This window comes from Eupeodes corollae, chromosome 1, assembly GCF_945859685.1.
Source record: "Eupeodes corollae chromosome 1, idEupCoro1.1, whole genome shotgun sequence".
Taxonomy (NCBI): Eukaryota; Metazoa; Arthropoda; class Insecta; order Diptera; family Syrphidae; genus Eupeodes; species Eupeodes corollae.
In genome coordinates this window covers 6,600,612-6,727,028 of record NC_079147.1, presented here as the reverse complement: position 1 = coordinate 6,727,028, position 126,417 = coordinate 6,600,612, and the positions used below count along the sequence as shown (strand labels likewise).

General features: G+C 33.6%; 1 protein-coding gene across 1 annotated transcript; it reads right to left on the bottom strand.

The window, feature by feature from the left end:
- Window positions 1–68,370: 68,370 nt before the first annotated feature.
- Window positions 68,371–108,772, bottom strand: LOC129942303 (calexcitin-1). Its single transcript, XM_056051173.1, has 7 exons — window positions 108,638–108,772; window positions 77,598–77,702; window positions 77,473–77,525; window positions 77,183–77,302; window positions 73,826–73,902; window positions 68,764–68,899; window positions 68,371–68,606 (listed from the first exon to the last, which is right to left on the bottom strand). The coding sequence occupies exons 2-7, from the start codon at window positions 77,653–77,655 to the stop codon at window positions 68,496–68,498; spliced, it is 555 nt and encodes a 184-aa protein (XP_055907148.1). The 5' UTR covers window positions 77,656–77,702; window positions 108,638–108,772; the 3' UTR covers window positions 68,371–68,495.
- Window positions 108,773–126,417: the final 17,645 nt, after the last annotated feature.

Here is a 126,417-nt window from a genome sequence, read left to right as displayed (position 1 = left end):
AGGCATTAGATTCAAGTTTTATTGTTTAACTTAGAGTGCCCGTATGGGGCCAGTAAGTTAGTTGTTAGTTATGGATAATAAAGCTAGTTGTATGAATTTTTCTATAGCTTTAAGATAGTTTTAAGAAATAATGATTAAAAATGAATTTAAACAAAAATAAAAAAAGTGCGTTTGATTGTCATGCCAGAGCTCTTTCTCCATATCTAAAGTTTTTTTCACGGGTACTACCTCTTGCGAGGGATTGACAAATTCTATAAGAGTGATTCCTGTCATAAAAAGTGCTTTCTCAAATAAGGTGTTCGGAATCGGCTTGAAACCGTAGGTCCCCACCATCCCTGCGGGGTTATTATGAAAAACGAAACTCGTTCAAAATAACGCTTATTAGTTAAATTGCGATTAAAAAAAACTATTGTAGTGGCACTAAATCGTCAAATTGCGATTAAGAAAAACGAGAATCGTAAAAATGACGATACTCGTATTTTTATTTACGAGTGCCTTCAGCTCTCGTTCAGCTTTCGTTTTGGGGGTAGATGTCAAATGTCATTTATTTTTTTGTTTTTGTTTGGTTGGTTTTTGTTTTGTTAAGTGCGCAAAAAAATGTGAGTAAATAATAAACGTTCAAACGATAAAGAAACTTGAACCTGGCAAATATTTAAGGAGTTTTTTTTAATACTAGATGGAAAGGATTTCACTTTACTTATGTTGAACTTGGAAGGCTCATTGGGTTCGATTAATCTCTTAAAACTCTTCTTTTTATACGCATTTCCTCTTCTTCGTTAGTTTGGGATTCATCTTCGCTTTCAAGAAAATAGTCGCAGTGAAAAAAACATTTTATAGAATTTATGCAAATTACATTTATTTTTGAAACTTCCTCGACTTTATTTATATTTTGACATTTGTTAATAGGAGTGAAGTTAGTTGCTCCTTTAAAAAATTATCATTTTTCGTTTTTGCCTGGCAACTTTTTTTGCTTTCTATTTTCGTATCTTATAATCGCTCTTCACCATGACTTTCGTTTCTTCGATTTTCGTTTTTTCTGCCGTTCGTTTCGTAATTCATAATAAGGGCCCTGACAACATTACTTGCACACAGAAATAGTTGAGAGTTATAAGTCACTTGGCCCTAGTTCGCAATGAACTGCGCCACACAATTTTGTTTTAATATGTACTGTTTGGATTAGTGTATGGATTCATAGAGTTCTGTCAGATAATTGAGGTGCAAAATTTGGGTCCAGACCCGTTCTATTGCTTCAATAATCTCTTCGGTAGATCCACACGTTTTCCATGATGTTCAAATCAGAAGAATATGGGGCCATTATTAAAATTTAACATTTTGCCCCTGAATCCAGGCTCTTGTTGGAAAGTCCTTCGTTGTCCACCGAATAATTTAGTAAACTGCGGAATAGATCGTTCCAGAATCGAATTTTAAGTGATTCCCGTAATTTTAGAGCTTTGAAAATCCAGTTTCATTATCTTGTAATAGGTGATGTTCCCCATTCTATTAAGCCGCCTTCTGTCCTGTGCCGTTTTTCAAGATATATTTCTTCCGTTCTTAACTCATGAAAATAGCAGCTATATCCATTAAGTCCGTTTAAATTATTTATTTTTCATCAGAAAAGACGACGGTTTGCCAAGCTCGATTGCACCTACGTTGATTTGTTGCAAAATCAAGGCGTTTTTATTGCGTGCAGCATTCTATGGTAGTTTTTCTTCATTCTGAGTAAGTTTATCTGATTCAAAACACGCTAATAGGTAAATTTAGATCTTATCTCTATATTCATGTTACTAAAAAAACATTAACTTATTATGATCTTCTTCGTCCAAAAACTTGTATTTATTACCTTACTTTAAAAATTTAATACATACTTCATTTATTCCACATTTGGGTTTTTCAAAAAACCTAAAAGTTTGAGAAATGTCGGCAAATAAAAAACGAAAGAGCTTGATCCCATTCATGTGACACGAAGTGTATATTTTTAACAATTAAATTTCGTTCCTCTTTTTTAAGTTATCGAATTTGGAAGAAAAAATATTGTTTCAAAAATCAAACAATGAAATTTTGGATAGTTAAATATTACCAAACTTGTGCAGAAAAAACTTTTAATTTTTCAGAATACTTAAAATGAAAATGATGGTTTTATGGGGGTATCTTTCTGAGGCAATACAAATATATATTTTTTATTGAAAGAAACCGAATTAAGAACAAAAAATCTATTAGTTAGTTTTTGAGAAAATTCTAAATTTTGATTTTTGACCAAAAAGTTTCTATTTTTAGTCTAAAAACAACATTACAAAAAAGCATAATGCGAATAGTCTTAAAACCTAAATTTTCAAATCTTAAGTTTATCGACCCAATGGTTTGGGGAGTAATGTCGAAAACGGACGGAATCGACGGACCCAGTTTTTTTCGAACATTTATTTACTATTTACGTATGGTCGTGTTTGTTACACAAGACATGATTTGTAAGGACCAATGACCGATTTATTGACTTATGGTTTTGTATGAGCCATACAAATGTCTGTAAGTTATAACGTTGCTGATGCATAATTTTAATGATTTCATAAGAAATGTTTTGTTTTATTTATAAAAATATTGTTTAGTTAAATATTTAAGCCACATAATTATTAGGCTATAGTAATTTTGTGTTTGCAATTTTAGGTGTAGCACATTTTCCGATAAATAGCGCAGTCTGGCAATCCTGAGAATCACATGTATGTGAGAAGAAGTGGGTGAGTATTCTTTTGTATGGGAGTGTTTAGGATTTTTGCTCTCTAACAATTTAACTGGTTAACTTTTAACACCATTGCATATGACCTACGACCTAGGTTCATCTTCTTGTGTAATAATATGTTTGTCTACTTTATACACATACACATTTGCCTATCTACGTATATTGTTGTATCTATTCAGAAGTTGAGAAGAAAGATTTTTAATCCCTTAGAGTCTATTAAAATAGTTCATAGAAGATACAAAGTGTAGTCATAAAAGTTCTAGAATGATTTGTAATTTTTTTTTTCGGAATAACCAGCTGATTTCTATGCCGACGCGGTGACGTATGAGTGACTAAAATTATCTAAACAATAAATAACCATAGTTTATTACTTGATGTTTTGCAAAAAGATACCAATAATTTTTTGGTAATCAGAGGTTTTTTTTTTTAAATATGTATTTATTCTAAATGTATACTCGGGTATTTCCTAGACTAAGTTTTTTTTTGTTTTGGGTAAAATGGCTTCAAAAAGGATGTTAAATAATGACACATTGCATATTATTACTACGTTGTTTAATATCATCGCTGAGGACCTGACATAAATTACTTGACATTTTTATTGCTACGTACAACCTCAGTGAAGCTAATGACAATTTTGTTTTATATCACTTTGTGATTAGCAGTGAAATGCAATAAAATTTTATAGTCTTACCTACGCTAAGAACATTGTAGATAATCAAAAATGTTATAGGGACTTTATAAGTTTGAAAATGTCTGATATTGTCTATTTTTTGTTTAATTGCGATAAACTTAAAAAGTGAATGTTCTAAATACGAAAATAAGTAACGCCACCTGCATAGAAACAATTTACGAAAGAAGAGTTACTTTTGGAGAAAGGCCTTTTAAGTTCAGACATTATCACTAACTGTTCGGTGATAAAAGAAATAGAAAAACAGAAAGTATGTGAATGTTACACATGTCATTTTTTAGCAATTTTGCCCGCATGGTATTGAAAAGTTAATTTTACTATGTTGTAAAAAAATATCAAAACCTCCTATTTTCTATATGAGACTATTTCAAAAGTAAAAACAGGCTGGGGTGAGACCAACACTGATAACTTCTCATCCATTCTGTGGATTTGTCTTGCCTAGAAGTTTTGTAGGTGTTAATGTTTTGTTCAAGAAGTTGTCAGTTGAATAATTATTCTAAAAATATTAAAACTACCATCAATATTTTGCATATGATGAAATAGTTTTACTTCAAAATTTATTTTTGCTAACTAGATTTTTAGTCGAAAAACAATTTTTACCAATTTTAGAACCCTTTTTTAAAAGTTTTTATTTCTAATACCAATACGAATTGGATAAATTAAATTTGAAGTCATTATCTTCTTTTATTCACGAGATATCGAAAATAATATTTTCCTATATTAAAGGAATCCAATTAAAACTTCTGACGAGGCTAAATACCTGGGTTTTGTCTTAGATAAAAAACTAAATTAGAAACGCAACGTACAAGAGAGAGTCAAAAAAGCTACTGTAGCTCTCTTTTCTTGCAAAAAAGCTATTGGTAATAAATGGGGCTTACAACCCAGAATCACGCATTGGCTATACACATCGGTAATCAGACCGATTTTAACGTACGGTGTGGCAGTATGGTGGACTGCTTTAGAGAAAGGTATAAACAGGGATAAGTTAAGTAAAGTCCAACGTTCAGCCTGCCTATGTATAAGCGGATCGCTTCGCACGACCCCGTCTGCGGCACTGGACACCTTGCTCTACCTTACACCTCTTGACATATTTAGCAAACAAATAGCTGCAAGCTCTGCTATTCGCCTCAATATAGGGTTCTTTGAAATCTTTTGAATTTCGAAAAACCAACCCTATGTGATTTGAGAAATTCATTTTAGAATCGAAGACTACGCCTAGATCCTTATGGCTATCAAGTCTTTGTAAAATGTCGTTTCCAAGTTTATTTTTATAATATAATGGACTGTGATTTCTAGAAAATTTCACAACGCTTCATTTCTTATTGTTAAAATACAGCCCATTGATCTTACACCATTTAATTAAATTATTTAAATCAATTAACTTTTTTTGCAACGTTAAGTGAATTTATGGAACTGAATATTTTCAAATCGCCAGCAAATAGAAGACATTTAGAAAAAGTAAGATGTAATGGTAAGTCGTTAATAAAAATGATAAAAAGAAGTGGTCCAAGGTGACTACCTTGAGAAACACCCGACAAATTTATAATTTCCATAGACAAGGCATTATCAGTTTTTACCACTTGTTTTCTACCTATTAAATAGCTCTTTATCCACATTAGGAGCTGAGATCGAAATCCATGTATCTATTATTTTTTTTGAGAGAACACTATGTTGAAGGTGGTCGAATGCTTTTGAAAAATCAGTGTAAATAGTGTCGGATTGTTGGTAAAATGAAATGTTATTGTGAATAAGATCATACAATTTGTTTTTTAATACAGCTTAGAAAACGTTAGGAATTAACTGCAGTTTTGCAATTGGTCTGTAATTTTCAATCGAACTTTTTGTACCTGATTTATTATAGAGTATTTTCATTCATCTAAGAACTCACCATTTCTCAAAGAAAGGTTAAAAATACTATTAAAAAATACAAAGTGGTGTAGCAAGTACATATATTAGCATCGAAGAATTAGTGGAATATTGTCTGGTGAAATAGATAAACTTTTTTCAAGGGATAAAAGTATTTGTAAGACATTGTCTACAGATAACTGCAAATTATCAAGATCAATCATAGGATCTGAATGTATTGTGTTAGAATAGGCTAATTTTAAATTAATGAAATTATATTGAAAAAACAGGGCGAAGTAATTGCAAATTATATTAATATCATCGGACAAAACATTATTATAAGTCATGCTAGATGGAATCGCAGTTGAGTTTCTTCTCGTGTTAATGAATGACCAAAATCTCTTGGGGTTATTCTTAATATTCTACTAAAGAGACGAGATGTATTGCTTGTAAAAACACGTTTTTAAAAACTCATATTCCCTTCTAATTTGTTTAAACTGTTCATTTGAATGAATTGAAGATTTTTTAATTTTATTAAGTTTATTCATGACATTTTTCAGTCTTGTTATATAAACTTTTAAATAAAGTTTTTTTTAGGAACTTAAGAAAGAAACAGCTGAATCTAAAATGTTCCGAATCAGAGGAAAAGCTTGTTTAGTATCTTACTGTGTTTAAATAAGTTTTAATGGAATCTTAATCAGCTTTTTAAAAATCATACAATTTTGAAATATAATTCGATTTAGATTCATTCAAAATAGAAAAATTAAAAACTTTTTTAAGGCTGATAAACTATCAATAACATTATATTCATAATCTTTGACAACATCATAAGGAAACAAATGCTTTTCATCATCTGAGAATTTACAATTAATATTAGGCAAGTTAAAATCACCAACAACTTTCCTACCAACACAGTCTATTTCTGACATCCAAACCATCTATGGGGCGTCAAAGATGTTCTCTAAGCTAGTGTTTCTGTATTCTTTGTTTTCTGGGGACTATAACTTTAACTTTAGTCAATAAGATTAATGTCAAGGCATTCAACGTGAAGAATCCTAATAAAATTCATTTACGTACACAGCGAAAATTTGTTTTAATTTTGCATGTTTCTTTTTTAATTTAGTCAGTGATGCTTTAAAAACTTGGATCATTAATAAACAAAAATAAGTTTTCGAATTATACATTTGGGAACCTGTATTTGTATTTTAAGACTGGTTTTTATCTATTCTAATTTTGAAATGCAACATTAAATGCTGATTCCAAAAATGGGTCATTATTCTAAAAACGATTTAGCGTTACCAGATACATTCCAGATCCTTTTACTATATCCCATCAACTACAAAACTACTTAAAAGATGATATGCTTTTTTGTGTATCTATAGACTTCATGATGGAAGTAAGGATGTTTTTGTGGAAGAGCTTTCTCATTAAGGTTAGGTTAGGCTAAAGTGCCTGTTGGCTGGGAAGTCCAACACACTTGGACCAAAGTATATTCCGTTGTGATACCACATGCATCAGTTAATCAGATTAACTCGTCGAACCAATTGGAGCTCCTAATGAAGCGTAGGAGACAAATAATGTCAGAATTTTTTAGATCGCTGGTTTCGTTAAAGTAGTAGTCTCCAAGGTGGGTTCTACGTCTTTGTGATAAGGCAGGGCATGTGCACAGAAGATGAGAGATTGTCTCCTCCTCCTCCTGGTATCAAAACGGCGCACTGCAGCGCTAATTGGATCTCAGGCTAGGTTGCCTTGAGATCGCAATTTTTACCTACCTCCTCCTCGTTCATGCAACTCCTACAAAAATCATTTGCAGAGGCTCCAAGTCGAATAGCATGCCTTCTTATTAAGCAGTGCCCAGTCAGGACACCTATAACGTAGCTAATGTGCAGTCTACTCAGAGAGATTAATTGTTTTGAGCGCCTGGCGCTAAGATTAGGCCAAATTAGTATTGTCGCTTAACAGGTGGTGTTATTACACCTTAAGTTTGTTTTCTCTATGGTATCTTGCTTTAGCATGAGTTTACATGTAACTAAGGGGATACCTATGCTAGCATTGTGAGCCAGCAGAGGTGAAGTTGTTCCGCTTATTGCAAGTTCGTCAGCAAAATGATGTAGTCTCCTAACAAGACCTGGGAGGTATAATCACTTTGAAGCTATAGTTATTAAACTGGGGATGGGGTATGGTGTAGTCAATATTACTGTTTATAGTTCTGAACGAGTTCAAAATAGCGGTGTGGCCAATTCCATTATTGATCCACAGAGAGGAGGCTTGAAGCCGTATGGCTGTATTAGCGGCCGTTTACTTGCTGAAAATGTCCAGCAGCCCCATTTATTACCAATGGCCTCTTTACAGGAGAACAGGGCTACTGTGGCCTTGTTTTCATTTATTGAGAGATGAATCTTGTAGTAATGTGACCTTGGGCGATATGAATATTGACATTTTAGCTCAGAATTTAGTTGATGATAGTTATCTTTATTTAATATCGGCCTATGGCTTAGTTTCATGCATTCATGAACCTACAAGATTAACGGTAACCTCAAAAACTTGTTTAGATCATATTTTTAGTTTTTGCTATCACGAGGGGTTGTCCTCGATACGCTTAAGACTGCTGGCTTTACAACCATAAACGAAATTGTCTTTTCAAACATTGTTTTAATAAAGAAAATGGGTTTTAACACAGCCTTTTATTTCAGTTTATCGATTCTTATGAGCTATATAAAATGACTAATTCCATGGATAGTTCAAATTCCGCAAACCAAGTTTTACTAACAATTTTTTGAAAAGTACAGCTTGTTGTTGATGTACTAACCCATATATATGATAATTGCATTTATAGAGGAATTTTTCCAAACAGCTTAAAAATGGCTCAGGTTATACCAACTTTTAAAAAAGGTGATCCTTATAATAATGGGCCAATATCTCTCCTTCCTGTTTTTTCTAAACTTTTTGAAAAAATGTTTTTTTTTTTTGGAAAGATGATCCTTCTATATTCTTAAAAATGTATTTCCTATGACAATTTAAATAAATGTATGAAAATATTTTAAAAAAAGAATGATTTTTCTTAATAATTTAAATATAAAAGAATTTGTAAACTGTAATAAAATAAATACTTCTTTAAGATGAACTCATACTTTCCCTTATTTAGGTTCTAGATACAAATATAAAAGGATACCAGTTCTTCTAAAATAAATGGAATTCTAATTGAAAAGTTTTGAAAATAAGAAAAGTCGTTTGAAATATCAAAACGTACAAAGTGTTGTTAAATTTAATTAATTTTTAAAACCGTTGCTTGAAGCAGTCATGTACTAAAAATCATATAAAAGCTTATGGAATCTTTTTATGTTTACAAATTATAGCAACTCAGTTAAAGTTTACTAGAGCTTTTTTATGCTATAATATTGAATTCACCAACCGATTATTGAGAAAAGCCTCTACTTCCGGTTTTGTTCAAATAAGAAAAAATAAATTCAAATGTAGTACCCGTGGCATGATGGTTACTGCGTTGGACTGTCATGCCCGAGGTCTTGGGTTCTATCCCTGCCTATGCCATCTAAAGTCTTTTCACGGGTACTGCCTCTTGCGAGGAATTGACAAATTGTCCAAGAGTAACTCCTGTCATGAAAAAGTACTTTCTCAAATTAGCCGTTCTCAACGGACTGTTGCGCTACCCAATTTATTTTATTTATAAATTCAAAAGATATTTTCTTATTTATACAATTTTGAATTGAAGAAAAAAAAATATACATTGATAGATACAAATTTAACTTCATATTTTGATCAAATTTTGAATTAAAAATATTTAAGTATTTATAATGAATAAATACAACAATTTACAAATGGTGGCTATCGTAACTTTGCTAATGCAAGTGACAATTTTTAAAATTCCAGTTAAAAGAAGTATTATCATGAAAGACCAATTGTAGGAACCATGTAGTTGTTCTACGTGGCTTAAAAAATTAAAATTAAAACTAATTAAACATCAAATTACAAATTAAATCTTATCTCAGCTCGAATATAATTTATTTTTCTTCTTAAGAGTGTATTAAACCCAAAATTTCAAATTGAAGTGTCATTACACTCAAAAGGACTGCAATTTGTTTTTTTTGAATAAATAAAACTCAAATAGGATTTAAAATCTTGTTGATTTAAAGAAGATAAGACGGTTTTTAAAGATTGTTTAAAACTGTGAAATGACTCCAGAATAAACAACTTATTTTTAATAAAGACAAAAAAATTAAAGTAAGGTTGATTGTAAAATAAAACAAAATAGAAATCAAAAAATGTTTTAATAACTTCCCATAGGGAGTTATTGCAATGGGTCCGATTTGTCAAACCACTCAATTGCTTTCTTAGCCCAAAGAAACAGCTGTTAGCAAGAGTTATTCTGTGTTTGATCTCAGTGATGGTGTAAATGAACTCCTTGACTACCTCAAAGTTAAGTCTGTCGATTGTGACGTTTTCACCAAGACGTCAGTGTTGTAGGTCCTTTCTTGACGACAGCATGTACTTTGTTTTGCTCTCATTAACATTTAAACCCATTTTTGCCACCTCTTCGTCAAAACTCACAAAAGCCCCATTGACATCACGCTGAGTTCTCCCGATTATGTCGATGTCATCAGCATATGCTAGCAATTGGAAGGATTTTTGAAAGATAGTGCCTCTATAGTGTTGACGTGAGAGCTCTGCACTATTCTTTCAAGTACAGCGCATAAAGCCTTTGACATTGCAAAATTCTATTAAGTTGTTTTCAACCTTTATTTTGCAGCGCCAATTTTTCATCCTGCACAAACGGACGAGATTGGCAGGGATGTAAACTAGACTTAGCTCTATACAGCTCGTCCCTGTAGCTGCCATATAAAAAAAGAGGCTGGGTCTGCCGGTTTGTCTTGCTTAAAAGTTTGTAGGTTTTCGTGTTGGGTTAAAAAAGTTGTAAGTTGAATTTTTAATGAATGTTGATAACAATATTTTTTAAAAGACAAAATAAGTTTAAAGCCAATATTTCATAGTCTTGTAAAGGTATTTGAGTCGAAAATCAAAATTTACCAACTTTTAATAATTTTTGGGTTTAGGTTCTTATTTTTTGGAAGAAAACTGTCAGTTTGATTTTTCTCAAAATTTTTCCCAATGTTGGAAAAAATATTTCTTGTAAGTTACAATTAGTTGGAGGCCATAATCTCAAATTTTTGAAAAGATATTAGGGTCAAAATTCAATTTTTAAGAAGTTAGAGTAATGTTTTTTAAGGTTTTTATTTTTAATAAAAGAAACTATTAATTTTCTCAAAATTTTACCAGATGTTAAGAACGTTATTTTTCTTTGCACAAAATTGTCTTGGAGATAAAACCATTTTGTATTCTTTAAATTTTCGAAGTGACACATTTTTTTTTGATTTATAAAGAAACCCGTTAGTTGTTTTTTTTTTAGAAAAATATACAAACATGTTACAGTTTAAAATATGAAATTTAATTCAAATCTCTAGCATTATTGGTTTGTCAGATATATTGGGTAAACCAAAATTTGTACCCGTTTTTGAAATTGCTATGGTAAACAAATAAATTGGGTGGCTCAACAGTCCGTTGAGTGAATTAGAACTATCCACCATTCCTGTGTGCGAGTACTATTGTCAGGAATGGAGGGAGCCTACAGTTTTAAGCCGAATCCGAAGGTCAAAATTCAGAAAGCACTTTTCATGACAATAATTACTCTTGGAGAATTTGTCAATTCCTCGCAAGCGACAGTACACGTGGGAAATCTTTAGATGGCATAGGCAGAGATCGAACCCAAGACCTCTGGCATGATAGTATAACACACTAACCATCATGCCACAAGTAGGTACTACCGTAAGGCCATAAGCTGCATTGAAATCGATGAGAAGATGGTGGGTGTCGATTTGATATTCATTGGTTTTTACCAGGATCTGTAATGTGTATATTTGATCGACTGTAGACTTTCCTGTTCTAAAATGACAGTGAAAATGACCTATCAGGTTTGTTGACGATGAGCTTTAGACGTTCACATATTACTGCAGAGAATATTTCGTAAGCAATGTTAAGTAGACTGATTCCTCTGTAGTTGGTGCAGTTTAGAGGGTCTCCTGTTTTCAGGATCGGGCAAACAATACTGAGGTTCTATTCATCAGGCATGCTTTGTTCCGACACATATCTTATAGATATGTTTATGCATGCTCTTAACCAAATTATCTCCAGCTGCTTTGAAGAGCTCGGCATTTAAGCCATCTGCTCCGGCGACTTTGTCTAAGTCAGGAAGACGGGATTGTTGGTTTTCTTCGTCTATATTGAATGAATCAATGTTAGGTACAAAGTAAGGGTTGATTTAATTTCCAATTTTTTAAGGTTAGTTCCCAAATTATGTTCAAATTATGTTCCATCATGAATCATGAAACTCTGATTCTCACTTTTTGCATATATCTCAATTTACTTTATTTGAATTTAAGTCGCTCTTCGTGTAAAACAAAAATGTCTGTTTTTTGTAAAATTTATTTAATTAATTTAATACTTAAAATAGTGTTTTATGTTTTTACTTTAATTTGACAGAATCAAAATCAAATGGGGTGGGGCAACAGTCCGTTGTGAACCAGGGCCTAGTGACTTACAACTCTCAACTATTCCTGTGTGCGAGTACTGTTGTCAGGAATGGAAGGGACCTACAATTTTAGGCCGAATCCGAACGGCTAGTTTGAGAAAGCACTTTTTCATGACAAGAATTACTCTTCAAGGATTTGTCAATTACTTGCAAGAGGCAGTACCCGCGAAAATTAATTAAATTAAGGTGGCACAGGCAGGGATTGAACCCCAGACCCCTTGCATGACAGTCAAACGCACTAACTATCATGCCACAGGTACTACTATTTGACAGAATATAACTTATTAATTAAACAATTCGTACGATTTAAGTTATTTTCATAATTTTTGGGTGATTTACTTAAAATTTCCCTTTTAAATGGAAAATATTATTATACATTTTGATAAACTTATTTCAAAATTAACTTCAAAATAATTTTCCTGATTTTCCTTAAAATATAGTTAATTTTAAATATTATTTTTAATTTTTTGGCACTCCATGCCAAACCAAACAAGGCAAACCAAAACACTAGTACACGCATATGTATTTAATTCCATTCAAAACTTATGGCTGGGCAATATGAAAACCAATTTAAATAATTAATAACCATCAAATACTTTTATAGGCAGCTACATATTTTTTTTAATTAACTTATGATTAATAACATTCAGCTCTACACTATGTATGTACATACATCAAAACTACATCAATATGGTACGGTTTGCGAGAGGTGGTATGGTTGATAGGGTGCGATAGAGCTTCAAGCTATTTACCATAATTCATGAACCACAATTAAAATATAAAGTGCTGAAAATAAAAATTCGATAAATATTGTTTTATGTCACTGGGCATTTCATCGTGTGGATCAAGGTGAAAAGAAGTCATCTTTCTGAACATATTTATTGCAGAGATATTTTAATTGAAAAAAAAAACGAAATAAAAATATTCAAACCAAAACGATAAATCACCCAAGGACGAACCAACCGCATCCAACAAAACAAGCCGTTTCTGTGTCATTCAGTACGAGATCTCTTTTTGTTACCACCCCAAACACCAAACCCGAGTCCGAGACCAAGTCCAAACATGGCTAACGGAAACACAAATAAAGGCAAAAACAGGCCACACCGGACATAACCATCAGACTTATCTGTGTTCAAATAAACATAATGCCTTTCGTTTGTCCCCTGGAATTTTTCTTCTTTCATCCTTAAAAAGAGAAAAACTATTTTCATTTGTAAAATAGAAAACACAATCCAAACGAATCCCTTCAACTAAACTGTATAAGGACTAAAAGCTGTATCCTGGCAAGGCAACATGGAATAAAAAAGAAAACACAAAGTGAAACAAACACAGTGCGGGGAATAAATGAATACATAAATTGGAAGCCATCCAGATGCAATCTGCAATCAATTTCATTCACCGTTGTTGTTTGTTACTAGTGCTGCTGCTGCTGCTACTGCTTTTGAAGCTGATGGTATTCCTATTCGGGTTAAGCAGTTAAAGAGTCTGCATACGGCATCCGGTTTCCGCAGAGTTGCATACCAAAAATGTTATCTCTGCACAATTACTCCTCGCAACAGGAGCAAGTTACCATTTCCGGTCCCCTTTAACTAATCGCCTGAAAATATGAGCTTAACATTCAAAAGTGCCTTAAGATATGACACTGGCATCAGAGAGCGCATGTTCTACATATGTATCTACCTACAAATATACAGTAGATTTGGATTATCTACATATATACATACATACAACATATAAAGTATTTCTAGGTTACGACTTTTGAAGCGAAGGAGGAAATCCTAAGAAACTAACTTTTCCACTTGACCACGATGGGATAGTGGAAGTTTTTGCACTCGTACTTCAGAGTCAGCGAGCAATGCCATCCATTAATGAAGTTTAAGTGTCTTTCTTAACCCGATGAAGATGAGGACGACAACGACGACGAGGACGACAGCACGGTAGATAGAGTATTGGAATGAGCAAGGAGGAGGAGGATATGAAAGGACGACGAGTAAGTTATTGAGGTACAATGCGACAGTACCCAACTTCCTACATACCTACATTATAAAAGAGAGAAACTATTAAGCAAATGTTTGGGGGCGGATGCAGGGCCGGATAGAGCCATTCAAAAGGCCCTTAGGCAATTAAAGTCTAAGAGGTTTTCTCCTCCTCTTACTTTTTTTCTTTTTCTTTCTACTTTTATTTGCAACAATACACTAATTATGGGAAAGATATAAAAAAAGGATTTTCTTAAGATTCTTAACTAAGGGATGGTAGAGAAAGACAAAAGTGGACTTCCAGCGTCATACATTAAAAGGGTAGTACTTCAGGCCAGGGGAATTATTGCGCTAATTTTTGTTTCATTTGATAAATTCAGAGGGGGGATGTATGATTATGATGAATGTTATTATTTTTTTTTGTTTAAATATTTTGCGTACAAATTTAAGGTAAGGCGAGCTCGCACAGGGCTTTAAAATTCCATGTTAACAGCTCAAAGCAGGATTTTTAGGATAAAATGAATATGGAATATAATTAAATGCATCAGTTGTATCATGTACGGCTCTCAGATAATATCTATCATCATTCAGAGGAAAGAGGAAACCACAATGGTGGGCCTCAGAGCTTGGCTCGCTCAGGAAAGAATGCAGGAAACTTTTCAAATGAGCCAAAGCCGCAAGACTAACCTCTCACTGGAACTCTTACAAAGAAACCCTAAGAATATACAAGAAGGCACTAAGGAAATCCAAGCGATCTTCTTGGCGATCCTTCTGTGGCACGGTAGAAGAAACTCCTGAAGCCTCTAGGTAACGAAGAATTCGTTCAACTAATCCAGCGATGCCAAGCTGCTTGAAAAATGCAGATGGCTCCTGGACAAATTCAAGTAATGTATCGCTGAACTTACTACTGGATACTCATTTTCCTGGTAGTTCTCTTACCAAAACTTGCAACGGTTATATACGTTCAAGTCCAAATACAACATCCACAAGGTCTGTTCACAAGGGACAAACTTCAATGGGCTCTCAACAGCTTCAAACCATTTAAATCTGCAGGACCAGATGGAATAATACCAGCCGAGTTACAAAAGTCTTCTGACATAATTGCACCAATCCAATGAAACAGCATTCCACACCTTAGTACGCACCGTCGAATATTCCCTCCATCATTCACTATAGTTGCTTTCCTTGACATCGAAGGTGCCTTTAACAAGATACATCTGCAATCACATCTGCACTAACATCTCTTAATGTAGAGAGTTCGCTTCGGGAGTTGATTCATTTAATGCTTACTAACAGAATAATTAACTAAAAACTGGGCATATCTTCTGGCAGACGATTCGTTAGTAAAGGGACACCGCAAGGTGGGGTTTTTGTCCCTCTCCTCTGGAACCTAGTGGTGAATGAAATCCTAACTAGTCTTGATGCGGAGGGATTCAGAGTAAAAGTCTATGCGAACGACTTTGCTAAAGCAGTGTCAGGAAAGCATCTTAACACGTTAAAAGAACTCCTACAAAATGCCTTGGAGAGACTTATACTTTGGGCTGATTGGCGTGGACTGGGTGTTAATCCACACAGAACCCACTTATTATCGAGGAGATAAAAAATTCAATTTGTCAATCCTCCCTATATTAAAGGAATCCAATTGAAATTCTCAGAAGAGGCTACGAGTAAATACCTGGGTCTTGTCTTAAATAAAAAACTAAATTGGAAACGCAACGTACAGGAAAGATTCAAAAAATCTACTATAGCTCTCTTTAAAAAAAATATCTAGAATCTGTCTCTACAAAACTGTATCAAAGTCCACAAAAATAAATAAATAAATTGGGTGGCGCAACAGTCCGTTGGGAACTAGGGCCTAGTGACTTACAACTCTCAACCATTCCTGTGTGCGAGTAATGTTGTCAGGAATGAAGGGTACTCACAGTTTATATGCCGAATCCGAATGGCTAATTTGAGAAAGCACTTTTTCATGACAAGAGTTACTCTTGGGGAATTTGTCAATTCCTCGCAAGAGGCAGTACACGCGAACAGACTTTAGATGGCGTAGGCAGTAATCGAACCCAAGACCTCTGGCATGACAGTCTAACGCAATAATTCCATCATGCCACGGGTACTACTATCAAAGTGCATAACTGCCGATAATCTCTAATGGAGATTGCACAACAATTTAATATTCACCTTCAACTTTTAACTAATTTGATGATTTGCAGGTCATCTTAGCTTCACTATTCAATACCCGAAGAAAGTTATGTTGAGATCTTTGCTGAGTTAAATAAATTAACTTAGATTGTAACCTGATTCCTTGACGTTGCAGGTCAATCCACCGACACCCTAGACTAGTTTTTAAATTCTGACCCTATTAAGTATTCAATAAGGGTATTACCTCCTCTATCATAATCAGACCGTTGTATGGTATTTGCAAACTTCTCATGTCATAAAAACCCAGTTAATGAAAAAATTCCTATGAGAGCCGTTTGGCAATATAAGATAGCCAACTGATTCGGTGTCAATGAATTCTTCAGGAACTTTAACTGGTCACTATGCTTCTTGGATAGTGACGTGGATTCCAGCGCAGATATGGTTACAAATTTATTTCATTGGAAAATGAGAAATTTGGATCAGATGTGCAAGTTTCCGTTGTTCTAAAGCCAACCCCACTGGAGGAAAACTGGAATAAGTTCAAACAAACTAGAAAGACTTGCAACGGCCATATTCAACAATCTTTTTGTGAGCTCGATTGATAAAGCCAATTTGCTGTTAGTTCGATGCTACCTGAGAGTGTCATGCGTCCTCCTGTTCTTGAGAGCGTGAACCATATAATGGGACGAATCTTCTGGCCCAGATGGTATCCCACCCTTTTGTTCTGAAGAGGTGTTCTTCAACCCTAGCAAGCAGCTAGCTATAGGTCTATTTACGAGTGGATGGAAATCAGAATTTTTGCAGCCAGTGCCTAAATAAATCGAATTCTCCCTCCACTCCAACTATCGTCTTATAGCACTCACTTACGTCCAAGAAATATTTCGAAGAACAAAAGCTTTTCAATGACATATATAGCTTTCGTAGCAATAGGTAATCTCATGGTATATCTTACAAAAAAGTGGAATAAATCTGAACATCGTTTTGGAAAAAGTAAGATTATTTCAAAATCAAGAGTTTGGAACCAAGCTCTCTTATCGAAAATGCATGCTTTTGGTTTTGATGAATCTCTTCTTCGTTGGATTACAAACTGCCTTTCTAACATTCAATACAAGTTGTATTGGATAGTTTTAAGTCTGAAGTTCACAAAATATGTGCTGGTGTTTCCCAAGGCTCCGTTTTGACTACGAAACTCTTCCTGATAGTCATCAACTATCTCTTGTCTGCCACTTCTATTCCATTAAACTGTTTTGCTGACGACAATACTCTCAGCTTGTCATATTCGTTTTTAGATTTTCATCCTTGTCTTTTGGATATGGAACTTTAACGGCTTCAACTAACGAACTTTCAGTACTCGTTATAAGTATCACAGATCACCTCTTATGGAATGATCACATATTCGAAAAGTGCTGCTAGGTGTTTAGGATTCCTCCGACGACGGGTGCGAGAAATGTTTCACAATTTTTGTTCTAACTGGGATTTACAAAGACTTCCTCCGTTCAAAGCTTGAATACAACTCGCCTCAGAAACAAGTTTAAATCTTTTGGACAGAATTCAAAAAGGGCTTCGAAAATGATAGACGATAGAACTAAAACCGAAACATTTACTTCCCCCAAACACCGCCGTATTGTTTCTTGTGTTTCGTTGTCTTATCGAAAAACAGCGTTCTGTTGAGTTAGCCAGTTCCATTCCACCCCTTAAAAGAGTCAGCAGTAATACTCCCACTTTCAGGAATGTTCATAAATCAGTTTACCCTTGAGCTCAATTTTGGGCTTACTGTCAAGTAAAGAGATATTTTCTGAGATCGCACATCGAGACTGTGAAATGCTTTGGTCAACTCTGTTTTTTCCTTTTTGATGTTCAGAACTTTAAGATCAATGTGCACCGGTATCTCCTCTTAAATCCTTTTTTACTTACCCAACGCTCACACTGTGTTAAAATATAAACATATAAGGGGTACTAATATACTTTTAAGGAACAATCAAGTTCATTAAGGTATGATACATTTTTTTCCTAGTAATAAAAAATCAGTTTCCGTAGTTCAAGTGTAAAAATATTTTCGACCACATAAGAATTCCAGTTGCATCACGTTCGGAGCCACCACGCCATGAGAAACCCGATAGGGCTTTCTTCTCATCGCCAAGCCAGTCTGTGACATTATGTTTAACATACTACAAATGAAAAATAAGTTGAATAAGTTAACTCTACGTTAACAAAATACTGCTATTAAGAAAAATATGAAATAGTGAGATTCTTAATGTTATATCTAAGACCCAAAGTCTAAACTGTACGAGGAGGTGTTTGTGATTCTCTGAAAAAACAATTCTTATTTAATTAAAATGGAGCCATTCTGATTTTGCACTTTCTAGTGAATATATTCCACAACGATTCCAAATGATTCGAGAGAGATTGTGGTTATCAGACTCAAACAAAGTTTACAAATAGAAATGAAAGACCTGCCCAAAAATAAATTATTTAAGGTGCGCTTTGCGCATTTGTTCTATAAAATGTGATATACTTAGGTTAAAAGTTTGCAAATTGATAAACATAAAAGCTTGCATTCTTGAGCATCTCAATCAGCCAACTGCAATCGCGTTATGCGTACAGTTCATTCGTTACGTCAGTTACTTGGGCGTGGTTCGGTCTTCAATGACTAAGTACCACAAACTAGGAATTTTATGACAAATGTAATTTTAACCTTTTATGAATTAGTTAATAAATATAATCAATTACTTATAAGTAGCTAGGTAGGTATAGAAAGAGATAGCAGTCACAAAACAGCCATTGCTGTGCGGTTCTATTAGCGCTGAAAAACACCGTTTTGGTGTACCATAAACTCGAGCGACCTATGCAAATAAAAATAAAAATATAATATTATGACGATTCTATAGCTATTTCGTCATATTCAGAAAGGAAAGGTCTTTAATATTCATCTCGGAAAGTTCCTCAAAATCTTTTAGGAATGCCTATAACCGGCCAGAGCAGGACATTTACAGAGAAAGTTAATAACAGTTCTTATTTCATTATGGATTTCGCAGCTACGGCTCAGTATTGTGAGGGATACCCAGCTTTGCTGCATGCTTTCCTATCAGTCAATACCCGGTACATATTGCAGTGACCCCTGGCTGTAGCTTGACTGGGTCTGCATTAAAGTTCGATAGAATGGTTTTTGTTATAGGTAGGCCATATTTTCCTGGATATGGTCCAGGCAGTTAGAATGTTTCAATTTCAGTTAGATTCTGTCAGAAATATTGAAAAATATTTGCCCTTCATAGCTCCTAGAAAAATATTTACAGAAGTGGGCTATGAAGGGCCGATTCTTACCGGGCGAACACATAAGCCCGTTTATTTCCATTCACAACACTGTCCTAGAACCCAAATAAGAGGACACGGAGGTTGATGTTTAGACTGGAGGATAATGTGGCCGAATTGGTAGCCATAAAAGCCGTCTGGTTGTCAGTGCAGATTGTGTTGTTTCTATTTCAGCTCAACACTTCATCTCTGACCCGTAAGTAAAAATAGTGTTATCAAAGTCTTTCGTAACTATGCTGTCCTCCAAATGCTTTTTGGCAGGAAAGATGACTTTATAATCTTTACTAAAAAAATATCCGCTGGAATCTGTTCGTTAGTGTTGCCATGCTCATAGTTTGATTCTTAAAGCTGCACGACAGTTAATATTTAATGTGCATGTCTACTGGTAGGAGCAAGGGCGGATAGATACTTTTAATCACAGAGGTCACACGCTTACATAAAGACGAGTTTTTAGTTTACGCTTAACCCATGTTTCAGCGGGTTTTTGTTGCTTTCACACAGAAATATAAAAAATAGTTTTGAAACCTAGCTTTTAATGCAAAAAACGCTACAAAAATTTAAAAACCAAAAAAAGGAAAAAGAATATGATATCAAGAACTTTCTGGATTTTTTTAACGTAGTTTTTTCGGAATCAATTTTCGGAGTCTATTATTACTATCTTTATCAGTCTGCTTTTGCGTAAATGCTAGAAAATATTTGGAACTTAAAGGAGTTTGGTTCTTGAATTTAAGAAATTAGGTGCATTTAAGTACATAATTTTCCTAAAAATTAAATTAAAACAAATCAAGGCAAACAAATAATTTGGGAAGAAACTTTTGTGTGGCACTCACAAATTTCACGTTTCAGAAAATCTTTCAGTTTAGTTTTCAAGAGATTCAAGGCTTTTATATTAAATGATACGAAATGTGCTTTGTGTTTTTCAATAGCAATAGTTTAACAAAAGTCTCACTTTTGTTGTTTTTGGGAATTTTATGTTCTTGAAATTCATGTTTAAATTTCAGTTCTAGAACATCTAAAGCAAATTCACTTCAAAAACTAGATTTCGTTTATTTTTTAAGACCGCCAAATAAATTTTTTTGAAACAGTTATTTCGATGCTAAAAAAGAGTTTTATGAGGCTAATCTCCTTTCGCAATTCCTGGAAAACAGGATTGGTCCAAAATGTTCCATACTCATAGGAAGGTGGTCAATTTTCAGCTTAAAATTTTTTTAAAAGATCGAGGAAATATTCCTATTTGCAAAACCCATTCCTTACCTAAAAAGTGTTTTTTCTAATAACTCTTTTACTGATAAGACAGATAACGCAAAGATCTAAAATAGAAAGCTTTATACTGTGGGATACTATTTTTATTTTCACTGTCGCAGGAGGGTAGTCCGGCACTGGGCATTTGCTATTCTAGGATAGGTATAAAGTCCACAAATTCTTACGAGCGGAAAGTCAGCATTTTTCCGAATCGGATGAATAACTTCATTTTACCTACCTCTTGCCATATCTCAACACAAGGAAAGAAAACACGAATTTCATTGTCATTATCAGAAGTTGATGGATACGTCTACATTCGTTCCGCTCAAGATATCTGCCTTACGACCCATCTGGCCGGTCGGGGCTTGGGATTCGGTCGTTGGCAAATCGGCCGGTATCATATCGTCGGGTTCGTTCGTCGCCATCATCGTCATCGCTAGTGTCAGTTAGATGAATTGCAGTCGCAGTGAGAGACCAGGTCGTAATTAATTTGGCATTCGTCCAAATTCTTTTAGGTATTTATTTTTCCTCGAAATTTCTGTCTGTTTATGGCCAAGTCGTTTCGTTTTCTAGGTGTGTCATGTCACCTGTCTTTCATTTCAGCTGCAATTCATTTCACCTGCCGCTGCCATGTCATTTTGCTATATAAAGTTACCTTTGCCTATATTTTGTTTCACTTAGTCAAGGAATGAAGGCTTTAAGAAGGCAAGGTGCCATGTTATACTTGTCTTCAACTATAATAATCAGCCAGCTATTCGGTCCAGTTGAAAAGTATATTTTGGAGGTCTTTTCTGAAGAGAATCTTAATTTTTTCTTACAATCAAAAAAGACAGAATGTCAAGAAAAAATGAAGGAAATTTAAGGACGAAAGTGATTTGCTTGGTTTTCATTATTTTGTTCCCCTTTAAATACAAAAATAAAAAGGATAATACGAAGGAAGTATCTTTTGCAAGTATGTAGGTACCTACATAAATAAAATACTGCTCCCATGTGAATGTTTTTACAAAATTGTCACGACACAGTACACCATGACAGCAATAAATAACTCCACGTTTTATTAAAACGACGAAAATAAAGCGAAAATAAAACGACAGCATTTTGTATTTTGGCGTATAGGTCGTTGTCGAAATTTAAAAATACATCAATTTATTTCTTGTACTCTTGTATACTTCTTCTTGCAAAGTCAGTAAAATATAAATGCATGTTAGATGTTTGTTCTTATGTAGATATCTGTACGGAACGTATGAAGTATGACTCTGATTTCTTAACAATTGATTTGCCATCAAGATAAAGGGAAGGTCATATCAACAATGTTTTATTTTTGTTTATTGCCTTCTTAGTTTGTCAAGTTTTTGTGTAAATAATCTTAAAGTTAAAATTGCGTAGGGGCTATGTACGAAATGAAAAGATTTGATGAAGAAGCGATTTGATTTTGATCTTAACAATTGTAATTGCAAACATTTTCGGTAATGGCTTTTTTACAATAATAAAATATTAAAAATACATAAGTTGGGATCGTCTTAATTATTGTCACTATGGACTGCTTCAATTCTGTCAAATTCTTGGGTTTCATTTTGTATACTTCCAGCTGAAACCAGATACTGGTCAATACGATACGTCTTCGGCAAAATTCTAGGTAAAAAAACTCATTCTACATCTTTATATAATGGTTCCCAGTGACAGTGACAGTATGGCCCGCCAATACACCTTCATGAAACTGAAACGCACCGAACAGTTAATCGTTCTCGTTGCAATTTTGTCGCATGGACCATTTATAGATTTGATTCCCTCAAATACGTCAATTTTGCTTGTCAAAATGGACCTAATCAGACATACTTTACTTAGGTCCTCAGACCTGTTACGTTCGTTGGGAACCCCTCAATGGACATAAGGCCTTTACTACGCCTACGTGCCATCGTGTACGGTTTCAGGAGATGTGTTTCAGCTCCCTCCAACTTTTGCCTAATGACGCTGATTCCACCTTGACTGTCGTGCGCCATGTGCTTCTTGGTCTTCCTGCTCTTCTTCCTTCTTGTGTAAGCGGATTCCAGTGCATTGCTGGAATTATAGAATCTATAGGTTCCTGGCCTGTCCTTCTATGAAGGACCTCATTTAATATACGGTTTGACCAGAAAATCCTTACGATGTTACGAAGACATCTATTCACAAAAATTTGAAGCTTTCTTGTAATGGCTGAAGTAACCTTCTAATTGCTGCACCCATAAAGAAGCACACATTCGATTCTTTTGCGAAACAGTCGTAGCTTTCTCCCTAAGCTGATAGAGTTATTCCTCCAAATTTTCGACAACATACCGAAGACCATTTTTGCTTTGCCGATGCGGCAGATGACGTCTTGTTCCGCCCTCGATGGAGACGATACTTCCAAGGTACTGAAAGCTCTCCAATTTTTCCACCGACCGGTTGTGAGAAAATATTTATTTGAGAGGATGGTCGGGTTCCGAGGGTGATCATTTTTGTTTTGCCGGAAAGGCTTTCTCGAAGTCGATGAACAGCAGGTGTAATGGTAATCGATATTCAACGCACTGTTCAATTATGATCCGCAGGGTGATTACATGATCAATACAGCAGGATCTAGCGCAGAATCCTGCTTGTTCAGCATCGAGTATGACTTTTGCTAATATTTTGGAAACGGCAGGTAGAACGCAAATTTCTCTCCAATTGTTAAAACTCCTTTTTTAGCAGCTTGACGATAATTCCGCTCTTCCACTTCTTCTTTTATGAGCGGATGAAACAGTTCGCTTGATGAAGTTGTCGCATCCGATATGAAAATACAATTAATCAATGTGTTGTCTTATTCAGCAATTGTTATCAGTCTTCGGCAAAATTCATCGCTAACTAAGGATTTAACTTGCTTGTAATTTGGACTTTGTACGGAAACAAGTTTAAGTCATCATATTTAAAGATGACTTATTACTGTTTGCGTCTGCTAACTCAAATTTTTTCATTAATTTTCAAGTCTAAACGCTAGGATTTGCCTGTATTACCAATGCTACATCGGCGGCGCTTGTAACTTGAATACGAACATTGAGGCTTTGATGGTGTAATCTTCGTGCGATGCTTCCAAATATGTTCTTATTTACTTACTTAAGGTGGCACTACAGACCTGTGTGAACTAGGGCCTCACGAAACAAACTTTTCCACCTAGCTCGGTCCCTAGTGAGGAACCTACTGATCCGCGGCCTTCCTCTTCTGTGCTGTCTGCTGGCGTGAATTCGAGGACTTTAAGAGCTTGAGTATTGGTTTCCATTCGCTCTACGTGACCCAGCCACCTCAGTCGCTAGACGTTTATCCTTCTAGCTAAGTCTATGTCGCTGTAGTTTGACCGTCGGTGTACTATAGGTCCTTTCATGTACTTTGTTTTGCTCTCATTAACCGTTAAACACATTTTTCCCGCATCTGCCTCAATACTAACAAAAGCCCCATTGACTTTACGCTGAGTTCTTCTAATTAAGTTAATGTTTTGGAGAAGCGAGAATTTTCCATGGTTATCTGCACAAACAGAGTTGTTTGCCTTGTCGATGAAGAGATGGTGGGCCTTAATTTGATACTCTTTAATTTTCCAGTATCTGACGTGAATATTTTACGTACTGAAGATTTTTCTGGTCTAAATTCTCACTAATAATGACCTATCAGGTTGTCAACGATTTGATTTAGAAGGTCACATATTACAGCAAAGAAGATTTAGCTAGCCATACTTATCGGGCAAACGATACTGAGGTTCCATTCATCGGGCATGCTTTCTTCCAAATCCGTCCGTATCCGAGGCTTATAGGTGATTCACAACTGGTTTTTCTTTGAGTCATATATCTCCATGTACTTTTGTCAAGAAAGCAACACTAATTTAAATAATCTAAATACACGTTTGAGGTGCCTTATAAACATTCAAAATTCTTATTCAATTAAATGTTCCTAATTATAGAAAGTTTATTGAAAAAAATACAATCAAGAATTTTTTAAGAGCTATAAGCTTACAAAGCTCTGAACCATTGTTTGTATTTTATATAATAATATTAAGGGAAAACTGTATTGAGCTTGGACCATGGCCCAGTATTTATCGAGGCCTAAATACATTGAATTAGGTATGTCGATGAATATGGACAAATTTATATCATAAACAGATGCTTTAGTGCTGATAAATTCCATTTTCAATTTTGTTTTTGTTTTAAATTTCCGTTATCAATAATTTCCGAACATAATTTTACTCTGCCCTCAACCAATACTAAATCTATCGAAATGTCTGTACCGTAAATGTTTTGAAATTTTCCTCCAGCTAAACCAAGCCTCCCAAATCCAGGTAAAATTCATATCTCCACCTTCACCCCCATGCCGCAAAAAAGTCACTTTTCAAAAACATACAAAACGGTTCCATTAATGTCAAAACTTCCAAAATGATGGCGGGTGTTATGTTTTAATTACCCTTGTTGTCGATGGAAAATATGATTATGATGTGATTCAATCGATTGTCGGTAAAATGGCGGTACGGCAGGGTTCGGAGAAGCTCGTGTCATAGAAGGATACTCGTGCCAAAAGATATCAATAGCTAGGCATAACAGAGCTCTCCTGGTGGATGGGATACCTATCCGTAGTCAGCCAGCGCCAGCCAGCAGCATTTGGATAAACGGAATATTTTTCAAATTAATGACCGTACAAAATTTAAGCCCCAATGGAATAAAACTAAAATTCCATTCAATCCATATATCACATCAGATACACACTACACTAGAGGTCCGTCCTTTATAACCAAATCGGGATTCGGGATCCAAAACACGAAACGATACAAACAATCAGACGGAGGTGAATGAAATTAATTATGCAGACTTGTCCCAGGAGATAGTGTACGAAATTGTATGACTTTCATAATTGATTGAAACATTTCAATTTCAAGCCCGTAGGCTGTATTCACCATTCATTTGGAATGCTTTTAGGTCTAATCGGATAGAGGAAAAATAATAGATGTTGGTTAGGGAGCGGTATGCTCTCTTTCTCTTTATATCTTCATCTCTTTCCCACTTTATTGTTCTTGATCAACGATGAAAGTTTTATCTTTAAACGAATCAATGATTGGATTTTAAAATCATTTTATATTTTATTGCTAAAACAAAAAGGATTGAACGTGAACCTAAATGTATATATGTATATGTCCGTATAGTACAACATATAACTATGTCTATGTATATGTTTGCTGTTTGAATTGTGTTTGGCTTCGATTTGGCAAAAATGATGATAATTAAAATTGAATTCAATTCGTGACCAGACTGTGTTTTGGGGATTATCGAAATATTATTATTGTTATGATTTCTTTAAGCCATATGCTGTGTGCATATTTACAAAAGATATAATTGTAATTCAAATATTTAATTAAGCTCGAATATATATAGCAATGACTATTTTTGTGATTCATAATCCTTAAACTATAATTTAAATTATTTTGATGAAATTAAAAAGCACGGCCAAATTGAAAAAACTTCATAAAAAAGCTTAATAAGATCATAAGGAATTTATTTTTCCGCTTCTTTACTTTAATATCATTGAGTTTCCTTTAAACTAGTTTAATGGCACAACTAGAAAAAGGTTTTGAATTTTCCTTTTTTTTTTAAATTTGATTTTAATGACAATCAAATCAAACGTGTGCTTTAACACCTTTTTTTATAATTGAAATCGAATTTCTGAAAAGTATAAAACTCGAAATTCATTTCAAACAAGTTTTGCTATTAAACTGGTTTTCAAGAAACTCAATAATATCTTTAAGACTTGTTTATTAAAAAATGGAACTCGGTTAAGTTTTAATTTATTTCTTTATAACGATCAGGGAACATTGCTTTAGTATATTTGAATTCACAATCTTTTTGTAATGTGCAACAATACTAAATTGTAAGAAAATACATTATATACACCGAGAAATCCATCTCACAAAAACTTTTAGAGTAAACAAATAAGTTAAGCTTGTAAACTATAAGAAACCCAAGAGAGCATACAAACTATTAACAATTGGTCAGAAAAAAGATTTAAATCTCAATCGTTGAATATATCCATTTCATAGGTAGACATTTTGTATATCCTTTTAAAAAGCCATTAAGTTTGTTTAGTTATACCTACTTTGTTTAAAAAAAAACGATTTCGGTTTACACAAATCTCTGCTTCATTGTATTAGTAATAACCTTTCGGAACGTTCAAAACAAGTAGTATTGGATGGATTCAAGTCTAAAAACCATAAAATAAATTCTGGTGTGCCCCAGGGCTCTCTTCTATCTCCAACACTCTTTCTCATTTGTATTAATGATCTCCAGTCTGCAACTTCTAATCCAATACATTGTTTCGCTGACGATAGTACTCTTACCTTTTCATATTTGCTTTCAGATTCACATCTATCTACTTCGGATGTGGAACTGCAACTACAAAATATGATAAACTCATTAAATTCCGACCTTAACGGCACTGTACAATGGGGAACAAAAAACCACGTGGAATTTAATGCTTAAAGCGAGATATATCCCCCTTGCCATTATCCATAGATGGCACTGGCATCAAGGAGGCTGGACATCCCGATATTCTTGGTATTTGTATCACCAACCACCTCTTGTGGAATGATCACATACGCGATGTCGCCAAAAATGCCGCAAGGTGTTTGGGTTTCCTTAGGCGATGCAAGAAATATTTCACCCCTTCTGACCTTGATGTTGTCTACTGACTTATATACATCCAAATCTTGAGTATAAATCCCATATCTGGGCTGGTGCTCCTGCAACTTACTTAAGCCTCTTGGATAGTATTGGCAGAACATTTAGATTAATAGGAGATAATATCATCATGAGTTCATTTTTAAACCGTGATTTTAAGGGTTTGTGCTCGCACTTCTAGGAATGCTACGGCCGTAATGTCAAATACAGAGATTTGTTTTTTAGCCGTACTACTCGAATGTGGAATGCCTTACGGCACTCTGTCCTTTCTAGTCATTACAATACTCAGGAATTAAAAACCATTGTGATCTCGTCTCAAACTCTCTCTCTCCCCTTCCTAAATCTCACACTGTGCTTCTTCATGGTAAGGGTAGTAATATTCCCTTGTGTGTGCTTATTATAAAAAAATAAACACAAGTTTCAATGAAAATTACAAACATACATATATTGCAAACTAAGATTCGTGTTATTTTTAACCCTCGGCATGGTATATCTTCAATTCGTTGAACGTTTGTAATAAGGCATAAGAACTATAAATCTTGTTTCAATTTCTGTAACCTTAAGGTCCATGGACATTCTAACCGTAAATATTATGTTAATCAATAATGTCATATGTCTCCTCACAGCGAGCACTCCGAAAATTTACTAGGACCTTATAAGCAAAACATTTTAAATAGTCTATGACAAGTAGAAGGAATATCTACCCTCATCTGTTATTATACAGTCATGAATATTCTATCAAAGCCATAAATTGAAATAACAACTTGCGTTTCGGTTGCTAGCTATAACCTAGCCCTAAGGCGCTTAATGTTTCGAAAGAAATACCCGATTTACAAAAATCGGTTTCCACAAGTTTTCTAGGTCCATATGGCCATAAGAAATAAGTTTTCATTATCATCGTTATGTAGCGCTCGCTGTTGACTGTGACCGCCTCACTTACGTCGTTTAAAAAAAAAAAATAAAGACCAATTACGCTGCCGGCCCAAAATCTACACCAAATGATAACTTTTTGAAAATGCATTATCACCTGGTGAACTTCGCGCGGTTTGGTCATATACGGAAATTTTGCTTGTTAACACAGCCATTCATCCGAAAATTCACCTCGTCACTAAAGATAACAGCGAACAACCGGCGTTGTTTATGGTGATGAAGTTTGAGCTCATGGGTCAGTTGGATCTTGTACGGGTGTAAGCCAACTTGAAGTCTGCTAAAGGCAGAGTTCTTGTGCACCAAACGTTGAAGAGTCGACTGTGAAGGGCCACCACGTCTACCGTAAAATAGGTGCAATACGAGCTACGTTTGCTTCAACGAACACTCATTTTGATTATAAACTAACTAACTTGCCATGATGATTTGGCATAAGTAATAGTATAAAAAACAAAAGATTTGACAGATGTCACCAAAACAAAATGGCCCCCACGGGCCGCTAAAATCTACTAGCGTCAAAAAAAAACATTACTAGAATTGTAGTAGAAAACTAAACCCGTTTCTACCAAAACATAGCTACCAAGTTTTTTATAAATATCAACTCGGTCTAACATGGATGTGAGATCTAGATAAAGTTTTTTCGAAGTTAATTATTTTTGAATGCGATACGCAATATTGAAACCTAATTAAGTTATATTCGTATCTGCTTATCCTCCCCCTACATCTATAATGTTCAAATATACCTACACTCATAACTCAAAATTCCCAAACAATCATAAGACAAAGACAAATAAAGTAATACAAACAAATCCTGAATTTATGTAAAACAATTTATCTCCATCATGCAGTAAAATATAAGGACTCAACATTAACATCCATCTATCCAACTTCTCTTCATGCCTAATCTTCCAAACCAAATAAACAATAATTCCCTTTCCGCAAAAAAACCTTGAATCCATCATCATAACGGTAGTTTATTATAAACGATCAAATCAGCATAGAAATGGAATAAATTCTCACCCCCAAATCAATTCAAACCCATTCCCTAATCCATATTCATCAAAACCAAAGGCATCCGAATATGTGTATAAGTACATACCCTATCTATAGAAGGAATGTATGTTTTTTAAAGGCTAGGGTTCTGTCCCCAAACACTCCCCCCATAAACTTTTGTTATTGAGAGAATAGATATATCGACTGCATTATTTTTGTATGTAATAAAATGTCGAACACCAAGCAAAATGACTATAAAAGTGACAAGTTTTTCATAAGATACAAAGATACAATTCGAATTCAATTGTGCATGCCAATCACACTTCAAAGCACAATAGATACAATCCATACATATGTACCTACATAAGGGTGAAGGTAAGAGCCAGAACATAGTTATACGGATGAGACTCTTATTGAGTCTTCACAATTTTGTGATGTGATGTGTCTTTGCAACAAGGATGTTGCCATTTATCTTCTTGTGGATCTATTGATTTTGCACCAGTACCACAACCAGCACCAGCACCAGCACCACCACCACTAAATAAAATAAAAATAATAAATCTCAATAATAATAATAATAGGATTCGACATCTAAATCGCCAGCAACTTAAGTATAGACGAAAAATATCACCCAAAGGATGCGACACTAATCTCAATGAATACTACATAAAAGATAGATATCCTTTGAAATAGATGCCAGGAATAAACGCTTGTCAGTGTCTCATTGCTCTCATTAGATAATAATCTTTGGCAAGGACTGTGTGCTCTGCTCGGCACTGGCATCCTTCCCCGACGACGACGATGAAATGAAGCCGACGATGACGAGATGACTATGACGATGACGTCGACCACGAGGATGATGAGGTTCTGTTGATACTTTCCCCCTTTAACAAAAAATGTATCCCAGTCCCAAGTGTCATTGATGGTGGCACTGAAAACCGTACTGGGTTTCATCACTCGTCCTTCATCAATGAATTAATTATAAATATATTTCCCTCTTCGAGCTGGGGCGCTGTGCGGTGTGATGAAAAACGAGCATGATGAGGAGAATCCTCGTGCAGGTGCTGGAGATGGAGATGGAGCTGAAGCTGTTTATGATGATGGACTTGGTCATCCTAATCGGAATCAAATGTATAAGACGATTTTGTTTGTTGTTTGGCTCCTATGGGAAGCCGAACCGTTTCATTTGTCTTTTGACACCAAAATTGCATTGGGAATTCAGTCATAATATAGGTTTGCATCTTATGTACAAACATACATATAAGTGGACTGTGGAGTCGATATGATAAAGGAAATAGTTCATCCCGTCCCAGTTTTTGGTATTTTCCCCCAAGCTCAATTCGAACTCCAATATTTGCAATCTCCCCAGTGTTGTCTTTGCTTTGGTTCAATTTATATGCATTGTTGGAAGTCTATGTTCTAGATGATGGGACACAAATAACAATGAAGCATTCCAAAAATACAACCACAATCAGTGTCGAAAAATTTGTACTTCGTAGTCTTTCAAGAAAATAATGATTCTAAAAATTAAATATGAAGTTTATCTTCAAAAAGGAAGGCAAATGAATGCAATCAATCGATTGCAATCAAACGATTGGGAGTAAAATGATTGCAGTCTTTTTACGTTCTTTATATATTTTTTGTATTGAAATGATGAAGGAATGTATGTTTTAATGAGAATTTAAAAACTCTATTATTTTTATTGACTATAAACCAATTTGTTACATTATTTCCAAAACGTGTTACATACGACCTTCTAACCCGCATCCCTTACATCGAATGTGCGGGGAATAAATAATAGCAAGTGAAAAATGGAATTTTCCTTCGACACTGACTGTATACAATCATTTTTAAATTAATGCGTTCGGGATTGAATATGTACCATGATGACAATGCCACAGACAGATACATTCTTCCAATGGAAATGGAAAGTAGAAGTGAATCATTTCCGTTCATATCTATGAATGTTTGTGACAAAACTATTTTGTTCCACATAAATATAAAGATATTTCTTTATTTTTTGATTTTAAATTGACCCCTTTTTGGGGAATTCAATCGAAAATATCAAGACCAATCGAAGACTATGACTACGACGAGAGATAGATTGTTTTTTGAATGATGGAGTTATTTTTATTATGATTTGGCACGTGCATCAAAATTATTGCAGTACTGAATTTGAAATTAAATTCTTAATATTTTGAGTTGGAAATTTAGATACAAACTAAGAATATTTTGCAGACATTTTTAACAGATTGCAATTACTTTGTGAGTATACGACCATAAAGGTGTGTCCAAACCAACACTTCACCAATATGTGATCAGGTGTTTATTATTCCTACAACTTGCGGTGTCTTTTCGGCCAAGGATATGATTAGGTACCTCTTCAATTACATAAATGTATCTCCTGAAATTTTGCGAAACCATTGTCAACAAGTCTTGAACCCTACCCCAAGGAATCTTTTGAAGTTTCACTACGCTTCACCTCGATTCTACGAACCTGTCCCGGACTCACCACTTTCAGAATATGGGGTTCCACTAGCTATAGTTTGACTCAAAAATGGCAAATCAATATGATTCGAATAATTTCTTAAGTGAGTTCCAAGCTGATTTTAGATCTGGATATTTCACCATTGATCATATTGTATTTGTGCTAAAAAGTATTGGTGAGTCATTTATAGCTATACGGACTCAAAAGTTTGGAAAGCTAATTCATAACATACACAAACACACAAAGTAGGCAGTTTAGACCGAACAAAATAAATCGGAGTGGTTTGCAACTCAATCCAGGGTCCGACAAGGCTGTACCCTTAGTCCAGATCTTTTTGCTCTCTATATAAACGACTAAGTTAAATGTTTACCTAGTGGTGTTCAATATGGAGGACTGAAAATCAAAGCTTTGCTATTTGCAGATGATGTAGCGATGATAGCAAATTCTCCGGAAACTCTACAACTTATGATTAACAAGTTAAAAGAATATTGTGATTTGTAGAACCTTGCTGTTAATCGGGACAAATCCTAAGTCATGATAGTAAAGATTGGAGGTAAAATTTGAACTACAAATATCATTTTATCTTCCGCTTAAATGATAAAGTTGGAAACTGGGATGTCGCCACTGATGTTCAAATCTATTATATTCTTCGTGTAATGCACATGCCACTGTCTTTCTAAAAGGATCGCGATACATATGATAGACAATAGTAGATGATGTTTTGAGGAATGGCATGAGCTATAGCTGAAACATGTGATATGGATCTGAATTTAAGTGAAGAGGAACCAATTTCTTGGAAGCCATTGCTGTATGAGTTCATCAGAAAAGTCTACCTAAGATAAAGATCTAAATACGAAGAAGAAGCTAGAAGCTCCCTCCACCAATCAATATGTAATCGTCTTGAATATTCTCTTAAGGAAAAAAATTTGTTTCGAGATGAGAACAAGCCAAGATCTCAATTATGTTCCGACAACGAGTTGAATTATTGGATCTAAATTACGAACGGTCTGTTTTCGTACAACAACTTATTTTTATGTAGCGCTAAAAGTGGTTCATTAAATATAGGCAACGTAAATAAACAATCGCGTCTTCCCAACTTAGACGAAGTAAAAATTGCCTTATCAAAACTGAAGTCTAACACAACTGCCAGAGGTGATGCCTTGAATGCCGAGCTCTTCAAAGCAGTTGAAGATTATTTGGTTAGGAGCATGCAATAATTTATCTGTAAGATATGGCGGAAAGAAAGCGTGCCCGATAAATGAAACCTAAGTATTATTTGCCCCATACTGTAAAAAGGAGATCCTCTAAACTGCTGCAATAAGTGAACACTCAAACTCGTCCGTTTGTGCAGGATAGCCATGGAGAATTTGAAATTCTCCATGAAGGCTGAAAACATCTTAACAGAACCTGGTCTGTCATGAGATTTTTTTTACCATCGTTCTTGAAAGAATAATACAGAGCCCCCACGTCAATACAAGAGGCACCATCTTTTAAAAGTCCGTCCAATTATTAGCATAAGCTGACGCATTGACATAAGCTTTGAGGCAGAGGCCTGATTATTAAGGTTAATTGGGGCAAAACAAACTACATGCTGTCATCAAGTAAGGGCCTACAACAATAACGTATCGGTCAAAACGGCACCATCGATAGACGTACTTTTGAGGTATTTTTTATGATTTTGCCTACCTAAGCTCCACTATGAACACAGAAAACAACATCTGCACTTAGATCAAACGAAGAATTGCTCTTGCTAAGCGTTGTTTATTGGGGCCTAGAAAGTAATTCAGTAGTAAAGCCTTTGAGCGACCAAAGTGTCGCTGTATAAGACACGGCGGAGCAGAAGCGTAGACTACAACAAAAAAAAAATGAAAACACCTTTCGTCGTTTCGTGACAAAAGTTCTTGGCATGATCTACGGTCCCGTAAGGATAGAAGGTGAGTGGAGGAGAAGATAGAACGACATGCTGTACGGGCTGTACAGCGATGTAGACCTAGCCAGAAAGATAAAAGTAAAGCGACTAAGATGGCTAAGTCATATAGAACGCATGGAAACCAATGTTCCGGTCCAGAAACTCTTCAAATCCACAAACACAAGACAGCGCAGTAGAGGACCAGGTGTGTGAAACTGGGGACATATAGCTAGGCATGGAGCTAGTTGAAGAAGTTTTTTGGGTGATGCCTTAATTTACACTGGACTGTAGCGCCAACTTGATTTATTACTTACTTCATCGAACGTAGATTTATAAATTATATACCCCCAAATACCTGTTGCTAGTACTCGTCGCCGAGAACTCACAATTTTGTTCACATCTTATTTATATAAAAATGAATCGCAAAATGTGTTGTACCGTATAACTCAACAACGCCTTGACCAATTTGGCCAATTCTTCTTTTAAAATGTTCGTTAAAGTTCAAGGATGGTTTTTACTGCGAGAAAAATTCCAATAACTTCCGGAAAAACCATAAAAACAGAACTTTTCTTTTTCTTAGAGTTGCAGAATGACCAATCTGGAAACATATACTCTAAACAACTCATTGACATTGGTAATGGCAAATTTCCTATATTGGCTGCAAAAAACATTGATGTAAATGAATTGAATTTCAAAATTCAAGAACAAATTACAGGCGAATCAAGGATATATAAATTAGACGATGTACTCCACTATCCACCGGAATTTTTAAACTCGCTGGATTTGCCAGGATTGCCACCTCACAATCTTCAATTAAAGGTTGATTCAATAGTTATTAGTTATTACGTTGCGAAAAATCAACCAACCGCGTCTTTGCAACTGTACACGTGTTATAGTGATAAAAAAAAATTATAAAACATCGTGATAGAAGCAACTATACTCAAAGGAAAGTATAAAGGAAATGTTGTTCTCATACCGCGCATCCCAATGGTTCCGACTGATGTGCCATTTGAGTTTAAACGACTTCAGTTTCCAGTGCGGCTTGCTATTGCCATAAACAAGTCCCAGGGACAATTATAAAGTGTTTGTGGTATTAATCTACAAAACCCATGTTACTCACATGGTCTTGTATTTAAATCCTTATATATGTTTTATTTAATTCTTTTTTATTCACAACGCAGTATCACCAGGGTGACGGTTCTGTTCAGGAGAATGTTAAGGCATCACTATAAAATACGTAGGAACAAAAACTGCCGTTTTAGAAATCTTTACGACAGAACGAAGTCTGTAGGGCTCGCTAGTTCTAAATAAAATTAATTCAATTATAGACTCATTGCTTAATTTTAAAGAGATTTACTTTTCTATTTATTGAGTGCATGGCTTTTGAATATAATGATTTTTCAATTGGAGCGGGTAGCTTTTAGAGCCCCGTGGCGGCCCTACAGACTTTAACTTGATGAATTTTATATTGGGACTTGGGCCTACACTCGTACACGATCCAAATGACCCAGGAGCTCAAAGTTCATGGCCGTAGACAATGCCGTTTGTTCGATGACTGGGCTTTGACTCGTTTGGAAGAGGACTCCAATTTTGGCAATATGGGACGATATCAACCCACGGGAGGTTCACCAGTTGACAATGTATCCTCAAAAAGTTGCCGTTTGGTGTGGATTTTGGGCCGGCAACCGGTAAATTCAAAAAATGTTATGCCTGTGCATAATTATAATGGTGGCATAGTCGAAAATATTGCTTCCATATTTTGGCCGGCTTGGCGATTGAAAATTATTACTTATAATGATGTTGATGCACATGATGCACACTATCATATTTTTAGCACTAAGATCATGCGATTTGACGCCATTAGATTTGTTTTCTGTGGGGTTTTTAGTGGAGGTTCTTCGGTGAGCTCAAGGTTCATGGCCATAGGCAATGCCGTTTTGTTCCCTGACTGGGCTCGAATCCTTTGGAGTAGTACCTACATTTTGGCCTGTTTAGTGACGAGGCCAATTTTTGGATGAATGGCTGTGTAACTAAGCAAAATTTCCGTATATGGGACGACACTAAACCACGCGAGATGATAATAAATCTTCAAGAAGTTACCTGTGTGGATTTTGACCTACCCGCCTTTAGGTATTGCAAAACCCTTTAGTATAGTTTTTATACATATTACATTCTGAGTACGTAGATTGATGAGGGTTTCATTTAGTGCATACATTTAAATGTAACCGTCGCAAGTTAACTGTAATAATTGCATAGAAGTTTTATAGGAATCCCATAAAACATAAATTCATTATAAGAATTTTACAGAAAAGGGTGATTTTTGAAAGCTATAGAAAAGTTAAAAAAAAAACACATACAATTCAGAAAAATTCATGAAAACTTTATTTGAATCGATAGTAAGGTCCATATATTTTATTGTTTGAAGATTATTTCATGCCAATGTTGACCTTGTCTGCGCCTCAAATGGTCCATCCGCGTAGTCTAAGTTTTACATACTCTTTCCAATATTTCGGTCGGTATCTCACGAATAAATGCTTCAATATTGTCTTCAAATATGTCAATTGAAACGGGCTTGTATGTACAGACATAAGCTTTAACACAGCCCTTCAAAAAATAGTCTAAAGGCGTTTAATCGCACGAACTAGGCGGACAATTGACCGGTGCCGAACGTGAAGTAAATTGAAATTGTTTCGCGTGCAGTGTGGCATGTGGCACACAACTCCTTAAATCTACGACTGTCAAGATACATACATTTTTCGAAATTTAAAAAAATAAGTACCTTTTTTACTGTAAACTAGTTGTTGAAAAAAAAAATTTCTAACTCGACGATTAAAAAAAAAGTGGTATGTGATGCTAGGTTGATGTCAAGTTAGCACTACACTTTTTGATTTTGTTTAAACTAAGTACGCAATAAGTTGGGGATTATTTGTTGTAAATTAGTTTTGAAAAAAAAACTATTCCAAATTTTGTTTATACTTTCATTTTTTAAAAAAAGTGGGTATATAGTTAGTGCATGAAGTTAGCCTCCCTTTTTTGATTTTCCTATTTTGGGAAGTTGTTCCGGTTGGTTCCGCATTATTCCAATTTTTTTTTGGAAAATCATCAAAAAATGGGGGTGTTAGTCCCGAAAAACTGTTTTGAACTAGCCCCCCAAATCGATTTTTGAAAACTGGACAAGGTTGTTTTGAACATTGTTTCAAATTTTTGGGTCTCTATGATCAAAGTTATAAAATATAATGAAAAACTCTAGCCCCTCTTTTTTCGAAATTCTAAATTTTTATATTTTTTTTAGATTCTAAAAAGTGTTCTTACCATTGTTCCAAGAAATGAGAGTCTTGAAATGTTTATTTTGAATGATATTGCCCCGATTTTTTTTCCAAAACTGCAAAATACAACTCTTTGTTTTAAAGCCTGCATTTAAATTAAACATGAATAAGCCACATGAGCCCAAAACTTGGCCCTTAGACTATTATTTACGCTGATGATCTAACTTTCAAAAATAAATTCGATGTCTTTTTTTAGCTCCCCTTTTTAATAAATTAAAAATTGCATAAATGTTCCAAATTTCACCCAGTTCGTGTCCAAATTTCGGCCAAAACCATAAGCAAAAAAGAGGCTGGGATGCGACCCACACTGATAACTTCCCATCCCGGCTGTCGATTTGTCTTGCTTAAAAGTTTGTCTATATGTACTAGTATCAATTTTACCAAATTTGCGTACTATTTTTTATAGATTTTATTTTTTATGAAAAACGGACCGTTGGATTTTTATATAAAAATCACTGAATATCGAAAACAATATTTTCTGTGAAATAAAATAAGTTTGAATCCAATATTTTTAATTTTTGAAAAGCTATTTGAGTCGAAAGTAAATTTTTACCAAGTTTTAGTATTGTTTTTTTTAGAGTTTTATTTTTTGTAAAAAAACCGTCAATTCGATTTTCTTCAAAATTCTATCGAATGTTGAAAACAATATTTTCTATAAGATAAAATTAGTTTGAAGCCAATATTTTATAGTTTTGAAAAGATATTTGAGTCGAAAATCAATTTTTACCAACTTTTGTTAATTTTTTTTTAAGTATTTAATTTTTTGTACAAAAACTATCAATTCGATTATTTTCAAAATTTTACTTAATGTTAAAAACAATATTTTTTGAAAGATAAAAGTAGTTAAAAGCAAATATTTACAATTTTTTAAAAGATATTTGAGTCGAAAATCAATTTCTACCAACTTTTATACATTTTTTTTTTAGGTTTTTATTTTTTGTAAAAAAACTGTCAATTCGATTTTTCTAAACATCTTTCAGAATGCTTAAAACAATATTTCTTATAAGATAAAATAAGTTTGAAGCCTAACTTTCAAGTTTTTGAAAAGATATTTGAATCCATATTCAATTTTTACCAACTTTTGTAAATTTTTGTTCGGTTTTTAATTTTTTATAAAAAAACTGTCAATTCGATTTTGTTCACAATTTTACTAAATGTTGACAATAATATTTTTTAACAGATAAAAGTAAATTAAAGCCAATATCTCAAAGTTTTGAAAAGATATTTGGGTCGAAAATCAATTTTTACCAACTTTTATTCATTTTTTTTAGGTTTTTATTTTTTATAAAAAAAACTGTCAATTCGATTTTTCTCAAAAGTTTATCAAATTTCAAAACATTATTCTCCGTTGCTCAAAATTGTTTTGGAGATGAAATCATATGTTAGTCGTTAAATTTAGGAGGTGACAAATTTTTTTTTCAGTTTTTTTGATTTAGAAAAAAAACCGTTAGATAAATTTTTTTCAAAAAATATACTTCTTTGAGATCACGTTACAGTTTATTATATAAAATTTAATTCAAGTCTCTAGCGTTTTTGGTTCGTAAGATATTTAGGGTTAACCAAAATTTTCAACTTTTTTTTAAACTGCTATGGTAAAAAAACCACCCACGCAATTTTCTTGAGAGCCCTTTCTGCATCTTTCTGCCTTATTATCTGTATAACAAAATTTATTTGAAGTCGATATCTCTTCTGGTTCTTGAGCTATGGACGACGAAAAAAACGGCGCGAACGTACGGACGTACGGACGTACGAACGTACGTACACACGCACGCACAGACATCTTTCTAAAAATCTTTTATTTCGACTCTAGGGACCTTGAAACGTCGAGAAATGTCAAAATTTTCAATTTGACAAATCGGACCCATTACAATAACTTCCTATGGGAAGTTAATATAGCTAAAGGCGAACAAAAATGAAAAAATACTGTTTTCCCTCCTTAGTGCCTCCTTGATAGAATTTGATTTTTGACTTCTTAAAAAGGGTAGCTAAAAAAAAGTTTACCAAATTAAAAGACATCAACAACTAATTAACAACAAAAAAGCTACAATTAACTGCATACTCAGTTTTTTACATTTCGAAAAATGTAAACGAGTGTAACTTGACAGTCTTCTTAAATCTAACTTTTCACTGGCCTTAAAAGTTACTGTATCTTTAAAGATTACTTTACTTTTAATAATGGGTTTAAAAACGACGAGGTAACTTTTACTTTATTGAAAAAAAGCGGTTGAGAAAGTTTACACTTTTGAACTGTTTTCCTTTGTGATTTTTAAATAATAAAGTTTATTTCAAATTTTCACACGCATAGGTATACATACATAGATGTTAATTAAAATGTCTTTATACATTGCCTACTATATTATGATCACTTAAACAAAAAAGTAACTTAAGTCAGACAAATTTGTTTCAAACTTGTGCGTAACAATGCAATTGTATTGACAAACTTATTTTCTTTATGTTAAGCGACATTATTACCTCGAACCAAAAGTCCAAGTTTCTTAGTATAATTTGGTAGTAAGAACTCCAGAGCAAATCTTTTTGCTTTTAAAACTCAACTTACAACCCTTTCAGTTACGTAGATTTAGAAGTCCCCAAAAGAGGGTCGTTATTACATTTCGATGTAAAAGTTTCTTAGAATTCAAACCATCAGCATCATCCGTATACAATTTCATCAGGTGAACATGCGGAACATTCTTATATGTGAGCCTATAAGCTGTTCATATTTGAGAGAAATAATTGAAAACCATTTCTGGCTTATGGCTCCCTTCAGAATATACATTAAACATTTCAAAAGTCCTATAATTATATTTGTATATAATATTTTGAATAACAAACATTCCAGATGCTAAAATATGGATTAAACTTTTCATATTATTATTTCTAGCATCAAACAAACGTTAAGCAATATGTGTACCTATACCTACCTACGATGGGTTTTTGGGTACCTTAACCTTTGTATTGTATACCTCTACAACTTTCATATAAAACCACACAACCCAAGGCATTTTGAACTGAATTCTTCATCATAATAGCTACCTGTATATTTCGAAAATTGAAGTTTTTTGGGGGTTCACCAGATTAAACCAAATCACTTCAAGTTATTCATGCATTAAACACTTAAATAAAACAAGGATTCCAGATACACACGTATTGTATTAGTTATTTTTTCTCCGGTTTGCTTTTTCTTTCATGTCGACAGGTCCTTGCCGTAAAACGCTTGGAAACAATAAAAGCGAGAGAGGAAATGTGTAATCATATTTCGTAGCAGAAGTTCTGTTTCTTTGAAACTTGCTGCAAAACTTTTCAAAACGAAAAAAAAAGATCTCAAAACGAATCACACCCCCGTTTCCAGCTCCCTGGAGTGGTATTATTAAGAACCTTAAGTTTTCAGCCAAATTGGTTTGGATGGACCAGTTATAATAGCTATAAGGAAGGTTGTTCTATTATTGCCACTCCATTTGAAGAAAGATTTAAACGCTCGCCAAATATGGCATCGGCATGGCATGGCATGGCATGGCACGTACGAACCGAATGGCGCATGGCGAACAGAACACCATTATAATAAAAGCAGTCCACCTTGTTTTGTTGCGGTTGAGCACAATTATTATGGTGGTCTCTGAATGTCGATAAATATTTGACCGAAAAAGGCCTATACGTGGAGAAAACAGCAGCCGTTTTTGTTGCCAATATTCGAATATATTCAATATTTACCTCCGTAAATAATGTGGTATCCATATCGATGATTTATCAGGGGTCGGTTACACACTTGATAGTCTGCCAGGGACGTTAAATGGTTTCAAATAAAGCATAATTTCGACACAAGCCTCACTAAGCACACTCAAAGGGCAAAACCTACATACATACCTTATAACGTATATATGTACCTCAATACCTCTCATAAAATAAGCGTCTAGCTGCATAGCACCACCGAAATAAATCAACTTCCGAGCATAATACAAACAATTGAAAGCGCTACCAAGAGAAAAACAAAAACAGTAAAAACAAACCCGGAAAAACCCTAAGAAGAATGGCTTCAGCTACTTCACTGCTATATTGATTTAACCTTCCTGCATTTTTTGGCACACAAACCCCGAAATATACAGAAAACCAAAACAGTGCTCACTGCATTCCTCTATTATCCAGCCGCCATATAGTGTAAACAAAGTATTTGCCCTCTGACCCCACTCAACTATAATAGTACTGTATTTTGTATAGAAGACAGTACAAACACCAATAACAACAACAACACTGGTGAAAGGACTGTTTGTGTTTCAGTACAGTCCTTCAGTCAGTAAAAAGAGGATACAGATTATATGCAGCGAGGGAAGTTGGTTGATGTTGTTTTCTTTTTTTTTCTCGTTGACTTATTTTCATTTGGTTATGCTGTGTCCCGTCTGGGTGTGGAGTTCTTTTGGTCAGTTGTAACATTTGCGTTTCGAATCACAACTCGTGTACTATTCGGTTTTTTTCCATATGATATTTTGAAACAAGGACGCTTGGTTTAGATTCCCAAAATCGTTGACCGGGCCATATAATGTTAGTTCTGCATGACCGAGTGTATTTGGAAAAGGAAATGATATCACGTGCGTCTATGGGAGGGGGTATTGTGAAAATATTTTGGATTCTATATAAAGGGTTTTTATATATAGAAGATAAAAACGAATTTACCTTTCAATGACAAAATGTGTAAATCTAAAAAAGGTTTCATTCACATTTCTAGGTTATGCGTATCCTCAATGTCCAATGAATTGTTAATTTAACCAAATAATGGCTGAAACCTGAAACATAAACACGCTTCAGCTTCGTCTTCGACTGACGTTTACGAGTCCAGCCATAGGAATTCAATGCATGCTATCACAATGAAGCTTCGACCTCACGTTTCATTTGACAATCGTAAGGAAATAACGTAAAAACGGAACCTCTAGTTCCAAATTTAAGAAAATTTGCTTTGTCAGGCAGCTCAACAGCTGTAAAAAAGTAAAAAAAAAACAAAATAAAGTTGCTTTCGAAGGGATTTCCATTGGTTATTATAGGCTGTGTAAGCTACTTCCGCTAAATTTAATTTTTTCGATTTCAAAACTCATCTTTCATTTTTAATTTGAGAAAAAATAACAGCTTCTAATGACAGAAATGTCAATCAAAGCAACCTCGAAGCAGGCCCAACGTAATGAACCCGAAGTTGGAGCGTGTTTGTGTTTCAGCCATAAACTGTTTTCAATGTGGACGTCTAATAACCCATAACATTTAGTTTTTAAGTTCACATATTTCTACGAAAAATTACTTTAATCTTTAATTTGTGCGCCAAGTTTACGGTACACTCATTTCTTAACTAGAAGGTATGCAAACAGGCAGAAATGTCATTTTTAGAGTTAGCTTATGTTTTTAAAAACAAAAAATCTTCTTGGAGCATTCCTAGTAATATGCATTACGTTACATTGATTCGACACTTTGATACTTTTTCTCTACTTGTAATTCATTTGCTCATTATACCCCTTAACCGGCAAAAGGGCCTCTACTAGGCCTACGCGCCATCGTGTACGGTTCCGGTTTCTTCAACTCCTGCCTTGTACAAGCTGATTCCGCCTCGACTGTCCTTCGCCATGTGCTTGTCGGTCGTCCAGCTCTTCTTCCTTCTTGTGTGAGCGGATTCCACTGCATTGCGATGCCTGCAATGCAGTCGTTACCTTTTCGAAGCGTATATCCAACCCATTGCCACTTACGTCTTCGTATTATAGATTCTATAGGTTCTGTTCTGGACCTCATTTGATATGCGGTTTGGCCAAAAAATCCTTAGGATATTACGAATGCATCTATTCACGAATGTTTGCAGCTTTCTTGTTATGGCTGAAGTAACCTTCCAAGTGCTGCACCCATAAAGAAGCACAGATTCGACATTTGTGCGAAATAGTCGTAGCTTTGCTCTTAAGCTTATGGAGTTAGTTCCTAAAATTGTTGACAACATACCGAGCAAAAGCGGCTGCTTTGCTGATTCGGCTGATGACGTCTTGTTCGGTTCCGCCTTCGATGGAAACGATACTTCCAAGGTATTGAAAGCTCTCCACATTTTCCACCGGTTTCGAGAAAATATTTATTTGAGACCATGGTCGGGTTCCGAGGCTGATTATTTTTGTTTTGTCGAAATTAATTTTCTCGGTATGCCTCAAAACTTTTGCTTCTCTCTTCACACTTGTTGGCATTTGATAGAGATCCACGATCCTATGAGAGAGTAAGCAAACATCGTCGACATAGTCCAAGTGCTTTAAATAGGATGTCAAAGTCCATTGACTTCGCTATCTGACTAAGCTGCAAGCAGTACATCGCTTATGTTCAACAAAAACAATATCGGCGATAGAATACAGCCCTGTCTGACTCCACTACGGATTTCAAATTCATCTGACAACCTACCATCGTGCAGAACGTGACACTTGTATCCATCATATGTTGCTTTAATAATAGCAATTAGTTTTTCTGTGATGCCTTTCTTTCACAAAGCTAACCAAATATACTTCCTGTTGACGCTGCGAAGCTCCTTCAAGTAATACAGAATTTTTTTTTCAAGATTGTTAAGTGAATATTGGCCAAAAAGTGCTGCATATGTCTGAAATAGAAAATGGGCTTTTGAGTTTGAATGAAGATATAAATCCAGGTCCGGATGAAAACCACCGATTATCCTTAACAAATGTGAATTAGCAACTATAGAACCTCTTTTTCTTATTTTCAAAGCTCTCTATCTGATGGTGATTTCCTATCAGTGTAGAACAAATCATTTTTAACTCCAATCCATAAATCTGTATCAAAGAAACGAATAAAATATCGTCCAATTTGTTAATTATCATGTAAAAAAAAAATTGACATACAATAAGTTAGCTTTCCTCGTGAAAGAGCAGATTTCACCATTTCAACACGGTTTCGTATTGGGAAGATCTACAACAACAAATCTTTCTATTTGCTCCAATTTTATTTTAAATAATCTCGAAAAAGGTCACCAAATTGATGTAATTTAGACAGATTTTGGTAAAGCCTTTAATAGAGGAAATCACTCAATTTTGTTGAGAAAATTAATTTCTTTTGGTTTTCATTAAAATCTTTTGAAATGGTTGCACTCTTACCTTAAGAATCTTACCTTAAGAATTTATTAGAATTAAAAATATGGTTTCAAGTCCAGTATTGGTAACATCAGGTGTTCCCCAAGGTAGCCATTTAGGGTCACTTCTTTTCCTAATTTTTATCAATGACTTACCTCATATTTTCGAAAATTCTCTTCAACTTCTATTTGCTGTTGACTTTAAGTTTTTTAGATGTATTAAGTGCACTACGGATTGTCATCTGTTGCAAAAAGATCTTCGTAAATTGTCGGAATGGTGCTCTGTAAACTAATTATATTTAAATGCCTCTAAGTGCGAATGTTTTTCTTTTTGTCGTAACATTTCCCAAATTCTCTCCGAATATAGGCATGTTCTTCATAGATTTTGTGAAAAGAAAGATCTTGGCGTAATTTCTCAAGCATATAGAGCTCAGTGTTTCCAAAGCAAATTCCATGTACAGATTTCAAAGTCTCTTTTACTCTTAAAATGCAACCGACAAATTGTTTCTCAGCTGTTCCGGAAAATAGAAAAGTGTATTTAAAGCAAAAAATTACTGCGAAATATAACAAGTTTTTACTAAAAACAAATTTTGTTGATTGATTTCCGATCGATCTGTACATGATTTGCATTTCCGATCAAACTTTAATATTTTTTCGGTTGATTTAAAAAATACCTACGAGAGTAGTTCGAAAAGTATCCGACATAATACAGAAAGCACACACAAATTGGGGGAAAAATATATACATTGTTTTGCTGTACCTTTGTCGCAGGTGTGAAGTGATGGACCCATGTTTTATCCATGGTTAGAAATCGACGTAAAGCACTGCTTTATTGCTGTAAACTTCGCCAAACATTCGATTGAAACATCCTCACGACGCTGTTCCATTGGGAGTAATCGCACAGTTTTCTCATGTCCAAATTTTCAGTCAGTATCCGATGTAAAGCACTTTTTGAAATGCCTACCATGCTTGCTAGCTAGCGCACTTTCAGTAGACGGTCACCTAATAGCATTACCTCATTTGGTCGACAAATGCGATGTTCGCGTTGGTAGCTTCTACGACCTCGTTCAAACCGAAATTTTGCTGTTGTAAACGAAGAAGTAAAATCTAGTTCCGCTTTGATATTGGTTATTGTATTACATAACGATGACCAAATTTTCCAAGTTTATAAATTCAAAGCGAGCGTTCACTATTGATGTCCTATTTCATACGTTAAACTTCCCTATATTAATGGTATACACGTAAAATTCTGAGACGAGCCTAAGTCCAAAAATGCGTGCTTTTGGTATTGATGAATTTCTTCTTCGTTGGATTAGAAAATACTTTTCTAACCGGTTAATACAAATTGTATTGGATGGTTTCAAGTCTGAAATTCATTAAATAAATACTGGTGTCCCCCAGGGCTCCGTTTCTTCTCCGACTCTCTTTCTTATATTCATATAAGATCATATGTCTGCCACTTCTTATCCATTAAACTTTTTTGCCAACGACAGTACCCTCAGCTTCTCATACTCGTTTCTAGATTCACATCCTTGTCCTTCGGATGTGAAACTTAAACGGCAGCGTCTGATAAGCTCATCAAATTCTGATCTTGACAGCATTGTCCAATGGGGAGTCAGAAGCCGTGTAGAATTTAATGCTTCGAAAAGTCAATGCTGTCTCCTGTCGTTAAAGTGAAACACACCCTCGATACACTATCTACGAGTGGCACTTAGATCCAGGGAACTTATCAACTGTCAGTAGTCAGTATGTGTATCACAGATCACCTTTTATGGAATGATCATGTGTTTGATATTGCCAATGCTGCCAGGTGCTTAGGATTTCTACGACGGTGCAAGAAATTTTTCACCCCTTCTGATCTGGCTGTAATTTACAAAGCCTTCATCCATCCAAAGCCTGATTATTATTCGCATATCTGGGCAGGTGTCCCTAAAACAAGTTTAAATTTCTTGGATAGAATACAAAAAAGGGCTTTAAAAAATGATAACCAATAGAACCATAATCGAAACATTTACATCGCTAGAACACCGCCGCAATGTTTCATGACTTTCGTTGTTTTATAGATATTTTTACAAACAATGTTCTTTCGAAATATCCAGTTGCATTCCACCGCTTAAAAAATTCAGCCGTAATACTCGCACTTCCAGGATTGCTCACCAGTTTACCATCAATGAGCTCAATTTCGGGCGTACTGTCAAGTATAGAAATTCTTTTTTAGATCGCATATCGAGAATGTGGAATGCTCAAGCCAACTCTTTTTTCTCTGCCATTTTGATGTCCAGAAATTTTTCCTAAAGCATGCACTGTGTTTAAATATAAACATATAAAGGGTACAAATGCCCCTTGAGTTCCTGTAAATTATAAAAGAAAAAAAATGTCTGGGTCTTATTTTATAAGGGGATCGCTTCGTACGACCTCATCTGCGGCACTGGGTACTCTAATCTACCTAAGAGCTTTTGATATTTTTAACAAACAAATAACAATTAACAACAACATTGGGCACTCCGTAATTCTTAGGTATTTAGAATCAATTCCAAAGCACGCAGTCTACACCGCACTGCAATTTGACAGAAACTTTTAGATTTCTATGCCTTCCAATCTTTCTGAGAGGATAGGGCAGTTTTAGGAGACGATACGGCTCACTTTTACACAGATGTATCAATAACGAATGAAGGGGTTGATGGAGGTGTGTACTCTGAACGACTGAAATTAAGCAAATCATTCCCCCTTCCCAATAATTTTACCGTGTTCCACCCGGAACCTTTGGCGATAAAAGAAGTCTTGTCCCGGTTCAAAGAAAATGTGTTGTCAACATCTGATATCCGTATTTTTCAGATAGTCATGCTGCTATGAAATCTCTGGCCACCGTTTCTACAAACTCTATACAGTCGATAACTGTCGATCATCTTATCTCATTGAGATGGCGCAACACTTTTGTTTTCAGCTTTCCTGGGTGGCGGGCCATAGAAACATTCCCAGAAACTGTAAAGCAGATGAACTCGCCAAGAATGGTACAGTACAACCCATTCTACTACGTTTGGCAAATAACTGCCATACCAATCGCTACATGTAAACTATCGCTAATGCAGGCCGCTAATCCACCTGGCAAACACCAGGTGGAATAACATCATGTGTCAGGTCACAAAAAACATCTGACTTACACTAGATTGAAAGTGCTCAGGGTTCTTAGTCTTCTAAGTAGATCGCATATAAGCTCGAGGTGTCATAACCGGTCACTGTCTTATATTGAATCACGCCTCGCGGCTAAGCTAGTATCCTCAAATAACTTTTGCAGAAGTTGTTTGGATGAGGAAGTGGAGATAACAGTTCTTCACCTCCTCTGTGCAAGCTCTACTCTAGCTCAAAAATGGAATGAGATATTTTTATAGGGACCTAAACGATCAAAATCATATTAACATAATAGTTTCTCACGTTTTGTTAAAGACTCAAACTGGTTTCATTGAGCTTAAAGGAAAGCCTCAAGATTCATGTGGAATCCCAATGGGCTATTAAACTAGCCTAAATGTTCTCTACTCCATCTTGGACACTAGACAGCCACTTTAACCTTACCTAACCTAGGGCTCTGGTAACACAAAAACTAAGAGTAACTTTGCAGAAGCACAAGTTTCAATACACTATTCTTTTATCAACACAAAATAGATTTGATAAATTTGAGATTGATTGAATTTGAAATTAAAAGTTAATCAAAAAATTCATCTCCGATTAACGTTCTTTTGGCAGTTATAAACAAATTATTGTATTTCCTGAAAATTATTAAAATTCACACAATTTCCCCCCAACAAAGTAAATAAATACTTTGATACGGCCCTGGTCTGGCCCTTTGACACATAAACAATTTATGTAACCGAATTTAGACGTAGAAATATTCTTCTCATCAGATTGGTCGTCTGTGATTTCGATAGAAGAAAAGCAGGACAACTTCAAAATTCATAATTTTGTCCTTTCTCTGTTGTCCCTGGAATCACTTTTTAAAGAATGAATACTGAATTATTACGAGTAAAGAAGGTCTGGTTTCGGCTTTGGTGGATCTGTGTGATTTGATGTACAAGGTATTTGGTACAGTGTGTTGTTTTTGCAAGTCTGTGTGATGTACTCTTTGAAGGATTTGCTGGCATTTGTCCAAGAAAATCTGAAATATTTTCGTTTCCGGGACGAGAACATCAAAGGCAGGCACACTTTCACACCATGTTTAATGTGTCATCCATTAAAATGTTGTGTGCCTTAAACTGTTTCTGTCAGGTTTTTATGGCCTTACGTTTTTGAAGCCATATTGTGTTTTTTTTTTTGGTTGTACTCTTTTTATTTCTAAAATAAATTCTGTCGGGCTTTTTATTTAAGTGTCCGCTTTGTCTGATTTTGCTTAGGGGTCTGAGAGCCTTTTTGAGCATTCGATAAAAACCTTTTGATATCATGGTTTTTAAGAGTTTTATGTTAAAATGTTTACAAAGGCTAAGAAATTAATTTATGTAATTTTAATACACCATATACGAGTATGCACCTATACCTATAGGCTTGGCATGCATTTGCGGTGCATTTTGTTTGTGTGTTCTGAAATAATGTTGTAATTGGGTAACGAAGGATTGGAAATGAGCCAAATAAAGGATATAGCACTTTCGGTAAATAAATCAATTTCAATGAATTTGCATAAAACGCACAGAGTGAAGCCATCAGATAAAATACAAAATTTATTTACTCATTCAGATTACCTATGAAGATATAGATCGATTTGGACACCAGGAAGAGGATGTAATATAATACCTTTTGTAATTATTTTATGTGAAGGTGCATATTTATGTACATAAAAGTCTATGTTGATTTATTTAATAAGGGAGAGAGAGCTTTTAGTCTTTAATTGAATATGTAATGAAATTGATGTTTTTTTTGTTGTTGTTTTAATTTCCACTGTACATAATAAAAATTTAACTATACTTACCAACAATTATTGTATAATTGCTTTTATTTGGTCGTTTTTTTGGTTGGAATGGTTGTTATAGTATTTTTTTTTATTTTTCCAATCAATTGCCAAATTATGTTCAGTATAATGTTGATTTATGTATTGGCAATGAACACTGCCAAAAAATGGTTTTTAAGTAGCTCACATAAAAATCGCTGCCAATTTGTAAAGAAATACCATGACATACAAAATGAACTATGGGCAGACATGTCAAGTTATATGTTATAGAAGTCCTGTATATAGAAAAGCTTGTAGTCTTTGAGACAGAGACAATATACATATGTACATTGGAATAATTTTTATAAGTATCAATTTAGATTTTAACATATGACTTTTTGAAATGTTGGAAAAGTGGGTGGAATAAAAAAAAATTGTCATTAAAATTTATATGACATACAAAAGAAGGCTATAAATCACAGAAGGTATCTCAAAAGATGGTTATGGTGCTAAATACTTTATTCTGTTTTGCGTTTTAGTAAAGCAGTATTTTTAAATCCCAAAGTTTGAATAGCATATTCTTCGGGTGTTTCGAGTGTTATTTTAGTTTCAAGAAGGTAGTGTTGTTATCTCATTATTTTGGAATGTCTTATAGAGGGTGGTTTCTTAAAAGCTTTAGGAAAGTTTTTCAAAAATAACACATAAGATTCAGAAAAATGTATGAAATCTTTATTTAAATCGATAGTACGGTCCATATAATTTAATTTTTGAAGATTATTTCATGCAAATGTTGACCTTGTCTGCGCCTCAAATGGTCCATCCACTTAGTCCAATTTTGACATACTCTTTCCAACATTTCGCCCGGTATATCTCACGACTAAAAGCTTCAATGTTGTCTTCAACATAGACTGTGTGGCATGTTTTTTTTTCTATAATAAGCGCACACTCAAAGATACACTACCCTAAAGAACGAATCTCTGTACTTGACAGTACGACCGAAGTTGGGCTCGAGGGTATATTGATGAGCATTCCTAGAAGCGCTTGTATTACGGTTGAACTGTTTAAGGGGAGGAATGCAGCTGGCTATTTCACTATAGCTAAACCGTTAAAATAACGGTAAAAAAGGGTCAGACAAGAGACCGTACGGCGATGTTCAAGCGAAGTAAATGAATTTATGATGATATTATCATCTATCAATTTAAATGCTCTACGTTCAATACTATCCAAGGGACTTAAGTAAGTTGCAGGAGCACCAGCCCAGATGGGAGTTATACTGAAGCTTTGGAAGTATGTAAGTCTTGTAGATAACAGCCAGATCAGAAGCGGTGAAATATTTCTTGCATCGCCTAAGGAAACCCAAACACCTTGCGGCATTTTTGGCGACATCGCGTATGTGATCATTCCACAAGACGTGGTTGGTGACACACATATCGAGAATATAGAGGTGTTCAGTCTCATTGATGCAAGTGCCATCCATGGATAATGGCAAAGGATAAACGATGTGTTGGGTTAAAAAGGTTGTCAGTTGAATTATTCTTAAAAAATTTAAAATTACCAAAATATTTTTCAAAAAAAGAAAACGTTTTGTTTTTGTTAAATAGAAATTTAGTCGAAAACAAAATTTTTACAAATTTTAGTACCATTTCTTTAATTTTTACAAATTGGATGAATGATGAAATGATAATTTGTGAGATATCAAGAACATCAATTGCGTAGCCTCTGATCAGAAGGTTTGCCTTTTTGATTTTAGCTTCGGTTATGATTTTGCAAACCTCCTCTATAGGTGATGGTGCATTATGGGCAGAGTAAAAAAAGGCCAACAGCAAACCCTGTGTGTTCTTATCTTTAAATCTGACAACTTTTAGATCGGGAGTGCTGAAATTTGGACATAAAAAACCTTTTAAATGTTTCTTAGCTAAAATACAAGTTCTGGGATTAAATTGGTCTTGATCTGCGTTTTTATAAAAGAGGTCTTATTGGTTGTCTTGGACGCCTCGCACCTTGAGGCCGTTTATCCACGGTTCTTGGATAACACCAATGTCGAAGTTTTCCTCCCCCTAAGGAAAACTCTCAGATTATCTGAAGCGCACTTAGAGTGCTTCAGATTAATCTGGATGACCTTCAGCGCGTTTTTTAATTATTTTTAGCTGCAGAGCTGGGGATCTCGACCCCGCTTATAACATCGTCATCCTCGACGTTGTCATCAGATTTGTCGGTGTCTCTTCCCCGACTCTGCAGAATTTTAATTTTGGCATTCCTTATGCCAAAACTAAGTTTGTATTCGGCCTTTTCGAGAGCCCATAGACTCTCCTCGCTAATCCTCAGAAGGTAAGAGTCGCTGGTCTTCTGCGGTTCTTCCGCCATAACTACAGCCCAATCGTGCATGGGGACCAGCGGATTGTGCCTCTGAAGACCGCGGATTAGGTCCTGTCCGCTTCGCTTTATGCTCATGAGCGGCAACCAAATGCGAGCCATCGGTTGGCTAGGGATGTCCTTAGCTGGGATAAGCTTGAGCTTCAAGCCCTCCCAGTCATTTGCTAACCTTAGCAATGATTTCACTAAGGAAATCCCAAGAAAACCTGTCCGCACACTTTATTACCCCATGTCCCCTGAGCATCTCGACAGAGTCAAAACTAGGGTAGGGCCCCTCACTGTTAGATATAGTGTATGAAAACACCATCTCAGAGAGCTTGCCGTCGATAGAGTTCCACACGTTCAGCAGACCTTTGCTGTTTGTGGAGAGCTCATCCACAACTGCTACGTGAAGGTCATCCCTGACAACCTCACTAAGAGTACGCAGTTTCACTGCTCCAAAAGATGGTGGCTTTGTCCGGTCGTCAAGCTTGCTCTTTTTCTGAGACGTGCAGATTTCTATCTATAATCTGTTTCGCTTAACGGCCTTTTCTCGGCTGGCCAGAAGGTTGTTGTATTCATCTGGTACTTTATTTTATCTTGGGCGTCCCTCTCATGAATCACTCCGGTCTCTTCATTTTTGGCAATCTTGGCAAGAACGTGAGAGGCCGTTTTAAAGCAGTTCCTGAGAAGAACTGCTATTCGAGGTTTCGGTTTTGTATACGGTTTAGGAAGTATAGGAGTGCTATGAATAGCACTGCCTATACTTCCTGTGGTTTTGGGTTGCTCACAAGTGCTGGAACTACCAGCGCTAAATGAGCTCAACTTCAAAGTCTCCTGGCTGAAGGCCAAGAGTTCATCCTCCAAGTCTGTGGATGTGTCTACGTTTGTCATGTCAATCATAGAAAACATCAATTCTCAAAACGTTGAAAGGAACTAGAAATTAGAGGCTAACATAGTTTTTCTTTAAGGATATAAAAAAAAGGTGTTCTACTAAGCAAAAGAATATATATTCCATGACACTCTAACACTTGCTTAAGCTTTTTTGTCATAGGAATTGTTTCCACCAGTTCACCTGTTATTTAGTTCGTACTTGACAACAAACTGACTTAATTATTTTGTGTTTCCTTAAAATAAGTATAAAAAATCAGACTTATCTGTATAATGGTTTTTGTCAGTCTCCTTGAATCAAATCCATGCTCACTTTCTGGTTAATAAATAGCGTGGAGTCAGTAAAAATTAACATTCATCATTTCATTGCAAAATATATATTTTTTACCCAATGCTATTAAAACAATAAGAATCCTCAACCTAAACTACTTTTTTCAATGTTATTTATATCCTTGAACTACATTTTAAAAAATGTATCTTTTTTATCTCAAACAGTATAAAAAATCCCTTAAAACTGTGCACCGACTTTAAATTATACTGACTGAAAAACTGTCCTTCGCTTCGATAAGAAGACAAAAAAAAATCTTATATTCTTGCATGCAAATGTGCTTGAAGAAATTCGCTCATTTAAAATTCAAGCGCAGGAATCCTCCCCGGAAATAATTATGCCATAAATTATTAATTATTGACCGAAAACTCTTGTGATAATTAAATCAATTTAAAAAATTACTCTTAGCTATAGCTGCAGATGGTACCTTTTTGCGTTCGTATTTCTTTCTGTTGTGTGCTGTATCATAAAGAAATGATATTTCTGGCACATCTTTCTCCCGAAACTAAGGCAATTATCATGAATGGGGAGGGGAAAAAAATATTAAATATTACACTCGTGTATCATAAACCACCCCCTCCCCCTGGTAGTCTCATATTCATATAATTGTCACCCTCATCTTTTATGGGAGAATTATTATGAATCACGGAAATGAATAGGCAATATTCATTTGTTTCCTCTTTAGGCTGAGCTGTGTTCCTAACAGCAGTCCCCACGAAACAATTTTTCCGGAACAGAAATAAGTGAACCCAGCACGGAAGAGTGACTAAGTACACAGTACCGACAAGACAACTTTCTGCGTCTACAGGACATGCTTGTCCTTTCGTAATGTTTACAAGAGAGTAGCCAGTGGCAAAGCCCAATTAAGTGTCATTATCTAAGGATCTATATTGTATTTTTCGGGAGGAGGCAGAGAAGTGCATATGAGGTATGAAAAAAAAGAAAAACGATTCAAAGGACCAAAACAATATCAAGACAAGAGTTTTCCCATTATGACGTAGGGAATAACAGATGGCTTGGCTTCTCATATGCCATACTTCTTCGTACTCGAGTATTTTAATTGAACGTACTTCAGCTCACTCCGACTTTATCGCGTGAACATATCTAACTTTCACAAAAGAAAAACTAGAGGAATGAAACAAGAATGAATTTATTAAAAAAAGTAAAGATTGTATGCAGCATATCTATCCTTTATCCAAGGAGTAAGTATATCGTATGGAGCTTCTGCATCATTGCCATTCAAAAAAATAGTAAAACGAAGGCCAACATGTAGACATAGTCCTTATAAGACAGCATCATAAGAGAAATGTGGATTAACCCTTGACTCGACCTGATTTTCTCTTGGTTTTCCTTTTTTTTTGTTTTTATTACTGAATTTTTTGTATCCATCCTTTCTTTACGAAATTACTTTTAAATTGATTTTAATCACAGGATGGCATGTGACGAAGGGTATGCTTTTTTGTTAAGTTTTATTTTGTTTGGGTGGAAAAATAAGGATCTTAGACGGTTTTATTTTAAAAAACAGCGTATCGTGCAGTGCTGTTGAGAAATTTGAAGACATACTTAGTGGTTTTAACTTAAGGCATCATAAACTGAAAATTCTCTTTAATTTGAATGCCTAGTCCTTAGAAGCAGCTAGATATAATTTGATAAGAGCCTGCACCAACTTATTTGTAAAATATGGCCAGAAGAAGACATGCCCGATAAATGGAACTTCAGTATTGTTTGCCCGATAAAAAAACTTTCTATACTGCACAAACTATAGGGAAACAGCCTTCTCAATATCGTTACAAATTTTTCTTTGCCGTAATAGGTGAACGTCTAGAGTCCATCCTCATCAATCTGAAGGGTCCTTATCAGTGTGGCCTTAGAGCAGGAAAGTCCACAGTCGATCAAATATTCACATTACGGCAGATCTTTTTCCAGGATCATCAAATCAACATCCACCATCTTTCCATTGAATTCAAAGACATAATTTTGGCATCCCTTCCAAACTCAACTATACGTGGCTTTTGTAAGTATTGAAACACTGGTGTAAAAAATGGATTCAATCATTAACTAGCGGTTAATGAGTTCAAGAAATGTCCTAGAACACCGACGTGGACGCATCGGGCAAAAAGTCACCATCGACAGACGTAAGTAGAAAAGGACTTTGTCTTTCTTTTATCTGCTATTAACACAGAAAACAATACCAAGGTTGAGATTAAAGGATGAATTACTTTTGCTAATCGTTGTTTCTTTGGGTAAGAAAGCAAGTAGTTGCAAGATTAGTAAAGCTATCCCTCGAACCACTAAAGTGTCGCTACATAATACCTTTATCATTCACGTCCTGAAATACGGTGCAGAAGCATGGACTATGGCAAAAGCGGATGAAAGCACCTTGGGTCGTTTTAAGAGAAAAGTTCTTGGCATGATCTATGGTCCCGTATGCATAGAAGGTAAGTGGAGGAGAATATGGAACGTTGAACTATACTGGCTGTAAGGTCACGTAGACTTAGTCTGAAGTGTAAAAGTCCAAAGACTGAAATGGCTATAATAGACGGCCACAGATCAGCAGATCAGTCTAGTAGATGAAGACTGTGAATCAAGTGGCGCACACAAGTGAAAAGTGACCCCAACCAACTTTGAGTGCGCAACTTTAGACATCCAGCAATGGACCGAACTAGATGGTGAAATTTGTTGGGTAAGTTCCTATCTCATAGAGGATTGTAGTAAGAAAGCATTATTAAATCGTCGAGGTAGCGAAATCTATAAATTCTTTGAATCAAAAATCTCGATAGTCACAAACCAAAAATCTCCTGAGATCAAGAAAATAACTTATAATATTTTAAAAATTTTGATTGACATTTTCTGGTTTTACAATCTTTGAATTTTTGAACTGTTTTGCGTTCTTTAGGATCATCATCTAATGATTTTATTGTCTTTGGGTTTTAAAATTTTTTCCCCAATCTTAGTCAAAGAATATAACAATTTTAACGGATAATGCTTTTCAGAAAATGTAGTATCGATAATGTATCCCCACAGTATTCTTTTGTAGTAGTTAAAAATTTGTAAATACAAAATCAAAATAAAAGTAAACCAGAATCTAAAAATTAGAAAACCAGAAACTACAGAGCAATTGTTCGAATCTGAATGTCTTACAAATTTTCATTAGCCAATATTCAAAAACTTTTCCAAATATTGTTTTTATTTGAACAGCACGGATTTTGGGCAGCAGTCACTCTTGAAACTGTCAAATGTTGAATGTTACAAGCACCAATTACGACTTTATTATGGATAGAAAAAGATTTTTAAAAAACTTTGAAATTTTAAAATTTACCAACAAATTTCAAAGATTTCCAGTCACAGTTCTTGAAATTATGTGTCGTCGGAAGTGAGATGAAGTGAATGATGTGTAGAATCACAACCGTGTGCATAAGGCTAGTAAAACTTTTACAGTTGGTAAATAAATTCTGCTACCAAACTAATTAATGGTTCAGTATGGAAGATGTGTGGGACTACAACAAGATTTCGGGGAAGCTATGTTCCAGGCGAGCAACGAAAGAATCGAATTTGTCAGGAATCATCAAGTTTCTGTTTTCTTTTCCACCAAAATGTTTTATTGCTGGGAAGATTGTGTGTAGATAGTGTGTAGGCCAAGGTTCACACGAAGTAGGGCCTTGTGACTTACAACTTTCAACCATTCCTAATGTTATCAGGAATGGAAAGGGCCTTCAGTCTTAGGCCGAATCCGAACGGCTAACTAAAGCACTTTTCATGACAAGAATTACTCTTGGAGAATTTGTCACGTTGCAGGCAGGGATCGAACCGAAGACCCCCGGTCCAGTCCAGCGTTTTTTTTTAATTCAATTGTGTTCATTATTTTTTAAAACTATCTTAAAGCTTGACAAAGACTAATAAAACTAGCCTAATTAACCATAGCTTGGAACGAACTTACTGGTCCCAAACGTACACTCTTAGTTAAACAATAATACTTAATTCTAATGCCTTTCGGCCCTACGACCTATTTTACTCATTAAATTTTATTTATTTTTGAATTTATTAGAAAAAAATAAAATCAATATCCTTTTTTATTTTTACTTCAAAAAACTTAAAATAAGGTCCTTAATATAAAACTTAAAGCTAACTTAAACTAACTACTATACCTATGAACTAGTTAAAACTAGAACTCACCTTGTGCCATGAATGATGTCCACTATCCACGGTTCGTCGTCTGACGTGGTAGATTAGCGGAACTGCCAATGTATCAGACCGCATCTTTCTAAAAAGAGGAAATAAGCCGCTCAAGAGTGCACTCTCTAAATACTCGTCAGTCAGATACAACGCCCCGTGATCGGAGACATAGCTAGCTCTTGTAATGTGACCTCGAACAAATTTTTTCACGAAATTGTCAATTCTGTTGATTCGAGCCCCGTTGTATAGGACCTCGTTGGAATAGTAATGCTCGTAAGAAGATTCGGATGTTCGGTATAAGCCGGTACAGCATAGTAAACACTGCCGCTCGAACAACTGAATCTTCTCAATCTGAGAAGGGCCACCGTTAAACCACACAGGACAACCATAAACATCCATCGGTCGTACGAGGTGAGGGCCATGTAGCAAAAATTACCTTTATTCTGGTGTCAAGCCGACTGCTGTGAAACAGACCTTTTGTCAAAGCGAAGGCTCCTCTGGCCCTGGTCAGAATAGCATTCATAAGTCTGACGAAATATAAATATTGATCTATACACTTTTGCTCGCAAATCGCTCACCGTGAAGATCAACGATGACCATCCTGCGCCAAATCTTGCCAACGGAGTCCGGAACAAAATTGTCTCCGACTTCTGGACATTTATTTTCAGTTTCCAGTGGTTGCAATATCGCTGAATCTTGTTGAAATCACCCTGCAAGAGAATTCTAATAGCCTCAACCTTTCGGGACGTTCTGTATGCAATTAGATCGTCGGCGTAGGAAATTGCCTTTGTAAGACTACATATCAGATCGCTGGTTTAAATGCTGAAGAGAATCGAGGAATTCATCTGTTGAAGACCACTTATAATTAAAAATGTTGCGTTAGAAGTTAGATTGCCACTTTTAACAAACTTTCTGCATATATTAACAACAACGGTTTGCTTATGCCAAGCCTGCTCAGTCTTAGGTAAAGACCCTCTTACCATACGGTGTCAAAGGCCTTTTCCAAATCAACCAGAACAGCAACAATGCATTGTTGTTTTGATGTTTTTAATTGTCCGAAGCCCACTTAGTCAGAGCCCTATTGATGATCTTTTCGAAAACTTTCCTGATGCTCGGAAGAAGACTTATCGACCGAAGATTTGACGGGTAGGAGTTGTCTTTTCCCTTTTTTAGGATAGGATGAACTACAGCGGTCTTCCAATGCACTGGATAATATGCCATATTCAGTGCATTATTGTGGTATAAGTGTCAATTGCCTCCATGGCTAAATGTCTTAGTACGACGTAGGATATACCATTGACACCTGCTGACTTTTTATTTTTTATTGAATTGAAGATGAGTTGAAGCTCAACCTTCTTCACTAACAAGGGACTTGGTCCCGTTTGCTCGGCGATTATTGCATTTGCCAAGAAATCGTCATCGAACCGCATGAAACCGCTTTTCTCAGATCGACATTGTATCATATTATTGCGAAGGTAAAAGTGATTAAGCAGGGCTCTATTTTCCAGGTCATGGTTTGGGCGAACGCTATCATTCACCTTGCTTCCACCGACCGCCTCCACTATTTCCTTAGGATTTCAATTATAAAAAAGTCATCGTCAAGTCCAACGCAGTAACCATCACGCCACGGGTACTACAAATTGTGCGGATTGGTCATGCAAAAATTTCATACAGCTATTTGATTGATATATGTACCTTTTTACTTGAGACATATAGGAACTTAATGGAAAGTATTGCATTCGTAAAAAAGTTCGAAGTCGACAGTAGGTCCCCCTATTCCGTCCGTCTATGAGTCTATTGAATTTGAACTTGGAAATTAAGGTTTAAAGCAAATTCACTTTAAGCGTATTCTTTATTTCTTATTTAAGATCAAAAATCGAAAATTTGAATTTTCTGATAAACGATCCGATAGATTTTTATCAAATTGTCTCTAAATTTTTTGTTCTTAATTTGGCTTCTTTCAAATCAAAAAAAATATATTTTTTTTTGCAGAGTAGGTACCGTCTATAGATCGTTATTTTTTTTTTTAAATTTTATTGGAAATTAATGAACCAATTTCAATCATTTTTTTCTGCACAAGCTTTAATTCTGTCGTAAAAATATTTGGCGATCAAAAATATAAAACGGATCAACATTTTTTTACGAAAATCAAAAATTAAATGAACTTTAATATATTCTAAACAACTGCATTCCAAAAATATTTTTTAAACTAAAATTGAAACGTTTTATAAATAAAAAAATATTTAAAAATAACGATTTAAAGAAAACAAATTTTGAAAAATTTGAAGACAAATTTATTTTGCAGGTAAATATATTTTTAAATCTTAAATTCTAATATTCTTAAGCAGACTCATAAGATACAGATTTAATATCAAAATAACAGTGTGCACTCAAAATATTACAACAAAGGATGAAAATATAAATAATTATCAAATAATTTCTAGCACAGCACTTTAGAGCTCCGAGAGAAAAATTTCATATTAATTTGATTAGTTTTTATTTGATGATACAGATTTCTAAGGAGATAACACGTCTCTTCAATAATTGAGTTTTTATTTGACGAAAAGAAAATTCTGTTTAATTAAATTTTAAATTTGATTGTGAACCCTGATAGCTCACTTAAGTATATGACAAGCTCTCGCTCTGGCCCTCTAACAAAAAGTAGCTTCTTTTATCAATCACGTTGAACTTATTCTTCTTCTTCTTGAATAATATTCTAGTGGCATATACTAACATTTTATATTTAAATCTTTTTCTTTCACTTCATCCATACGAAAAGTGGAATCATTAGTCTGTGGCAACAACATCACATCACATCGCACAATATGTTGAGTGTGAGTTTCCAGTTTGCAGTTTCCACGTTCAAGGACATTGGGGGAAGGAACTGACTGAAGGAATGTGACGTCCTTTTTCTAACATTGCGCCAGCAATAGCCAGTTTAAAAATACTATACTACGAGTATACGATGAGCTTTAAAGCCATATCGAAGAGGGATGTGCAGTATGTCTTATTTGTGTCTTGAGCATAAATGTCATAGATGTAAGGACATTTCAAATGGAAATTGATGAGCCGGATCACGCCAAGCAACTTGTTCATTTTTTTGTTGTTATCCTTCTTTCTTTCTCTGTGTTGTTTCTTAGGATGAGACAATAGATAAATAGACATCGTTTTGTCTTAACGTGCAGGAAGGGTTAAAGTAGAGATGAGTAGTTATGGTTGCTAATAGGAGGTCGCATTATAAGACTGTAATTCATGGTTTACACATCTCTTGTTTTCCCTTGTGTGTTTTTGTTTTTGTATACAGGGAGGCGAATCCTTGAATTTTGCTGTACTCGAGACAATGATGATGTATCTGGGTATAGATGCAGTGGAAGGAAAGAAACAAACCTATAGCAGTGTCGATTTTAAAATTCTTGACACCCAAAGGGGAATTGAACGATATCGTTAAAACCTCCACCTTGAGAACTCAACCGTGTATAGCATCCTTGAATCTATTTTTATATTTTTGTCTAAATGCAATTTTAAATTGGATCTTTTTTTATAGCATTAATAAAAAAAAGTAAGTGCAAAGATAAGTAAATGAATACATAATATTGAATTATAGAGTTTATTAAATAATAAAAATAAATAAATACGTTCATAAGAAAAAAGGAGTAACATTTTAATTCTATGTATTTTATAATAATTTATTTATTCAAACAAAAGAATAAACCTATTCAATCAACCATGAAAATGTTTATTTAAGAAGACCCTTTTCATCCACGGTTCATTCGCATTATTATCGGAAATAAAGTTATTCTTCCAAATTATTTCCAACGTAAAATAAGTTAACATAAATCAAGCAAATCTCACAAAGCTGACAAATGTAGCAAGGGGTACATTTTGAAAGTTGAAAAATATAAAATAATCCCGAAGACTGATGTTAAAATTCTTTGAATTGTTAATAGTTTTGGGGAAGAAACGTGCAGCAGCAATATCGATGGCGGATGAAGTATCAACAAAAATTCAATCTTCAAAGTAAAAGAAGCTGTATAGACTCGTAGCAGGTGCTTTTAAGGGTAAGATTTATAGCTCAATCACAGTGTAGAATAATTTTTCGATTTTCAAATCAAAAATCTTTGCGGACTGTATAAGTTAAGCAAAGTATTTCTTCTAAAACGTGTTTCATAGAATTCAAGTAGTATTATTGAAGGGAGAAGAAAATAGGATCAGGTAACCTTATCCGTTTGTAAGAATCATAGGGAAACTTATTATTTAGTACGTCTAAAGTGCTTTTTAGAGAAAGAAGTAGGTCATCTAAAGGAAAGTAGTGTAGTTTAAATAAAAACGAAAAATTGATATGGATTTTCAATTTTTCTATGCCTGAAGAAGTCATCAAACAAAATCTACAGACTTGGATTGGAGAATAGCTAAACTGGGATGCACCCTTGATGAAATGAAATCGGAAGTTTACTTTTAGTAAGATTTTTATTTTGAAAATGTATATTTTATGTAATGTTAAAATTTAGTCACACTTAATCAAAATATAAGTTCTTTTCGTGTTTAAATACTAAGTCTCAAGACTGGTATGCATAAGAAGGTTTTTCCATTCCCATAAACTTTCCGGTTAAGCATTGTTAGATGATAAACGTTACGATAATTAAGTATTTTTAGACTTTGGTTAAAATGTTATAACACATGTGCTTACACAGTTATATGTGTAAAACAGCTGCCAATTTAGTTTTTCACATAATTTTACCCAATATTATCAAAAAAATATGTAATTGGGCATAAACTTAAATTTGTTTAACTTTTTCCAACTTGTTTGTTATTTTTTATACATAATTTTATTATAAGGCACTCAAGGGGTTATTAGTGACCTTTTACATGTTTATATTTAAACACAGTGTGAGCATTTGGAAAATAGTGAAGGAATTAAGAGGAGATACCGATGCACATTGTTCTTTAAGTTCTGTACATTAAAGTGCGATGGACAAAACAGAGTTGGCCAACGCATTACACACTCTCGATGTGCGGTTTAAGAAAGAATCTCTATACTTAATAGTACCTCCGAAATTGCAAGGGTAAACTGATTAGCATTCCTGGAAGTGTGACTATAAGGCTGAAAATAATAAAAGGCATTGGGGTGGTGTTCGAGCGATGTTAAATGTTTCGGTTATAGTTATAACGCTATCATTTTCAAAGCCTTTTTTTTAATTCTATCCAAGAGTAATTAACATGTTTAAGTGGTACCTGCCCAGATTTGTGAATTATGTTCAAGCTTTGGGAGGGGCTCTGTTAATTACAGCCAGATCAGAGGGGATGACATATTTCTTACACCATCGACGGTCGGAAAAATCATCTGGAATGGGTTACACAGGAGACAACAAGAGTGGTTGCAGCAATAAATTCTGCACAGTTAATGATTAACCTTTAGACAATGCTGTCGAGATCGGAATTTACTTACTTACTTTCTTACTTAAGGTGGCGCTTCAGTCCTATGTGAACTAGGGCTTCACCCAACAAACTATATGTCTCCAGTATAGCGCTCCAAGTTTGGCAAGGTCACTTTCCACTTATGGGTGCCACCTGATCCGCGATCTTTTAGTACTGCGCTGTCCTGTGGGTGTGGATTCGAATACTTTTCTGGCCGGAGCATTGGTTTCCATGCGCTCTAAGTTACCCAGTCATCTTAGTCGTTGGACTTTTACTCTTCTGGCTAAGTCTACGTCGCTGTACAGCCCATACTGCTCGTCGTTCCATCTTCTCTTTCGAAAGAGGACTAATCCAATCAGTTGCTTTCTTAGCCCAAAGAAACAGCGGTTGGCAAGAGTTTTTCTTCGTTTCATCTGGTATTGTTGTCTGCGTTAACAGGTAGACGAAGTCCTTGACTACCCAAAAGTTACGTTTGACGATGGTGACGTTTTGACCAAAACGACGGTGTTGTGATCCTTTTTGGACGACAGCATAAATAATATTCGACCTCATTAACCGTTGAACCCATTTCTTTCGCCTCTGCCTCAATACTTACAAAAGCCCCATTGACATCACGCTGTGTTATTCCGACTATGTCAATGTCATCAGCATATGCTAGTAATTGGACAGACTTTTGTAAGATAGTGCCTCTAGTGTTGAGGTGTGAGCTCTGCACTATTATTTCAAGCACGAAGTTAAAAAAATCAAATGACAGGGCATCACCTTGTCTAAAACCTTTTTTGACATTGAAAGGTTCTATTAAGCTGTTTACAAGGTTTAAGGTTAACCTTAATGGAGCAGCGTGGATTCTTCATGGTCATCCTGCACAAACGGACTAGTTTGGCAGGGATTCCAAAACAAGACATGGCTCTATACAGCTCGTCTCTGAAGATACTGTCATATGCGGCCTTGAAATTTATGAAAAGATGGTGGGTGTCGATTTGAGTTCTTGGGTTCTTTCCAGGATCTGCCGTAATATGAATATTTGATCGACTGTGGACTTTGCTGGTCTAAAACCAGACTGATAAGGACCTATCAGGTTGTTGAAGATGGGCTTTAGAGGTTTACATATTACCTCAGAGAAGATTTTATAGCTGATGTTAAGTAGACTGATTCCTCTATAGTTGGTGCAGTTTAGAGGGTCTCCTTTTTTCAGACCATATCTTACAGATAATTTGGTGCATGCTCCTAACCAATTTATCTTCAGTTGCTTTAAAGAGCTCGGCATTCAAGCCATCCACTCCAGAAGCTTTATTAGACTGTCGGGAGGACGGGTTTGTTGGCTTTCGTCGTCTATGTTGAATGGATCATACTGCCTGACAGCGAAATTCGGTTCGTCTTCCCCGTTATACAGTCTGCAGAAGTGGTCCTTCCATATCCTCAGCATTGACTGCGGTTCCACTATGATGTTTCCACTCAATTGGAAAGAAACCTGTAGAATGGATGGGCACTTCTTCAGAACAATAGGGGGATACTATCCGGGCCAGTGGATTTTTTGTGTACATCAAAGCCTTTCTTTCTTGCAACTGCACGAGCGTTTGTCTTATAAAATCAAGAAGAGGCTAACATTTTTTTTAAATAATACTGCTTTTTCTCAAAGTTTTGGAACTATAAAATAATTTCTTCACTTGTAACTGCTGGTTCTTGATATAAATATAAAGGCAAATAAAGGTAACCCAAATGTATGTTAGATACATTGAAAGTGTAGAAATGTCAAAATTTTCAATTCAAAAACTTGTACCGATTACAATATCAATTTTTTATTTTGAAACTATTTATTTATTTATTTATTTCCCATAGGAAGTTATTGTAATTTGTGCGATTTGTCAAATTGAAAATTTTGACATTTCTCGACGTTTTAAGGTCCCTAGAGTCGAAATAAAAGATTTTTAGAAAGATGTCTGTGCGTGCGTGTCTACGTACGTTCGTACATCCGTACGTTCGCGACGTTTTTTTCGTCGTCCATAGCTCAAGAACCAGAAGAGATATCGACTTCAAAATAACTTTGTTATATAGATAATAAGGCAGAAAGATAAGGCAGAAAGATGCAGAAAAGGCTCTCAAGACAATTGCGTGGGTGGTTTTTTTTACAATAGCAGTTTGAAAAAAAGGTGAACATTTTGGTTAACCCTAAATATCTTACGAATTAAAAACGCTAGAGACTTGAATTAAATTTTATATAATATATTGTAACGTGATATCAGAAATATATTTTTTGAAGAAATCCATTTAACGATTTTTTTTATAAATCAGAAAAACTGAAAAAAAATGTTTCACCTCCAAAATTTTACGACTAAAATATGATTTCATTTTCAAAACAATTTTGTGCAACGAATAATAATATTTTTGACATCTGATAAAATTTTGAGAAAAATCGAATTACCACTTTTTTTATAAAAAATAAAAATCTAAAAAAACATTACTCAAAGTCGATAAAAATTAAATATCAATTCAAATCTTTTTAAAAACTTGAAATTTAGGCTTCAAACTTATTTATATATAAAAAATATTGTTTTTAACGTTTTGTAAAATGTGGAGAAAAATCGGATTGACAGTTTTCTTACAAAAAATAAAAACCTAAAAAAAAATGAATAAAAGTTGGTATAAATTAGTTTTTGACTCCAATATCTTTTCAAAACTTTTAGATATTGGCTTCAATTTACCTTTATCTTTCAAAAAATATTGTTGTCAACATTCAGTAAAATTTGAAAAAAAAAATTGAATCGACTGTTTTTTTTACAAAAAATTAAAAACCGAAAAAAATTAACAAAAGTTCGTAAAAAATGATTTTCGACTCAAATATCTTTTCAAAAATTTGAGCTTCTAACTAATTTTAAATTATAAGAAACATTGTTTTCAACATTAGGATACATTTTGAGAAAAATCAAATGGACAGTTTTTTTTACAAAAATAAAAACCTAAAAAAAATTGTATAAAAGTTGGTAACAATTGATTTTCGATTCAAATATCTTTTCAAAAATTGTAGATATTTACTTTAAACTACTTTCATCTTTCAAAAAATATTGTTGTTAACATGCAGTAAAATTTTGAAAAAAATTGAATGTACAGTTTTTTTACATAAAAATAAAACTCCAAAAAAAGAAACAATACTAAAACTTGGTAAAAATTTACTTTCGACTCAAATAGCTTTTCAAAAATTAAAAATATTCGTTTTAAACTTATTTTATTTCACAGAAAATATTCTTTTCAATATTCAGTAATTTTTATATAAAAATCCAACAGTTCGTTTTTTCATAAAAAATAAAATCTACAAGAAATAGTACGATTACATATAGACAAACTTTTAAGCAAGACAAATCGACCGACGACGGGATGGGAAGCTATCAGTGTGCGTCGCATACCAGGCACTTTTTGATATTAACAAATATTTGATGCAACAAAGAATAATGTTTTTGACATCTGATAAAATATTGAAAAAAATCTAATTGACAGTTTTTTTTTAATAAAAACCTAAAAAAAACATTACTCAAAGTTGGTAAAAATTGTTTTTCGACGTAAATATCGTATCAAAAAAATTGAGAAAACGACTTTGAACTAATTTTATCTTATAATTAATATTGTTTTCAATATTCGAAAACATTTTGAGAAAAATCGCATTGACAGTCTTGTTCCAAAAAATAAAAACCTTAACCAAAAAAAATAATAAAAACTGGTAAAAATTGATTTTCAAATCAAATATCTTTTCAAAACTTTAAAATATTGGCTTTAAACTATTTTTATATTTTAAAAATTATTGTTGTCAAGATTCGGGAAAATTTCGAGAAAAATCGAATTGACAGGTTTCTTACAAAAAAATAATAACTTAGCAATAAATTAATAAAAGTTGGTAAAAACTTACTTACGACTCAAAAAACTTTTCAAAAATTAAAAATATTGTCTTCAAATTTTTGTATTTCACAGAAATAGGGCCTAGTGACTGACAACTATCAACCATTGATTGATGTTTGGTTCTTGATTTCTCTCAAAATAATGTCATTCATCCAATTTGCATAAATTTAAGAAATGCTACTAAAATTAGTAATATATCTTTTTCGACAAAAAATCTATTTGACAAAACTAGATCCTCAAACTTAACTATTTCATTATATGCAAAATATTGTTGGTAATTTTAATAATGATTCAACTAACAATTATTTAAACCCAACACGAAAGCCTACAAACATTTAAGCAAGACAAATCGACAGACGGGATGGAAAGTTATCCCAGCCTCTTTTCTTCTTTCCAACTTGTATTGGTAACATTTTCTTCTTTCCAAATAATAAACTAAGGTCAGCTCAGTTTTACTAAATTAATTAAATACTAAACAAATTGTTTGTTAATGTTTTTCGACATCGATTAAGTCGCGTGTACTTAAATTGAGTATGAAATGTGTGTTTAAAATAATATTAAACAGATTTCAATGTTAACTGTTAAGCATTTAAATGACACAGTTGCACAGAATTTATGAATTCTTAACAAATTGTAGTAAAGATTAAATTGGTTTAAAATAAATTAAATGAACTTTGGATGGATTTGTGAAGTTATAGTAGCAAAAAGTGCAGTTTAGAAGGATAATTGAATTATCTTGTTCTACTTTTTCAGAAGGTGCATAGAAATTTGTTAAAAATGTCTCTGTTGTATTTATTTTCAATATATTTTTGTTAAAAGTTGTGCTTTTTGTAATGTAATTTGATTAAATATTATACTTTTAAGACGTTTATAATTATCCTCGTTTAATTGCATGCAAATTGGGATATAAACTACTCAAAATAGCTTTCAGAATTTGCGATTTTACAGCATAATTTGATTGGATCCACCCCTGTTTTTGAAGCGTAATAAAAACATAATTTCAAAATGTCAGAGCCGATATTGTTAACAAATACAAAATTTGTCCTTACATACCTATCAGAAGTAAAAGGATAAGCCTGGTCAATTCCTTACAATTCATTTTATTCCGATCCATTTTATATTTTAAATTTGAACACTTCTCTTACGAAGCAGTATTGAATGAATTATTCATGTTGTCATACCTTTTAGCTACAAATTTGTGGTAATGAATAGAAGATAAATAATTGATTCACTCAACCGAATTTAATATTAAAAATTATTTATTTAGAACTTTGAAGAAAATCTTATTTCCTGTAGTGTTACTTTTTGTCACAAACCTATAATTTGTTTTCAGAGAACAAAGACATAAAATATTTGTTTTACATTTGACAACTTTGAGGTAGAAAAATGGAAATCATCGTCATTATCAACATGAGTTTCATAAAATTCCGATGCTTTCTTGTTTTAATAAAAAAACATCTTCATCAAAATGAATCCATCTAAATCTTTGTTTAAAATTGTTTTGAACAAAATTTTCTCAATCCAACCATATCCCTTTTATTAATTAATCATTTTTAAAGAAATATAATTCAACTTCACTTTAGTCTTTCATAAAATATAATTTGACATCGTTGTGATTATTTCACCATCAAAAACATCAAAATAACCATCAAGCTTCTCATGCTTCAGAACTCTCTTAAGAAATCATTAATTAAGACTTCCAAGAGAAACACAAAGACTTCCTGTTTTTTTAAATGAAAATAAAAACACGTGTTGTTTGTTAGTGTTATAGCATTAATTTATTTCAGTTTTAGATTACCATTTAATTTTTTATTACACTCATTTCAAATCGGCAAGCAATTTTTATTTCACTAGATATCTATTATTTTTTTCATTTCTTATGTTTTTTTTTTTAAATAATTTGTATCCTTTTTTATTTTTTATCAACATTTATATATCTATGAATTTTGTTTATTTGTTTTCTTTTTTAATCTATAAATAACATATTTGTTCTCATTATTATATAGTTTTTGAATTTATTTGTTTTGTTTTGTTTTACCCACAACATTTCATAATTTTTTGTTTTATTAATTGACATTATACTTTAAGATATAGTAAATTAAAATTAATCTACACCATCCAATACATAAAATGTGTTCTTTTCTTATTTGTTGATTTAATGTTAATTAATTCTTATTAAAAATTCTAGATAATGTATAAAAATGGAATTGTTTTGTAATTATATATTTTTTAGAGTTTTAAGATTTTCACGTTTTTTATGTTACTAAATTTTCAGTTAAAATTAATTTTACCAGAAGAAAACTCACAGAACAACAGAAACCTGTTAAGAGAAATTCTTTAAATTTATATTTACTTTTGTTTCCAATTTGTTGTTTTTGTTTATAATTTTTATTTAGGGTAGAAGATTTTTAATTGCTGTTGCAGTTTGGAACATTTATAGGAAGTAACCATTGTCAACTAATATTGTTTTTCATTGTTTTATTATTTTTTTATTGTTATTGGAAACACAAACAAATTAATAATTTAAATATCAATCGTACAAGTAACAATATAATAAATTAACAAAATGTACGTTTAATTTCGTTAAAATGAAGTCTTGCCAAAGATAAAGTTGCCTGGAGCATTTGGGTCTTCTGCAGAGAAATATTCCTGCCACAATTGTGCAAATTGTTCACGAGTTACCTCTTCCTTACCCTATAAATAAATTCCGACCGAAAAAAAGATACAACAAAAGAAAATTTATATTGAAGATTCATAAATAAGATAAAGGAATTTAAAAGAAAACAACAAATATTATGTTGAACATTATTTTTTAATATATTATGTACATATATGAGGATTCACAATTCACCTGGGACATTTTTTTGAAGGCTTCTTCGCATTCGTTCTTATCCAATCCGTAGCTTGAGCAAACGAGTGAAAATTCGGTAGCATCAATGCCACCATCGTTGGAGGCGTCTTCTAAGTCAAACATAAAGTTCATATACCTGCACGGGAGAGACATGGGGTGGTTTATGAAAGTAAATTAATTGCAAACGATAAACAATGTATTTTTTGTGGGGGTGTAAAAGTAGTCCTCCGGCCACAAGTAAATCCAACCCCCAAAAACTGTAATGTATGTATATTGGGTGAAGGCACAATTTATTGTAAGAATGAGTAATTTTTTAAAGGATTTTGGTGGTTTTCATATGTCTCCTGAGAGTGATAAGGGTTATTTTTATGAGGTTTTAAGATAATAGGAATGGAAATGGATCATTGCATGAAGACGTAAGTCTTTATAACCTTTTCTGATAAATTGGTATTTTGTTGAAAATTTACTCAAAACAATGAAACAGATATTTACTTTTGACATACGTATTTTTTAATTCGGTTCAATTATTAGATAATTCATACGGATTAAAATATTGGTGCAAATTGGAACGCTGTTTTTGTACCAAGCAGTTAAATAAATCTTTACCTCGATTTGAAGATAATAAGTTTGAAGCAGTTAATATTTGAAAAGTATTTGATAGAGTTCTAGGTTTTCTATTGGAAATATGTGCTTGCATACTTCATCTTTGTTGGAATCACTTTGAACTGTATTGAACTCTTGTATTACACAAAATAAATGACGGATTTTTGCTGAGCTCTATTTTTTTTATTCGTCTTATGTTTCAAAACATTTTTATTAATATTAAAATCAATTGCAAAATCATATTCACTTAAGTCCATACAAGCTCTTGCGATAGGATTATATTTAGCATAACTAGTACTGTGGTAATGAACATTTAAAAAATCACAGTGTAAATTGCGCAAGTTTTCAAAAGGCGCATAAATAAAAAACTTAGTTAACAAAACTGGTAAGTCAATATTAAAATTCAAGACATTAAAAGCAAAAAGTATTGAGTTTAATTTTCTTATCTGAGCACGAGGTTTTAGATCAATTAAAATACACCTCGTCTCATAAGATGGAACATTTGAATAACCACATATTTTTCGTAAGTCAAACTTTGTGAAAGTTTTTTGAACTTTTTCTATACGACAAATGCTTCATAAAACAGTACAATATTTTAAATGAAGTCGGACGATTAATAAAGAATAAAGAGCTTTTAATGGATAGGGGTCTTCGAAATCTTTTGAATTTCGATAAACGAACCCTATGTGATTTGAGAAAATCATTTTAGAATCGAAGATTACACGTAAATCCTTATGGCTACCAAGCCTTTGTAAAATGTCGTTATCAAGTTTATAATTATTATATAATGGACATTGATTTTTGGAAAATGTCACAACGCTTCATTTCTTATTGTTAAAATATAGCCCATTGATATTACAGCATTTAATTACTTTCTTACTTACTTACTTAGTCGTTAATAAAAATGATAAAAAGAAGTGGTCCAAGGTGACTAACTTGAGGAACACCCGAAAAATGTATAATTTCCTTAGACAATGCATTATCAATCTATACCACCTGTTTCCTATCTACTTAATAGCTCTCTATCCACCTTAGGAGCTGAGTGTGAAATCCATATATCTCTAGTTTAGATCGTTATAGAAGAATTCTTCTAGGTAGTTCTTGCTTTTTTGAGATAGAGCTATGTTGGTGAAGAACTATTGCCTCCTCTTCCTCATCTATACAGCTTCTAAAAAGTCATTTGGTAATACGCCTAGCCTCTTGGCGTGCTTACCGATTAAAAAGCAAGCACAGTTGTTTTTCGTGACATGACATGTGGTGTTGTTATTCCACCTGATGTTTGCCTTCTTCATAGCGTTTTAGCGTCTTTGCAATAGTTCGCATGCAGCGATTGCTATTCCAGTATTTGCCAAACGTGGTAGAATGGATTGTACGGTACCATTTCTGGCGTTTAATCTGCCTTACAATTTCCTTGAATGTCTTAATGGCCCGGCTGCCGCACTCAGCATAATTTAACATTTAACTGATGTGCCTTCTCCATTAGAGATGATCGATAGTTACAGATTGTTATAAATTTTGTAGAGACAGAGTTCAGAGATTTGATAGCAGCCCGACTATCTGAGAAAACACGAATACCAAATGTTGATATCACCTGTTTCTTAAGCCAGGACAAGATTTTTTTATCGCCAAAAGATTCACCTGGCATTGCAGTTGCAGGTGATGGTGTAGTATGTGTTCTACGGAGTGGCCACTCTGAACGTCGAACTTGTGGAGTTGTAGAATCTGAGTAAGGTCAATGATTCTCGAGAATTTTCTCCAGATGAGTCCGGAAACTAAAGGACGTTCTTATCCCTCTACCTTCCCAGAATCATCACCCATTCCAACATAAACAAGGCATACCAGCCTACGTTTATGTCACAAACTCCCATCCCACGGCCAACACAGAGAAGGGAGTAGTGGCTAACCATGGACCGTCTTCTGCTGTTGGTAGCAACGAGAATATGAAGGTAGCGCTACTTAACTTCAGTAATGGCAGGGTTGTGAAAAAAAAACTACTAATGAGAGTACATCCTGAAATGGAAAGGGGAAACTCTCAAAAAAGCCTTTATAAACAAAGGCGGCAAGCGGCGAAAATACTAAAGGCCACTGGTGCATAATCGGTGCCTGAAAGGACACCGCAGCAAACCGCTTGCGTCGAATGGGCGAAAAAAGCATACTTGCTACAGCAAGGACTATAGTAACGACTCTACTTCTAAACGTGAAAGGTCTCTTCAGGGGGCCGTACCGACACCAAAAAAGGCCTCGGGTGCACAACACCAGCACTTCCCTCAATCCCATCAAGAAAATATCAAGTTTCAGTGACGTCGTAGGGCAAAGTCGTGGTTACGGTCATTGACAGGAGCGATGATGATGGCACAATATCGGCTGATCGTTGGCAGTTTGCCAAGGTTAAGCTCTCGGGTGGCTTTTTAAGCATTTTGAGGTAGCTTTTAAACTGGTATAAGTGTGTCCGTTTCCATCTTCGACAGCCACTATAACCTAACCTAAGGAGTGGCCAATGTTGATGTTAACCCGCTGCGATAAAGCTTTGTGGCGAATAGAACAGCTTGCAGCTATTTGTTTGCAAAGTTTATCAACAGGTGTAAGGCAGAGTAGGGTATCCAGTGCCGCAGATGGGCCTTCTGAACGTTGGACTTTATTTAGGTAATCGCGGCTTATAACTTTTCCTAAGGCAAATCCACCACGCCGCCACAACGGTCTGATTACGGATGTGTATAACCAATGCGTGATTCGGGGTTTTAAGTCCCATTTATTGCCAAAAGGATTTTTGCAATAAAAGAGAGCTACAGTAGCTTTTTTCACTCTTTCTTGTATATTGTATTTCGATTTAAAAATTAAGTCCATTCTACATTTGACAAAAGCGTGAGAGTTACTTACATATTAAGGCATTTCCGTTAGCTCTGAAAATGATGGGATTTAATTATAACCGAGTATCTCAGATCACTTGAAGAATGTTTCATGTACTCGTATGTGGGGTATTTAACCGATGTTGTAATAATCAATGTTCTATTGAACTAGCCAGTAACTTTCAACCTTGTACAAAATTCACCAGTATTACCGGCACTTATTTTGTCCTAAAGCTGTCACATATAGAGATGCTTTTTCCAACTGCACACATAGAATGTATAACAGAGACGGGTTTTTGGTCATGTTAATAGAGAATAAGATACGATTTCGATCATATCAGAGGCCTTAAGACAGTAAATTCACAAAGCACTTTAAGCCTCTCAGAAATTTACACAGAGTTGTTTTACTCGAGAGACCTTCTTCCTTATTCAATATTCAAAGTTTACTTTTTGCAAGCTATTAGAAAGGTATTATTTTGTTGATTTTGTAGAAAAATTAAGCTTTCATAAGACAAAATCATCCCTCTTGAAATGTATACCTTTCTTTTATTAATTTTCCCTATTATTCCCTGATTATGATATGAAGGAGTTTACTCTTCCTTATAATCCCTAACCTTTATTTCTATAAAGAAAATACTTACATTGTGTGAATATACTTACATTGTGTGAATATAAAAAGCAAAATAAGACAAAAAAAACAAGAGACTCTATACGTTAAATATCTATACCTTCCTGCTCATTGCAAAGAATCTAAGTTCACTTTGAAATACCTTAACTAAGTTTATGATATTTTTACAAAATCCTTTATTCAGGTCAAACAAGAAAAAGGGATTTAAAAAAAATATACCTATCCGAAAAAAACACAACCCAAACTCTTAAGAAAAAAACACATCCGTATCTTTTTCTTTACCTCACCTTAATCTCATTTTTTAGATTTCGCAATGTATATATAAAAAAGAAGAATAACGGCAAAAAGGATACCTTACCTATCCCTTTAAATATAAAATAATCCTTTTGTGGTTTTGTGATGTAACTCCTGTGGGATTGAAGTGGAAAGCCTTACCAAAAAAAAATCAACCCCATTCAAAAAGTGCTCTCTGGTGATGCTTCCAAATTATTTAACCAATGACTTTTTTATGTCTCAGACAGAAATTCGTTCGTTTTTCGTTTTTCTTTCTTGCATTGAAAAGCTAACACATTTAACCTGTCAGAGAATTGATACTAATATAAAAGAAGAAAAACGAACATTCTTTACATTTTTAATTCACCTTCACCCTTGTGCTTGAGGACAAGTCATATCATAACTCAAACACCCCAGCCCCCAAAAAACACTCTCGACACTTTCGAATTTCGAGCCTTTTCAAAATCTACTTTACTTGAAATACATTCATACATAGCTACATACTTAAACCACTGGCTGTGAGAAAATTCCAAGTTACTTGTCTGCAAGTTCCATTGTCATAAAAATAACGATTTCTTTATGTCATTTTATGAACTCCTATAGATTATGTATTTGGACAGAAATTTAAAAATTCCCTTTTCCTGAGAAAACCCACTTACTCGTATACGGACAAAAATTTATTTCTTTTTGCTGCCATCGCCATTTAACTCACCTATTTTGCCATTCCATTGCCGTGCTGGGATCCTTGGCATAGGCGTCCCACATGTTACACCATTCTTCAACAGACACCTAAGGAAGTAAAAAAACGAAATAAATGAAAGGAAGAGAAAAAAGTGGTATTTATTAAAGAAAAGAAAGGAAAAAAAACAGGACGAACAGGATGCCTGCAGGGATTATTGTTTTTCTTTGCACATATTTCTCGGCCCCTATTGGGAATGGCCCCGAAATGAAAGTCCGAATCAGGACTCAAAGACAAAGTTAAGCAAAATAAAATAACTCAAAAAGTATTAATCCACTTAGGACTTGTTCGTGTTCCTCCATCTTTTCCACAGTGTACAGCACAGCCGTCGTCATACTCATCTCCTTCGTCGTCCGTCGTCGCGTGTTTAACTTTTGAATAATTTTGTTGAAAGCGAAACGGCGAAGAAGGAGGCTGCACTGCACATTACTTCTCGTATCAAACCCTCCTATTATCTCGAAGGACGACAAAACTCCATCTGTCTTCCATAGTGGGTACTAAAATTTCACTGATGAGGCAGTTAATGGACAAAACTAACGCAATACTTCAAGATTGCTCCGGCTTCTTCTTCCTTCATGCTTCCTCGCCAAAACCAAAACACCATCACAACCGCGAGCACTTCTTCGAAAATGGAACAAGACAAGGTTGCATTATTATCCAACTTAAGAGCCAAAAGGATGACTCTATGGATGTAGATGTGGAAAGTGGAATGATGATGAGTAACGAGCGCGGCGGGCGCGAGGGAAAAAGTATCTAGAACATACAGCTTATATGGTATAAATGGAAACAAAACGATGTATCTTTTGTTGTACACGATTGCTGTTTTTAATTCCTCCTTGCGCTGGCAGATTCAGTACCTTTCAGTTCTGTTCGTTACAAGGACTCTTGTTATGGTTAACCAGAAACCCCCTTTTTTTAAACAAAAAAATTAAATAAACTGAGAGGCATTTTATGTTGGCTGACTGCCAGGTGGCGCAGTGGTTATTCACTTGCTTATATAGTAGTTGTAGGTGGTATATACCTATACATAGGCAGGCACTAGGCACGTTGTAGGTGGGTGGTTTGAGGACGAAGAACCTATTTGATGATGCAAGGAAAATATATTTTGACAATTCAATTTGCTTAATTTTAAATGCTGCAGCATTAAAGAATGGATTTATTTTGTATCCACAAAAACACAGCTCAATGGGCTGTGCCAAAATTAACTAAATGAACACTAAGAAAAATTAAATTGCAGATATTTCGAAAAAGATTTTTAATTAAGTTTATTTCTTTAGACACCGAGAAACATTTTCTGAAACAATAATAAAATGCTTAATTTTCACATGGGAACTTATATTACGTTAAAAGTATTTAATTTTCGTATCAGCAAACGGCTTTTCTGAATCTCTATATAATCTTTAAAAAGAAAGAAAAGGAGTTAAACCTATGCTGCAAGGAGACTAGAAGTTTTATTAGCTAGCTTTCAGTTTGGAAGACATTTGGTGTGCTGAATATTAAAAAAGCAAAGCTAGTGGATGCAATACGAGTACAGAACGCATAAAGAAAAAAGTCAAAAAGGTCCTTTTCAGATAAGGAGATGAAAGAACCAATAAGAGTTCTAGGCTGTTGAGATTTTGGATGGTATTGCTGCAGAACTTGCATGATTGTATAGGTTCGATTTATAGTTCAATTTTTGAGAATGAGTCGTTGTTGTAATATGAATGAAAAGCAACTTTGATGGGAACATATAAGTTAATAGAATGCAGTTCAAGGTCCTGTCAATAAAATAGCATATTTTTAATAAATCGGAAAACGAACCTCAGACTAATCACAGCTTAGGGAACGAGCCTGAATGTTGCACAAGCCATCTTAATTTCAGAAAGTCTGAGATGCTCATTGAAAATAAGAATTTAAGGAACCGTAGCCGTTGTGGACCTCAGCAGATATCGATTGAAATGTGCATACGTTCCTCCAATAATGTCAACATCGATTAATTTCTCTTATTGAAAGACACTACACATTAATTTTCGATTAAGAAAAACTCGACTGAATTGATTAACTTTAATATTCTCTTGTGTTATGTTCAAAACTTAGGAGACAAATGAAAATCTTGAATAAAATTTTTACAAACTATATCTTAAACTTATAAACCAATGAATTGTTTCGCTGATGACAGTACTCTTAGCTTTTCATACTTGTTATTAGATTCTCATCTTTTCTTCGGATGTGGACTACCAACGGCAAAGTTTGATAAGCCCATTAAATTCTGATCTTTATAGCATCAAAAACCGTGTAAAATTTAATGCTTCGAAAACTTAAAGCTGTATTGTCGCAAAACCAAAATTCTCCTCCAATGCCACTATCCATCTGTGTATATATGCCGAATCTGAACGGTTAAAGCACTTTTTCATGACAAGAGTTAATTTAAGAGAATTTGTCAATTTAGATGGCATAGGCAGGGATCGAACCCAATACCTCTTGCATGACAATGACAGTCGAACCCACTAACCATCATGCCACGGGTACTACTTTCTCCGACTATGAGAGACATTTTTTACCCCTAGTGATTTGGCTATAATTTACAAAGCTTTTGTTCGTCCAAAACTCAAATATAAAGTACTTGTAACTTTTAGATAGGATTAAGGAAAGATCTTTTAAAATGATAGGTGATCTTACTCTCACTCAGACATTTGCTTCTCATTACAAGGTCTCGCAAAGGTATCAAGCCTATGACTGATTAATTGTTTTCTTTTATCAAAAATTTTATCCGCACTTTTAGGTTTGCGCATCAGTTAACCCTTGAGCTCAATTTCGGAAGTAGTGTAAAGTACAGGGATTCTTTCTTAAGCCGCACAACACGAATGTGGAATGCCTTACCAGGCTCAATATTTTCCTCAGACATTTAAAACCAATGTACATCGGTTTCTCCTTTTCAATCTTATCGTGCGTTCTTAATAACTTGCACTTTGCCTAAGCATTAAAGGGTATGAACCCAATTTCGGAATTAGTGTAAAGTACAGGGATTCCTTCTTTAGCCGCACTTCAGGAATGTAGAATGCTTTACCAGGCTCAATAATTCCTACAGACATTTAAAACCAATGTGCATCGGTTTCTCCTTTTTAGTTATATCCTGCTTTCCTAATTACTTGCACTTTGTCTAATAATTATAAGGGTATTCATAACCCTTTAAGTGAGCGCACAATATTAAAAAAATAAACATGTTAATTTTGATCCCAAACTGGAATCCATTGGAAAATAAGATTTTTTGAGGTCATTTGATCAGTTTATAAAATTTGTTTGAGTGTATTAAGTATTTGAGAAAATAGAACAAATTCTATTTATTATTACCTGCCCATCGTTATCCTTGTCGGCCTTCGATCGAAGTCCTTCCCAAATTTTAATCATCACATCGTGTGTCTCCTTGTTTTTGGCACTGCCAGCACTCCAACCCCTCAGTTGGCACACTTTCTGTATTATGTCCGGACATATGGAAATAAAAAGGAAGACACACATTGTCAGTATAAATCTTCCCAAACACCAACAACAGTTAAAACAAAAAAGGACATTTTTATTCAAATGAATCTAGACTAGATGTTTGTTTATACAGCCCCATCCCCATTTCATTTCAAATTTCATACCTCAATTGCCAATTCAAAATCCTTCAGGTCGATTTCTCCACTTTGGTTTACATCTGCAAGGACACAATAAATAAATTCTTACATTAAGCTTTGATTTTGAATTAAAATTCATTCGTTTTATTCACCAAAGAAAACATTGAAAAGGAACAAAAGCTTCTTCTTGCGGAAATCAGAGATTGACATTTTGATTAGATTTTTGTTTGTGAGTTCTTCTGTTTATTGATTAACACCTGAAACGAAAAGTAAGCCAAAAACAAAAACTGTTGTCAACAATTGGGACCTTTTTTTTAAGAAAAATTTATAAAAATAGGAAAAAAAGTTTAAGCCATGTCAGAAACAATTATCTTATTAAAAAAATTCTTTTTTTTTCGTCCTTATTTTGTCTTCCATGCCAGCTAAAGTCCTTGTTTGTTCGTTGTTATCCTGCTGATGTTGATGTTGATGTTGATGATGATGATGATGGCAAAAACTTGTCACTCATACCAGGTAAACTTTTCGAGGACTTTTCCGCTTTTTCATTTCACAAAATTTTGTTTTATTTTTCTTTCTTTTCAAAACAAGACAAGAGATGAGTTTTGTTATTTGGACGGAGGAGAGGAAATGAGAAGAGAACAAAAATGTTTTAATCCTTTTCGGTTTAAATTTATCACAACTGGACAATTATGGATTTGGCCATGTTCTTTGGAGGATACTATACTATCATCTCGTTTTGTTTTGTTTTGTTTTAAAATAATAAAAATGCCTCTGAAATTCAGAACGTTGAAGAACAAAATGGAGAAGAAGAAGCGCACAAAATCACACAGCCGTAATGAGGACACAATTTCCTCCTTTCACAAGTAATTGGCGAGGACGAATATCCCAAGGAATTGTGGTGGTACACTGAACGTGGACGTGGACGTGGACGTAAACGTGGACGTTGTTGACATTTGGGTATTTTATTGATAGTTAAATGGGGAGAGAAACCTATGGAGCGAGAGCGTTAAGGTTTGTCTTGTCTTCAATGTTTGCACATCTGTAAGCACGTCGTATCCTTTTTGGAACTGAACTGAAGCAACCACAATAACTTCCAGCCCGTTAATAAAATCAACTTTCGGTTTTATTCGAACATGCAACCACAATGTTGAAACAGGAAATTAACCTATCTTATGTTCAACTACATTATTGAATCTCATTGTTATCCTTGATGTTTACTTTTGTTTTTTCCTTGTCCTCCCCAGAGTCCCTGAGAGCCACAAAGACACAAGGAACGAGGAAGAATTTGATTTTTCCGCTAAAAAACACTGTCCTCGATTTATACTTGGAATACAATGTAAGATAGATTGCATTTTTAGTTGAAGGAGGAAAAAGTGAATGTTACCGTCACAATAAAGAAGAAAGGAGGCGGATACAGAACAAGAGAGGTTTATGTCTCCAAAGTAGGTGGGTAGAGTCAATTTGTTTTGATAGGTTTAAGTTTGTGTTTTTTTGGCGGAAGTTTATTTCTTCAATACTTTTGTAGCAGGTGGAATGTGCCATTTTGTTGGCAAACAAACGAAGAAGATTGTTGAAATTTGGTCAAGTTGAATAAGTAGTTTTGAACAATTTTTTGTTTCAAAAACAAGTGGACGTGTAACAATAAGAGCATCAGTTATTCAAGAAAGCAAGAATAACATATTTTGCATTATTGGGAGGAGTGACTTCTGAATCAGATTTTTTGGTTTGGGCGTACAAAGGTAAGGAGCATTTATAATTTTTGTTTTTAGACATTCTTTAAGACGTTTTTTACAATATTTAAGCGGTAATAATATGATCAAGAAAATTAATATTGATAGGAAATTAAATGTCTCACATTTATCGATTTAGATATTGTTTTTAGAAAGCAAGTTCATTAGTTATTTAAGAGTTCTTATCAATAGAAATGTGGATACTAATAGAATGATATCGTTGGCTTGTAAGTTTCAAGCCACTCGATATATTTTCATGTACTTACTCTGTGCCTTTTTAAGTAAAACTATTTAATTAGAAATACGTGTTAATGTGTTCTCAAACACAAATATTTTTAAAGCTTTTTGTTTTGAAGAACAAATATACAGAAATTTGAGAAACTTTAACATATTTGTGGTTGCAAAACTTTAAGTACTTAATAAGAATATAAACTTATTTTTAGAAGCTGGGAAACAACTGTCTACACTAGAATGGTCCTTAATATGTTGGTTTTGGTAAAAGTAAGTGGAAGCAAGGAAGCAAGATAGAAACCGAAACCAAAGGCGATGAAGGAGTGGGAGGATGCTTTGTTATTCAAAAATGTACCTCATAAATTAATATTAATGTTTCTAAGAGATGCCGTTCAAGGGCTTCTTTTCTAATGCTTATGGCTAGGTTGTACTGTGTTGAGCCCTGCTCATTGACCTGCTCAGCTCCTCTTAAAATTAGCTTTGATAAAATAATAAAGAGCAAGAGTGTAGGTAATCTCAAGTGCATAAGTATTTGAAAATATTCGAATGTTGACAAAATGTCATTTTGAACAAGTTCATCTGAATCTCTTCAATATATTAATCAGTAAGAATTCGATAGGCTAGAAGAGATTGTTTAAAAATATAATATAGATATAGAAAGACTTTAAAAAAGTCCTTTACCAAATTTAGCAGCAAATTTTGTTTAAAAAAAAGGTTGAGTATGCCAATTTCTTGACAAATTTCTAGTTCCTTAGACTCAGTTTATTGATAAAATAAAACTCGATTTAGTTCTACTTTATCCAATGTTCAAATGGTAGACATGTGTATTCAAGAGGACACAAGCGTCCATAGGTTTTTCTCAAATCCCACCTCTGTCTATCAACTCCTACTCTCACCTCCCCGCGGTGAACATCGGGTGCCTAGTACCTCAACTGGAGATTGGGTTGCAACCCCAGTGGAAAGTTGTTGGGGCCAGCAAACGAGAGAGGGGGGAGAGGTGTTTCCACTAAGGCACCTCTCCTTATACAGGCGGCAGCAGACGAATTCTCGAGATAGAATCAACGGTGGCGTCTACAGTTCCAGTAAGGTTGAACTACTTAGTGAACGCCTTATATTGTTTCTTCGACATATTCGGAGCCCAGGCCTGTAAGGAGCGGTTTATCCGGCTCCCCTTGGTTGGGGGTTGTGCCGTCGGGGTGACTTCCTGGCCACGTAAAAATACCTTAAGTTTTGAAGCACCAACAAGCCTCGGATACGGACGGATTCACTGTTGACAACCCACGCAAACGAAATAAGGACAACGAACTTCGGATATGTACGTGGAATGTTAGGTCCCTTAACAGACCACGTGCAGCCGAACAATTAGCGGAAGCCCTAAACTGCTGCAAGGCAGATATTACAGCCATCCAAGAAGTGCGATAGGATGGACCGGGCAAACGCAAACTAAAAGACTGCGTTATCTACTACGGCGACTGCTACCGTGATGGATTGTTGTTGGAACTAGGCTCAGGCAAAAAGTCTTGAGTTTCAACAGTGTGAGCGAGCGCATCACGACAATCCGCATCAAGGCTAAATTTGCCAACATAAGCCTAATATGCGCTCATGCCCCAAGAGAGGAGAAAGATGAAGACACCAAAGCCATATTCTTCGAGCTCTTGGACAAGACATATGAGCAGTGCCCTGGCTATGACATTAAATTTGTCTTAGGAGATTTTAACGCCAAGCTAGGAAGAGAAGACATCTTTGGTGGGATAATCGGGAGATACAGTCTGCACGACACCACCTCCGACAGCAGATTCAGGCTGGTCGATTTCGCTGCGGTGCGAGACGTTCTGGTAGCTAGTACGCAGTTCACGCATCTTAATATCCACAAGGGGACATGGAAATCTCCTGATCAATCAACCGTCAACCAGATTGACCACATTGCGATCGACACACGACACTTCTCCAGTATCCAGGATATCCGAACATTTCGTTTCCCAGGGGTATCAGCCACGAACCGAAGCCTGTAAAGACGATCAGGGAAGATCGTAGTAGAACCGCAGTCGATGCTGAGAATATGGAAAGATCACTTCTCCAAATTATATAACGGCGATGAAGAACAGAATTCCGCTGTAAGGGAGATAGAACCACTCAACCTCGGCGACGCAGATCAACAATTCCGCCTACCCGACCTTGATGAAGTGAAGATAGCTATATCTAAACTTAAGTCAAACAAATCTGCTGGAGCTGAGGGCATCGCTACCGAACTATTCAAAGCAGCAGGCAATGACTTGGTAGGGAGCATGCAATACCTCATCTGCAAAATATGGTCGGAAGAAAGCATGCCCGATGAGTGGAATCTCAGCATAGTGTGCCCGATACATAAGAAAGGAGATCCTTTAAACTGCGCCAACTACAGAGGCATCAGTCTCCTTAACATTGCGTATAAGATCCTCTCTGCCGTATTATGTGAACGTCTAAAGCCATTCGTCAACAACCTGATTGGTCCTTATCAGTGTGGTCTTAGACCAGGAAAGTCCACTATCGACCAAATATTCACACTACGGCAGATCTTGGAAAAAACCCAGGAGCTTCAAATCGATACCCACCATCTCTTTATCGATTTTAAAGCCGCATATGACAGCATCTATAGGGAAGAGCTCTATTGAGCAATGTCTAGTTTTGGCATCCCTGTCAAACTTATCCGTTTGTGCAGAATGACGATGGAGAATGCACGCTGCTCTATCAAGGTCGGAAAAGATCTTACCGATTCATTTGATGTCAAAAAAGGTTTTAGACAAGGCGATGCACTGTCATACGACTTCTTCAACATCGTTCTGGAAAGAATTGTGCAAAACTCAACCGTCAACACTAGAGGCACAATCTTCCAAAGGTCCATCCAATTACTTGGATACGTAGATGATATTGACATAATTGGAAGATCAAAGCGCGATGTCAGTGGAGCGTTTTTGAGCATTGCGACGGAAGCGAAGAAGATGGGTTTAGTGGTCAATGAGAGCAAGACCAAGTATATGCTGTCATCAAAAAAGGACACTGAACGACGACGTGTTGGACAAAACGTCACCATGGACAGCTATAACTTTGAGGTAGTTAAGGACTTTGTCTACCTAGGCACCGCTATTAATGCAGACAACGATACCAGCGCTATAATCAAACGAAGAATAACTCTTGCAAATCGCTGCTTCTTTGGACTTAGAAGGCAATTGAGAAGTAAAGTCCTCTCTCGAGCATGTAAAATCACCATCTATAAGACACTCATCATCCCGGTTCTCATTTATGGCGCTGAGGCCTGGACCCTGTCAAAGAAAGATGAGAGCGTCTTAGGATGCTTCGAGAGAAAAATTCTTCGGGTGATATTTGGTCCCGTACGCATAGATGGAGAATGGAGGAGAAGATATAACGACGAACTGTTAGCAGAATTAAAGTCCAACGGCTTAGATGGCTAGGTCATGTAGAGCGGATGGACATCAACGCTCCAGCCCGGAAGGTCTTCGAATCCAAGCCCGAGGGACGGCGCAGTAGAGGAAGACAGCGACTCAGGTGGCGCACCCAGGTTGGAGAGGACCTCAAACAACTTGGCGTGCGAAACTGGAGACAGCTAGCTAGGGACCGAGTTGGCTGGAGACGCTTGTTGGTTGAGGCCCAGGTCCGCCCCGGACTGTAGCGCCACCTTAAGTAAGTAAGTAAGTTTTATTTATTACATCAAAGGGTTGGAAAATTTAAAAATTTGAGATTATGGCTACCAGATAATTCAATTTATAAGAAATATTGTTTTCAACATTCAGTAAGGTTTTGGGAGAAATAGAATGATAGTTGTTCTAACATAAAATAAAAACCTAAAAAAAATTTCAACTCAAATATCTTTGAGATTATGGCTTCCAACTTGTTTTATCTTATAAGAAATATTGTTTTCAACATTGAGTTAAACTTTGAAAAAAATCGAATTGACATTTAAAAAAAACAGATTTTTTACTCAATTATCTTTTCAAAAATTAAAAATATTGGCCTCCAACTTATTTTATCTCACAGAAAGTATTATTTTCGATATTTTATAATTTTTTAAAAGAATCCAACGGTCCGCTTTTCTAAAAAAATAAAATCTTCAAAATTTGATAAAAATTATGTTTGGTTTGATATCACGTGAAGAATAGAAGGCACTGACTTCAAATTAATTTCATTCATCCAATTTGAATTTGTTTATATAAGAAATAAAAACTGTTAAAAATGCTGCTAAAACATTAGTTTTCGAATAAAAATCTCGTGAACCAAAATAGATTTTGAAATCACACTATTTCATCATATGCAAATATTTTTATTTTTTTTAGAATAATTCAACTGACAGCTTTCTTAGCAAAACACGGAAACCTTCAAACCTTTTAAGCAAGACTAATTGACACAAGGGATGGGAAGTTATCAGTGTGGGTCGCATACCAGCCTCTTTTTTATTTAGTTTTCAATATTAAAATAATATCTAGACATCACACTTAAATGAAACAACTTATTCAAATTAACGTCATATTAACAAAATTTGATGAATCTATACCTTAAAATGCACAGTTTATTTCCCAATTGAAAAATCAAATCATATGCCATTCATCAAAAATATCCCACAGAAATTTGTGGAAACAAGAGATTGGTTAACTTTTAAGTTTCAACATCGAAACAGCACAAAATAAATAGTGAATCCAAGTAATTCTTAACTTGACATCAACTCGCCAAAGTAGGACACTTTTTGACTTTTCAGTAAGTTAAATGGAAGTAATGAAATAATGTATAAACTCTAATTATAAACTAAAAATCAATTCTAAAGATAGCACCTTGTTTAACATTCTTACATTTTGATAACCAAAACAACATTAAATGGAGAAGATTAATGAAAAGTAATATTTCAGTCAACATCGCTGTCAATAATATCATTTTATTTTCAAGTAAATTTATATTGATCTTTCTAAAAATGAACAGGACTTCCAACAATGGTTTGTGCGTGTCTTTCGTTTAATATTTATTTCTCTAATAAATATGATAATTTTCTACAAAATAGCTAACTATTATTATTACAGAGTTTTTTTTGATATAACCAAATCAAATTTCATTAGGCATTAAATATGATACCATCTGATGCACAATAACTTTCAAAAGGAAACCTTTTGTCTTGGAGAAGAAAAAATATTTTAGCTTTCAATTTATTTACCAAAAAAAAAGCAACAAACCATTTAGCCTGAATCCAAAATACCCAAAGAGAAAAATGAGATATCATTATTAAAGACTTTTGTGTATGATATTAAAATTGATGTCTTTTCTCCTTCGGTTTTGTATTGTATTATTTTTATTGTATACCTATTTCTGTAAAGGTGGTCCAAGTTTGTTACCTTTATTCTTGTCTACGTTTGGGTTTTTGTTGATGTAAGATTCCATGATTCTCAAATATGTTTTATGAGTCGTTTTGAATGATATTTCAAAGTAAGTTTAGCATTAAATTTCAAAAACCTTTTGTTTGATTTAAAATGAAATGTTTATGTTCCTAAAAACTTTTAAAATCTAAAGGACACCTATGTTGATTAAAAGAACTTTAAAAAATAAAAATGGAACACCCTCACTTAAATCCTGGTTTCGACTGAATTAAGTTGACGAATTGTAATGTTATTTACCACGAATGAATGCTCCTTCGCCCTCGTTTTCATTCCTTTGGTTGGATGGTTAGCTGGCTGGTTGGTTAAAATCAAATAAAGGCTGTTTTGAGTTGAAACTCCGGAAGAAGGTATTTTCTGTTCACAGACTGTTGTGTGCGTTGAAATGGTTTTTTCCAACTGAGCGATTCAAACAGACGACACACAGAAATGCCTAAGCATTTTCAAAACAATGCGTCTTTTGAAAAACAGAACTTCTATCTTCAATTTCGTTTTTGCTAAAAAATGCTTTTTACATTTATTGTTAAAAAATATAATGCGATAACAAAAACATGAAACAGAATCCTGTTTGCTGAAACGTTTAAAGGAAGTAAAATGTATATTTCTCATTTATAAACAAGAGATTCACAGAAATAACTGAATTGAAGATTTAACAACGACATCAAAAAGAAAAAGCCAATCAAATCTTTCTTAATTAGTCGTTAAGAAGTGGTCAGCACAATCAATCAAGTAAAATCTGAATTAGGCAAAAGCCTAACTGATACTCAATTGTATTTTGTTGTTCAATTAAATATGATTGATTCATTGCAATACGAATTTTTTTTAAATATTTCGCCTACCTTTGTTTTATTTATGTTTTGTTTTTGTTTCGAAAAGAAATATTTAACAAATCGTGTTTTTCAATGCTTTTTTTTATTTGCGTTTGAATAAAAGAAATTTGAGGGAAGGTCCCCCGTTTTAGCTTCCTCTTTTAGAACTTCTACCATTTTTAACCTTTTCCAAATTGTAGGAACCAAATTAAATCGAATTATTTGAAAACTCCTATATTGATTGGGTGGCGCAACCGCTCTTTTGAGAATTAGGGCCTAGTGACTGACAACTCTCACCCATTCCTATCTGCGAGTAATGTTGCAGTTTTAAGCCGAATCCAAACTTCAAATTTTAGAAAGCACTTTTCATGACAAGAATTATTTTTTTAAAATTTGTCAATTCCTCGCAAGAGGCAGTACCCGTGCAAAAAAACCTTAGGCAGGGATCGAATCCAAGACCTCTCGCATGATAGTCCAACGCACTAACCATCATGCCATGGGTACTACCTCTATACTGCTATTTAGTGTTTTTTTGTTCCATCGATTTTCAAAACTTCAATAAATAATTTACGAACCTTCATAAGTCTATTAAGACAATATTGCAATTGCGTCAATTTGAATTTGTTTAAGTATATTTCGATTAAAAGAAAACTAAAGACTCATTAAAGAAAAGCTCGTTACAGAGAATGTTTATCCATCCAAATTAACTTAAGAATATTCTGCACTCATGGCCTTTCAAAGAGAGAGTCTCCGAAATTAAATAAAACTAAGGCTGTGTCCTGAAACTTCTAGATTTCTATACCTCCCAGATCTTTTTGGTAGGATAGAACATTCCTGGAAGATGAGTCAATCCATTTTTATACAGATGGTTCAAAAACAAAAGAAGAAGTGTACTCTGAATGACTGAAATTAAGTCTTTCATTTCGCCTTCCATTCCATCATTGTAGCGTGTTCCAGGCGGAACTTTTGGCGATAAAAGAAGTCTTGTCCTGGCTTAGAAAACGTGATATCAACATCTGATATCGGTAGTTTCTCAGACAGTCAGACCACTTTAAAATCTCTGGACTCTGCCTCTACAAACTCTATAACAGTCCATTATTGTCGATCATCTCTAATGGAGATGGCACAACAGTTTAATATTCACCTTTGCTGGGTGCGCCGGGCCATAGAGACATTCCAGAATTTAAGGCAGATGAACTCGCCAGGAACGGTACAGTGCAGCCCATCCTAGAACGTTTGGCACATACTGGCATACCAATCGCTTGTAAACTGTTGCTAGGGCAAGACGCTATGAAGAAGGCAAACACCAAGTGGAACAACATCACCAAATGTCAGGTCACATCTAGCATAATTTAATTTCAAGCATTATAAGTCCTTAAGTCATATAATAAACTTAGAGATATTTCACATATTCTGCACATTCCACATGTTCTCTATCTATCCCGTCGAAGTCGACGACACCCGCCCCTTGAAGGCCACCTCAGCTTTTGTTTGAATTTCCATGGGAATCTTGTGACTTGTGAATCTTAAAAGCAGCAAATTAATTAGCCCACCCACTGTGGAGTTGTATTCCAGTGTCAAAGTGCAGCAGTTGAATCTTGTCTCTAAGTCGATATAGGGCAAGACGCTATGAAGAAGGCAAACACCAAGTGGAACAACATCACCAAATGTCAGGTCACATCTAGCCAAGACTAGATTTAAATCGTTCAAGGTGCTTACTAACTCTTAGCAGATTGCATATAAGCTCGATAATAGGTGTCATAACCAGATACTGTCTAATAAGAAAACACGCAACGCGACTAGGCGTATTCTCAAATGACTTTTGCAGAAGCTGTATCGACGAAGAAGAGGACGAAACAGATCCTCACCTTCTCTGTACATGCCCAGCTCTAACTCAAAAACGCAAGAATTCTTCTTTAACGAACTGAAAGATCTAAATCGTATCAGCATAATCAGCCTCTCACGTTTCGTAAGGAACTTAAACTGGTTCCATGTGGTATCACACTGGGCCATTAAACTGGCCTAAGAGTGTCCGTTTCCATCATGGACAGCCACTTTACCCTAACCTAACCCAAGGCTGTGTCCCAAAATTTCAAAATTGAAAATATTTAATTTATATAAATATGTAAAGAGCCTAACAATACTCGAAAAAAGTCTATGATTCTAAGTTTTGAAGGTTCTACAAAAAGTTTTCTTTGTTCTCAAGATTCTCGAGTCGAAGACCATTTTTAATCATTATTATTAATTTAGAGTTTTTGGGCTTTAATTCCAAATTAATTTTGGAAATTAAGCCAGAAAAAGCTCTGCTCATTCTTTAAAGGCTTAATTTCCAATACTAATTTGGAAATTACACCAAAAAGTTCTTATTTTTTTGACGTTTTTTCCATTTTAGTATTTTGGCTCTTTTTCCAAAAGTTTGGCGTAATTTCCACACTTTTTGGCGTATTTTCCTTTTTTTTGGGCGCTTTTTCCTATTTTTTTACGCCAAAATTGTTTGGACTTTTTTTCCAAAACAGTTCTTGGCGTAATTTCCTATGGCGTAATTTCAGGGAGACGTTCATTGCGTGATACTGGAACTTCCGTAAATACTCATCAGCTTACCCTAGGACTATAATTCGAAATCAAGGAGAATATTTGCTGCACTTCAAGAATGTGAGGTGTCTTACCAAATTCCTTTGTTCCCCATCTAATTTCATGTTCAAGCTATATCTCCTCTTAAACCCTTTTCTAATACCCCTCATTTGGTTTTCAAACTTAAAACATTTTATTGCTTATCATAATCACAACCCCTTAAGTGTTCAGGATATATAACAAAATTTTTAAAATCAATACAAAATATTTTTGAGGCACATCGTATGTGTTATAGTTGTAGACCTCTTCGCTATTGACCTTTGATCAAATTCAGCTTGTAACATAATAAAAATTGTTGTATGATAATAAAGCTACACATTTTGTTTGTGCCCTCTGGGTCTTCATAATCCCAGAACTTTTAGTGATTAAACTAAACTTATTCGGGTCGGTAAAATAAAAATACATATTTTATAACCAATATCCCCGAGAGACTTGATAAACATTAATGTTTAAATCCAAGTACCTTGAAATTTAATTTAAAACAAAAATATCCCGAGAACACAATAAAAGTACTATAACTACCCCTAATCTAAGTTGGTAAATCAAAAGAGCATTATACATGACATAATTTAATTTCAAGCATTATAAGTCCTTAAGTCATATAATAAACTTAGAGATATTTCACATATTCTGCACATTCCACATGTTTTCTATCTATCCCGTCGAGGTCGGCGACACCCGCCCCTTGAAGGCCACCTCAGCTTTTGTTTGGATTTCCATGGGAATCTTGTGACTTGTGAAGCTTAAAAGCAGCAAATTAATTAGCTCACCCACTGTGGAGTTGCATTCCAGTGTCAAAGTGCAGCAGTTGAATCTTGTTTCTAAGTCGATATAGGCTGCTTTCAAGGCAAGGAATTTATTATTCTTAACCGAATTTTTTTTCATGGGCTAAAATTATTTATGAGATTCTGGTTTAACTTTAAAGTTACCAACTTAAATAAGAACAAGTATGTAATATTCATGTACTTCTGTAGTCCATGTGGGTGCCAAGGTAAGTACAAAATAATGCTTAAGTATTTAAAAAATAAAAATGAGGAAGGAAACCGTAAACGACTTATAGGTAGCACAAAGAACTGAGTCTCCTTGTTATGTCATATAAAATACGAGTATGAAAAATCTCTGAATTGTGTCAAGTTGTCAAAGATAATGAGAGTTTATCCTCTTACAGCTTTTGAAAAAAATTTAAATATTATCAACCCCTTTTGTTTTGTAATATATTACATGCAAAATATACGCAAACACACCATAAATCACGGTAATCTTGTGTTTCACTGGCTGTGCACAGTAGTTGTCGTATTAACATGCATATATTTATTTTTCCAGGTAAGATATACGGTTACCTAACACAATTTGAGGTCATTTTGCATAAATTCACTTATAAAAAGGTGCAATAAATTGTAGCTTTTTGGTATTCATACATTTTTATAAAAGAAGTTTGTGTTTTTATAAAAGAATAATGAAAATATTTTGTATATAAAATAGTGTTCTAGATGAAGTTGAAGATAGTTTTGACTTGGGCGGAGAGAAAAACGTGAACATGATAAGGACTTAACTATTCCTTAAGTTTGAAAGAGGAAAATAACATCCTGTCTCTGTTCATATTATAATCTTAAAAGACTAGAAACTAAATACTATAATTGTAGATGGCAAAATGCTTGTAAAATTATTAAAATTCAATAATTACTGCTAAATTGATTTATAATTTCTAAAATATATATAAATTTGCGATAAAAACAAATTTTTTAAATGTATTAGGAAGCTAGAGTTTTGCTATTGTTTAAAAATATCGCTCAAAACCCTATTGCAATTAAAATTCACTTCTCTAATGCAATGCTTTCATTACGGTCATAATTTGTACAAGCCACTCATACAATTGAAACATATAGCGAGTAGTTCTAGAGGATACGTTAGCACAATTAACTAATGTTAATGAAGGTGGGCAATTGCTAAAGTTACTATACCCGTGTTTTGTTGGAAAATCTATCAATAGTATAGTAAGATTTTACACGAATAACAAAAATAAATATCCGCAGTGTAAATAGTACCTATTAAAGTTAAAGAAGAATCTTACTACGGATGGGTTTTTGACATGTATACGAGTCTCGAGTGGATCTTTTGTGATTTCGTTCTTAAATGTTGGTACGATTGATATTGCATTTGTTTCTCGAAGGCTGTCTTCGTTGAATAGTTGTGCATTTGGAATCATTGGGGAAAAAATTAAATCTGTTAATGTTGATATTATTTAGGTTTGTTAATGAAAATGGACTAACTGGGCTTATTTTGCAAGAATCGAATAGATAATTAAGTATTGCTATGTTTTCTCCAAAGGTTTATTTTAGTTTAGATAAAATAAATCTTTTTGGAGTTTCCACTGATTTAAAAATGATTATTTCGCCTCATCTCCCTCCTCTTACGAATCCAATCGAAATCGTTGGCTTATGAAAAAGAGAGGAGATAATAGAAGGAACCTGAATAAAACAACAACAATTACTTGTGTGTGCTTAGAAAAATGCTAATCGGTTCAGTATAGTTCGATAGAACGAAAAAACCTGTAATTGGCTTACAACTTTCATGTAGGTGCGGTGGCGTAGTGCGTTGTGCACTATCTCCTCACACGCTAGATCGCTTGTTTAAGCCCAGCTCGGGCAAAAGTTCTTCAAAAATTAAATTGAACATAAAAAGCGATTAAGCACCACTAAAGGAGTCTGATGATCGGGTTGGTCCCCGTGAAATAGCTATAACTCCAACCTATGAACTTGGTGGTAGCATACAAATGTTGTTGTTGTTTCATTCTAAATTTTCAAAAATGATTAACTTTGACAGCACTTTCTAAAATACAAACGGTGTTCTTATGAAGTGCAAGTGAGATAGTTTCATTCGTGTTTAACAATGTAGAACTGAATAGTTCAGCAACATCTAAAAATACGCTGCCTCCACTTGCGTTTTTTTTAAATTTGATTAAACTATATTTTTTTGTATACAAACATGCAATTAAACCGACCATAATGGATTATCTGTAAAACCAACTATTCCACACAGGGTTTTCTTCACAAATATCATTTCAACTCGATTCAGTTATATAAAGAATTGGGACGAACTTTACGCTCGTTTCAATACCGCATGTAAATGTATTAGTCTACGAACAAACTCAATTCTTGAAGTTTTTATTTTATGTCAAAGCTGCAATTGTTAAATAAACTGTTTTTATAGAATTTCAATTTCCAGATGTTTTCTTAGCATTTATTCTTGAAGTTTATTATTTTTTTTTTTTTGCTGAAGTTAATTTTAACTTTTGATTTTCACAAAACTTTTTTCTATTTACGTGTTTTTTTAATTATTATTCTAACAGATCTTCTTTCAGTTGTACCAATTTTTAAATACAAAAATCTGGCAACTGCCGATGCGGTTTCTTGGGAATTTACTATTATACTATTTATCGAATGCCAGAAAAAACACGGGTTAACAAAACTGAAAAATAAGCACGACGAAGGGAAGAGACAACAAACATTTACTATAGAAAGAACTTTTTAAATTCTGTCTTTTGAATTATTATAATAAGGGTACCAAACAATGTTACAATATTCACAAACTGACCTTACCAGAGAATTGTAAAGATTTATTTAAGTACATATATGAATCTAAGAATTCATTCGTATGTCTTTTTAGTCAAATACTTGTAACAATGAAAACTATAATATAATTATAGCGAGGTAAAAAAAAAGTTTGTTAAGATTACTCCAAGATCTTTCTTCCTAGTAACACGTCCTAAATTTGTATGGTTGATATTATAATCTAACACTATGGATTCACGATTTCGGAAATACGACAAAGCTTGACATTTCGAAACATTTAATAGAAGATGATTTTGATTGCATTAAATAGTATCAAGCCTAGATAGATGTTCCAAAAGAAGAAAACAGTCAGTTTGACAAAAGATTTTACGCTAAGGTTTAAAGTCTACAGCAAAAAGAATGCAGTTTGAATTTTGAAAAATATCTATCTATAATATGTACAAAAAACAAAAACAATAATGGGCTAAAATGGGTTCCTTGCGAATCACCAGATGGGATCGAAACACTTTTTTAAAGTGAACTATCAACTTTAACTATTTGAACTCTACCAGCTCAATATGATTCAAGCTTTTAAAAGAGAAGAGTGAATCCCTATAGAATTTAGTTTAATATATAGGATTTGGTGGTTGACTCTATCAAATATCTTTTCAAAATCTGTAAAAATAATATCTGTTCGAAGACGAGTCTCCATATTCGTTATGATGTAACTACAAAGGTTTTTTAAAAATACTTTCAGAATACAAAAAAAAATTACAAATGGGGATATAATTAGTTATATTCTGTTTTGATCCAGATTTTAAAATTGCTGATAAATAAGAAACTCTCCAGAAATCTAAAAATTGCCCTTTGTCTAATGAATGATTAGAGATAGATCCAAGGGAGTGGGCTAATACAATGCCGCATTTCCTTAAAAGCTGCAATCCCACCAGGCCCTTCACTTTTATTAACAATAAATTTCGATAAAATGTCTTCTATTTCAAATAAATTAAATATTAAAGAACCAATATTGACAACTCTATTTACAGCTTCTGGATTCCCCTATCTAAAGAGTAAACTGATTTCAAATAGTCAGTGAATAAATTACATGTAATAGGTTCATCACTACTAAATGTATCCTGATACTTCATACTACTAGGAAATCTGCTTAATTTAAGCCTTGAGCTTATGAAGTTCTAAAAACGCTTGGTGTTTAATTTGAGGTCATTTTCGATAGAAAACAAGTAAAGAATTTCGTCAAAAAATTAAACTAAACGAATTTTGGAATATTGGCAGACAGATTCTTTGATGTAAAATGTATTCACAATTTTACCAACTGCTTGAAAAAAGGCTAGGGTTAAATTACAATTGTTGAAGTTAGTTTCCTTTATAGTTATAACGCTTTGTTCGATTACCAAAAGATCTATGTGGTGTCGGTGATCAATCAATCTGAGATACATTGGAACTGGTCGAAAGGGTTAAAAATGTAATTTTCATTCATCCCCAAGAAGACAAGTTCTAGAAGTTATATTTATTCATAATTGATATTCTTTTTCATTTATTTAAATGCATTTATCCATCTTATTTTTTGAAATAGAGTTTTACAATTATTCGTTAAATAATGTTAACAAAAACTGATAAATGGTATAAATTTTCCTAAAACTAATTTTGTTCAACTAAATAGATACTCATTTACTTAGCACATTGAACAAAAAAAGGTATTTCTATTAAAAAATGGAAACCTTCTATCTTGGTTGTTGTGCCTAAATCAGGTTATAAAAATGAAGTAGAAAACTATAGGGGTGTTTTTAAACTCTCTGCAATTCCCAAATTGTTTGAAAATATTGTAAAAACTGAGCTTAATTTCCCTACCAGTGAATATTTAACTGAAGTTTAGCATGTATTTGCCTGCAGTCGATCATCTGTTACCAATTTGACTAATTTCAAGTAGACGCACTGTACTTTGACTTAAATAAAGCCTTTGACTCTGTAAACCACTTCAGACTTTTGATTTTCATTCTTACTTTCTCCGTTTTTAATTGTCCCCCAAGGTAGCCATCTGGGTCCGCTCCTTTTTACAATTTTCGTTAACGATATTGTCTCGATCTTTTAGTACTGTAAATACTTATTATAAGCGGATTATCTGAGATTTAAATGATTGTCAACTTATGCAATCTGACATTGATTCCCTCTCAAATTGGTGTCACATCAATAGCTATTTGAATACCAACAATTGTCAGGCGATCTTTTTTTCAGGAAATCTCACATTTGTTTTTCAATAATGTTAATGATAGGGTTTCAATTATTGAAAAGTAAGGAGTGATTCCGATTTCCCAACTTTCTTTTCAAAGTCGATTCGTTTGTAGGTTTTATAAAACGAAATGGAAAAGATTTATATTTTGTATTATTATCCTTGTTTACATCTCTTATTTAGAGTCCTATTTATAAAGTTAATTCTGGTTGGAATAAGAAAATTCAAAGACGATTCACGAGAAAGCCTTGTTGTTCCCAAGAACTCACACTACAAATTGTGGCAGCAATGAAACTTAGTCAAGATATTTTATAAAATTCAATAAATTGTCAAATATTGTTTTTTTTTTTTAAATGTTTATCGTAATAAATTTAAAACTTACTTTACTTTTTCATTCGACCTCAGAGTGCGTTTATCTGTTAGGTATAATTTTGCTTGTAAATTAAATAAATAAATATTCAACTAATAATTTGACACTCGACAGCTGAGTGTTACATCGATACTTATCGAAAATCCTAACTGAATTTGGATTACTACTCATTCCAACCTTGACTGAACTATTTAAAACAACAATATATAAAGATTTCCTTGGTATTTTACTGGAAATTTATTTGTTATTAATAATAATAGAAACGTTAATAAAGAAATTAAATTAACAGAAGGACGTTCTTCGGACGGGCTCTGTATGAGAAGTGTCCCACTCCAATTGTGAACACTTCCTTATTCAATTGGGAAGGTATGGAATTGGAATTGGCTTGAAGCGGGGATGATATAGATAGGTGAACCAAAACAAAATTTGTATCTGCATTTATAAGAAGAAGAACGAATGGCATCTGATGCCTCAGATTAAACTAGATTTCAGTATTTTAATTAATTTAAAAATCTTCTGAAATAATTTTCAAACACATCAATGAGTGCTTTTATAATCTTAAAAGATAATTTCAATTTTGATTTTATTTCATGAGAAAGTAAATAGTAGAACCTGCAGCTAATATGTTTTGTGGTTATACTGTTAAAAATTAGTAAAACCATCTTCTAACCGTGGCTTGGGTTCGATCCCTGCCTTTGCCACCTAAGGTTTTTTTTCACGCGTCTGCCTCTTAGGAGGAATTGAAAAATTCCCCAAGAGTAATTCTTGTCATGAAAAGTGCTTTCTCAAATTTGCCGTTCGGACTCCGGTTAAAAATTGTAGGTCCTTTCCATCCCTGAAAACAGTACTCGCACACAGGAATGGTTGTGAGTTGTCAGTCACTAGGCCCTAGTTCTCAAAAGGACTGTTACGCCACCCAATGTATTTTATTTTATAAAATTGTAACCTAAACTGGCTTTAAAAATTCATTAATTTACCATTTGCGAACAAATAAGTTAAATAAAAACATCGAATATCTCGCTTCTTCAACAAACCATAAGAAAACCTCTCAAATACAAATTTGAAATTATGAAATATATATTTTGCCTTTTAGTTGCAGCCGGAACAATCTTAGAGCTTATGATTAAATAATACAGAAACGGCCGGTTCCGAAATATTGTTTTGAATTAATTGCACAAGGAAATTATTTTTTAATTAAGTATTAAAAATCTTATTTTCATTTTCATCTTTTCTAAAAATTCCACACAACACGTACCTACTCTGTGCTCCTTTTCTGTCTTAGCATTATTTTATTTCTTGAATTTTTTAAAGAAAAAATAAGACTTTAAATATTTGTATAATAAACTTTTTTTTGCAAATAAATTTTAAGATGTTTTTCTCACCAAAACCAAATATGCATAGCAAGAGGGCAAATAACCAATTTATACAAATAAAATGGCCAAAAAACAACGTATTCCAAATTATATTTTTAAATTTCCTGACTTCTCTCGCTTCCTATACAAAAAATTTCAACTTTCAACTTTCAAATGTAACTAATTTAACTTTCATGTTTGCAAAACTGAAAAAAGTATAAAATTTGAATAAAATTCACTCATTGGTATTAATTTATGCAACAACTTACTTCCGGCGAAGAAATTTTCCTCGTACAAAAGATTTACTTGCTCTACAACTCTTTTGTTAGCATTTTGTGTTTTCGCACAATCACGGGAGCTATGTTGTTTTTGGTTTTTTGTGTTTTTGAAAACAAAATCTTCAACACCGTAGTCTAATTTAACTTAACTTTTATACACAGCACAGACTTCGGAAGACAACAAACAAAAGATTAAAAAGTAATCATAATCAAGAACAAGGTTATAAAGTCGAGGATTAAATGCAACAAACGATTTCACAGGAAGTTCTGATTTTCTCTTCGAAACGAGCAATATACCTTTTCGCTTCAATTTTATTATAGAGCTCGTTTATAAACGACGTCGCGTCCTTTCCTCCCCCAAAGCCAAATATTATTTTCATGAGCTTTTGCACAACAAGGACGAGGACCAGGAGCCCCGGAAAAGAAATATTTTAGCTATGATAAATATTCACCCCATTAAGGTCCCCAAGTACCACAACCACAACAAGTAAGTATATACAATTTATACGGATTCAAAAGACGAGGGTGTTATAGCAGCTCAATAAATCTTGAATATAAATGCGGTGGAAGCCGAATCACTCGAAAACCCGAATTGGCATTGTTCTCTGATTCCATTGTTTATAATAGTTGTATTATTTGGGGTGGTGCTACACCGCGCACAACATGCAATTCGACAATTTTCCAATTAAAATTTGCATAACTCCTGGGTGATATTTCGGTTCGTTTTCTTTTAACAAAGCCAAAGGATAATCAATCTTATAGCCACAAATAGAACAAATTACCAAACCACATAAACTACACTCTCCAGTAATTTTATTGAAAGTTTCTCACAGGCATGGCGCTGAATTAGAGGAGCAGGACTTGTTGAGGGTTATTTATCTTTGATGAATTCAGTCCTTGAAGGATGTCTATTTGAAGTCACAGGAATCCAAATCAGAGAGACAGATACGAATGAGGATGGCAACAACAAAGTTGTGGTGTGTCACTTTCATGTAAAAAGTGGATACGTTTTGTTTTATTTTTTGGAAATCAAAGTTAGGATAATTTACAAACAGACGCAATTATATAATATGGAGAAGTAAGATTAATTTTGCCTTGGAGTATTCCGTTCGTTCGGATGAGAGATGAAAAACCCCTTAGTGCGCATTAGGGCAGATTAAAAAAAAGTACCTTGGGGCAAGGAGTTCTACATTGCTTCCATACCTCTTAACTATAACCTCTGATTAATTGATGGAAGCCATTTCGGTCGGGTCCTTTTTTTCAGGGTCTACTTCTACTTTCACTTTTACTTTCACTTCATCCCCTTTCGAAAGAACTTCGGACTAATAAATCTCCGACTCTAACCGACAAAATGATGGAATGGTAAATCAAACACTTTTGGGATTATTTAATTTATGGGATATGTATACCGCAATTGAAGGAACATAACAGAACACTATAAGTAAAGGTGTACGAGTTAATTAAAGGTAAGCTTGAATTTATGGTATGTATGTATATAACTGGATAATGTTTTGGTCAAATATAAAGTAAGAATTTTTGCATGAAAGAGATTGAGGGGTGAGAAAGTGTTTTAAGCTTGTTACGTACGAATATATACGATATACTAATTGAAATGAAAATGAATTTTTCGTTTACACTTTTTGAATACGAAATTAATTAACCCAAAACCACCGAAACAAAAATACAAAGTTAAATAGCATTAATTATAATATTTAATTTATATCAATATTAATCATGTATGTAGGTACCATCAGAGATGAGAAAAAATATATATAAAGTTTTTTGTTTTTGCTACAACCTTTTTTGTTGGAAAATTAATAAAATGTTTATTTCACTTTTGAAGGCAAATGTATGGGATTTTGAATTAATTAGAAATTAAAAGAATTATGTTTTCGTGATTTGCATTTTTAACAATTATTATTATTGGAGCAAAATTGATTTAGCTTTCAATACAATAAAGATAAATCAACCCTTTTTAGTTTTCTTAAAGTTAAACACATAAAAGTGGAAGTTTAAAACAAGTTGGAAAGTATTTTCATACCTCTTAAAGTAAATTTAAAAAAAGTCAAAGTTTAAAACAAACTCGAAGTGCTTTCCCCATAAGAGAAACAATGGAGAAGTGAAAATTAAACAAGCACTTCAAAATGACAAATTTTCCCAAAAATACAAAAATAAAACAAGCACGATTAACGTTTGCGAAAACCATTGAATATTATCATCAGAAAATAAATCAGCTCAAAATAACATAAACAAAAAGCACTTTACTCACTTTTATATATTTTGTTGACTTGTAAAAGCATTTGACTTGACACACAGCATAGACACTATGAAAGACACTACAAGAAGTACCCTTATCAAGAAGTTTTTTGAATATGGGGGAATTATGGAACATCATAAGCAACAAGACATGACTAAAAGCGGAAAACTAATTCCATTTACAAAGAGAATACTATGACAAGATGATCCCATGTCAACGATGTTACTTTCTGCCTTCTTGATAGATACTTTGTGGAAATCTGAAGACGAGAGATAAAAATACCTATAGAGTAGAGACCTACGTGGAAAACAAATAGAAATTAAGTTGGATCGCGTGCTTAACTTATTTGAATTCGCACGAAATTGTTTTCATTTAGAAATCTTTAAGTTTGGAGAGATAGTAACATTCAGGTGCTATTGAACAGATTGAACCAGGGAAATGTTAATAATTTGACTTGACGTTGATGATTTAACTCAAACACTATTTTTCGTTCAGAATATATTTTACAGGACTATCCCGTTTGTCATTTGCGAGGAAGTGACAAATCCTTCAAGAGTACTTCTTATCATAACAAAGTGCTTCTCAAATTGGTCCCTTCATTTGTACTATTATTCACAAATATGAACATATAAATCGTGTAGAGTCCAAAGTCACCTTTGAAAATATTTTCTCTTAAATACATCTCAGGTTTCTGAGTTTTACTTTTAAACAATTTTAAGGAATTTATTTGTACTCGAAACAAATTTAAAATTTATTTTCAAATTAAAAACGGGAGTACAATTTTAAATGTTTATATTTTTGGATTATTTATCGGAGCGACACGATTCCTTAAAAATCATCATTTTTCATTTTTTTGTTTTCAAAATGTAAGAGTGATGTTTACATACATACATATATACAAAGATATAAGGATCTATTCTGAATGGAGCAAATTAAATTTAAGGACTTTAATATTAAAAGAACTCAGACTTCTTGATGTCAAAATTTTGAAAGAATTATTAAATATAATTTTACTCAATTTTGTTAGCAAATACAAATAAGGAACATAAAAACCATTTTTTATTTAGCTATGAACTATGTGAAATATTAAAAAGAAAACATGGATGACAGTTTAATTAATTTTTACTTGTGATTAATTGATCTAAGTTCATTGGAAAGGTAAACATTAGTTGGGATATATTTGTTAACTATTTATTAATAAAACTAACACAAAAGAGTAGAGTATGATTTGTTTAAGCTTGAAATTTAGCAATTGGATTTCTTCCGTAAGGTTTTCAAAATTAAAAACGACTTTACTGATTTTGATTAAAAAAAACATGGTTCTATGTAATTAGATTGCAGATAATACTTTTGTATTCACAGACTTATTTTAGAAGGGAATCTTAAATATTATATTCGCGAAAGTAAAAATCTAGAAATAATAAAATCTTGAAAACAGAAATTAATAAAAAAAATCTCGGATCTATATAAATTTTTCGTAATTAGTCAAAAATTGAAAAATTCTTACATAAAAACTACATTGTTTCCAAAAAAATTAGACCCATGGCTTTTCCTTGGTTTGTAGTTTATTCGTGGCATAGAAGATGAAGTATGAAGGACATTTTTGGTAAAGGAATAAGTAAGTTAGACACAATGTAGAAGAACGAAGAAACAAGAACCAGGCGGAAGTGCATACATAAAGAAAAACTGTTTTTGGTGGCCTTAAAAGTCCCTGCCTCAACTCTTAATTGTATTGCTTTGATAGTTATAAATTAGATTTATAAGTTCTTGTCTACTAAACTTAATATTTCCTTATTTTCCAAGCATTTAATATTCGAAAATGTACTCTTTTTTAGTTGAGGAGATAAATTGTTTGAGTGCGTACATTTAATACTGTGCTTTGCTTTGCTTAATTTAAGCTTTTCGAAAAGTTATCAATAAGATCTGGAATTAACAATTTCTTCGAGCCTTTCTCTCGAGATTTTTTGATTCAAGACTTTTGTTTAATCAAGATTTGTGTGCGTTTGCATTCTAGGAAAAATCAGTTTTCTAGATTTATGTCGCACGGGATTTTTGGCTTGCATATCATGTCATGATCCATTTTTATTCATATAAAAGTTCTTGAAAATATTGAAATTTGGAACAATCTTAAGAAATTGAGATATTTTTAAAATTTTTTATAATTTTAACTTTGCCGAAGAAAGATTACATGTTAAAAATCATTATTAAGGTCCTTGAGTTATAGACTTATAGTGCTTATATTAAAATGTAAAGTGTACACACTTTCACTAAGTGCATCAGCAAAATTGAATGGAAATGTATAAAGTTGATGTTAGCATTTTAAATAGAATTATGATTCTTCGGTTTTTTTGATGTTTCAAAAAAGATGGTTAATGTTGGTTTAATTGTCATTGATTTCGAAATGTTAAGAAAATTAAATATTAATAAACAGTTTTTTTATTTTATTTTAAAACAATAATAGAGAAGTTAAGTCATGTCGCGTATAAAAGTTTTAAAGAGAAAGCTCAATCTTCGCAACATAGAAGGATTTACAGTGAACTACATTTAGATCCTCAAGAACGAACATACCTCCTCAACTGTTTCCCCATATGTATGATAAATGTTATATATAAAGTTAGAGGCGAAGTATTAAATTTAAATTACATTCCGCATAGACCAGATCTGCCGATCCTATGCGAACTTTGCAATCTTACTGAAAACCACTTCATTGCAAGATGTCCTGTTTTGAAAGAGTTTCGTATAAAATATTTTGGAGCAGCTTTGATGGAATTTCCCGAAACATTGGAAGTTCTGAATGGAAAACTAGGCTGGACAGTTGTATATAAATATATTACAACCGCATTGCTATGGATAACGTATTCGCGAAGGAGACTCTTATATAAACAACTAGGTTAATTATACAATTAAACTTAAGAACATTGTCGATCTGGTAGACGGCCACTGGCCAAACCATATTTAACTTAATTGCTTAAATGTTTATTGGTTTTCGTGTTGGGTTAAAAAAGTTTTTAGTTGAATAATTCTTAAAAATTTTTAAATTACCGAAAATATTTTTCATATAAAGAAATAGTTCAGTTTGAAAATCTAGTTTTGTTAAATTGATTTTTAATCGAAAACATATTTTTACCAATTTTGGTGGAATTTCTTAAATTTTTACAAATTGGATGTATGAAATTAATTTGAATGATATCTAGGGACCTTGAAACGTCGAGAAATGTCAAAATTTTCAATTTGACAAATTGGACCCATTACAACAACTTCCTATGGGAAGTTAAAAAAGGCAGGAATGCGAACCACTCATGATAACTTGAAATTGGTATTTTAACAAACTGGCAATTTTTATTATCTTAGAACTTTGAAAAGGTATAAATCAAGAGTTAAGATGTTTATTGGGATATACGAGACTTTTCTTCGTTAAGCCAATGTCAAGATATTTTAGTCAAGAAAAAATGTACTTTTCTGTATACATTTGATATTTACTAAATAAATAAACAAAATATCAAAACAATAAATTGTTTTTAAAATAAAATATATAAACTGATTTTTTAATGGAAAACTGTCAATTGAATTGTTCATACAATTTTTAAAATGACGAAAACGTTATTAAACGTTATATAAACTATGTTGAATATAACATTGTACGCTTGTATTTTCCGAAAAATACAAAAATGTATTTTTTTGTATTTATATAAATTCATAACTCAATGAGTACAATACGATCTAATTAAAGAAAAAAAAATTAAATATAATATAAATTAAGTTTTTTTTATAAAAACAAATTTACTGTTTTTTTTCTAAAAACAATGGGGGTATTCACGATCCGTTACAAACAAAAAGTTAAAAATTGCGAATATAAATATGTTAAAATTAGTTTGAAACTGACATTTGTCATGACAAATAACAAATATTTTTGATTTAAATTTCTTTTATTTATTTCACAAAAGATTCCAAAAAAAAAAGTGAAAAAGAAAATTTGTTTGATAATACACGAATTTTGAATTGACAACTGCCACACTGTTAACAAAACCAGACAAATTTTACAGCGTTGTATTTTTCTTTTGCAATATGTTCTAAAAATTTAGTAAAAGTGTAGTCTGTTTATTTTGTTGGTTTTGTGGAAGACAATGTTAGACTTTTGCAACGATGCAAGACCATTTGCACCAAATCCCCTAACAAAACCCCTCATGTTCTGAAGATTATCGGCTCAGTTCCCAAAATCGAGTAAAATGAAATCTAAATTGAATCGAATCAAATACTTTTCGGAATCGGTTTCAGTGAAATTAAATCATTTTATTTGTCCGATGATTTTCAATAAAGTAAATATAATATATAAATGTTTTTTTTTTTAATTAATTTTCTTGTGTTGGTGCACATAGCAGAGGGTGAAAATCTCTAGTGGTGAACTTTAGTTTTTGAATGTGTCAGATTTTAAAAGAACATTGTTTTACTCAAAATATTATGGAAAAAATATTCGCCGTGCTGAAAAATCATTTTGGATGCTTTGTCTGTTCCCTCAATTACAAAGTAGAAGCTGCAATTTCCCATTAAACAAATACATAAATATCAAATATCGAAATGTAAAACACAAAATATCGAAATGTAAAACACAAAAATTCACTTCGCTGTTAAAACAAATTAAATCGGTATCGATAAAAGTGAATTTCAGAACTCCAATTTATATTTTAAATCGATTTTAATTTCATGAAAGTGAAATGTGAAACCTAGCTGCATAATTTCTGTTTTTTTTTTTTTTTAATTTGGTCGAGGAAAGAAGGTATACCGATAGAGACACACGTTAAAACATACCTTTTTGATGGATTAACATCGAATACCTTGAATCTCGAAAAAAGTCTAACTTTTTAATGCTACCAAACGAAAGTCCTAGGTTTGAAGAAAATCTTTACAGCAAAGTACAGATAAATGTTTAAGATAGGAATTTTTCAGTAGAACTTTTACCCCACATACATGTAGTTGTATGTGTTATAAGTTTACATAAATATATTATGTATTCCAAGGAATCCGCATTATTACATATATTTAATTTTGATAAATGTGTTTGACTAATTTAATTTTAACAAGGTAAAATACCTACTTCATATAAATCTTTTATTCTATTTGTTTTGCAAATACAAAGAAAACTTTTCAATGTTTAAGTAAGGTAAATATTTCATATTTCCTAAGGGTTTGGGTTTCATGGTATTTATAAATCAATATTGAGTTTACACAAAGGTACAAATATTCGTCAACTTTACACCAACTATTTCATCATCATCATCTCATTGACACAAAATAATAAATAAATTAAAACAAAACTATTTTGTGGAAATTTTTAGATATGTACATAGGTGGGCTGAAATCCTTCCTTTTTTATTTTATATTCAAATTAGTTTTTCGTGTTTTTATTGATTTATTTTGAATTTTGTATCAGCTTTCGGGTGATACAATAGTGAGAGTAAAAAGTTATCAAATAATGTAATATGATTTAATATAAAATATTGAATAAAACAAACAAACTGACATAATGTGGTGAGTACTAAAAGAAATATTTGCTTTTTTATTAAATTATGCTTTTATTACATGCATGTTTTTTAAAAACTTTAAAACTTCTTAAGGAATTTCTTTTTATTCGATGATGAATTTACAAAAAGTAATTAAAAACTGAAAATTATAAAATTACCTATAAACTTTTTTTTTAATTTTGAGATTGTATATGTGTTGGAAATAACAACATTTATACACGTTAAAAGAGTATTTTAAATGTGTCCTCATTCAAGAACAAAACTTATCCTTTCTTAAAATGATTTGATTTTATTTGCAGTGAGGACGAATTTTGTAATATATTTTACTTAAAAACACAAAAAAATCATTATGGCTATTTAGTAAAAATTCAATGCTATGGGACTTTTGAAGAAGAAATATTTGATTGTACACTCATTCATATATGAACACATTTATGCTGATTTTAAATCATATTTAGTAAAATAAACGGTGTTCAGGAAAAAACAATTCGACTGTTAACAGTCAAATATTTCTTCTTTAAAAGTCCCTTAGCAAGGCAATAACAATAGCTTTATCTTATTTGAATACTTGCAACAACTTTATAATTCGCAGTTGTTCTTGTAGCTCGGATTATATGGAATCTCGATTTATTCGGGAAAATATGCGTCAAGACAAATTATAATGGTTTGGTCATCTTCTGATGAGCCCAACCATTACATCGGGACGAAACGCATATATGAACACTTTCTTTAAATAATTTCCTTTAAAATAGCATTTATTAGTTAGTGCTCATTTTTGCATATTTTGTTAAAAATCCATATAAACGCACATTTAGGTTTTTAGTGCATATTTAATGCATATTTTAATAGTGAAGACAAATTTTTGAAAAAAGGAAGAATTTTTACAACCTTAATTTAAATGTGATTCAAGTGTGTACGAACCTTAATCATTTTAATTATGTTTTTCTCAATGAAACTTTAACTAAGCTTCAAGGTTAAAATACATTTATAAACCAATTGGATTTAATGGAAGATACGTTTAAAAAAGTACATATAGGTGCAAATAAGGGTTGGTAAAACCATTCTTAAGAAAATTGAAAATGTTTTAAAAAACAAAAAAACTTAAAAACATATCAAAAATTTGATCAAAGCCTGGGGTGGAATCGGCTGAGGCGATAGTTGACTATCAATTTTTTAATAGTCAAATTTACTGTAAGATGATTTAACTCAATTCAATTCCATCGAACAATTTTTGATTTAAATTGTCAAAATTCGTTTTTGCCTTGGTGAAATTTTGAATTGATTCTTATAAAATATCTAAGTAAATGTGTCAAATTGCCTAATTTTGAAAAAATTCATATTTTTCTTACTTTTTTTTCGAATGCCGTAAGCTCTGTCGGTCACAGGAATGACTTTTTTTAAAGAAACAAAGTGAGCTAAGAAAACTATCACAGTTTTTTGTGACAGCTTTTAATGTATCAATTTGACCTTAGGTAGAACAAATTGGATCATTTTGACTGTCATTTATCAACAATCACTTTAGCTGATTCCACCTCTGAGTCTAAAGACGTTTTTGAAAACTTTTCGGGTAGTGAGATACTGTCGTTCAAAAATGCTCCAATGACTTCGACTTTAAACGAAAAGTTTTCATGTCCAAAAGTTTTTTCAGGACAAATAGGCGGAATTTTACTTTTAAAAAGTTAAGAAAGTATTTAATGTCGAATGGCAACAAAATTAAAAAAAAGGAGATAAAATCATTTTTCTTCATAAGAATATTAAGTAGACAACTATTTTTAACTTCCCATAGGAAGTTATTGTAATAGGTCCGATTTGTCAAATTAAAAATTTTGACATTTTTCGATGTTTCAAGGTCCCTAGAATCGAAATAAAAGATTCTTAGTAAGATGTCTGTGCGTGCGTGTGTACGTCCTTTCGTACATCCGTACGTTCGCGACATTTTTTAGCGTTCATAGCTCAAGAACCAGAAGAGATATCGACTTTAAATAAATTTTGTTATACACATAATAAGGCAGAAAGATGCAAAAAGGGCTCTCAAGAAAATTGCGTGGACGGTTTTATTTTACACCATGGCAGTTTAAAAGAGGTGAGAATTTTGGTAAACCCTAAATATCTCATGAACCAATAATGCTAGAGACTTGAATTAAATTTTATATAATATATTGTAACGTAATACCAAACAAGTATATTTTTTGAAAAAAAATCCAATCAACGTTTTTGTTTTTAAATCAAAAAAAAAAAGTGAATCAAAAATTTGTCACCCCTAAAATTTTACGAACACAAAATGATTTTATCTAACGTTTTTGATATCGGGTAAAATTTTGAGAAAAATCGATTTGACAGTTTTTTACAAAAAATAAAAACCTAAACAAAAAAATTAATAAAAGTTGGTAACAATTGATTTTCGACTCAAATTGATTTTCAAACTAAACTTTTTATTTATATAAAAAATATTATTGGTAATTTTAAAATTTTTAAGAACAGTTCAACTAACAACTTTCTTAACCCAACCCTACAAACTTTCAAGCAAGACAAATCTACAGACGGGATGGGAAGTTATCAGTGTGGGTCGCATCCCAGCCTCTTTTTATAATATAAATTGTACCTTCTATTGTTTAATTAAACAGTATCGTTTGGATCGAAAAAGTTCAAAATGTGGAAGAATAAAGTAGTAGACGTCTGAATTCTTTGACAATTTAGTCTTGATAGTTCCATAATTTTTTAGTTATTAAATTTATTAGATTTTTTAATCTAATGCGCAAAATTAATCCAAAATTAGTTTATTTAGGAAAACACAAGAAAAGATACCGAGGACCAATATTTGTTTGTTGACTTCTGAAATTATAATATTTTAATTATTTACATTATATAATCAGCAAAATCTTTAAATCCCATTACTATTAATTTACAAAACTACATCACTATGTCAACTAAAACATTTATTTTTTTATTTATACACAAAATACTTCTTTTATCTTGTATTGTTTAATTAAACAGTATCGTTTGGCTCAAAAGGTTTAGACCTGCAAACTGTAAGAAATTTTAGTCTTGACAGTTCCTTGATTTTAAAGGTATAAAAGGTATACGCTTTTTCAATCTGCAACGTAAAAGTAAGCTGAAATTTGTTTAATTATAGATATTGTCTCCATTTTATCAAATGACTTTGAAAACGAGATCAATAAATTTGTCAAGGAAATACAAAGAATCCATAAATCAAAGAACTCATAAATCTTAAAATATCTTTTAAAAAAAATTATTTAAAATACTGAAATTGTAACGAAAAATTATTTAAAAAAGAAAACATAATTCCTACGTATCACCAAATTGAAAAGCATACTTTCAAAAAACTCAATTATTTTTCATTTTTTCTAAATCAATTATTTTATTCAAAACTCCAAATCCGATAAGTCCCCAAAAAGTCCCCTTTGGACTTAAAAAACTTTTTCAATTCGTCTCTCTTCGCATCAGTTTTTATGCAAATTGATTATATTTCATTTCTTACTGCAAAAAGAAAAAATCACCAAGAACAAACTTTAAATGATTGAACTTGATTTGTAGTTCTCAACCTACGCAAACGTCAACTTTTGTCGACGACGACGAACGCCAACGACGACGACAATGTAGACAAGCGTTGGACACTTCAATAGCTCTTATAATCTGAAAATATCCTCTGCACCCCTTTGCATTGACGATATGATGACTTTCACCATTTACCTTCATAAGTTTGTGTTTTTCTTGCCATGCCTTGAGGGCATTTGAAGCTATAGAGAATCTAATTCAAGTACCGACAAACGCAATCATTTATTCCATTTTACGATCTTTTTACAAGGCCTTTTCATTGAATTACATTATTGCAAATAATGCAATATGCATCATTACAATTGGCAATTAAGTATTATATCTTCTAAGTTTCTGTTTTCTTTTTAAATTTATTTCCCTGCTCCTCTCCAAACAGAATTGACGCAAGCTATATAGGTACATACGAGAGGTATAGCTTCTTTGAGGAGACAATAACTTAAGAGCAGTTAAAGTTAATTCAATCAAAAAAGTTTCTTTTTTCAAAACCACCAAACTATTTAAACTAAATAAAAAATGAGAAAGACATTCCTCAGTTCGTTTTAGGTAGGTACCTTCAATAGAAATTGGGGTTTGAAACTCAAAAGGATTCTTTCGGGGGGAAGGTTAGGTAGTTAGTTGGGCTATGGGGGGTGGTCTCACATCAGGTAATACAACATGTCAGGATATATTGTGTATGATAATGTACATCTTTCGTGTTCTCGCTTAAGTCTCGGGGGGGTTTCTTTTTATTTATTTTTTGTTTCTAAAGGATTTACCCAAAGATTTGGGTTGTGTGTTTAAAAACTGTTGTTCATTTTGATGCCCAAGAATAAAGAAGGATGAGATGGAGAACTTTCTTAGACAAAGGAGAAGATAGGTATCTACGTGAAAAGCATTAAATATCACATGCAACGGAAGGCTCACGCTCTACAAGGGATATACGACTACACCTGAGTTCGTCCTGTACTTAAGGTGGCCTCCCCTGAGTCTAACTTCCGTTCATTTTATAGTAACACACTCACTCCTGCATCAAGCACAGCACTAGCAAAATTACACGTCCTTCGATTTAGTTTTTTTTTTTTTGTATTTTATTTCCTTTTTACGGTGCTTTGCTGCTGTGAAAATTGTAGGTCCTTTGAGCTGACGAAGAACGATATTCCTTAATTTATAAGAAGAACACCTTCCAAAAAACAACGCTACTCATATAGCAGATAGCAAAAACAACCACAACCACTCAACACTCAACTCACCAAAGAAATAACTTAAAACGCACGAAACCGTAACGGAAATTTAACAAGCACGATTACTGTTATTTAGATCAGAACGGGAGACCTTTCAAAACGGTACTATGCCCATCTCAACGGTTGTAACTGCTTTTATACCCCCGATACAAATTCGAACTGTATTTTAAGTGCAGAACAGCTTCAAAAGGATGCAGCGCTATCAGTAGAACTTCTGCAAAGTCTCAAAGCTTTTTGGACGATACTGTAATAAGTCGGTGAAAGCTTTCTCGCTGCGGATAGACCCAATAAACGAACCCAGACTGTCAAAGACTGGGAGAGAGGAAGCTCCACATTATTTTAGGTATAGCCATAGTCTCTCGTTATCTGGGGGTGGGATGAGGGTTGGCAAAGCATGGCATGGATATTTTGTATCTGTAGAATTGGTTTTGTTATCAGTGGCAGAGGCAGTGGCAGTTTTCAAAGCGAAACTTGGGGTAGTTGGTGATGGAGAGCTGCCTGCTAGCCCTCTACTGTATATGTGCTGATGTGCTGCACTGGAAATGAGTTAAGTTCGTGGGGTTTTTGGGATGGGACGATAAAACAAAATTCAAGTGGCTGTACAAACGAATGTTCGAAAATACATTACAATACGAAAAAATAGAAAGAAATCGAAATAATGGCGATATGTAGGTAGTTCTTTATTTCTTTGTTCTGTTTGAGAGATATTTTTATTCGAATGTAAATATTTCTGGAATAAACATCGTTTGTCATTCCAGGAATGAATTGAATTTTCAATGGTTTCAATGATTTCTCTTTATTCTTTTTGTTTCTCGCCTTGATGTGTCTGGAGAAAAGGCATTCTTTTGAAAAATTGCCGGAAAGGGTACCTGGTGCGAGTATTTGAAAAGACTTTAGTCGGTCAAAGTTTTCACCTCTTCAATATTAATCATTATCCAGGTGAAACTGGGATAAGTGAAACTGAAAGTCTATGTGTTTAATGTTTTGATTTATAAAATAAAATGTGTCTGAAGGTCTATGTATTTAATGTTTTGATTTATAAAATCTATATATATAAAAGAAAGTCGTGTTAGTTACACCACTTATAACATAAGAACGGCAGAACAGATTTGGCTGAAAATTGGTAGGGAGGTAGCTTAGAGCCAGGAGATGGACATAGGATACTTTTTATCCCGTTCGCAACGTTCCCGTGTGACTTGACATGAAACGTCAGACACTATAAAACGTGGTATAACAAAAAAGAATCAGACTTGGAATAACAAAACGCAAATGACAGCTATGTAATTGACGTAAAATGACAGCTATGTAATGACGTATGGATGACAATTTGATATTTGTAAGAAATCAATATTAAAACTATTTCTATTAAATAAATAATTAAGAAGTGGATTGAAGTGAAGTGAAGTTTAATTAATAATGCCGCGACCAAGACGATCGAATCTTTCCCGAGAAAAGTGAAGCAGCCTGTAAAACAGCTCGGTTGGCAATGCAGAATCGTCGAGCGAACAACAGAAGGCAACAAAACCAAAGTGTAATATTGCAAAACACTCAGCAATGGCCAAAGTTTTAGCTGCATCGGAAATCATCATCTGGGACGAATGCACAATGGCGCATAAACATGCATTAGAAGCACTTAGCCGAACATTAAAAGATTTACGCAATTACTCGAGATGTTTTGGAGGAGCAGTGATTTTACTGTCTGGCGATTTCCGCCAAATACTGCCAGTAATTCCAAGATCTACGGCTGCCGATGAAATAAACGCTTGCCTCAAATCGTCAAATCTATGACGCTATGTGAAGAAACTGCAGCTGACAACAAACATGAGAGTTACATTGCTTAATGATACATCTGCTGAAGATTTCTCGGAGCAATTGCTGACTATCGGTAATGGTCAAGTACCTGTCGATGAATCGAGCGGATTAATATCATTTCCAAATAATTTCTGTAATTTTGTCTCATCAAAATACGAACTTATCAACAATGTATTTCCAAATATTATTTCTAACTACAAAAATAATGAATGGTTGAGTGAGCGACCAATTTTAGCGGCTAAGAATAAAGATGTAGATGACCTGAACTACATAATTCAAAATAAGATCATTGGAACAATGCATTCATTCAAATCTATTGACTCTTTGGACGTGCCTGGCTTACCACCACACAATTTACGCCTAAAGGTTAGCTCCGTAGTAATCATGCTTCGAAACATAAACCAACCAAAACTGTGCAACGGTACGCGTTTGGTGGTTAGTAAATTGATGAACAATGTAATTTACGCTACGATAATGATAGGAAAATTCAAAGGTGAGGAAGTTCTCATTCCGAGGATCCCGATGATCCCAACCGATATGCCGTTTGAATTTAAAAGACTTCAATTTCCGATACGTCTTGCATTTGCCATGACCATCAACAAATCACAAGGCCAATCCTTACAAGTTTGTGGTTTAAATCTAGAACATTCATGTTTTTCCCATGGTCAATTATACGTGGCATGTTCACGGGTCGGGAGACCATCTGCGTTGTTAGTTTTTGCGCCTGATAATAAAACAAAAAATGTCGTGTATCACAAGGTACTTAAGTGAAGAGCAACCTATGTACTTAAATACAGAAGTAATAATGAATGATCAATGTAGTTATTTATTTTTTTTTTGTATTTTTTCCAATAAAAAAAACACAATCTGCTTATTTATTGCCATTAAGGCGGAACAAAGTTCGTCGGGTCAGCTAGTAAAATAATAAACAAAACATATCACAGCAAAAATGAATACCTACGTGCCTATATTAATACAAAATTAATTAAACAAATAAATAATAAATAAATAAATAAATAGATGAATAAATTCATAAACAAAAAGAATTAATAAATACTTAAATAAATAGATAAATTAATTAATAAATGAATAACTGAAATAAAATAATAAATAAATAATTAATTAAGTAAAAAAATAAATAAATAAATTACTAAATAAATACATAAATAAGTAAATAAATAGATACATAAATGAATGATTAAAGTTAATAAATAATAAATGTTCTAAATCTATGACGCTAGTCCAGATTGGCATTTTCAGAAGATATTCAAGATATTTTGTATATTTACTCACGTTAAGCAATTATATTATAAACCATTTCAATATTAGTTAATAAGTACAATTAACGCGTTAATTTAAATAAGGTGGGATTAAAATCATTGTTTAGAACCAGTGCTCCACAATCGTAAACGTTCTCATTTTATTTGTTGTTCTGTAATAGTTAAATGTTAATTTTGTTTTGTATTTTGTGCGTGTGTTAGGCTATAATTGTATTATTTTTTACTAACAACTAACACATGCACTTATGATGAGCCTCTGATCGTAGTTTGACGCTTGCTATAAGCTTACTACTTTCTGAAATTCTGAAGTGAAAAAAAAAAAAAAAACACCATGGAAGATTAGATATGATTTTCAACATTTCATTTTGCGATATTTGAAGCGTAAGACTATGACTTATTGCAGAATTACTCATACTCCATAAACCATAAAACATTACTGTCTTAAATATAGCTTTGTAAATTGAAAGTTTATTTTCTTACTCAAATTAGATTTTCGATTGATAAATGTGTAGAGTATTTTAATTGTTAATAATTTGTAAAATTTCCTGGGCACGTAAATCAAAGTTAAGTTTTGTATCTAGTGTTACTCCTACTCCTTTTGCAAAAAACTTCCAACTCGATTTATGTCCCGTAATAGAGACCATTGAGCTTGTAATGATGAATGGCTTTTCTTTTTCAAGCAAAAAAGATGCCTGAGTCTTCGAAGCATTAATCTTTATTTTCCAATCAACATAATAAATTTGGGTTTTTTTTTAGTACAGATTGCAAATTATTTCCTATCATAAAGGCAATTGATAATGTGGGAAAATACACGTATTGTCAGAGAAAATAGATGTCTCGCAGGTTAGGAGTCTAAAGAAACTCATGAGGAAAAACAGTGTGCAAAATTGGGCCCAAAAACAGTACCCTACGGAACACCAACCACACAAGTAAACATATCACATACAAAATATTATTCACAGACACTATACATTTTCTTGAGTACAAAAAAAAGTTCATATTTTGAACAAAGAATTAAGAACAAACATCTTATGGAGAAGTCCGTCATGCCAAACAGAATCAAATGCCTTTTCAACATCAAGCAATATCATATCTGTACTTTACCAATATTTGAATTTTATTTGTATTTTATTTATTTCAAAAATCGTTTACAGGGTAGGACATGAATCTTATGAAGTGTTGCTAGCCTTAACATTCATTCAGAATTTGAAAAAAAATTATATAACTAAGACTTCAGGTAACTCAGAGAGCGAAAGTTTATTAAACTGTCTAGGCTACAACCAGAAATCCGTACCGCAGAAATGGATATGTAATCATAACGACATAGATTATAAATATAGGGGGCAATATTGTTGTAAGCAACATTCAATTTACGGATAGTCACACAGTCTAGTTTACAAAAGATTTCACACCCATACAGCACAATTGGTAGTATAAGAGCCTTAGCAAGTAGCAATTTAGTTTTGATCGGGATGAAATTTCGAGTGAGTTGAAGAAGGCGGAGACTTCCATAGACTTTACCAATGGCACTATTAAGGTGGTCATCCCAAGTGAGAGTGCGATTGCATACTACTGCATAGGTTTCTAGCAGTGCTAACATGGTTTCGTCGTCAAGATTCAACAGGTTTAAATCCAATAGATGGAAGTTTTTGCGATAGATGGGGAACAGATGTTGATTTGACAGGAGCTGCACTGATCAGCATAAAGATGAACTAAACAATGTTTAGCAACTTGTGGTAACTGATTTATGTAAAGTCAAAAGACGATTGGTCTAAGGATAGATCCCTGTGGCACTCCACTAAAAAAGTAAAGAAATTTGGACAAGTATCCATTGGCCACCACGCATTGCTGCCTTCCGCTGAGATACTAAAGAACAAGCTTACAGGACTCTTTAGAAAACCCAAAGTCAATTCGCAGCTTTCTACAAAGAATTGAGTGGTTAACAGTATCAAAAGCCTTTGAATAACAGTGTTAGCAATGTAACATGATCACTGTCCATTGCCATTCTTATTTCATCAGTGTGAAAAAGTAAGGCTAATTTGCAGATGCGCTACGGTCGAAAACTAGACTGACAGTTACTTAGCAGGTGCTTGATTGGAAGATATTTTTGGATCTTCCCCAGAATAGTATTTACAAACACCTTCGAAAGATAAGGAAGAATGGAAATCGGCCGAAATTCTGTAGCAGTACCTGTTTGCTTTTTAGGTATGGGAATAATCTTAGCCTTCTTCTATTCTAAAGGAAACTCGCAAGTAGTCAATATGCTGTTAAATATAAGGTTATATAGCCCAGTATATATGGAACAGTAATCTCAAGAACTTATAGTCTATTTGGTCTAGACGAGTAGCATTAGATTTAATCGATATTATTGCCCTTACAATATCTTCCTATTGTATTTTTATATAACTCAGAGAGCTGTGGTAAGGTGGCTGTAAAGCATAACCTTACCAACATCGTTGGGAAGATACAGATCTAGTAGCTAATTAGACACTTTGGTGAAGTGGGTAGCAGTGGAGCAGTTAACGGGACTCAGATTCAGCGCCTAAAATACATAAAGGAAATTTTCAGCTAAACGCTTATCCAACAGATTACAGTTGAAATCACCACACAGTATATTATAAATAAAGCAAGAAGAAATTGTCTCTAACGTCGTTACCAATAGTATTGTGCTAATATGGTTGTATGGTCTATAAACTGATCCAACTAAACCATTTTCAGTGTTACAAACGATACTGACAAAGACATGTTCAAAAGGATAGTCGTCATCAAATTTTTAAACCCTTCAAACTATAAAAATCATCACACACAGATACGATATCTATTTTAGATTCCACAAACAGGTAACTAAATTCCCCTAATTTATTGGTCAACTCTACGCGTTTAAATGACATTTCTTAAATCCATTATTTTGTACTCTTTAAATTCGAATCATATAGTACAAATTCGTATTCATACCATTGCCAGTGAATCCTCTAGTGGCGTTAGCTGCACTCGAGAATTTTTAAGCTTTGAACGTGGCAGAAGCTTGAGAAGGAATACGATGCAAAAGGAATGATAAAAATAATAATAACTAGCAATAAACACAATATTTGGCAAAAAATTTTGTTACAATAAACAATAGAAAAAGTGAAAGAAAAAATAAATTAAGTAATAAAAATATTATACGGAAAAATACTGTTATTATTAATAGAAAAAATAAAAAAGTTACCATTAATAGAATAAATATGAAGAGAATATTTAGTAGGATTTCTATTTATTTAGTTTTTTTTATCCAGGTTTATTTTATAGCTAACATATACATGTGTGGCACTTCTATAGAACGTTAAAATTTTAATAAATATAAGATTTCTGATTTGAATTTTTCACGATAGGCTTAAATTCAATTGTATAGTCAAATAATAAGCAAATAGTTTAGATAGTATTACATTTTTTAATATTAAGTTTAAGAGTAAGGCCATTGTGATAGTATAAACTATTGAGGTCAGATTGAACTTTCTGACAATCTTCGAAACAGCCAAATACTCACACGTAAGGAAATCTAGTTTGTTTTTCACTAAGCTTTCAAATAACTTGGAAATTGCAGAGAGTTTCCAAAGACCTCGTTAATTTTCAATATTATTTTTAGCACCCGACTTATGAATGGTCATAAGGTCCCAAATGTTCCAATCATTTAAGAAGTAAACATATAGGTAGCGAGTAACGACAATAAAGCGAATTACAACAGTTTTTCAGAATAAGGCGGGTATGACATCTGGACCAGAATTAGCATTTAACTTTAGTGACTTCATCGCAGATAAAATTTCATCACTACTTAATTGGATTAAACCAATATTAATTTTATTTACTATGTTATCCAATCAACTACTGTTAAATGAAAAAAAAAGATAAGATCCATTGGAAACTCGATTGGTGCATTTATGTCCGAGGATTCGATCACTCCAAAGAACATAGAATTAGAATTAGGGGTTCCAACAGACTTTATTTTCAAGTTAATAAAGAGCCAGAATGATTTGCAATTTATTTTGATATTAATCTCGACATTTAGGATGTAGAAAATACTCCAGCTAAAGATGCAAGATAAACAATGATTGTAAAAATTGAAAGCCTGAACTGGAAAATGTCTTACGTACATGTTTTTCAATTTGTCAAAACCCACTGACTTTCGTGTTTTCGAAGAAATCGAAACTTCCTTTCTGTCGTCTGTTGTAACCAGATATAATCATTATTAGCAACACTAGTGTTAATCAATTAATTGAGCTTAAAATTAAAGATTCTAGAGAAATGTTACCAGAGTACCTCTAACTGACAATTGATTATTTCAAAATGTTTTATCCAGTGTTTAAGCATAGCATAGAGCATATTTTTTTCTTTGGAGTATGTGAAAAATAATTCGCCTGAATGTTAACACCGGAAAATGTATAAGAGTAAATTTCAGTTTTTAACGCGTTTACTATCTGTCACCCACTTTTGAATCATTCACTTGTTTTTAGTTTCCACTTGTTTCTCTTGTTATTCAGCATGATATGATTTTCAAGCCAAATAAACTATTATTCATGTTTGATTATTTGTAAAGGTACACCCAGACCAATGAAACGTTTTTAAAACATTTCAGAAATGTTTCTGTAATGTAAATTTTTGTCGGATGGTCGCGAATCATTTCCGAAATGGTTTTGAAATATTTTGCTGGTTCCATTCCGTATGGGAAACTAGCTAGAAGCCAATTAAATTTCAGAAAATATAAATAGATACAAAAATCGTGAGGATAAGACCTGATTAATTGTTTACCACATCTTCACATCTTCAATATCAGCCAGCTGGTGATATTGAATATTGGATCGTCTTTGGAACTAGCAAATGCAATAATCATGATGTTCCTTTTTTTTAAGTCTCGACGCACATACGCAGAATGTAAAATTAGAGTTTGCCAATCGTCTTATTTTATTGTTAAAAAAGCAAATGGCGAGAACTATCAACGTGAATGGATTTTGTGTTCTATCTCAAAAGGAGCGTTGTTCTGTATTATTGTAAGCTATTTCCTGATCACAGTGGGCAAAGACTAACATTTATAAATCGTCAATTTTTTTCACATTGTAAAAATGCGTAATTGCGTATTTAATAGATAATCATGAAAAATTAGGACAGATGTTCATACTGGAAACATGTACATAAAAGGGTTGTTGCTGTTATTTCCACATTGTCTGAACTTGGTCTAGGATTTAGGGGATCTGTAGAATTATTTGGTTTATCAAATAATGACAATTTTATGGGGCTTCTTGAATTAATAGCAAAATATGTCCAATCATATTTCAAAATGCGGGCACCCTGGTTCTTTTTATCTATCTAATAATATATATGAAGAATTGATTGAAATAATGGCTCAAAGAGTAGTACCGGTGGCATGATGGTTAGAGCGTTGGACTGTCATGCCACTGGTCTTGGGTTCGATCCCTGCATATGTCATTTTAAGTCTTTTCACGGGTACTGCCTCTTGCGATGAATCGACAAATTCTGCAAGAGTAACTCTTGTCATGAAAAAGTGCTTTCTCAAATTAGCCGTTCGGATTCGGCATATAAACTGTAGGTCCCCTCCATTCCTGACAGCATTACTCGCACACAGGAATGGTTGAGAGTTGTAAGTCATTAGGGCCTAGTTCTCAACGGACTGTTGCGCCACCCCATTAGTTTAATGGCTCAAAGAGTTCGCGAGGAAATCATTAAACAAATAAATATTTCTGGGTATTTTAGCTTGTCTGTAGATTCTACGCCAAATTTGTATCATGTGGATCAATTTATGTATTGGTATATGTTAAGGATGTCCATTCTCATACCGGATCCGGTATTACTAATCAAGCATTAAAGTATGAGTGATTATAACATATCAATCTTGAATTGCAGAGGGCAAACATACGACGATGTTCGAAATATGTCCGTAAAAGGGATACAACAGCAAATTCTTCTGACAAATCCATATGCAGTCTATGTACTTTTTGCATCACACTCTTTAAATCTTGTTAATGCTGTCCTATCGCAGTTGATTTTTTTCTGTCGTACAATCGCTTTACAATTTTTTTTCTGCATCAAGTAGTAGATTGCAAACGTTAAAATCTGCTCTTCAAAATGATATTGTAATAAAATCACTCTCTCATGCGCTCTAAAGAACTTCTACCTGATGGCAGCTACATGATTACAAGAAAAAGCATTCGCAATAAAATTACTAACAATGGTGATGCTCCCGATGCGATGCAGATTTAAGACCGAAGGATAAGTTTCAAATAAACGCTTTTTTATCAATAAGTTAAGAATATAAATGGATTCCAACGTTCAAATCCGTAAAGAAATTTCTGAACGATTATTCGGAAGGTTTAAATTCAGGACTTGCTGACGAGTTAACACAATTCCATCGTTATGTGAAGCATAAAAATGACAATAATTTCAAAATTTTCAATTAAGCTAATTTATATAAGATTATGTTTACAAATTGTTCTGCCGAAAGATCATTTAGTCAATTTAAACGCTTAAAAATTCCTTGTCGAACAATGACAACGCAGGAAAGAATTGATGCACTATCTCTGCTCTGTATTGATAGTGATTTGCTTCATGAAATAGATTTCGATGAAATTATAAAAGACTTTGCTGCTAAAATAACGAGAAAACAAAATTAAGTACAAATCTGTAAAAAAAAGTCTTATACATATATTTCATGGAATTCGTTGTAATTTGTTTTCTTAAGTAGGTATTTAATTTAATATAAAGTAAACCATATAATTTAAGAAAATATGTGCAAAGGGGGCACTATTTACTTTTCAGGCCTAGGGTCCAAAAAAGCTAAATCCGGCGTTGGGAATCATTTACAGAAATTGACTTCAAAAACTAACTTGCGTGTACAACTACAGCTGGAAGGGAATTTTGCAGAACAATTAATGAATATTGGAAATGGGCAAATGGAAATTGATAAATCTACAGAATGTATCCTCTGCAATCAAACTTCTGTAAGATTACAGAAAGCATCGCCGAATTGGTGCAAAAAATGTTGCCAAACATTGCACGAAACGTCAAATACCATCAGCGGCTCAGTACGCGTGCTATATTAGCTGCCAAAAACATCTGATACTGTTGAAAATGAAGACGAGGTTGTTAACTATTCAACTGATTTCTTGAACTCGCTTGATTTAGTTGGCACGTTCTTACATTGAAAATTGGCGTACCAATCATTCTTTTTCGAAACATTAATCCACCACGGTTTTGCAACGGAACCAGACTCTCAGTCAAGAAATGATGAACAATCTTAACGAAGCATCATACGTATCCCAATGATCCCGACAGATATAAAATTCGAATTCAAACGTTTACAGTTCTACAGCGATAAAGCACCATACTATAGCACTCTAAAAAACTGGTATAACGAATTTAATCATGGTCGTCGTTCGCTCCAAGGGTAAAAAAATACGGTCAAGGTGCATCAAAGGCTGTGTATTATTTACACAGGTTAAGAATCATGGATTTATGCGTATATGAGCTCGAATCAATTGAATGTATGGGTCTTCCAAGATGAGCAAAATCCAACAAAAATTGTTCGCGGAAGAAGCACATCGAAGCAAATGGTTGCCCGTTTGTTCGGCATTACCGTTCACGTGGCGATAGTAGCGTCAATTCTGAATGGTTTACGACCATTTGTTTGCCAAAAGTCATTCATCGGAGAAATTCTAAAAAAGCAGAAGAAGAAGCGAATCATTCTTCATCATGACAATGCAAGATCTCACACATCGGCTTAAACAAAAGAAAACATCGAATTAATGGGCCATCCGCCGGAAAGTCCTGATTTGGCACCCAATGACTTCTTTTTATTCCTGCACTTTAAAAAAGAAATGCGTGGACAACCTTTCTCCACCCCTGAAGAAGCCGTTGATGCATTCCAAAACTATGTTTTGGAGATACCTGCATCGGAGTGAAAAAAGTGCTTCGAAAATTGGTTCAAACGCATGCAAAAGTGTATTGCTCTTTATGGAGAATATTTTGAAAAACAATAAAACCAATTTTAATAGAAGTTCTTTGTTTTATAATTATTAGGCCAGAAATATAAGTAGAAAACCACGTACAAGTTTGTGGATTAAATTTGGAGAATCCATGCTTCTCACATAGACACCTCTATTGGCTTACTCACGTGTCGCAAAAACTTCTGATTTATTCGTCTACGAAATAATTTCATAATTTTTGTCGAAATAAACAAAATTAATCAATTGGCCTAAAATATTAGTGTACTGATTTTACTATGAAATGATTTTCTTAAATATATGTACGCAAGGCGCCAGGGTACAGCTAGTAGTTCAATAAAAATTAAAAAAGTAAGGAACAAGTTATAGGTTCAAGTTTGTAACAATTCATATTATCTTAATTTGCAGCTTAAAATACTTTTTTCAAGTTTAAAATTTAAAATCTACTTTTAAAAAGTAGAACGTTATGTAATACAGAAGAAAAGTTCTTGTGTTTATATTTGTCTTTGAAGTAAGGAAGAAAACTAAAATTTTAATAAATCAATAAAACAGTTTATGGAATTATTATGAATGTTTTATAAAAGTCAAAAGAGATTAAAAAACGAAAAGACTTCAAAAATTTATACACCTACATCTTTTCCTCATAAAAATTATTTTTGAACCTAGAGATAGGTACTTCGAGTAAGTTAACCTTAATGGCTTCTTCTAGTACTACTTGATTCTGAAACATAAAATTGACTTAAAATAATAAAAAATAGAACTTCAATCTTCCTTATTTTCAAGCTCCAACAGTTTTCGAAGGAAAGAACTCAACTGCATCGTCCATGAACATTAGTTTTTCTCAGCCATAAACATAATTCTTATGGAAGTTCGTTGGTTTTTATAGCTAGCCAGATGCATTTTATTTTAATACCGTTGAGTTGAAGTAATGGTATGACATTATGAGTTTTTTTCACCATACTAAGCGACCAAGATAAAAAAAACCTTTAAATAAATTTGAATGTTCATTAGAGTATTATGAACTGCTAAAAAACATTTTTTGTTGATGTCAAATTAATTAGAATAAGGTACCTATCGTACCGTGTAGGGCTATTCCCATGTTAATCACATTGGTGGTGTTTTAAAACAATAAATTGAGATATAATATTGGGGACGAAATTGTTTCTCCATTAAGCTTAACTCATAAACCAAACGTAATTACTGTGTTGAAGTATTTTTTCGTTTGTGAAAAGAGTAGCTAATCTGAATGTTTTTAATACTAAATTAGATTTGCAACATAAAACAACTGTTGGAAAAAATAGGCAACGAATAAATTAGTATTTTTATGGATGTAAGCGAGTCCAAGTACCGGGCCATAGATTTCTAATATTTATGTGAGTAAGTTAATATTAAGGCATTCAGTATAAAGTATCATCAGTTTTTTTCAACAGCTTTAAAGTCTGTCTCAGATAAATTAAAAAAAAAAAAATTATTTTGCACTTTTTATGTACAATGATGAGGTTTTGTTACGTCAATACAAAATTTACACAAAATTATGAGTGAGGAATTAAGTTAGCGATGATTTTTTCTTAAATTAAATACAACACTTAAATGCTAGTAAGTAACAAAGGGAATAATAATTCAAACTTAAATATAAAATTTAAATATATGGTTTTACACACACGATAGCTGAACCCATTTTAACAATCAAATCACAATAATAGCAAATACAAATTTTAAGCTTATAGATTCCATATAATTTTCCATATGCGGACAATTTTCTTTCAGAATGAAAACCACATTTAACTTGTTAAAAAGTACATTTTCACTAACAAATGTATATACACGTAATGTTTTATGTGTGCTTACTACATAATGCAGTCAGAAACATTAAATATTAAAAAATAATCCCTGTGCTTAAATAATTTGACAGCACACTGACATGAAGCTTATGGCATGGTAATATCCCATGTAACAGCTTTGTCAAAAGAACAAGCGGAAATTGAATTTGCAAATTACAAAACTTCTTGCATGTGTGATTTTTGATTATTATGTTTTTTTAGAAATTGAATAATTAGAATGTAAACGTGTCAGTTACATATAAAACATAATGTATTAGTTGTTAAGGCTAAATGATATGTTTTTATAAAGTATACAGTTAGTTTTATGCATGCAGGCCGTTTATAAAATTGATTATGCAGATACATGAAAAGAGTGTTTGTACTCGTATATGCATTTGAAGCGATATAAACATTTTACAGAACTATCGATTAAAAAAAGAATAAGATATTCGAATTAGAGAGATTGGTAAAAGAAACACATCTTACTTGGTTATTTGTTCCTAAACAGTAGAATTATCAACCCATAATTTTTGTTTGTATTTTATCAATAATTTAAGTACAGAAATTGAGTTTTCAAAATAACATCATTTGTTATGCATCAATACAATATTGTAATAAGGTTTGCATAAAATCTTTTCCCATCCTATAAGGTTACACATGAAGAAAAAAAGAATTGCTATCCTCCTAAGATACGGGTTAAAGAAACATCCGCAGAGCTTCCTTTCAAAGTCTTCTTGATCACACAAGTGGAAACAATAGGCTCAGTAAATGTCATTGTCGGTCTCCTTCGAAAGGAAAAAATAAAACAGGAAACAAATTCTAAATATTCAAGCTTCAAAAACTAAAAATAAAAATTATACAACGAAACGTCAGACGATATTGTCAATGATCGACGGAAAACTGTGCAACATATCGTCGCTGAGGTGTGATATCGATAAAATTATACAGCAACCGAAAGACGTAAACCATATAACTTTGCATTTGTGGATTCGTTAAATCGAAAATGGTAGATATCATATCTAGGTTAAATCTATCATCAAAATAATTCTTCGGACCAAAGTCATGCTGGCTTTGTTCGCTTTGGTTCTTAAATTCATTTCGTGTAGACTATTCTATTTTTGATATTAGATCTTGTATCTCGTAATTGTACTGTGGACGCTGCTTAGCCTAGCCCATTCATTAAAAAATTGCAGATTTTCCCTCTGGGGATACTTCAGTACTTTGTGAGGGAGACGGTTGCTCGATAGTGTCATGATTTTCTGGATGTAGCTTAAATGAAGTTCGAGAGTGTATATAAAGTGGTGGTAAACCTGTTTCCTGATGTACCATGTAGTTTGGAGTGTTGTATGGTAATCTGAAGATCTTTTTGACAAAATATATCTTAGAAGTTGTTCCACCTCCTCATATTGTTCTATCCCCCAGACTTGTGCCGCATAGCACATTATGGATCTCATAACTGAGGGATATTCCTCTTGCTCAACACTACATTCCAGGTTCTATTAATCGCGCGTTTTGATTCTTTTAGTTTTTCTCGCAAGTGTTTTTTGAAAGACAGTTGTGGTGTCATGAGTACCCCAAGATATTTATATTCCTTGACTATTTCGAGATCTTCATTGTTCCAAGTCCATTTTTCGTTCCCAGCAATTCGTTCTCGTCCGTTGCGAAAAATCAAGATTTTCGATTTGCTCGTATTGAGTTAAAGTTTCCATAAGTAGCAATATTGCTGTAGTTTATTGATCATCAACTGCATCATGTTAGGGCTCTCTGCTATTATGACAATGTCATCAGCATATAGTAGAAGCTTTATTGCAAGACCATCAAACATTAAACCACCAGGTAGGAAATCTTTGAGATCATCAAGAAAAATTGAGAAGAGTATTGGGCTCAGAAGGCATCCCTGCTTGACTCCTGTTTTCGTCTGAAACCAACTAGACAAAGTGTTTCCATCCTATACCACCACAAGATTATCCTCATATAGATTTTGCAATATCTTGAGCATTTTCGGTGACATCCCTAGGTTACTCGATTTAAAAAAATAGAGCTTTCCTATCTATCGAGTCGAAGGCAGCTTTAAAGTCAACGAAGAATGCTTAAAGTTTCTTTCCTCTATCCAGGAACGACTGCGCAATGCCAAAGGGAGAAAATATTGTCCACTGTGGAGTAGTCTTTTCGGAAACCTGCTCGGAACTCACTGAGTAGATCGTTGTTTCGGATCCAGTTCGTCGTTCTCTTCAACATAATCCCAGATTCCTCCGTAATTGCTGGGATCTTTTGGGTTACCCTTCTTTAGTAAAGGAAATATTATATTTTTCTTAAAGCTTTCCGGTGCTTTTCCAAAATTGAAAATAGAGTTGTAAGCCTTTGTAAGCTCTTCAAGAAAAGTTTGGGTTGAATTTATGAAGAATTCAAATGGAATACGGCCTTCACCAGGAGCTTTGTTAGTGTTGCAGCGGGAAATGACTCTGCTTACATCTTGTGCAGTTATTGGGCGATCTAGCTCTTCTACTTCCAAAAATGTTTGTTTTCAATGATATTGTTGTTCAGTAGTTTCTCAAAATGGGTTACTAACATAAAAGCATAAACTTTTATATTCTGCCCAAGAGTTGTGCCGTTTATTGTCTTCACGATCTTCCAGAAGGATCTGCTATCGTTAACATCCTTTAGTTTCAATGCTAGTGTGAGAGTGTATGCTATTTGTTTTTGTTCGCGCAGCGTTTTGTACTTTTTGTTTGCTTCTTGGTATAGGTATTTCGTGTTTGTGGTTCCAGAATGCTTCGCATTCACAATCATAACAAGGCTGCCCTATGTCTCGATTGAAGTGGTCTTGCGCCTGTGACTATACAGGTTGTTAGCTAGTCTGTTCCGTTGATGGTTTCGATCAGTCTCTGAGATACTAGCATAAGTTCTTTATCAAGGTTTGCAGCTTTGGTAATAGATAACTGCGATCGATGGTGTTGCTATCATCAGAGCTGTATATCATATTTGAAGATATTAGTTGGTGATCTGAATGAGTTAAATCATTCACCTTAAAATCATCAACACACTCAAGCCATTTCTCTTTAATGAAGCAGTAATCTATCGTTGAGCACGCAAGCTATGGAAATGTTAAAATGGAAGTACCAAATATCGTATCCTACAAGTTCCAATAAAGATACATACATAAAGAGTAAAAAAAAGGTTTGTGAAATTATTGTTAATTTAATATTATTTGATTTATTTTTCATTTACTTCTTGTTTAGTTTATTAACCAATTAAGTGAAGCAAAACTTATTTTTCAAAAACATTAAACCTTATTTATTTGTTTCAAACTTTTCTTAAATTACTTAAAAACTATTGAAGATTTTTGCACTTAGTCTCTACTGTGCACACTATGATCTAATATTTTTGTGTTTTTCATTTTGTTAAATTAAAAGAATACAACAAAAAAAAAATTGTTTAAATAATTTAATTAAAAGTTAATAACTTTAGCCATACATGGCTGCTTGTGCAGTTACGCATTTTTAAAGCTTAAAAAAAAAAACATATATGTATACCTAGAATTTTTTCAACAGTTTAACAAAACAAAATCATTTTCATAAATATTCGTATCAAAAGTCATAATTTAATAAAAGAAACAAAAAAAAACAAGAAATGAAATGATGCGAAACAATTTCATGGCGCCATCATTTGTTCTTTAAATGGTGAGTTGAGGAAGCGGGGGTCAAAGGACTTGAATCAATGGTAGTTTTTTGACGCTTTGGAGTGTTTGAAAAAAAGCCGGGCAGACACTTTTCATTCTTGCATAGGTGTTCTGCTATAACCAGCTTAAAATCAAACGTATGCATATGTGCCGCTCTTCTGCCACCACAAAATCCATGCATTAACAACACACAAATCTAAAAAGTGGACAAAATTTTGTAAGTACCACTTTTTGGATCGTATGTTGATTCGACAAAAACCAAGCATAGAATCTAAATAATATATTTATTGTGTTTATCTTTTATCCTTGGGCAGTCAATATCTACGTTCTTTTTTCCTTCCTTGAGTACCTTCTTCTTTTTGGTGTGGGATTAGTCCCTACAAACGTGAAAAGCATATTCTATGTTAGCCATCTTTACTATTATATTTCCTTGTCCTCTTTTCTTTCCTTCCTTTTTTTTTGGAACATCAATGTTGGGAATTCTATTTTGCCCCACGGTCCCCAATGGAAGAAGACCCGCTTTGGTTAGATGTACTTGCAGTTTTGGACTACTGAACCAGTTTTCAAAGTAAATTTTGTGGTTTATATGTCTTGACACCGTGTAAACCAACCTGGACACAACATTTCCGCTTACACCCAAATCTGGAAAACCATCTGGTATAACCTTGCTCTGGTCCCCTGCGAATATATCAATATCATAGTTGAATATGGGCTGAAAAGCCCATTTATGTGGCTTTTTTGGATTGTACTGCTTAAGGTGATGTCGACAATTGGTGGGAATTGTTTGTTCATCCACTGCAAGATGTTCTTCTTTTGGTATAAGAAGAAGTCGTTTCCTTATATTATTTAGAAGTGGCCAGACTTTGCAAAGTTGGTCGTTTCCAGGTTGACCAAATCGAATAAATTTATTATTATCAGCGAAATGGAGAAATTTGTTATTTCTTCCCACCGCATACATGGCATGGTCTCATAAACAAGAGGCTGTCCTAGTTAAGAGTTCGAATACCGCCTGGTAGAAGGCAATTTTGTGAGGGACGTGCCAAGAGTATTACTGACAAATTGATCCATTTCACTTCGCGTAATGTTGACTGGCTTATTTATGTTGTTTTGGTTGTTTTGATTTTCAAACAAGTCTCCCGTGAAAAGAAAAGAAAAAAGTAACCAGGGGTCTCTAAAGACGACATTTCTTCTGGAAGCTTCTTTGTCC

What these genes read in the sequence shown, in the direction of transcription:
- LOC129942303 (XM_056051173.1), bottom strand. Translation starts at nt 77,655, where the DNA reads ATGTCAATCTCTGATTTCCGCAAGAAGAAGCTTTTGTTCCTTTTCAAT. An exon ending in CCTTTTCAATGTTTTCTTTG is followed by an intron (nt 77,526 to 77,597) that starts GTGAATAAAACG and finishes GTGTCCTTGCAG; the next exon opens with ATGTAAACCAAAGTGGAGAA. An exon ending in GCAATGGAATGGCAAAATAG is followed by an intron (nt 68,900 to 73,825) that starts GTGAGTTAAATG and finishes TCTCCCGTGCAG; the next exon opens with GTATATGAACTTTATGTTTG.